We start from the raw sequence: 144,179 nt of genomic DNA, 5'->3' as shown, positions 1-144,179 counted from the left end.
GATCGGAGGACGCCCACTGAACCTTGCGTTCTGAGCTGTGTGGGGAATTGCTGCGGTGAGGAGAAACAATTGGGGAGGACTGGGGGGACAACCGGGAGTAAAATAATTGGGCACACATGAATGAACCCTTATACAGGAGAATGTAGCACTTGTACAATGTATTTCCTACATGGCCTCACTGGGAATTAAGCAAATTAATGAATTATCAAAACACCAAATATCGAGTAAACACTCCTTTTCAATTACCGAACAACTGATTGTGAACTGTATAATGCAAAAGTGGTGTTTGCAGTTCAGTGGACACCCCTGTACTGTCTAAACAGCTAGATACATCATTCATTCTAATGGAAGAATGCAAAGACAGAAAAATATACCATCCGCTAGACAGGTCGTCATTTTTCATTGTGCTGGTGCTGTGCTGTAACTGAATTTCAGTCAGCCAAGCCCGCTGATGTTATTTAGAGCTCCGTGCAGTTTGATGTTATCGACTTTGGCCGAGGTATCCCAGAGACAGTGATAATTAATGATAGCGGGTAGGGGGAGCAACCTGGCATGAAGTAAACGAAAAGACGGCTGTGACTCAGAAACTCAAAGATATTGAAAAATAGAATGACTTCTTTGGGTTATTCTTTTCTGTGTGAATGGAGACGTGGAGTGCGCTTTCTGGCTGGACCATAGGAAATCCCTGTTTACAGAAGTCATGGGTATGTTGAACAGGTCATATATTACACCAAGGAGAATTTCAAACAAAGACCAGGGAAACTACACTGCAGCTCTGGCCAAAACGTTTTGCATCACCTAGAATTTTAGGATTGAGACCTGATATAAAATAAACCACATGAACATAATTTAGATCTTGTATTTAACATCATGTAATGAAAGACACTTCAAAATGATATCGCAACAGACTGCCAGAAGCCATAATACTAGTACAGAATTTAATGTTAGATTTTGAAATTTTTCAATTGCAGTCAGTTTTTTGTTAAGTATATGGAAAACTACAAAACGGTATATAATTCAATATGTTAACGTAACATTAGTCAGCAGGTTTCATTCGACCTTATCAAGCAAAATGAGTTAATTCTATAGGGCGATGCAAAACTTTTGGCCATAGTTGTAATTTGGTATGAACATTTATAGTTATGACATAATCACTGTGCAAGAAGGGGAGTGACAACAACTCAAGTAAGGAGTCTAAGAATATATTTGATATTAATGAAAGACTAGAATATATTTGATATTAATGAAAGACTAGTATTAGGAACAGTTGCCACCATTCCTTTGAAAGGATTTCCTCCAAAAACAAAAGTCGTGAGTGCACACATTTGAGGTAGTTGAAATGCTTAAGAAAAAATGTTAATGGCACATATTAAATTGTCATAATGACTCAGTGTTTTCTACAGGGCAGATGCAACCCCAGCTGGTACTGAAGTAAATGCAGTCGTTACGAGACAGGCAGCATGCTCTCCACACTGAAGGTATTGCTTGTGCTAGTTAGTATGCTGTAAATGTATTTTATTTTTGTAAACATCCCTTTGCTTTAATTTGTGGATAGAACAAAAGTGATAATGACACTCGCTAATAGTCAAGCAGGCATCATGGGAGCTTCCCCCGAGACCTAGCAAGAGACTGGACCTCAGTCCTGACCTGAAATCCTCCTGCTGTTCAGTACTCAAGATGTAGCTTTTGCCGAATTGAGTCCATTCTGCTGTAGACTGAGCTGAGATCGCAGTCTATGGTGTGCGTGTGTGCGTGTGTGCGTGCATGCGTGCGTGTGCGTGTGCGTGTGTGTGTGTGTGTTTGTGCGTGTGTGTGTGTTTGTGTGTGTGTGTGTGTGCGTGTGTGTGTGTGTGTTATTATTATTATTATTTATTTCTTAGCAGACGCCCTTATCCAGGGCGACTTACAATTATTACAAGATTATACATTATTTCACTTTATACAGATCACATTATTTTTTTACATACAATTACCCATTAGCCCTAACCACTACTCCACACTGCTGTGCATGTGTGTGCGTGTGTGTGTGTGTGCATGTGTGTGTGCGTGTGTGTGTGCGTGTGTGCGTGCGTGTGTGTTTGTGCGTGTGTGCGTGCGTGCATGCGTGTGTGCGTGTGTGTACGTGTGTGTACGTATGTGTGTGTGCGCGCGTGCGTGTGTGTGTGTGTGTGCGCGCTGTAGGTCTGTAATTACAATACTGAGGGCATAGTGTATTTGACAAGGCTGGATAAAGTGCTTGTTCAGCAGATCCCCAGGAATGAGTCCATGCATTCTGCTGCCCTCCATTCTGCAGCTCCTTATTCCTGAAAGCAGCGAACTCCCTGACAATATATCTGAGAAGTGTGACACTACAGAGGGATGTGTGAGCAGCTTTTCAGCAGGAGTTAACCAGGTCATCTGGAAGCTCTGCTTGCTGTAAAAGAGACAATTCACACAGACCAAAATGCTGCATCAGTGCCGATTCTGAACTTGTCTGTTTGAAAGGGGTAAAAGAAACCAGCCATTTCAATCTCTCAAATACATAATATTCAGACAAGAAGTCTTAATCAATGTCCTTATTAAGACACATGACCAAAACTTTACAGTACCTCTTACAGAGCATTAAAAAGCCCCATAATTACATTGTAACAACTGGGTAATTAACAGTGGTAATTAATGTGTAATTACATGGAAATGGCCTTGTGAACAACCTGATGCATTTATATTGCAACACCATGGCACAGACTGTTTCCATGAAATTATACACTTACATTAGTAATTACCATGAAATAATAGGAACTGTTGGTGGTTACCCAGTTATTACTATGTTATTACACACTTATGTATGTCCCATAATCTTAAAAAGTGCTACTGGTTTTACTAAGCTTCTAATCTGATTGAGAAATAGATGATATTCAGTAACTGAAAAGAAATGTTGTTATATGCACCTCAATCTTAAGCTGGAGGATCACCAGGGTTTTAAGAAAGTAAACTCACTGTGCCTCGGTTTCCCTTTAAGATGAGCTCAGTTTGTGTCTGTACCATGGGTGGCATTTGATCATGTCGTGTGAAGCCGTCATGTGAAAGCAGTGACACACAGCGTGGGCTGCACTGGCCTGTAAAACCTCCAGGCTCTAACACAAGGCCATAACATTTGGCTTATATGTTTTCACAGCAAAAGCACCATCAATCATGTTGTACATTATTAATTGCTTAAACAGCGTGTAGGCTTTCGTGGCTCAATGCCCCCATGACATTTGATATCCTGACTGAGGTCCCAATGAATTCAAAGAGACTGTGTTTCAGGGAAAAAAAGGTATTTCTGTATGTGGTGCCCCCCCCCAGTTTGGAAACCACTGAGCTACAGTGTGGTTTCTGTGGAGATGTCAGCTTCTTCACCCTTACCACGGCACCTGAGTAACACTTTGTTTGGGACACGTTGGGTGGTGTGGCTGCTTTTATTGGTCATGCACAGGACAGCATGTGTTTAAAGTTTTGATGAGTAAGTATTGTGATTTCAGTTTTGCCCTTTTTCCAGCAACACTTTATTTTAAGTGCCATTAATTAGACTGGTAAATGTTTAATAATAACATGTAAGGACCTGGGGGTGGAAACAACTTTCAGTAATGTGTTTTGGTTCAATTTTCAGTGGTCTCTTAAGCCAGCTATAATAATTGCTGGGCACTTAACACATTTGAATGTAATTGAATGCATCTACCAATTAGGAAGCTCCATTCATGTCTAGCTTATATATATATATATATATATATATATATATATATATATATATATATATATATATATATATATATTCCCAGCGAGGTCAACTGCAATCAGGGTTATATTGGTCAAGAAGTCTTAGCTACCTAGTGGATGATAACTGAACTAGACAGACTGTGGGGTCTATTAAGATGATTGGGGGTTGGAGGTGGTCACCCTATACACCTCTTCAATGCAAATCTGTTACTGAAAGAAGTGAAGCAGGCAGATATGTTTCCTTATAACACTATAATGTCCTATTTGGATTATTTCCTGCTTCTTAGCATGGGAGTGCAGAAGACTGTGGAGTCTCGGTTTCCCAGGGCAGTGTAGCATTCCCCTGTGGCAGCTTTCTTCTCCCACCTGCTCGGCATCAACAGATTTCAGGGGTTTCTGGTCTTCATGCATCTTCTTTAGAGGGCCCTTAAGGTACTTTACTGTTGACTACCCATTCTTGATTTAAGCTTGTCTCTTTTTAGCGTGTGGAAGTGGAGCTGTGCAGATAAGCAGCTGGTGGAACAATGCATAGCACTGAAACCTCACCAGAATGGGTTTTCTTCACAGTGCACAACTACCTGAGGCAGATTTCTATTCTCCTGCTTCTTACTGCATGTTCTGCACCTGTTTTCTGCATTTATCTGTTAACGATGCTTTCATTTTTTAACATTTGATCCTTGACGAATAAATATTGGGAAAGTTAAAAGCACACTGGCCCATACTAAATTCGAACAGACAAGGCAAATTGGAAAAGCCTACTGACCTACTTACTGTTGGGCTGCACTAGATCACGGTTTTGCCAATTGCACTCACGCACTGTAGGTTAACTGTTTCTGCGAGAGTACTTGCATCCAATATAGTCTTGCAGCAATTCCTGATTCCTGAAGGTACCCAGCTATTAAAATAACCTATAATTGTCTTAAATCAACCAATGGTACTCTGGTGTGCCGGCTGAATCAGAGAGAAGACGTGCTTGAAAGAATGTTTGAGAGAGTCTGTCATGAAAGTCAAAGACAAACGTTTCAACTGGAAGTCTTTTCAGTGTTTTCAGTGTTCAAGTTTTGAATCACACACTCACACCACTTAAATATGCAGCATACGCACAACCCCCTAAATGGACCATTAAGAGATTATCACACTTTATGTTTGAGAGCTCTATTGAGGCCACAAAACTTCTGCTTTAAAACTTTTAAAAAGTCACCAGGATCTCGTGACGGAGACAGGAAAATGAGATACAAAATGTTTCCAAATGACGCACATTAGTAAAAGAAACTCTGCTGTATGTTGGCCAAAACTTTTTTTAATCTTCTCCAATGCGAGGCAGATCTTTAGTGAAAGCCTTAATCAAGCTGCTGCTTTATCAGCTGTGTTTAAAGTGAATGAATAGAAATGTTTCTTTTTAAACAGCTGTGGTGGAGGAGGAGAGTTTTCACCCAATATCGCATTTGCGTTCCCATTATTCAGTAGGCAGAGCCACTTATTTATTAGATGAGTAACAGGCTTGCATGCGCGTGAATGTTATTTTAAGTCTGAGGCATTAATTAGCACCCTAACAAGCTTAACAAGCTCAGTTGACTGCCCGCTGACAGTGTCGTCATACGGAAGGCAGTGAATCAGGAGTAGGCACTGACAGTGAATGGTCCTGACTGAAGCTGTGGACATGATTCACACACTTTACAGAGACGTCTGCAGCTTTGCAAGAGTGCTGTAAAGGCCTTTTTTATTTTTCAGTCCACAGCAGACTTTAAATTCTGGAAGACTTATTATTGAAGTTTGACAATATATATATGAAAAAAAAACATTATTAGATGTCTTTTCTGTGGTATTGTATTTGAATGTTGGCTTGGTATTGTGTCCTTCACATTGGTTTCATGAGGAAAAACAGCATTGATTTGAGCGCGATACCCTCCTTGGATAGCATACAACAGTGTTTTATTTTATTGTGATTATATTTTTATCTCTGTGATACAGACAATACAGGGCTGCAGCAGATAATGCTGTACTTATAAACACTGCAGGCTGCTCTGTAACACTTTAAAATTGATTTGGACACTTTTCTGTGTTCAGGGCGTGTCCTGCTCTATCTGATTTGCGCCACATGACAGGCAGTTAATGCGGGTCAGAAAGCAGCTCTGCATTTGTTGATTGAATCTACGGCTCAGTGTACAGTGTTGCCTTAATAGTGTTATTTTATATCGTTAATTTCAAGACAACTCCTGACAAAATGCAAAAGGTTACACAACCTCACTGGTGTTGTTGTATGAAGGAATAAAATGCCGCAAGCCGTGTCTGACACTTTGATATTTCAAGTTTGCATTCACGTGTTAAACCCTTTGGGCTCTGCTTTTCCACCACCCTGGCGTTGCTGTTGTTTCTCATCTGCGGTCCGCACGTTTATCTATCCGGTTGCAAGCCCTGATCTCAGAAGCTAGCCCTGGGAATCACCAGGGGATTAAACAGAAGGGCCTCCTATCAGCTTCGATATCCGTACATCACTGGGGCTAGCTGTACACCCTGATGCTCTTTCAAGGTAAGCGTTTTTCCCTGGTAGAAAAAAAAGGTAAAGACTGGATCAAATCACTGGGACAGGATAAAAACAAAGCTGTAGTTCTAGTCGATTTGCAATATGAAAGAGTGCATCGCTTCTGATGTCAGTTTAGTCTTTAAAAGTGTTTTTTTTACGGCATCACAAATGAGTTGCTGGTGGAGCAGTTCAATATGTGTTTTTGAGTTTGTTCCTGTTAGTTTAAAATGGTTTTGTTCCTTTCAGAAACAAATCAGGGCACACTTTGCGCTGTAGCTTCAAGTCACTTCCTCTACGAAGAGGTTGTAAGTCTGTTCCAAAAGCTCAGATCTCCAGAGTGACTTTGACATTAAAATGTAGAGGCAACGTCTCGTCAAACAGTTTCTTTTCTCTGTTCCTTTTTCATCCCATCTTTTATCACTCCAAGCAGACAGCAGTGTTACAGACACGATCAGGCCCCCGGACCCTAATGGAGTTGAATTACTGGAAGTACTTCATTATATTTTCCATTGTGTGTAAAGGGGAATGCTTAATTTCTTTGCTCCCCGGGCAGAACTAACTAAGCTCTCAGGACAAGGTAGGCAGAGATCTTTGACAATGTAAGGTTTAATGTCCCATGAAGATCCAAACATAAGAACATTTTTATTTTTTTATTTTGTCTGACCTTCTGTAGTATAATTTAGTGTGCATTACCAGCAGGATAACAACAGAGTTAAAAAGGGTGCGACAGTAATCTCTGGCTAAGAGAACACACGACAGGAAGCAAACGAAGACAGAGTTTGCCACGAGACAAACTCAATAAATAAATAAATACATATGTATTACGTGTCATGACGCACGTGCATCAACGTATAAAATGAACTGAATAAGTAAAAGCAAAACAATAGGCAAGTGTATGTTAATAAACTATAATAATAAAGTAACAGACAAACTAACGTTAATAAAACTAAAGCAAACAACATGGTCAAAAAGCTTAAATCCCTACGTACTGTGAAATTAGCTGGTGGGTGTGTTTCAGTCTATCACAATGGCAGGCAAAAATAATGGGCATTGCTTAGGGTTAACTTAACATTAATAAACTGTCAAACTAAATTAACACAGCACCCCTACACACGTTACAAAATGCAGCAGCAATATACAAGACATGCACATTATTTAACAGAATGGTGAAGCAACTCACCAGAACGGGAAACACCAAATTGCTCGGCGACTTGTGTCCGATTCAGGTTTTTTTTTCAAGAGCTCGAACAATTTCCAGCTTTGTGTAGCGAGAGAAACAGCGGCACATTTTGTCGTTTGTTTACATGCCATTTTGAGATCTGTCAGGGTTTAAACTCTCAAATCCATTGAATTGTACTCCACGTTTACCTAAACCATGAACTGGACTAAGACAGTTGTCTGAATAAGCACAGAACAGGTCCCTAGTGGGATGAGAAAGCTCTGCTAACTGTGAATGAACTCTGCTTTCAAAGTGATGGTCATTCATTTTTAACAAGGACACACACTAACTGATGAGCAACTCCAAACATGAGTATGTACGCATGCCAGTGGCTTACACACAGTACAGGTGTAATAGGGTAGAGACTGGGAGCGAACTGACAACCACTCACACCACAAGCAAACATATTAACCTCTTTGCAACTCACCCTGTCTGAGTCATTATCCTTAATGGGTGCAGCACACAACACTTCCTGTTACAAAAGCAAAGACCATATTCTCCCAAGCAAAGCATAAAGTAATGGGGTAGAGCAGTTAAAAGTGGTCTCTAGTGCTGTGATAGTCTGGTCACACTGTATTTTAATTTTAAGTTCAATTAACAGCAATGTAGTTATGTTAACACAGGATTTAAATATTTAATTCACATTGAATTCAGATTCAGAAATCTTATTCGTGACCCTGTGCCTGTTCTTGGTAATGCTATCTCTGTTGAGGATTTTGGGGGGGTGCAATACGTGTGGAATGCATCATGAAATACCATTTATTTCATGAAGGTTGTAATTATTGAGTAGTTACTATGTAATTACATTGTAATTACTAGCTTGTTCTAAAGTGACCATTGCAAACTGAGCCATTTGGTCGTCTTAATCATTACTCACTCTGGTGTTGATTAAGTTAGTGTCTCATAAAGGTCAGAAGGGCCATCGTAGGAAGTTGTGGTACTCGTCTTTGTCGACCCAGCTGTCAGATGACTAATGAAAAACAAGCCTGGTGTGGCTTCTGTGGGGAAGAAAAAGGAACCAAGTGATTTGCAACTCTACTCTCATTGATTAAGGATGTTCCAGTTCCCAGCAGCGAGCATTACACTGTGTAAGGCTTCTGCGATGACTTTAATTGAGGTTCTTCTAACCCCACTGTAGTTATTTAAATACTCTGCTTTTCCTCTTTTATATAGAGATTAAGAAACAGTTGTTGCAGAAATCACATACTGCATAGTTGTTATCCAAAACCTGTTTATACAGACTTATCAAATCTACAGACAAAAAAAATGAGTGTGATTCATTATACTAACTGTTGTAAAAGTTTCCTGTACCAGTCTTCAAAGAACCATCATTGAGGTAGCGCTTGCAAGCCAGCAACTTTGCTGATCACTAGTCTCCAAAGAAAATAACATTTTTTTAAATGATATTGTTAAATAATAATACATGATATTGTTAAATAATAACAGATATGCAAGAGTAAGGCTCAAGAGAGCAATTTGCTAAAGGGACTGTGCTGCAGTTTAAATGATTGCTCTTGCGTTTTATAACATAAGCAAAACTGTAGACATGTAGAACCATGGCTCTATGTGCTCACAGATGCCGTTAAACACTGCATGTTTCTGAATTGCATGCACCAGTGTTAGCTGACTTATAGAAATTGTCCCTTGTAATCAAGATGGTAAAAGAGATAAACCTGCCTAGCTTCCTAGTTAAACCGAGACGTATCCTTTTGGATGTCAACAATATATTCTGTTTTTAATTATGTTCCTATCGATATGGTAAATTCTCAACTACCAAGAGACCTCAGCTGTGCTTCCTGAGTCTCGTCTCTGTGTGTCAAGCACTTCATTGGATCTGCATTAATTCCAAGGAGTTCCCCTGGGGTTTTCCCATCAGCACTGGCATGATGGAAATGCACTCCCATTAACTCTATCATCACAGCCAAACACAATTTCAAGCACGGGAGGCAAAAATAATTCAGTAACCTGTCCTCTTTAAATCAGTGACTGAAGTTATTCACACTTTTGTTTTACATTTTTTGCACCAGTTTTTAATGGGACTTTAGATACAAAAATCAGATTAGTTAATCTGCAGCCTTCTGAAATGTTTACCAGCTGAGCTCACTCAGACAAACTAGAAGGAGTTCTGTATATTAGACATCACCCTTTCTACAGGATGCCATATCCCATTACTTTTTTCTCATACCTTGAGTCTTCAAGAGTTGCTAGCTGAATAATTTCTGCAAACTCAGTTAGATTCTAACGGTTTCCCTCGGAAGCTGAATGCAGAGCTTTAAGAACTCATGTGACTCTCTGTTTAACTGAACATTTCCCAGAAGCCTGTCATCTAAATCCTGCTTATTGAATAACACCAGGTTTCAGTTACCCCTATTAGCATAGCTCCAATAATCCGATGATGCAGAACTCAATACTGAATGCCGTGACTGCTCCAGCCTGCCACAGTAGTTCCCTTACAAAAACGAAAACAGAGTTTCAACTGCAGACCTACTCCCAAGCCTCCAACCCCGTCATAAACAGTAATTAACAGTAACAAAGCTTTCTTTGGTCTACTGCAAAACTGCTGGCCATTGCAACGACATATAAATGCCCTAACGGTCAACATTTGCACATACACAGCATGCACAGTAACCCAAGCAGTTTGGACAAATTATCTAGAATGTTATTGCTTTTAAAGTTCATCCCCTGGCTCATCTGGAATAAACCTGCCCCTATTATGGAATTATTTCTTTTCAGAGAAGCTGACACAGAATAATTGAACCCTGGCAGCAGTTCTCAACTCCTATTGTGTGGCAGCATTAGCCTTTGAAGAATACAATTTTATAATGTATTGTACTAATTGGATGTTTCCCCTGTAAGTGTTCAGCTAGAAAGATGCATCAACCTGTATAATCATTTCTCACTACTCTAAATATCCAAACCCTTTCTTTGTGCACATGAGGCCCATTCCAGGCAGCACACTGTGTCTCATTTTCCTGTTTAATAAAGAGATGACAATGGCAATCTGTAGATATATGCTCCCCTTAATTTAAGGGCAGGGGAAACATTTAGCAGGTGCAATTAGTGGAACAAAGCAAGCGTTTGGTCTGTGGTTTATGATATCAACACTCCTCCTGCTGCAGGAAAGGATGCCTTGAAAATAAGTGAGGAGGAGAGAAGGGAACAAAGAGACCAAATGATTCAGCATGTCCCATGCCAGTACCCCAATCAACCAATTTATTAGCCATTAAAATTCCAAGACAATCATATTTAGAGGAATAAAAACCAACTTATTGCTTTTGCTGGCCTTGTGTTCATTCTATTCCCCACCCATCCTTTCCAAAGTGCAGTATGGTAATGCGAAGAGCTGTCAGTCTGTAAAGCTGTCAGTCTGTAAAGCTGTCAGACTCAAGCTGAGCTCAGCTAAATCCCAGCCAGGTTCCTCTTCCTTACCCTTATTTATCGGTTCCTTCTTCCCCTGCAGTTCGTAATGATCCTTTAATAAAAGTCCCGTCGCTATAGATTGCTCTGGAGTGCCTGGTATAGTTGGGATTGGTCAGAGAGAACGAGAGCTGAATGAAGCATTGCTACAACACTGATCCCCGATAAGGACGGAAGAGAGGAGGGTACAAAACGACTTCTGCACCGTAAACTTCATTTTAGGTTGATCCGCAACATGTGTGTGGTATGAAACCGGAAAATACGCTGCACACAGTTCAAAAGCATCATCTTTTATTTGACCACATACAAGAACTGTGAATCCGTTTCTTTGCAATAGCTACAGAAAAAGCAGTCCATTAAGAGCCCTGGAGAAATTCAGCAGTGCAGAGTCGTCATACGGCTCTTTCCAGACATTGTTTAGCATATTGATCTGGGACTCGCTAAAGAAGCTTGGGTTGAGTGACAGACACGAGTCAAACACCCTGCAGATGAAACTGTAAAACTAATTGCAGGGGTCTGGACAACTAATGGAGTGATTTCCTGTGAAATTGACTTAATCAAGCAGGGTGACCATCTAATATTGTATTGGCCTAGCAAGCTGGCCTTCCTGGAACAGGCGATGAGAGAAAGATAAAGCTGGCCAGGCTCTGCACATATACAGTATACAGATGAACATGAGTGACCCATAATGACCCCCCCCCCTTCCCCCGTACAGTAAGATAGCATGGTAATATGAGCTTCTGGCTTTTGTTGTTGCAAATGCAACATCTATCTCTTCCGCCCAGGCAGCAGTCAGCATTAGGTTACATGTTTCTACAAATCAAACTACCTACCAACAGTGTGGATGCATTCAAATGTGCCTTTGTTCACAAATCAGGTATGTGACCTGCTGTGAGAAAGCGCAGTCAAAACACAACTGCTTCCAATAAACTTCACTTTCAATAATAGGCCATTTAAAATAATCACTGTGGCATTAAATTGAAGATATACACTACTTTGGTGCTTTTATTGTAAGTGTCACAACATCTTTTCTTTACAAGTCTTTTTTTTCTGGCTGATTGGATGAAAATGCAAGCCTGATGAAGATCAGATTAAGAGCTTTCAAACCATATAACCTCATGAGAAGATTCATTGTCCATTGGCATTAAAAGTCAAAGGTTCCTAACGGGACTGAGTGCTACTTTGCATTCCTATCTTGTTGCCCTTTGAATGAATGCATTAGGGTTCCCATATATAGCAATTTACTTCTGGTAACTGGCTTGGCGCGCTGACAAGAGGCATGAAATAATATGACATAACAGGTAAAAGATCCTGCTTTTCACTGTCAGCCTCTCAACCTTGCTGATATTACTCTTAATGCAAAATGCATCGTGGTTATAATACATTCATTTCAGGGACATTAAGGAGCGAGGCTGTCACCAGAGATCGTAGCACTAAAAGTCCAAATTAGCTACTAAAAAGCCCATTATATTTCAGGAGTAGTTAAAGCAAGGTTTGAAAGAATCACAGGAAACCATATGATCTCTTGTGAGCTTCTGCCCACGTTGCAGAGCCTGTGTGCCACTCATTATGATCTACCATACCATACCATACCATACGATAGCATACCATACCATAGCATAGCATACCATACCATACCATACCATAGCATACCATACCATAGCATACCATAGCATACCATACCACACCATACCATAGCATACCATAGCATACCATACCATAGCATACCATACCACACCATACCATAGTATAGCATACCATACCATACCATACCATACCATACCATACCATACCATACCATACCATAGCATAGCATACCATACCATACCATACCATACCATACCATACCATACCATAGCATAGCATAGCATAGCATACCATACCATACCATACCATACCACACCATACCATACCATAGCATACCATACCATACCATACCATACCACACCATAGCATACCATACCATACCATACCATACCACACCATACCATAACATAGCATACCATACCATAGCATACCATACCATACCATACCATACCATACCATACCACAGCATACCACACCATACCATACCATACCATACCATACCACACCATACCATACCATACCATAGCATAACATAGCATACCATACCATACCATACCATACCACACCACACCATACCACACCATACCATACCATACCATACCATAGCATAGCATAGCATAGCATAGCATAGCATACATTACGATCGCATACTATATCATAGCATACCATACCAATTTCATTTATATAGTGTCCTTCGTGTGCAAGCATCCCAGGGTGCTTTACAAAAATAAACAGCAAGCCAAAAGAACTCCAAACTGCTCGCTAGTGAAAAGCCAAATCAAAGAGATCTGTTTTGAGATTAGATTTAATAATACTGACAGACTCAGCATTACGGATACAATTTGGAAATGCGTTCTAAAGTGAAGGTGCTTAAACGCTAAAGCACCACAGGTTTTGAATCGTGTTCCTGGACTTACGAAGAGGCCATCATTTGCCAATCTCAAAGTACGGGAATAAGTAACTCCCACAGACAGGCAGGGCCAGGACCATGAAGAGCCTTCTAAGTGAGGAGCAGGGTTTTAAAATCAGTGCGCTGCTTCACGGGAAACCAGTGCAGTGACCTTAAAACTGGGAAATACAGCAAATAGACTTGGTGTGTGTAAGTATCCTTGCTGTGGTGGCTAGTGGGACATGATACTGGTCATCATTAAGCTTGATTGCGGATAGCGGGCTGGAAGAACTCGATCTCTCAGATTCGGCTGATAGGAGAAGTTACCTAACGAGTGTGAAAACGCAAGAGGCTCCGAGGGCAGAAAAACCATTAGACTTTTTCTCTGGCCATTAAGCACCCTGAAGCCGTCTTTAGAGCTTGGATCGTTACAAGGCACCAGGGAGTTTTAATCAGCACTTCCCACAGGAAACATTATCACCGTATGCAAAAATGGCCCCAGTACATGGAACCATATTTAAAAACCTGAGCACACTGATGGGCAGCTTCACGTGAACTAACTGGAATGCAGAAGAGCACACATTCTTCCCCGAGTAGCACGAAACACAAATGTTTTGGCTTTAATAATTTTAATGAACTGAAATAAAACCGAGAAGGTTTGTACTTTTAAAGACAAGCTGGCAGAACATGAAGCAAAGCTACAATAGCCACTGGATGGTGCAAAGGTAAACTCCGACCAAGAAATAGATTGAAGGTGCAGTTATAAGGTGTAGCTAGCAGTGGCGCTATATGCTATGAGGGAAGTATCAGTCAACTTGGCATCATGGCATTGTCATCACTGTAATGGATTGCTCGGTTATGCTTTTACAAGAAACAAAGCACACACTCAATCATCAAAACAGCCTCCTTCTATGAGATTCCAGACTGAGAGTGAAGGGATCTGCGACCAGTTCCCCTCAGCAACCAACACAGTGCAAGCTGCTGACAAATATAGTATATATGTATGTGTGTGCGTGCGTGCGTGCGTGCGTGCGTGTGCGTGTGTGTGTTGAAATCTCGCTGGGACTGATAAACCTTTTTTACTTATTTTGTTTGTTTCCGACACATTTCTGTGCTATTAAAGCTACAGTCACCCCATTTCAAAATAATATTAATTAAAAAAACAAAACAGATTCCAGTTAACCCGTTAATGGCTGGTGCAGAATACCTAATTAGAAATGGCAACAAAAACATGTTTTTTTTTGTTTGTTTTTTAAATTTTAGATCTTTAGAAATCCATACAAATCACAGCGGCCAACGTGCATTGGGAAAATGTATAACTGTTGCTTTAAAAGTTTCCAATCGCAGCCTTTGTTCTTGCAATAAATTAAAAACAGACACTAAATGAGTGAAGCCAATAGAGCTGGCTGAATACGTCTGATTCACTGCATTTGGCGGACTGCATTAGTCCAGGATAAAAAACAAACAAACTCTGAACTCAACGATTTCCCCAAATTTAAGTAAATATTTACCCCTCTCGCACCTCTCATGGTCATTTTGTTCGTCATTGTGTGATTGCACACAAAAACCCAATAATAGGCATCCATTTGTTTCTCATTTAGCCTGGCTTTTCCCTTTGCTTGAGATGAGGCGTGAAACCAGCATGTAAATGCGGAGAAACATTGCACATTAAAAATAAATACCTTGTGCAGCTTCTCTGTCTGATATTACATGGCTTGCTCACGGCACTGGAGGGGAAAGAAGTCGATTGGATGTTTCCTTCGTGTATTCTGTTTCAATACCCATGTGCTCGTTGTTGTTTACAGATAACAACCAAATGAACCAAAGTCTAATTAGAAAAGGATGAGCAGTTTGAGGTTTATTTATCCATGTATTTAACCACAGCAACTGACACGTCTTGCTAACTCTCTGCAATTCAAGGGCCGCGTGTGACTGTGTGTGTGTGTGTGTGTGCGTGCGTACGTGCTTGTGTGTGTGTGTGTGTGTCTGAAGCACACAGGAAATCAATTATTTTGCCTTCTGATTCGTGCAAGACTCAGCAGATGGTCTTCTCATTTGCCATTGATTTCCATTTTCTGTATAATTTGCTAAATCAAACTCAATTTTCAACTGGGTAAACTCTTCTGATGTCTCAAAGCCCGGAGTTGTAGTTATTTGTGTGTGCTAGAAGTGGCAGCGCATGTCGTGTTTTTTATGTATGGTTGTAATGTATGTTTACAACACACCATTATTTCTAGTTTCAACCGAATATGTTCTTCTATACCAGCTATTGTATTATTATTATTATTATTATTATTTATTTCTTAGCAGGCGCCCTTATCCAGGGCGACTTACAATTGTTACAAGATATCACATTATACATTATTTCACATTATACAGATATCACATTATTTTTACATACAATTACCCATTTATACAGTTGGGTTTTTACTGGAGCAATCTAGGTAAAGTACCTTGCTCAAGGGTACAACAGCAGTGTCCCCCACTGGGGATTGAACCCACAACCCTCCGGTCAAGAGTCCAGAGCCCTAACCACTACTCCACACTGCTGCCCATTGTATACAATGAAATGTTCTGTATTTCCATTGTACTGTATGTACTGTAGTAATGTAAATAGGAAACCCTAGCTGGATGAATGCAGAGTAAAAGAACAGCTGAATTAAGATTCGCCACGGTCTAGATCATTAAACTAGACCCCCGGGCGTTACTTAAGTTTAAAATACAATCTATGTGTTCTCTAGGCTGTGCTAACACTAATGCGTTCTAATCTGCACTAGAGCGTTTTATAGTTATGTATTCTATTCAAGTGCTGCCCTCAATTTTGCCTGTAGTAAGATCTCTCCTTGAGCATTCACTGTTACCGCCTTCATGGCTTTTTTTTTTATTAGGTTCGTTTAGCCAGGTCAGGATTGAGGCTCAATCTAGTGAGTCTCCTTTGCAGTTATCAAAGGCTGTCTGCCTGGGAGGGATGTGAACTGTGAAAGCAACATTTCAGATTCTACCACAAAAAGAGAAAACAAATAATGGGGAAAATAAAGTTTTCCTTTATGGCAGCTGGTATTGGGGAAATATTTACACTCTAAAAAATGCATGCATCAGTTCAGCAAATTTATATTGTAAATGTTGCAAAAGTATTTAATAACGGTTGCCAATGCTCGTATTTTCCGATTAATTACCTTTAAGAAATTTGAAGTTGGTAAGTTTTAATTAAATGGAATAAAACATGTTAATTACTCAACACAAAACAATGCGGTCCCTAGGTTTCCCTTGTTTGCACAATTTATGACTTTCAATCAATAACTAAAACTCACCTGTGTTTGTAAGCGATTATTTGTCTTCCCTTTCTTTTATACTGTGATGATATATAAAATCATTTTAATTTCACTTAGTCACCTCTTGCAGTGAACTGTGCAAAAAAGAGTGACACATTAAGCAGGTTGGAACTATGCATAATAACATTGTAATGATGTGTAAGTACACGTGTATTCAATAAGTAACTACCATGTTACTACACAGTATTTAGAGACACTTAAGGTAGAGTGTTACTAGCTAATGTTACAGTGGCAAGCATGTGTATTTGTACACACTGCACACTTTCCCAGACTGCTTACAAGAATCCCCCTTGACGTTGGCATATGAGAAGCGGCAGCCTCCTATCAGACCAGAAGGATGCACAGTGTGTTGCTGCTCGCATTCCCCTGTATTACCGCCGTCGGCAATGCAAGGTTTGGAAAATGTGTCACGGGTGTCTGGTTTGCAGTTGCAACAAGTAATCATTGTCTGGGTTTATGATGCTGCACCGAGGCATCTGACCTGGTTTAATTTAACATCTCCCTCCTGATAGTATAGAGGCATTCTTATAGAGAGAAGTGTGGTTTAGTTTATTGACTCGGTTTAGGGCTGACAGTGCTGGTGGTGCGGACGCTTTAAAATAAGGGTCTGTTCATGCAGAACTAATGGAAGGGTCAGAGTGTTCCCTATTACTGTGAGGGTGAGCGCATGGACCAATCTGCAAAAACAACTGCTTTTCACAAGATTTTTAGCTTCTGTTGCAATTGCTATTACAACTACAGTTGTACCGCATGTAAGCACAGGTGCCTGCATTAGAGCACAACAGCACCCTATTGATGTAGTATTATGCGCTTATATACCTGGCAATATGGTAATGCAAAAAGTGGTGATCACTTGACAAATTGACAGTTATCTACATTGAATATGAATTCAGTAGGAATGCATGGAATTTACACAGCACACTTTTCATCTTTATGCTCATTGCATGTTGTGTGAATGAGTGGTCATGTGGCATGGCAATGCCTCTGGGGCACTGAACATTCAGCTTGTCATCGCAACACTGAACTTGTGTGAGCTGCGGTGATCATAAACAGGGGACTGCTTTAATCTGGGATCGCAGGGTCCAAATACCACACTGTAAATGGGTTCATCTCATAGTAAATTTGGACACATGTGACCCCCCAAAATGTATTGCATTTTAAGTATTGTGATGGGGTGTCTATGCAGTCCCAAAAATATAGGGCACTTGGACCATGGCCTTCCTGAGAGAGGTCGTTGCCCACAGTTCCATGGAGTTGTGGGATACATTTTAGCTTCATTGTGAGCAGAGTTCAAGGCAGGCTACTTGATTGACAGGGTTAAAAAATGTAATAGATTGATTAAACCCTGACAGTCATTGTGCTTTTCACTCAACAAGCCAATCTCCCAGGTTATATAAACCTGTAATTTGTTGGTAGAAAATACGTTTCTTGTGTTGCTAGTGGGGGAAAAGGACTAGCCTTCCCCACGTCAATCATAGACGGAGCAGAGACCAAATAAAATGTCAAGTTGAGTTAGAGCTCCAAGGGGAATTAGGCTTTTTGTTTGTTTATGAAGAACTATTGTTTGTATTCTTAAAGGCTACAGACTCAATGTGAAATGCCATTAGTAGTTTATAATTGCTCTATACAGTGGCTTTAACAGATTTCAATCCGCCCTGTGGAATTAGATTCAGTGTGATTTGGCAAATGCTGTGCAAGCAAGGGGCCGAACAGTCCTGTTTTGTTCACAACATTTCCAGCGTTCCAGTATTTTCTTCTACTCGGCTGCATGGTGAGAAAAACTAAAAATAAGCACTCCTTCCGATATGACGTTTATATTTGACTTCTGCACAACAAATCAATACAACTGAATTCGGAAGGGAAATTTTGAGACTGGGGTAAAAAAAGACTAGAAATGAGATACACTGCTAAAAATTACACAGTGTGCAGTTAATGCTGCTGGCATGCTATTGACTTGAAAATGAAAAAAAGGGGTTGAAATGTAGGCTGTTGAAATCAATATAAAGTACTGTAGCTCTGAATCAAACTCGTAATTATAGTTTACTGTGGTAAAGTATAGTAGTTAAAACAAGCCAATTTAATAGCGCACTAACCCTCACCCTCATCCAGACCGTGACCCTGACCCTGACCCTGACCCTCACCCTCACCCTCACCCTCACCCTCACCCTCACCCTCACCCTCACCCTAACACATTTTAAGAAATGGGCAGTAATATAAGCCTTGACCCTGTGGTTAAAGCATAATAAAGACAAGGGAAAAACAAACCCACACACTAACTTTTTAAACCAGTAACACTGAGTCAAGCCATTGCTCCCTTGACTTTCTTTAACCCAATTTTTTCAAGCTGCATCAATTTTCTTGATGTTCATGCAGTTTTGAACAGACCTTTGGAAACGCAGTGGGGTTTTTTTACCTTCTAAAATGATTTTCTTTTTTTAATTACCCCTTGTCTAATCATGCACATGAATATTCATGGTCTCTCTGGAGCTGACTCCTGTATTTAATTAAATTGATCGTTCCAAGACGTGATTAATAGAACTCAGATGCATACGGAAGGCTTGTCGAAGGATGGAGGAATATGTGAATAGATGTGAATAGCTAAAGACAGAATTATTTAGGTTGGTCGGTGTCAGCATTTTTGGCTGGTTTATCCAATCATTTTGAGGACTTGGTGATTCAAGTCCAAGTTAGTCCAAGTCAATTGATCAATAGTTTACAGACAAGAGCTGGGAAAGCACCTAATGAGCTTGTTCCTTTGGCAACAACAAGCTGGTGTAAATAGACTTTTCCAAAACTTTCTAACAACCCCTGCCTCATTCTGGTTTCACCTTTGAAAACCCTGAGTAAATATCAAGCATGCCAGTCCACAGCCCACTCTCAGGGAGGTTGCTATGGAGATGTTGGAATGCTTGGCCTACTTCCCAAACAGGCGACTCGTACAGACGGCACAAAAAAGGGCAACAAGATGGGAACAAAACAGTAGATGGGTCCAAACTTTCTCTCAGGAGGAGGGGGAGACTGGTTGATTAGAAATTCTTGAGAGGTTTCCAGAGAAACAAGCTTTGCTTTTCAGACATTTTCCATCTTTTGAAGTGGTTAGGTCAACGCCGTCGCTTACAACTGAGATGCCTCTTTTCAAATCTTTCTTACAGAACCCTGACAATAACCAACTGCTTTGCGGGTGATGCAGAGTAAAGCTTCGTTTGTATCATTTATTTTTCTTACAGATGGATGCTATTATTTTATAGCAAGTTATCTTGCTGTAAATTACACCAGCCTACAAACCCAAGACATGACATTTCTGTAAAGCACTGGTTTCCAGTTAGTAATCACACTGCTTGAAAGAGTTGTTGACATTGCTTTGTGTATTCCTTGTTTTGATCTGTATTTGCCATGTCTAAGGCTGTATTCTTTTCATGGTTATCAAGGTATATACTGCATTTAGGCACTTGGGCGCAGGTTTAGTTTGCTTCAAGTAAATGATCAAACACACTGTATAGAGCTGCACGTTTTCTTTAAAATGTCTTCAACCAAAAAGACACCAGCTGCATCAAAGATCGTAAACCGCAGCATTGAGCAGTGGAAGCATAGTGTTTGTCTCTACCAGTCCTCTGAGAATAAACAGATTCAAAACCCAGTGCAACAGGCTAGCCGTGTGGGTGCGTGCATTCGCTGCTGAGTGACAGGCAGGAGATCGGTTTTAGCTGAAACTCCCCACAGGCGAACAGGTTTTATTTACACTGACAAACACTGAACAGCTCACGTGACCAGCAATGGTAGCGCACGGAGCATATACATGCGAATGTACAAAAGCTAAATAAAACACCGCACAAAAAACTATAAATTCACCTTGCTATACTGAAGGGAGTCTAAAATCCCTGAACTAATCTTTACTCTATAAACAAGCCCCGACTCCGGCTTCTCACCCAGCGGTCAGCGGTTTCCACTTACTCTTCCATATCCAGACCTGGTTCACACACACAGCCGTCGGAGAATTTCAGCTTCCTTAAGTTCTGATCCCGGGTGACTGTCATGGCGATCAGAGGATTACAGCAAGGTGTTTAAGTCTCTTTGTCCGGGTAGAGGACCTACCTGCTGATTAAGTTCCACACCTGGTAATCACACACAGCAAGCAGGCTCTCCCAGGAGCATCAGGTACTTTACAATAATTAATTACAATAAAGGTACACAACCCTATTTACAATATTTACACACTCTTCATGTGCAGGGCTCCTGCCCTGACAGACTCAGTAATCACCGTATTCAAGGATTAGGAGCCCCAGGTCATGTTTCCAGAGTTGGTATTAGAGTGTCATTGTTACAGATGCAATGGAGAGGTGGAGATGTGGCAGTTCAAACTGAGCGTTTAACTCTTCAATCCTTACTTCAAGCAGGAATCCTGCTCTGCAAATATCACCATCTGTGTGACTTACATCCCAGCAGTACTACAACACTAGTACTTGAACTGGAGTAGGAAAAGGACCCTTATCTTCTTAGCCACAGACATGCTTCAATAACCTAAAGGAAAAAAAAGAACCTGACTATTTAATAGGTGCACATCCACAGGCTGGGTATAGCTACTGAAACATGTGTGGCTGTGCTGCTGCTTTTACACATGAATGTATCTGATGGTGTTGGTAGTGTTTGTGTGTGTTTCTAGTCTCTGTTGAAGTGCTTGTGTTTTTGATTAGCTTTAATTAGTTTTGATACACGAGTACACGTGTACAGGGCTTTGGAATCTAATGGTTGAGGCAGGTTTAGGGGGATATAAGAAGATTAAAAAATACAACAGAAATAATAACGGTCTTCTGGGGATAATAATCTATTAAGCCATTCATTTATACTTGAGCTTTCTGGCAGCTTACACAGAAATCTATCTGCTAAACGTTATATTACTGCGCCAGTACTGAAGGGGTCAGCGGACTGATTTGAGGTATTTCAAACTGAAGGCAAGATATAAGAACTCATGGCAGTTAAAGAACGAGATAGCAAAATCATCTTGTCCTATTTACCAAATCGACCCGGATTTAACATCATAGCAGAATTCAAAATCAATCACTGCTATTTGCAGGGATTTTGGGTTTTTTTTTTGTGTGGGGGAGATCAATGTGACAGGTGGCAAAACTTTTTAATAAGGATCCTCAACATACCATTGGTTGCATATGTCAATATGCAACCAGCAGTGTGGAGTAGTGGTTAGGGCTCTGGACTCTTGACCGGAGGGTTGTGGGTTCAATCCCCGGTGGGGGACACTGCTGTTGTACCCTTGAGCAAGGTACTTTACCTAGATTGCTCCAGAAAAAAAAAAAAAAAACTGTATAAATGGGTAATTGTATGTGAAATAATGTATAATGTGATATCTTGTAACAATTGTAAGTCGCCCTGGATAAGGGCGTCTGCTAAGAAATAAATAAATAAAAATAAATTTGTAATGCAGTGTATTTGTTAACACTGTGTGAAATAAATTGGATTGTGTTTAATAACAGAATATTATATATATATATATATATATATCCTTTTTAACAGTACTCATATACATTCCATAGCAGATCTCACAGTGTGTTCCTTTGCAGATTAAGAAGAATTAAATAGACTGGTTTGTTTAGTTTTTTGGAGTATATAAAGCCTGGTTTTTAAACTGTTTCAAAGATTAATGGATTAGCTGGTTACAAACCGCCTGCTTCACACTGTAGCTACTTTAAGTTATTCTTTAACTGCACTGAGGGTGTGTGTGCTCCCCCTCGCTCTCTCACACACTGTCTCCATTCCTCTCCCTCACTGCATGTTGTCATGTTTAAATACCTGCATATTATAATACAAGGGCGATCACTCACTGTATATAATCCTGAAATGAAAAGGTATGAATATTGGATATTTATTATTGATTTAAAAAAAATAAAAAAATAAAAACAAATAAGAAAAGGCTTGCTGTCAATAATCAGGTCAAATTACATTCATTTCAGTTAAACCCAGGCAACTGCCAATGTTAATGATAAAAAAACAAATTGCAATATAAAATACCTCAACATCAACACTGACATAACACCTACAGTACACAGCTTCATGGATACGAGAAACGTGATACAAATCAATAAGGCAGCATTATTATTTCAAGCACTTGAAGTACACAATTTGGCACCCCTGCTCACAGAGCTTGTTGTGTTAATATTTCCTCCAAGGCTACAGACAGTAACTGTTTTTGGGATGCATATGAAAGCGGAAGAATTATTGCAAACCTGGCTTCTGGTTTGTGCCAAATGACAGATAAGCAGACGCTGCTAACCCCGTGCTTTAAAATCCCAGTCCAGCAACAGGAGCTTGCCTTGTAATTGCTCCATTTATTTTACATAACAAAAAATTACAATGGTGGATTTGCACAGATCATTTTTGCTGTTGACCATGTTTATTCTGTCTGACTATGGTTAAGCATAGTGTTTATATGATGTGAGTTGCTTTTTTTTATTTTACAAATTTGCAAAGTTTTGTGTCATTATATTTGTCGCAGATTTGGGCAGTTAAAAAAATTAGAAACCACAAAGGGAGTGATTTCTATCATTTCTAATTGTTCTATTGAAAGATATAAATTAAAGTAGATATTCAGCTTTATAATAAATTACATAACATGCATACAATGAAAAATAACATGCACAAACTAATTTCATACTTTGACAAAAGTATTTGAGCAATCAGCATATTTCGTATGAAACCCATTTGTTGCTAATTGACAATTATCATGATTGAAAACCAACGAGGATGATAATTATAGAATAAATAAATGCATAATCAAGTGCTGAAAAATAAATTGGAAATGTGTGATTCAAAAAGCAATGCAAATGCTTAAAACTAGTGCAGCAGCAATCTCAAAATGACAGTAATACAACTAAACGACAAAAGAGAAACGGACAGAAAAATAGCACTGTGTGGGCTATTATTGACTAACACAGGAGAACAGGAACTACTGCAACTAGCTCCAGGTGTGGAAGACCAAGAAAGATTTCTGCAAAATCTGGAAGAAGAATCGTTCGAGCACCCCGGCAAAATCCTCGGATTACTGCAAAAGATTTGCAGATACAATGGAGAGAAGGTTGTCAAGAAATTCACGAGCGAACAATTCAACGATACCTTAACAAGATGAATGTCCATGGGCGAAAGCCAAGATGCAAACCTTTGTTAAAAACAATACACAAAAGAAAGCGATTGGAGTTTTCCACTGAATACTTGAAGAAGCCTGACGATTTCTTTTACCAAATCTTATGGTCAGATGAATCCAAAATAACATGTTTTTCACCAAGAAAGCAATGATATGTTTGTAGGAAGAGAGAAGAATTTAAAGAAAAGTTCATCATGCCCAGTGTTAAACATGGTGGAGGTTGTGTGATGGGATGGGCTTGTTTTTCTTCCTCAGGCACTGGCGACCTTTGTATTGTAGAAGGATCAATGAATGCTGCAAAATATCAAGACATTTTGCACTCTCATTTGTTACCCAAAAGGCTTATTGATGGAAGTTTGTGTTCTAGCAAGATAATGACTTAAGCATTCTGCCAAATCTACAAAGGAATTTCTGAAAAAAAGGAAGATTACAGCTATGGATTGGCCATCTCAGTCCCCAGACTTGAATCTCAGTCGATTTCAGAACTCAAAGCTGTACGTGTTGAAGACTGGGCAAAAGTATCTCTGGAAAGATGCCAGGAACTGGATTCAAAATACAAAAAAGACTGCAAGCTGTAAAGGAAGCAAAGGGTGGGCACACAAACTGCTAATGTAAGGGTGCCAGAAAACTTTTGTCAAAGTATGAAATTCGTTTTTGCATGTTATTTTTCATTGTATGCATGTTATGTAATCATTTGTTGTTGTATTATAAAGCTGAATCTGTACTTTAACTTGTATCTTTCAATAGAACAATTAGAAATTGCAGAAATCCCTTTCTTTGTGGTCTTTCTCATTTTTTAACTTCCTAAATACTTCTGTCTGTGACTGTATATGTATATCTATCTATCTATCTATCTATCTATCTATCTATCTATCTATAGATAGATAGATAGATAGATATTTTGTTTTAATGATAGAAACAAATAAAAAAAGTATTTTTTGTTTCCTTTTTAAAAATTAATCTGTGTATCTTTTTGCATGATATAACCCTAATCCTAATCCTGATCCTAACATTTTCTGATACAATTGTGTACTTACATATATCTTGCAAAAAGATTCACAAGTCAAGTATATTGCATCTATGCATAATAACATTGTAATTATGTGTAAGTACACATGTATTTACTATGTAACTACTATTAGAGTAATTAGAGCCTATAGCCGGAGGACTAACTTTGTGCAGGTGTGAATTACCAGACTTATCTTGACTAATGTATTCTTCTTGTTGTGTAGCATTGATGTGTGTCCTCAAGAGCCACACTCGTAACTACTCCAGACACAACCCCCCACTTCCTCCCCTCCTGCGGTGCCTGTTTCATTTGCTCAGCTTTTCCTGCCTTTAAAGATTCCAACTAAATAAAACCCAATTAGCGTGTTTGCTCCTACAGTAAACACAGGGCAGGGAGCTGGGAATCACAGATTCATCTTCAGGTGGTGACAGTTGGCAGCGTCCTGCAGCTACTAAATAAGGCACAGTGCCAAAGGACTCGAGTGTTCACTGAATCTGGGAGCCGTGTAAGAGGGGAGAGCACAAGCAATGCCACAGTGCACCGTTGATAGCAGCACCCTTTTGCCAAAATGAAGGGATTGGCTGCAAGCTTCCAGAAGATGTTTTGCACCAATTCCAGTAACTTTCAATGCATTGGAAATGTAACACGTGGTTTGGGTATAGTACAGGATCACAAGTTTTCTATTCAAAATGTGTTTTTTTTGTCATGTTAAATTCAGATAATCTTGACCCCTGCTGGTGAGACGAGATATAGCAGAAATGCTCTCAATTAACTCTTTACTCAAATTGATGCAATCCTATTTTATCATAGGTTGGCGGTTGGCTTTGGGAGGTAGTTGGGGAGAACCCAGACCCCCCCAAGTAATAACTCACCAAGTAAGCCCCCACATGCAGTGTGGAGTAGTGGTTAGGGCTCTGGACGCTTGACCAGAGGGTTGTGGGTTCAATCCCCAGTGGGGGACACTGCTGTTGTACCCTTGAGCAAGGTACTTTACCTAGATTGCTCCAGTAAAAACCCAACTGTATAAATGGGTAATTGTATGTAAAAATAAATAAATAATGTGATATCTGTATAATGTGAAATAATGTATAATGTGATATCTTGTAACAATTGTAAGTCGCCCTGGATAAGGGCGTCTGCTAAGAAATAAATAATAATAATACCTACTGCATACACAAGTTTGCTACAGTTCTCTCTGATAGAAAGGCATACATACCCACCCATATTTAAACAGATGCATTAATTCACATATACACAGTTGCACATATGCTTTCATGCACACTCGATATAGGGATGAACATAAAGCATTTTTGAATATTTAATAAAAATGAAGGCAGAGTGAGCTGGAGCTGCCAGCCATTCATCTTTCCCTTGCAGCATTTGGCAGCCTCCAGAGCTACTACTGCAGCTGGGGTGCCAAGAGACCTGAGTGTGAACATCAAAAACACAGCATTAAAAATAGCTTTCTGAACGCCACTGTATGTTACTGTAGAAACTGACATCTGCTCTCTATCCAATCTGCCTTGAAATGGGACAGCTGTCTGAATGATCCAGCAATGTAGGTCAATCCAAACAGGCAGAACTAACTGAATTCAGGCTAATCGATTTACTCTTCACAGCCCCGTTACCCCCGGATGAAAACCACTGGAGTTTAATGGCATGACAAACAGATTCAAGAGCGACGCTGTACGGGTTGGAAATATTAGCGCTGGCTTTAGTAATGTGTTCTTCTTGTTTTCTATTTCATATATCGCATCCGGTCTCAGAATCAGTAAGAAATGCCACATAGAGCAAGTGTGGAACTGTGTTTCTTACATCCACATTGCAGGGGGAGAGGTTAATGGTTACACTCTGGAGTACATAAAGTGTTTAGGATTTAGACATGATTATGTGAGTTCTGTTGGGGCCATGGGGTGCTTTAAACTTTTACTGTTAGTCTTAAAAAAAGCCAGGATGTGAGAGCGACAGGAATAATACAGGCCTACTAGTTGAGAGAACTGGTGTCACTTGACTGCAGTTGAACTGATCTGAAACTGCTGGTTTTGCCCTTGTTCAGTACCAGCATTACTGTATTCAAGGGATATTACTGTAAACTGGAGGGAAAATGTCATTACAGTATTCATTCTGATAGATGTTCAACACATTACAGACACCACCCTCTGGTGATATGTATATACCAGTTTACGCAGTGTAGCTCACTGTAGGTCACTCGCATGTGCTTGAATTCTGAGGTCATTCTGCATCCAAAGCATGCTTCATGTTTTGAACCACATTTTTCTGACAAGTGTTACTGCCTGCGCTTACAATTAAATGGACTCATCCTGATACTGATAAAAAAAAAAAAATGGATGGGCACAGGATTAAAGAGCCAGATCATCTTGTGTCCACTGAGTTCAAGAAGACTGAATACAAGACCTGTCAACAACTGATATATATGTGTGTGTGTGTGTGTGTGTCAGTGCGTGTGTGTGTGTGTGCGTGTGTTTGTGTTTATATTAGATACACTGTGGAAACTAAATAATAATGTTATAATACTGCGGCTATTCAGGTTTGCTTTTGGGAGAGTTTGTTTTTTTTCCACCCAGCCAGTTCTGCAGTAATACCTCCAGTTCTTCATCTCCCACACACCAGAAAGGGGACCATAAGCCAGACACATTAACAGCAAGATGCGACATCCTAATGAGGCCGGCTGGAGCAAGTTATCTGTTTAATAGATGTCTGGCTATAGCCGTGCAGATTGTTTAACAGAGTGAAAAGCATATTTAATGCGGACTGCTGTCTCTCGTATTGCCAATTTAGCTGCTAATACTGCAAGCGCAGAGTGCTGAGATCTAAAAAGCTTCTGAGTTGTGGCAATACAAACTTGTTTAGTGATTTTGACGGACAGATGCCCATGCACACCACATCCCTGCCCCTACGAATTATGCATTAGCAGCATTAGCACATACATTACCGGCCAGCCTAATCTTCGGCAGTAAATGTTTTCATAACAGTAAAAATAGTACAAATCTATGATATTGAAAATAACTAACTGCACGGCTGCATTTTATCTTCATCCAAACCATAAAACGTGATGCTTAAACACATTCCCATCTGCCATTGCTTCCATTTATATACTGTTTGGGTTCAAAGCCAGCGGAATTCAGTCGCTTTTTTTGTTTGTTTGTTTGCTACAAGTCAAATTGCTTTGCTAGATTTGGAGCAATTAAATGACTTACCACTAGGGTGACAGCAGGTGTCTGACACACTTTATAAAACCTTACAGAAATATTATTACAGATATTGTTTATGTCTGGTTCTTTTAAATGTAAATTAGATCCAAGTGCAACAATAGAAATAGGAATTGATGCAATACTGAACATTTTACAGTAAGGAAATCATGACTACAAAGTGCACCACTGTGTTTGTGCTGAAGTTATCCCTATAGGAGTGCTGCAGTTGCACTTGTAGAGTTCACGCTGGGTTTTCGTAATGCTGCTCAGATGGGGAGATGACCTTGGGCATGCTGCCTTGTTGCCGTACCCTATGGATCACTGTGTGGTCCAGTGGTTAAAGAAAAGGGCATGTAACCAGGAGGTCCCCGGTTCAAATCCCACCTCAGCCACTGACTCATTGTGTGACCCTGAGCGAGTCACTTAACCTCCTTGTGCTCCGTCTTTCGGGTGAGATGTAATTGTAAGTGACTCTGCAGCTGATGCATAGTTCACACACCCTAGTATCTGTAAGTCGCCTTGGATAAAGGTGTCTGCTAAATAAACAAATAAAAATAATAATAATAGATGAGCAGCTGAAAGGAGGCATTTTTAGGAGGACATTCAAGGTAGCGATCTCGGCAGGGGGCTGTCCTGTGCACCTGAAAATTCAGAAGAGCTGCAGAGAGGGGAAAAAATTATTGGACATTCTGAACTGCAATTAAAATAATTGGGGGAAAAAATTATGTTATAACACCCTTCTGTTTAGTTCTTTTAATTTGATGCACTGTGCGTGTATGATGCTGCTGTCCCTCAACTTAACGAGGGAAGCAAAATCTATGAAGCAACAGTCCTGTCCTTTCTGGGCAGCCAACTCACAGCAACACAAGAAGGTCACACTCATATCTTCCCTTGGCAAATCAGGGCTGCACAATAATTAAACCAGATGTGAGGATGATTAAAGAAGGGGAATTTCAGCTGCCTGCCTGCACCAAGTTTGACCTACTTTTCAACCCAAAAAGTGAGGAGGAGAGACGGAGGTTCCATGCATGCTGGCCTCTGGGTACAAGCTTGGATGAGCGCCAGGGCTGGAACAATTCAGCCGATTACAATGTCATTATTATTTCTGACAAGCTGGAAGAAACAGAATGATTTAGCCTCCCTTTTTTCACAAACAAACGTTGCTGATTGCAAACGCTCTGCAGCACTGCAAACTGGATTCCAGAGAAATTGTAATGACAGAGAGTGTACAATATGCTGTTCTATTCTGTGAGCGCTCTTTAATTAGACTGCTTTGATCACACTAACCCAGCTGCTCCCACGAAGCAGTACACACTTACCAAAGCGAGCGCCCTTCAAGGCTCCTTTTGATTATACCTGACTCCATTGAGCAGTTCCATTTCCTGGTCTACCAATAGGGGGCAGCACTCTACACTCCGACTGAAGTTATGTATTTAAATCAGCTAGTCTGTAACGTTCAGTTCCAATGTGTTCTTTGCAATGCAGTTAGCTGGTATGCTAACAAAAAATAGTTGCTGGTCCAATCAACCTGCTGTCTGGTGCATGGTTTTAATTACCCATCCTGTTGGCTTATAGGTGCTCCCCCTGTCCCAACTCCCACCCCTGCACACCCCAGTAATAATAATTAATAATTTATTTCTTAGCAGACACCCTTATCCAGGGCGACTTACAAGATATCACATTATTTTTACATACAATTACTCATTTATACAGTTGGGTTTTTACTGGAGCAATCTAGGTAAAGTACCTTGCTCAAGGGTACAGCAGCAGTGTCCCCACCGGGGATTGAACCCATGACCCTCCGGTCAAGAGTCCAGAGCCCTAACCACTACTCCACACTGCTGCCTAATAGCATGGGGTAATGAGGTGAGACATTTATATTATTAGTCATGGTTACACTACGCTTTAAGTGTCTCTAATTACTGTGTATCTGTATAGCTGTTACCTAGCAAACACCAAACCTTAACTCTAACCCTGCCCTCAACTCTAACCCTGCCCTCAACCCTAACCCTTTTGTGATACAATTATGCACTTACATATACCGTGCAAAAAGATAGGGATAGGGTTCGATCATGCAAAAAGATTTACACATTAAGTACATTGTAACTATGCATAATAGCATTGTAATTATGTGTAAGTCCATATGTATTTCCCAATAACTACTATGCAAATACACAGTCATTCAGTGTTAACTTAGTCATCTTATAAGATGCATATAATCACTTGAAATGCTCACAATCTGGGGGTCTTTAAATCTCACTAACCAGTAATTACAGAAGCAGTTTTTGCTGGTTATCTTGTTTTTCTCTGCTTAAGGTTTTCTCACAGCATCAGCTGCTAGAAATAGCCACATTATAATTTGTTCTTTCACCACAGGGCAGGAAGAACGCTTTCAAAGAAAAATAATACTACAGCACGGGGTTGGTTTTTCAGAGTTGGACACTTGACTTTTATTTGACTTTTAAAAGTAGTTTCCAGGGTGATAGATCTCAAAAAGCAGAACGGTCGCATTCAATGCTTTTGTTTTACCGATTGACTGCATTCCAAGAGCAGAATGCATCCTGATTAAAAACGAATAAAACAAATATAAGCATGAAGATCGAACCAGAACACTAAAAAGACCAGACAACCAACATGTAAGGACAATTAAAAACAAAACACACAAAAAAAAACAGACAGGTGTAATTTGCGCTTTCAGAATTGCATGTCACAGTTTCTTAAGATATATCTTGTGAACCCCTTATCTGATTGGTGGACTGCAAAGTCGCTATTATCAAACCAAAACCATTGTATCTTACAGCTACACAACTAAAGACACTTTAAGGGTTGGTTAATGCTTAAATGTGTAATGGAAGAAGATTGCAGGTTACACACAATGCAAGTGAGAGAGTCAAGTATTTTTTCCATTACAGTCTTCAGTGCAAGCTGCAATCAGACGAGTACAACTCTCCTGTTCTGGGACCGTCTCTGCAAGCACACAAGTGCCGATTACTGCGACGCTTGCAAAGCTTGGCTTAAAAATACCTTCTATCTGTACGGCAGTCTCTTCCGATAAGAGGCACTGTGTCGTTTTGATTATAGAGACTAATATTCTATCATTTCAAACAAACTGGAAGAGACAGGCAGCACAGGCAAGGAGCCCGGGAGTGGCAGGGAATTCTGAGAACACAATATCTGTCTCCGCAAAGCTTCATAGGGGGTGGTCTGCTCTGATGTTATGCATCACCTCTGTATCGGTCTCCGATTGCACCACTTATATACCATCTCGTCCTGGCCAGTAAGCTGTAAACTACAGACAGGCAGTACAATTACAGATGCTTTGGAGTGCTTCTTGTGAAGGTTTGAGACCATTTATTGTAAACACTGGAAAATACAACGTTGAACGTTTAGACACCAGGATCCCTGGTGTTTGTATTAAAATGCAAATCTATCTATTCACCTCATCATCATCATCATCATCATCATCATCATCATCATCGCTCTTTCTTTTCAATGACTATTGAACTCTTGGTGTTTCTCCTCAGTGGTTGAATAGCTTTCGCTTTCACTATATCATCATTCTTTACAAAGACCATGACCATTAACCATGTAATCATTTCCAGTTGATCAATCAGTCAACGAATAAACCAATCCATGTACTGGATGGCAGGTAAACAATGAATTTCAAGATATTGTCTAAAAACGGTCAATAATTAATTCTGCGTATCTACCAGCCACACCCTGTTTTGTAAAGGTACAAAGACAGAGGCTTTTTTTATTGATTTTTTTTTTATTTTAAGCATCTTGCCAAGGTCGGGGAAACACAGCAGGGGAAAGAGAAGCTTTAAAAAATGTGCCCATTCTGTGCCTAGCACTTGGCTTATCTCAACAGCAGATTTTTGTAATGAACAAGAGCCATGAATTGTACAGCAAATTGTTTTCCCTTATAAAAGATGACATTTGCATAGTATTTTTGCAGTTTTCCTGTGGTTATACGATCCATTTACCAGCATTTACCAGGTTTACCATTGTTTAATATGCTTTACTATACCTCCTTGTTATTTACAATGCTTGCCTATGCTTTAGCATGCCTTCACTATGCTTTATTACTCTTTGCTATGCTTTACTATGAGACACTTTTGTAAGGGTTGTTACAAGATACAACACAATTAAACGCTCTTTACTTGGAAACTTACAAGTTACACAAACCCTTAAAACACTAACTAACTACCTACCTACCTAACTACCTAACTAACATAACAAATAGATCCATTGACTAAATGTTTATGTAAAATTGTCCAAACTAACACAAAATGTCTCCTTCATAACTGTATATCATTATTATTATTATTTATTTCTTAGCAGACGCCCTTATCCAGGGCAACTTACAATCGTAAGCAAATACATTAAGTGTTACAATAGGTACAGGTATATATGGAGAGTCAGTGGTCTAACACAGCCACCTTTCACCTGGGTTACAATAGTCTTTTGTCCATCTCTATCCACACCATTTTCCTTGGGTCATCTATTAATTATGCTGTCATTTTTTTTCTTTTTACGTTCTTCTTCTCTTGTTGGTTGGAAAGGTCTCTCTATCATTAATGGGGTTGGGGTCTCAGGCCAGCCGACTCCAAAGCAGCCAGCCCCACAAATAATAGAGATGCCAGAACAGCAGAAATGGTTGTTCAGGTCAGTATTGTTTTGGGGCGAAAGAAAGAATGAAAGAAAGAAAGAATGAAAGAAAGAAAGAAAGAAAGAAAGAAAGAAAGAAACCTCCTAATCTTGCTACAGAGGAAGTGTCCAAGAATTACCCTGAAAATAATGAGCCGTAAAACTAATAACTCAGAAAAAGCAATGGAAATGTAAAAAATCAATTAATGCTATTTATTCATCCATGATTTAAAAATAGCAATGTACCGTTGCACTTGCTTATTTTTATTGCTGTTGCTGTTTTAAGCTGTCTGGCAGCATTCAAAATTCATATCACGACAAAAAATAATAATAATAATAAAATATATATATAGAAAGATTTTGCACTCCTGAAAAGTGCCAAAGCTGAAACAACAGAATGTTCCTGTGAGCTATGAGTCAATGCGGTGAGGTGGTGTGTGAATAACTCTTGATTCATCTGCCTGTATCCAAACACTGTCTCACAGATCTGCCCCCTTCTGGTATGAGTTAAAGTACACGCTTAACCATCTACAATCTGCAAACTATTCACAGCTCAACATGAGCAGGTATTGCTTTTCAGAGCCCGTTTCAGCTCCTATTATCTTCAGCTTTGTTGTTGACAAATTCACCTCTGTGCCTTTTCCAATGTCCAGGTCACAAACTGTACAAAGAATTCTGATGAGTCACTTAACATGAGGCTGCAGGACAGTCCTAGGTGTGACACTGCATCAGCGCTTTGAATTTATATCCTAAGAGATACAAAAAGAGGTTGAACTGGATATTAATCCCAGACATGCTGGGTCAGGTTGGTCAACATTTCCACCAGTGCAAATCTTAAAACTTACAGCAGCAACACAAATAAGCAAGTGCAAAGGTACATGTTGTTTTTTTTTGCTATTTTTATATGATCGATGATTCAAATGCCGTTTAAATTGATTTTTTTTTGCATTTCCTTTGCTTTTTATTATTGTTTTCAGGGTGAAACTTGGACGCTTCCCCCTGTAGCAAGATTAGGAGGTTTCTTTCTTTCTTTCTTTCTTTCTTTCTTTCTTTCTTTCTGAAACCTGGCAGCTCAATTGTCATTTTCCTCTTGTGTTGCCAAGCGCTAATTAAGCTGTGAGCTGAGGAGAGGGAGGCAAGAGTTAGTTCAGCAGGCAGAAATACAAACACTGATCGTAGGGCACCACGCAAGGGGAACTGAATTATCTTGCAGAGAGCTGAACTGTGTAACTCACAGATTCCACTGCTCTGTGCGTCAAGGATGCCGTCATCTTTTTTGAAAATAAGTTTGATGTCAATGAGGGTAAATGATAAGTTTGATTATTATGATGCAAATTGATTGTTTTACAGCGTTCTGAAAATGCAGCTGCTATAAAGCATCCCTTTAGGTCTAACCCTACAAACAATTTGCCACGCTTTGAACTGGCTTTTGTTTCTTCTCAAACACCTTTTTACTTTCTGCAGGCAATGCCTCACTAGGTACTTCCCATTGTGAGAGCAGATCTTGTCTGATGTGGACAAGCTGTCACCTAAGAACCAGCGAATTGGGAGCTTCAGAGATAAAACTGTTGTGCTCCCTGCCCGTCACAGCTGGGATCTGAGGATTTAATAAAAAGACAACACTGACAAGTGGAGAGAAACAGCAGCTTCTGGTGCTAGAACAATTGTCTAGTTCTGCTGTGACAGGCTCCGTCTATCCATGTTGCTACTTTGAATTCCAAGTGGAGCTGTCAGGAGAGCAGCAGGAGCCAGTATTAATTTACACTGCATTCACACACGGTGGTCTTTATTAGTTAAACAGTGGGTGTGAGCAGAGTGCTCACAGAAAGACACTGGCTACAGCGATGAACAGGAACAGAATTGTGCTGAAGTGATTCTGAAGGAAAACTGCAAGATCTCAATAGGACAAACGTTTAGGCGAGTGCCTCGGTCAGTGTAGCCGAAAGGTTTGTCTAATTGATTTCGCTTTCCTGCTGTTTGACCTTAGAATTGTGATTGAGCGTTTCAAATTTGGTACATAAAAACCATTTGTTCAAGACCTCTAACCAAGATTTTGCAATCAACGCTCTTTATCACAATCATGTTTTGAATATTCCAAATGCACATGTTTTTTTTGTTTTTTTAAAAAAAAAAAAGGTTTTACATATAGTTTATACGAGTTAGAAGAAACAATTTTAGATGCAGTCATTAGCATACACAAAGGTTCCACTGAACAGGGAGAGCAGTTCAAAAAGTGCAATATGCAAAGTTAATACCTCAATATACAGTGCCGTCCTTCATAATGTAGATTGCAACACCCACCTGCTTTACCACCTTCACATAGGAAAAGCAATACTGGAACTAGGTTATTTTTAGCTCTGCTGCTTTTAGCTGCATCTTATGTGGCTTCATTAGTGCTCCACTTGAGAAATGCATGTACTGTATTGCCTAGAGTACACACTGTTTTTTATGAGTCACACTAAAAGAACATTTTTGAGATTACTTTAGTTTATGAAGAAAGGCCCTGTAATTACTCCTGCACCAAACAGCAGGGATGCGTTTATTTTGTGTGCTAACAGAAACATGTGCACATGTCTATAAATACTACTTGATTTTGAGCCTGTCTTAGAAACTTTTCGATATTTTCTGTTATCCAGAAAAGCAGGGGCCATAATGTTACCTGATATTAAAGCATCTTGATTTTGAAGCTGGGCTTCTCTTTAAGAAGATGAATACGTGTTTTTGTTTTTTTTTGTTACTGTTTATCCTTCTGTGCACTCCACTCTGTTAGTTGGCAGTGCAATTTGTTCGCACCCTTAAAAGCTGTTTCAGCTAAATGCTTTTTTTTATAACGTCAAGCCTATGCTTGTATAAAGGGCAGTGTGATGTGATACGCTGCAGCTACAGGATTCTGTCCTGTCGCTGAGATGAGGTTAAAAGCTCTAAAACCACGAATACAGACGAGCCCGGCTCTTTTGCATAGTGGTTAAGATGCTTGCTTGAGGTGCGCGGGGTCTCCGGTCCATGTTGTAGGAATGAACATCACTCATAACTTGCCTGCTTCTCCTTTCTGAGTTGAGGAGTCTGCCGGTTTAGAAGCTGGTGCGCGGGCTCTGGCGTCTCTGCTCCTCTCGTCTCCCCACATTTGTAATTAACATTGACCCCTTCTTCCTCTTTTCAAGCTCCTTACAACACTATGCCAGGCTTGGTTGCACAAACCCTCTTAGGTTTAAACAGAATTGCATATATTCTCCTGTCTCTTTAATCTACTGTGCTTTAATTAGAAAGTCTGCAGAAGTCATATGCTCTCTAATAGTGTCAAGCATACTGCTACCAGATCCAACACAGTAAGTGTCAAGACTACCACTTTCAGCACTTTTCTTACTTACTCCACAATATAATGAGAAAGTAACACATCATATGATTTGCAGATTGAGAGTTTGTATTAAAGTTAAATATGCCCTCATTTCATTATGACATATTATTATTATTGTTTATTTAGCAGACGCCTTTATTCAAGATGACTTACATAGACTAGGGTGTGTGAACTATGCATCAGCTGCAGAGTCACTTACAAGTACGTCTCACCCGAAAGACGGAGCACAAGGAGGTTAAGTGACTTGCTCAGGGTCACACAATGAGTCAGTGGCTGAGGTGGGATTTGAACCGGGGACCTCCTGGTTACATGCCCTTTTCTTTAACCACTGGACCACACAGCCTCCTCGACTTACAGTATAGTATAGCTAAGCGTATATACACCAACAGACCTAGTGTCCTGGAATACACTATATAGATACCTGGTCTTTCAATTCTTTAGAGTATTCACCCTTACTTTAATAATCCCCCTGGCCCTGGTATCAGTCAGCTAACGGCTTGTGGTTTACTTGATTAAGAATGTTCTGTTTGTTCTTAGGTTTACTGCCTGGTAAGAGACAGGTGCAATGCAAGATTGTATGTAAAAGTGCCCATTGAGTTAAGGGATTTGGTTGGCAATTATTGTAAGGGTTGAGTTTGTAAGTGAAGGCATATATAGGCCCATAAGAAACAGACCTACGCTCAGAAGTTGCAGCAGGTCTTTGATTTATTGAGAAATATCCAGGACCCTTTGGTCATACATAGGGTTACTATATGAATCCATGTACACTAGAACATTAGGGCCAGTTCAGGTTTTTCAACTCACACCCCCAATGCATTCTGGGAAGTGTAGTCCTGCTGTGAAAGGTACCTGAAACAGGTAGAACGTACCAGAATGCATTGCGATGCGAGTTGAAAAGCCTGAACTGTCCCAAGCTGTCGGAGTGTACATGGAGTCATATATTAACCTAGGAAAGTTCGTTTCTGTCATGCGTACCTCTTTTCTGGTTTCTTGCGATGTATGTGTACAGATGCCTCCACCAAACCGTCACACTCCTTCCCTGCTCCCTCTAACACTCCCACTCTGTTCTTGCGTGCTGAGTGGAGTTTCAGACTTTATGAACGCAACTTTTTTTTCTCAAAGGTCTTTGGAAGTGGGTGGGCAATGACAGGGCACAGCTCAGACCTACTGTTTGTGATCTTTGACAGTCTTGATTCACTTCTGAGCTTTCATTTTTGCACGACGCTTTCTCTGAACATAGTGACGTCATGCTTTACATTGCAGCAAAGTTGTCGGTAGCAATTCATCCGAAACGTCAAACCAATGAGCACAAGGCACTGTAAGTGTGTGGCACTTTACTCGAGTGTGTTTTTTTATGTGGTATTTCTGTTCGCTGCTTATTTTTCCTTCTCCAATTTCCCATTGGAATGACAAAAATAACTTAAACCACTTTCCATGCCACACTCTAAAATGTCACGCAATGAAACAAGTGTGTAAAATATCCTGAAACGAATGAATTGCTACATTACAACATTATTATTATTATTTATTTCTTAGCAGACGCCCTTATCCAGGGCGACTTACAATTGTTACAAGATATCACATTATACATTATTTCACATTATACAGATATCACATTATTTTACATACAATTACCCATTTATACAGTTGGGTTTTTACTGAAACAATCTAGGTAAAGTACCTTGCTCAAGGGTACAACAGCAGTGTCCCCCAATGGGGATTGAACCCACAGCCCTCCGAGTCCAGAGCCCTAACCACTACTCCACACTGCTGCCCTACATACATAGAGTAGTGAGGTAACTGCTAATACAGTTCGTACCGTAGCAAGGTTGGGACAGTTTACGTCCATGTACCAAAGTTAGGAACTTAAAAGTTGTGAATGCTGGTATCTCTACACAAAATGGCTCATGTCTCTTCTAATCTAAGTCCAAAATGAAAAGTGTTGAAATTTTAGTTCTTTAAGTGCAGTCCGATTTTTTTCAATAATAATTAATGAGAGCTGACAACTGGAAAAACTCAAAACACCCAACACTCCAGAAAGGGGCAGCTACAGTTCTGAAAACGAGCCATGCCAAATTAACTGTTTTTATTTTACAAGAGCAGTTACAACGTCTTCTGGTTTAAATTTAAGTTGTTGTTTTTTTTGGTTTTTTTTTTACAGCGTGCGCGGAACACATCTGGAAGTCAGGCACTCATTCGCTCTCTCCCTCTGTAAACTTCAATGCAGCGTGAGTGTAAAAAAAAAAAATCCAGAGGGAGACAAGAGAAGATGCTAACTCGGCTTTCTCTGTTATTGCGCATGATACTGCGGCTCCGGTGCAACTGCACGCTCCACCTCACCTTGAAGCCGGGCTCGCCTTCTACTGGCGAAACCGAATGACGAGAGGAGCGGCCAATCCACGCCCACGGTCCTCCCACACCGTCCAATGAGATCGCGGCGGGGGCGGATCCAGACTCTAAATTCCCAGGCTTGGTTTCGCTGTGGACTCCTGAGCTAGCTCTGGTTGCGTTAAGCTCGCTGGTGCAGGTACTCTATCTGTGAAGAGGGGATGCGAATGGAGAGAAGAGGATGGGAAGACTGAAGGCAAGCACAGAAGAACAAGTGAACAGGGCATGAGAAAAAAAAAAAGGCTGTCATCTGGGGATTGCGCGTTCACTGTCCTGGGGTCAAGGCGATGCAAGGTTTACTGAAAGAAATGCACATTGAGATATGATGTGGTTTCCTTGCGGCTGGCAGTAGTACTATGATTTGGTATGTGGCTACTTTGATAGCAAGTGTAATCAGCACCCAAGGAACGGCGGCTCAAGGTGAGTTGAAGTGCAATGTCTATGCCATGGTGCGGGTGCTGCTTGTGGCGCTCAAGTTTTCGCGTGCGCTGTTTCTTGTTCGTTTGCATCCTGTTGTGTTTTGTGTTTTTCTTTTTTTCTTGCAATATTACGTTAGACAAAATTAGAAAGTTGAATATAAACTCGTTTGCGCTGTAACAAACCTGGTTAAGTTGTGAGTAATTTAATTAAAAAAAAAATCTGGCGAGTAATACATTGTAAGAGTGTAATATTAAGAAGCTTATATGTGCAGTGGTATGAGGATGTGTTATTATTATTATTATTATTAGTAGTATTGTTATTGCATTTCACTGTGTAGTGGAATTCGACTAAATAAATAAAAAAACTTATATATATATATATATATATATATATATATATATATATATATATATATATATTGCTTTGCCATTATTACATGTGTTAGTGGTACCTCTTGTGTAAACGTAATGTATATATTTAAGCGGTTAGTGTAAGGTTAGTATGCAGTCTATCGCAGGCTGCAACCAAAATACAAATCTCCCTAATTGCAGAGGCTGTGTGCTGTAGTAATGCTGGCAACAGCTTACCAACCAACAGTATAGCTTTTTTGACACCCTTTTGATACAAAAAAATCAAATATAGCGGTTCCCTCTTGGAGTGCTTTTGAAGTGGTTATTGATCTTTCCATGGATGTGTTGTGTGTAAGTGCACTCGAAGGCTGTCTTATAGTATCTATGAAGGGGCGTGATGCAGCATGGCGTTCTCCAGCGCAGAGCACCGCATTTTGTATTTTCACAGCTGTAATGTGTTGCTCTTCTCGCAAAGTCGCTTGCTTATTGTAACCGCAACAGATGCGTTGGTTCTTGTGCATATAATGTTACGATTTATTTTAAACGAGTAGGCCTATTTAGCAACCAGTCAGCCCGATAATAGGGTATTATTAATATCTAATGAAGGAATTCACTTTTTTAAAATTGTGTTGAGAAAAAAAAGTTGTACATAAATGTTAATCTCTGTTTTTCAACCAAAACCTAAACGTATTTTTTTTAAATTGTTTTCCCTTGTATATTTTTGCTTTTTGTGATTAATTACATACTTCACAAACTAAACCGACGTAATATAATTGTATACTGTTGAGTGCTGATATAAACATTTACATCTAAAATAACCCGGGGAAGAAGTACACCGCATGAAGTAATCTGTATTACATTAAAGTGTAAAGTAATGTTCTCTTGTCGGCAGCAATATTGGACTAAGATAACCTTGCATTACCAGATGGCGCCAGCAGGAGACGCACCACTTTAAAATCCAACACAACGTGTGCTAATAAAAACAGCGTGCATATTTTTCTTGTAAAGATGTGCTTCAGTGCACTTAAACACAGAGTTTCACATACTTCCTCGTTTATTTGTAATATACTATTCCGTTCTATAGAGCCATGCATTTTTGAAATAATTTTGTAATGCTTGCCTCACTCTTGGCAGAGTCAGCATTCAGTAACAATTTGCAAGACAGAAAAAAACCCACAGTAAGCATCTATAATGTGCCTGTAGTGCTTGTTTCATGTGGCAGGTATGTACATTAACAACAGAGAGCATGAAATATGATCCATGGCAGGTGTGAATGTCTGTGATGGGGGGTTTTCTGTTTCATATGCTGTGTACCAGTAAGTGCTGTGTCTCTGTAGTAAATTAGGTATCTTGCGGGGTAATGCTGATGTCTCATGTCTGGATGAATTGGTGCTTTTTTAAAAGCCAGACTCACTGTCTTGGAGGATCAGACTGTTCCCAGCTAGGTGTGTAGTGCTTTTGGCAGCTCTGTTTAAGCAAAAGAGCAGCTTCTGCATTAGACTGCCACTGTATGGAGGAGTATTTCTCCTCTAGGGTGATGCATAGAGGTATCATTTAGGGATTTAATTGATTAGCTGTAACCCAAGCTCTTTTCATGTGGGTGACACTTGGTGACATCTCATTTGCTTGCATATTGAAGGCTGTACAGGGATGGAAATAAGATTTCTGTTGCAAACCCATTCCAGGTTTTAATACCAGCCACGGTGTATACAGGCAACAAGCTCAGGTCTGTCGTAGTAAACTCATAGTACAATCAGGAATGTTATGCAATGGGAGTCTTTATTTCCATCCCTGCTCTGTCTTGAGAGCCACTTATGATTGCCCATTCCCTCTCATTCAGTGAAGGAACAGGGATGTAGTCCATGTTCACGATACAGCTGACAGCTCTAATGTAGTATTGGAGATTTTTTTTTTTAATGAATGGTGAGGGATTATGCCACTGGCTCCTATTAAAGATCTGCCAATGAACCTCAATAACCCCATGTGGCTCTATGCAGACTGTCCATTGTGCTGGAGTGCTGCATTAGCCTAAACTCAAGCTAAGACCTTTAGAGGCTTGTGAATGAACCCAACCTTGTACAAGAGACTTGTGCCCACGTGCGCATCCTCCTCTATACACACACGCACGCACACACACATCCATGATTCATCTAAACATGCACTTTCTGCAGCGTTATCCTACTCTAATACTGGGTTCCGAAGCTGGCAGCTGGCAACCACTTTCACTCTTACCAGCATCGTTCTGGAAAAGCTCCAGCCTTGTACCAACACAGACTGTACCCAATTAAAAAGCATCCTTTTTAGGAAGCCTCCCGCGCTGTAAAGCCGCCAACTGATCGGACACCTCCAGGGTTTGTGGCACCAGCCTGTAACATTAAAATTCTTGTTGAATTCCTGTGCAAACCCCACGGTGGGGGCAGTGGATTCTTAAACATGATATTATGGACATATGCCCAATAACGTCTATCTCCCTTAAACTGATTATGACTAATCTGTGCAGCTGAATGAATGTCACACCGCTATCCTACACACACACTCACACACACGCAGGCCTGGCTGTAGTTATCCCGAGTGTGGGCTGAATTAAAGCGTCATCGCTCTGCTGTTATCTTGTCACAAGAAGACCTTGCAGAGCTGCTTCCCCCACTGCTAGAGAAGCACAGATCGAGCGAGGGGCTGCAGTTCACAGTCCAGCATGCATCCATCCACAGCTGCTGTGTTGTAAGTAAATACTAATCAAGCCTGTTTAAGCGAAGGTGTAATGATACAGTACTGCATGTAGTAGCAGTTGTGTACACTTTAAAGCTTTATTTGTAAGTAGTTTGTAACATGCTTGGGTGTCATTATAGACCCCTCTTATTGCTGTTGCTGCCCTTGACTATACTTTTGCTTCAGCACGGTTCTGTGTTTGTCTCTGTTTCTGTCGCAGTGGCTTCAATGATATGTGTGCATAGTTGGTTCATTTGAAATATCTGTCTACCAAAATGCTTAAATAATGACTCATTTCCAATATACTTTAACTGCAAAAGATGAAATAAAAGATCTCCTTTTGATGTTAATGTTTGAGGGCTCCACCATACACCATAAAGCTTACTAAACATGCTTTTTAATGGTGGTGTAAACATCTCTTTCTGAAGTGTAAATAGCCCCCCACGGCACTGTATATAAGTTGCAACGATCAAATGGCGGCGTCTCAAGGGACAAGCGCCTTAGGAATATCAGAGAAAGGCAACCTGTCTGCTGTAACAACCTCTACCGCTTATGAATAATGAACTGCTGGGGCTGATGGAAGATTACTGTGACAATGACAAAAGCCTGGGGACAGCGACCTGAATGTATGGATTAGTCAGGGGCAGGTCTGACATGGATCTTATAGCTGCCTCCGTGTCCCTTTCAATGGACTGAGGGCATTCGTCAGTGACACAGCAGCAAGCCCTGAAATGTCACCTCCATCTCTCCCGACAGACAGACGGCTGTAATTGGGTTCCTGAAACATTCTCCTCCCACGATACCTACCGGCAAAGGTAGTCCTAGCGAGACAGACTGTATCAATCACCTTGGTGGGTATTACTGGAAGGAAATGGTTGCGTTTCTCCTTCTATAAGAGGTCCGAGTTTTGACTGTGTGAGACATTAAAGAAACAGAGTTTCTTATTTTTAAAGCTGTAGTACCCTGCATGAGATCTGTAGGGGTTTCTGTAAAAAACGCTCCACTTTATGCAGATTTCCACCCCACTTTCTGCTACAAGTAGTAGCAGGAGTCAGGCAGTTTCAGAGAGGAAACTACCGTTAGAGAATATAAACTAACTGGTCAGCTAACAAGATCTGATTTCACACAGGAGGCTTAACAGTGGAAGAATGATGCTGGAGTACAAGCAGACACTGTTATGGCATTAAAGGCAGGGTCAACTTGAATTCATAAAGAAGACACATATGCTGGTTGTGATGACCTGCAAGAAACCCACGTCAGAAAAAACAAACGCTGTCGGGGCTGTCTATGCCACTGGCCTGGATTCTGCGCTTTCCTCAAATTGCTGATTCAAAGGCAGCTCAGCAGAGCTCCTTTCCTGTGATACTCCTGGCATGCTGTAGCTACAGGAGGATTCACAGCAGCTCATGTAATGAAGAGTAAGTGATAAAATGAGCCTGGGTAAATGTTGGATTTCATCTGCAAAGTCGAGCAATTAAAGCTTCTATTCTTCAACGGAAACATGGCTCATCTTCCCAGCAAGGTTTCATCGGCTCGTATTTATAATATAGCTGTCTATATCTATATATATGATAGGGTCCACCTGCCAAAAATGCAAGCGTTACTGTAAGTGATGAATCTCATGATTTCTTTTTGAGGCATCTCGTTTCAGTGTTCAGCTGTTCTATTGAGAACTTCTCATCCAATCGTGAGGCTACGTTAGTCTAAGGTGTCGGAATATGGTGACCTTGGTTTGTAGGAGTAGTCATTGCTAGTGCAAAGTAATCAAAGGAATAGCTGGTTCAGGTCCAGGTTATTCCACTGCCGGTCGTGGACGGGAGTTCCCAGGGAGCGGCGCACAATTGACAGAGGGGTGGGGAGGGCTTAGGTTGGCCAGGGTGTCCTTGGCTCACCGCGCGCCAGCGACCCCTGTAGACTGTCTGGGTGCCTGCGGGCCTGCCTGTAAGCTGCCCAGAGCTGCGTGGTCCTCCGACGCTGTAGCTCTTAGGTGGCTGCATGGCGGGCCTGCAGAGTGAAATGAAGTAGACAGCTGACGACAACGTTTCGGAGGACTCGTGTGTTCGTCTTTGTCTCTCCCGAGTCAGTGCGGGGGTTGCAATGTTGAGCTAGGCTTGGGGAGAAAATGGGGTAAAAAACAATTGCAGCCGATTCCAAATTAAAAAAAAAAAAAAAAAAAAAAAAGTGTCTATGCCTTTTCTTGTAAGTCACACCACTCTAATAAATCACAATGCTGTTGGCTTCAGAACAGATTTCATTTCCATTTTTCAACCACAGAACAGGCTTGGGGGTCGTCAGTTTCTATATCCGTGTGTGTGTTTATTGCAGGATACTTAACCCTAATATATCTTAGGAGCCCTGGTGCACACAATTATGTACATTACCTTACAATTTCTTCCCTAATAATGATACTCTTTGTATTAATAGATCGTGTTTTCTAGGGAGTGTGAGACATTCTGGGTTTATCCTGTTGCTGATTTCTCCAGAGTGATTCATTACTGCCCTTAATAATTTACTGTAATACTGTACAGAGGAGAGAGGTCAATCTGGAGCAGAACTACAGGCTTGAGGGCCACAGTATTAAGATTTGTTTAGATCATTAAAACTATAGTCTGATACAGAGAGATGCTCTTTTGACTTTCAATACATTCATCTGGAAGTACAGCTGCTGTTTTACACAACCTTCTGCACAGAATGAAATTCCCCCGATACCACGTCCCCCAGTTTGTCCCATTGTACAGCATGACAGACAGGCTATAGTCATTAAGATTGCCCAGAGGACCCTGGTGGAGATACTGTACCGCTTACCCTCCAGCCCCCGTCCCTGCCTACATAGAAATCCCATCCCTGATTGTCAAGCAAGTATAGAGCAGTTGTTTATCACCAGCTTTATACAGTTTTCCATTTACTTTCGCCCACGTACCCTAGTACAGTACATTTACACAGTCACTTATCATGCTTTACCGTGGATGTTTGAGATGTATCATACCCTACCAGGCTTTCACTTTACTTTTGCTAAGCTTTTACCTTGATATACTTCAGGTGATGGACCATTCAACTACCTTGCCTGGGAAAGTCTTTTGAGAAGTTAGAATTGTGTACAGTTAAGAAGCAAGTGTAGCTCAATAGATATTTCGATTCGATAAGAACAGCGTTGATGTTTGTGACGGGAGGAAAGCACTGTTACGTGGGTTTTCTTGTAACAGTGCGCGCAGAAGGTGACACTACAGAAGCATATAATAAACACAAGCCAGCTTAAAATATTCTAGTGTCAAATTGGACACGACTGTCAAACTGCAGCTGTAGCTTAACCCTAAGATACAAGTTATACATCTCACTGGGTCCTGGCTAAAACAATAAATAATGGTGATTAAGGGTCTAACCCTTTTCCATACACTCTTTTTATTATTTCGGTCTCTCTCTTGGGACTAAAGAAGCATCCCTGGAAATCACAGACCGGCTTGTAATTATGTTGAATAAAGAGTGGCAGCAAAAGAAATGAACTACGTGCAGAAACAAATGGAATTTCAGGAGCGCAGCCGAGAGAAGACGGATATTTCAATACGTTGAAATAGGAGAGCTCAAGGACACAGGCTAGGAAAGCAATCCCTTTACTCAGTCAGTGTTAACAGTCTCTGTTCCTAAAGACCAGGGGGTCTATCTATCTATCTATCTATCTATCTATTCATCTATCTGTCTGTTTGTCTATCTGTGTCCTGAATCTGTCTATCTACATTATGTAATTCTACCTATTCTTCTATTGTAGACTCTTACTAATTCAACCCCGTTGGTACCAGACTCTGTTCAGATTAGTGATTTGTTCAGTGTACTGATCATTGTATGTCCCATACTAGAAATGCCTCAGGCCTTTGTTTTATGTTAATGATATTTTATTTTTTCATCAAAAAGAAAAAAAAAACATTGAAAAAAGCACTTGCCATATAATTCTGATATTGTAAATGTGGTTTCTAAACACCAGCACGTATTTCATAACGATCCTAATGATCACAGGTCAGTTGGGACTGCCAGGGTTCAGAGTAGGGAGAGTGCCTGATTCTGGTTAAGAGGCGTAGCACTGAAAATCTTCAACGAGAGCCTTAGAGCACTGAACAGGCCAGCAGCAGTCCATTTCCAGGGACATACAGTGTATGGGCACCCTTCAAATAGACAGGGCTTTGCAAAGCTTTGCATAATGCTTCTCCGCTCCCCTGCAAACTGAACGCGGCTCCTTCCTTACCACGATATACAGAAGGAGCACACATTATCTTATATGCTGTTCGTTTTTCTTTGGGCTTGGTGCAACCACTACTTGTCTGCTGCTGCTTTTCTCCCTAAAGCTGTGCTGGTGAGCGGTGTCTCTGGAAGAGGCTGCTTCCTTCGTTTCGAGCCCATCAATATCTGTGCTGACTTTCCCCTTCGTCTCAGAGAGAGGCTGCCGGGTTGCCTAGCGACCCGTTTCCAAAAACTGATTAGTCTGTGAGAAAATGCCGGCCATGTGCCACTGCAGGAGCAGACAGGGACTACGATGGACTGCAGAAGAGCACACAGCCTATATTAGGGAAAGGGAAATGGGGGAGCTAAAAACAGGGGTGCCAACTGTCTTTCATCAGCTAAAACATGGGGGCAGGGGGAGGGAACAGCCTGCATTCAGAATAGGATAGGGAATTGGACAGCCTTAATACTAATGCATGTCATCAGTTGTTCATTATAAGCTGTTTCATTATTAATGTGTAGGTAATGAGGGATTCATACTATTTATTCTTGAACAGTCATTTTCTAGATTTGGAATTCTATAGATGTGTCAGATGACGTCACAGTGATATTCTAATTCAAGATAGTTAACATGGGGAACAAGGTTTCAGTGTACGGTATATAATAATTATATTCAGGATCGGTGCATGGCGACTTTGAAATCAACCAGGGAGAAGTCTGAAAGAAATATTGCATTGCTTAAAACTTAATTGATTTGTGCCCTTAGCTTTTTACAGTGGTGATCCGTGCCAAGACATTTGGAATAAATTAGCTACACATGTTTCTATAAGCTCTGTTACTCTTTGCCTGGTGGCTCAGTGGGTTCGGTAAGTCTTCCACTACCACTCGGGATTTGGGTTCATCTGAAGTATTGAGAAGTGAGCGGGTAGCCTCTGGGATCTCCAGGTTGCTGTGCTGAGTTGTGACAGAAGCGCTGGGCAGCAGTGGTGACAGTCCACGCTCGATGTGTGGCAGGCAGTGTCTTCTCGAGCAGGAGCTGGGATTTATGTGTCTGTTTTGAGTTTGACTAACCAAGTAGAATTTATCGAGCCTCTAGACAACTGGAAACCAGGCTTGTTTGTTTTCCATTACCTGGTGATTAAATACTGTCAGCAAGAAAGCTGTTTCTGTACGGTAATTTTCTTCATCACTCAGTATTAAACGGCTACAGTTTTTATCAGATTTTTGTGTTAGCCGAGAGCTTTTCATTATCATACCACCCAAAAATATATATATTTTAACATTTCTATTTTAATCCAATTCTGAGTTTTCTACCAGGGGTGATAACCCAGGATTTAAAGGTAGGGCAAGATATATATTTTCTTTTCAGAATCAAGCTGAAATGAATGCCGTAGCTGTCATGCAACAGGCAGATTTTCATCTTTGGTTGTCATCTTTCAAGAGCAGTGGCTTGAAACCTGGCTCCGGTAGACTGGGTGATCTAGTTTGAGGCAACTTTGCTGTATCAAGCTTGGCTGAAATGGTGCCATAAGTCTCCTCAAGTCTCCCCTGGTGTGCCATGAAGGGTCCTGAAACCAAGTTCCAAGCCACAAAGTGACTCTGTGTTCCCAGGGCTTAGCTCTCCACTCAGTATTGTGTCCTGGCTAAACTCCAGCACGCATTCCAATTACCAAAGCAGGGGTCCACATCACTGCTTCATGACGATCTTCGAATAAGTGATACATCATTTGAACCTGTAAAACATTCTGCATTGACTGCCTGACGAGGCACTGTTTGCAATGAATGTATAACTGTAGAAGTGAAAGAAGGAACACAGTCCCGGGTTCACAGCGTCAGGATGATTTGCTGTGCAGGCTGTACGCTGGGCTAGCTCTCGCCCGCAGTAAAAACCCTGCCAGTAATCGGGCAGAACAATTAGTGCTGCTCTCAGCTTCTTCAGGAAGAGAAACTTCTAGGAAACTTTTCTTTTATTTATTTTTTTCAATCCTTTTGAGTGGTTCTTGTGCTTTAAGTGTTGTGTCGGATTCATTTTCCCCTTAAAGCTGTCTTTCAGCTCTACTTACTGAGCGGCTTGCAGTGCTTGCTGTCTGCCCTTTTGTGGTTTCCTGTGCTTCCTAGTTCCATAGCAATCAACTCTGAATCATGCTAGGTTTAAAGAATGCTCTCAGTTTGTATGTGATAACAGAGTCAGGCAGTCCCTTACACTGTCACAACCTAGGTCATCGCACCTCAGCCATGTCTTTGGGGTCAAAGCATGTTACTGGCTGCAATGCATGTCAGTCATGAAGGGAAGCAGCTAATTGGTTAATACTAGGAAAGAAGGCTGTGAAGAGGCGAGAGAATATCATGATTAAACGACATAGAAAGTGCAAGTAGAACAGAAGCCACGTGAGAATGTCATTTCTTAAAAAATACATGTTTGCTAATTCTTTCCTAAGCTACAGGAAAAACCCATTGACCATATTAGGTGTAACAATGCAGACTCATCTCCCCATATGCAGTAACAGACAGTTCCTGTGTTCTAGTGTATCCTGGCTGGCGGTGTTGGGAGAGTGGGAGTGGAGCTGGGTGGGCTGTTCTTGACCTGGCCTGTGGTGCCTCTTATTTAGTCTCACATGGCCCCTTGGCAGACCTGTTTCCTGTCCTCTGTCTCATCTTACAGCTCTCTCTCTCTCTCACTCAGTCTCTCTCTGCCTACACTGCCATCGATGCACTGCTATCAGCCCTATCCTCGCTGTTTCCAGGAGCACCATTAAATATTCATGCCTGACTTGCAAATGCAGTACTCCGTCACCGCAGTGCGAACTCAACTCAGGAAATATCTCCTCTTCCCTTTCCGCTCCTTGAATCCTACTTGTAAAAAAATTAGAATATAAAACATGCAGTTTGTGTTGCAGTTCACCATGCTTTCTGCGTGCTACTGCTGTGCATTTACTGAACAGTGTTTAAAACCACACTGTGTCATTCACATCACTGTATCGTTTGCCTGGGCTATACCCATTAGAATCAGCTGTATTTATGCTGTCAGTGGAGGAACTTCCACACGACTGGTCTGCAAGGTGTTAAAATTGTTCTGGAAAGACAGATGATTCATTTTGCCACCTCCTTACACAGTAGCCGGGTGTGGGCATCTGCAAAAGGCCCATAAAGTCACTTTTGACACAGTGAAACATCAGGAATGTCAGCCGAACGCCTACCATCAGCCCTCTTTCAGTCTGCTCTGTTGCTCATTATGACTGAAACAAGCTTAAACAAATACTTGTCAGGGATGCCAACAACAGAATAGACCGAGGTTTCCAGAGTGTAATGCAATAACAAACATCAGTGCTGTCTATTTTAACGATCTAGACCTCAGTGGATGTTAACAGCGTCCTAATTTGCATGTGTTTGTATTATACGTAATAATATGTGGGGCAATAAGTCGTCCCTGGCAGGAAACCCTTGCTGTGTTAAAATAGATTTCAACAGCGATCTATGTAGATTTGCCACTTTTTGGATCATTACATAAGAGACTGTGTGATCAATCAAGGAGGGGAGGCTCATGGAGATGCCAGACAAGTGATCTTTCCTTTTCTAAAGGAATAACTGAACACAGTTACTGGAGGCTGTCTGGGGAAGTAATTGGCACACAGATTGACGTCACCAGTTATTCTCGGGTTGACCAGTCCTTTGAACAGCATTGTCTGAAGGTTGCTGCAGCTGACATTTCCCAGGTGTAATAAATTTCATTTCTGTGGCAGTGTTAATAATTATGTTTGCTGATCAGTACAGTGATACCTGGTGCTGGGTTAGTATCTTATTCATTTGCAATCCCCTTTTACTGAAGACTAGAAAGTACATTTGCTGTGTCTTCAAATGTAATGCCATCATTCAGGACATTTGCTGGTAAGTGGCTGCAGTTGGCATGCACACATCCGTTAGCAGCAGCGTGTGTGTGTGTGGGATGCAGTTGGACACCTTGCTTTTGTTCAAGGCCAGCTCGTAGTCAAACTGCGATAAGTCACTAAGCCCTGACAGGCCAGCACTTGGAACGGAACTGTCTATTAATTTCACTCTGTTTACAGAAAATTTATACCAGTGCTTGGCCTGGCTGGATCAGGAGACTGTGACAGGCTGTATGTTTTCTGCCACACTTGCTGCAGCTCTAGTAACGTGCGGTCTTAACTTCAACACAAAATCTTTGGCTGCAGTAACTTGGAGGTGTTTTGCCAGGTTCTGTTTGCTGATGGAGATAGTCTCTCCGCAGGGAGCGTGTCTCTTTTCAAAGTTCCTAAACTCAAAAACCTCAATTCCAAAATGCATTCAGGACATCTGTACAGCCCTGCAAGATTATCTTGAAGACTTTTATACTGTTTAGGTCTGTGTTGTCTAGCGGCAGTTCTGTGTTCTGTACTGTACAACACTTTTGATGGGGCACAACACAAGCATTTTAAAAGACGAAATGTATTGCCGTGTGTTATTCATTCAATTCAAAGTGGCAGGCCTCCTAACCAATACCCGGTGCACTGATGCTTTCTGAACATCTCCCCAAGTGATGTGAAAAAAAGAGCAATCTGAACCTGGACCGGAATCATCGTGATTTGAATCATCTGTGCACAGCCTGGCAGTCCCACCCCTGAGAGCGCGTGTGTCTGTGCTTGTTGTGTTTCATGCGGGGGGATGTCGCCTCAGTGCTCCTTGCTTTTTCTAGTCTTGTCACAAGTCCTGTGTGATTGGGGGAAACTGCTGAAGCAGCTGCAGTCTGTACTTTCCTTGATGTTACATCTCGTGATGCCATATCGTGTTGGATGATGCGTGGGATTGTCATCTTCACAAACTCAGTGAGATGCCTGTGCTCTGTGCTTCCATTTACTACGTAGAGCTTACAAGTCTTGCACCTCCTGGGCCAATTCATCTACAGAGTGACATTGTCTACACCCCTTCAAACCTTCTCTCCTTTCAAAAGCCAACCAGTTGCTTTGCTTGGTGACTGACGCGCTTTTTAAAAAATACATACCGTCTGTCCACATAATGATTCCTATGTAATGAATGGAAGGGCATTAAGAGTTTCCCAAGGCATTTTTTGCTCCAGGGATAGCACTACATTTCGTGGTAAGCAGACTTTTGAGAAAATGTGAGACTTTTGTTCATTGCTTTCCGCTGAGAGTTTAATGTCAGTGAGCATTGGGAGTGCCCAGGGGCATTGTACGAGGTCTGATAGAAAATAGAGAAAACCTTTTAAAAATTCATCAGGTTCAAGCAAATGTACTGTTGTCATGCAGTATGCTTCGAAAACGTCAAATGTTTTTTTTTTTTTTTTTTCAAGAAGCATGATTTGGGTACGTTAAAATACTGTTGTTTAGGACTCATGTGAGACCAACATTGTGAACAGTCCGGAATCAATACGGTTTACAAAATTCATTTATTAGCTTTTGAGTCTTTAACTGTTCTCTTGTGAACCCCCCACAGTAGTGTATAAAAATAAACCTTCTGCTTCAATGGCTGTCAATATAGCACTGACAAAGCCAATTCTCCCTGACAGTCAATCACTTAGGCATTGCCACTCTGCAGACCTCAGTATTTTAACAAAAGACTACTGTATACTCCATTAGGTTGAGCAGGTAGAGAAAGAAAGATGCTGGCTAGGCATCATTTTTAAATAGTATTTTTAATTTATTTCAGTTAGTTGTGGTGTATTTAGTGTCCACAAGGTGGCAATAGTGTGTATTCTTATGGCTAGTGCTGGGTGTTACTGTACCTGTAAGTGGGAGCTTGGGGGAGGACTGGGATGAGTCACTAACCCTACTTGCCCACAAGAAAAAATGTAAAATCCTTTTTAAAGACAAGTTGACCCTATACATCAACGCCACCTGCTGGACATCTAACAGATTACAACTCCGATTTTTATGAGTGGCAGTTGCAGAACAGTGAAACCCCCATCAGCTTTAGCTAATGGCAGGAGTTTCATTAGTGAAACGGGAGCCCGATTAGGGGGGTCTGCTTCCAGTGACTAGTCAACCGTCTGTGTTCCTGATTTTCAGTAGCCCGCTGCCCGTGTGTGAAATTAAAAGTGTGTTAAAAGCACAGAGCGGAGGAGAGAGGAGGGACAGTCAGGCAACGCAGGAAATGAGAGCTTCATCAGACCAGAGTATAAAGCCACTGCAGGTCGCATCTGGGGGGAATTTGTATGTCGCCAGGCTGCTTTGTGGGGTGGGGGTGGGGTCTATTTTAATAATCTGGTTTTATTGCTTTTGGAAACACATCTGCAGCAATAATAGAGATTTAAAGACAATTTGATCTGTCACGCTAGGCTCCCTCTTTTATTGCGATCTTCTACTTCCAAAAAAAAAAGTCAAAGAAAAAAGGTTGAATGCTGATGATGTGCTAGCAGAAGGATGGTCTCTACAGGGTTAATGGAATAACCACTTTTCTTTCCCCTGGTTTATCAGTCTCGTGTTGCTTCAGCCTGTCTCTGTAGATCACGAATTGGCCTTCGTGTGCTGTATCTGCTCATCCTGTGGTAGGGATCCTGTCAGTCGCTCCTTGCAGCGTTCCTCTTGCAGAGATGGATGAGAAACAAGGAGAGGTGACCTGATCGGGGCGATTCAATCAAAACCACTGCAGAACATCTGGTATTGGAGTTAGTTTTGATGAAGTAGTGAGACATTACCCTTGATTTGCAAGCCTGTAACAATGAGGGGTTCAAGCCAGAAGAATCCAGTCCATGTATTTCTCAAGTTGTAACCTCCTGGTTGTTTTCAGTGTATGTGTGTACAGTAGGTAACCAAGGAAAGGGGAAGTTCTGAGCACCTTCCTTGTACAGTACGATTCTCAGTTGAGACAACTGGTAAGGCAGTCAGTCGAGATTTTCAGTTCAGTCTAGAGCAATAGTAACCCCCATTAGCTCTGTTAATAAAACATAGCTATCGTTTCTTGCACGCCAATACATTAATTGAATTGGGCTCAGCATATCTTCACCACACCAGGAACTTGCTGTTAAAACTGCATTAATTCTTGTTTTTTGAAAGACAGGCTGGTGTTAATAAGGTACCCCACTGTGAACAGGCTGTTAATTACTTGATGCCTATATAGTTTGATTTAATGAAAGAAGGCTTTGGTTCTGCTTTTTGTTAAAGTGTTCTATTGTGTTCCTTATCCTGTACAGCTTCAGATTAGACTGTTTTGTTTTTTACTTTAACACAATTGACTTCTACAAGCTCTGCTGGCACTGTGAGCAATGTTAAATATATATATGTAAAATGAAAACAGAAATCAGAATAATTAAGCGGACACATCAGGGAGCCAGAAAAACTTTCTTAATACTTTGTTCCAGTATAGTACCGTCTGCGCTGTGCTGGGGTGTCATGCTGTGAAGCGATTCTGATATTATGAATGGAGAGGTGTATTATCCTTGTAGCACATGGTCCTGGGATAATTGGCCAGCTCCACTCAGCCACAGTTGCCTGCCCTGTTTTGCTTTCTTTCATTGTTGCTGGAGCGTGAGGGCATTCGTAATACTGTTTAACAGAAAGGGCCGTGCACTCTGCCGCTGTATGAGATACAGCCTCTGCATAGAGAAACACAAACATTGCATTTAGGGAAGCACTCTGACAACAAGTGAAATGCTGCGCAGCATTGTGTTGTACAAAGAGGAGGTTATGTTAGCACTTCCAGTAATCAGCTTGAGCTACTAATAGCTACATGCAGGCCCTTACAGCACATCTCCCATTTCCTATAACAGTGCACTTAGTTTAATGGGTGTTGGCTGTGGAAGTGTTATCTTGGTTCTTTTTTTTTCATGAGATTCTCTAGCAGGGAAAGGGTGGAAACTAGGAAAGGTGACCTATTTTTGGAGCGATACAATTAAAGAGGTAAGACTGCGGAAAATACAGCAGGGGCTATTGGTGCAGCCGGATAGTTAATGGGAGGCGTTTGAATCAAATGTCACCACATCCGAATAGCGTGACTAATGAAAAGGAATAAGAAGGAAGAACGAGCAGGGTGGTGTGGGCACGAGGAACGCTCACGGATGGGGAGGTTTGTGATGGAAGCCTTGACGACCTCAGACAGGAGCAAGCAGACTTCTAAACCACCTGGCTGGAATCCAGAGTGTTTTCAAACTTTCAATTAGGCTAATTAGATTCACACACTTCAATTATTTGGACACTGGATAATCCAAAGAAACTGTTTATCTGCCCCCCCTTCCCCCCCCCGCTTCTGACAGACGAAAATCAGCTTAGGAAGCAACTGTGTTAGGAAAGTGGTGGATTTGATTGGTGCCCATTGTTGTGCTTCAGTGGCTGACGACAGATTTTAAGGCACAGCTCTATCTGTGAAACATTGTCCTGCCTCTTTTGTAACGTGTAAGAAGAGGAGTGCGTTGCTCTTCCTAGTCTGTCAAGATTAGCAGACAGTAGAAAAGCAATGTAATTGTCGCTGTGTCTACGGGGCTGCTTAACTGATCTGAGCATTCCAAGCTCACCACAGAAACAATCCCATAATTCAGCATTCATTTCAGCAGAGATTTCCTGGCATCTAATTGCAGGATAATACCAGCTGAATTTTAGAAGGATCTATATAGTGTCCCCTGGGTAGTTTCATGCTGAAGCGAGCTTGATGAGCAGAAAGGAACGGGGAAGTGTCAGCAATACCCACGTACGCGCCCCTCTCCACCGCTCTGAGAATCATTTTCACGGCAGGTGGAATTGAAACCTTTCGATAGCGTTGAGCCAATCAATGGGTCTGAATTCCCGGCTGCAGAATGGCAGGGCAGTGAATGAATTATCCCCTTTAATTGCGCTGATTGGAAATGCAGGGTATAACACTGCAGTTCTTTTGTTTCTTAATGCAAGCACAGGGAATAAAGCAGCCGTGTTCTGAAATGAATCTGTGTTAACTCTGCTCATGGTTCACATGCAGACTGTAACCCACATATAATCAAGAGGGTTTACAATAGGCTCCTGATCTCTCCAACATGCAGTAGGTACAACGAAACCACTGGAAATATTCCAAGCATTTTCACCCCAAACCCCACAGAGCTTTTCTGCACTTGAAGCCATTTATACAAGAAACGAAGAGCGCTGGATACTGTACGCTGGCTTTTTAGATTATGAAATACTGTTACATGAGCACATAAAGCAACTTCTAGGATTGTGATTAAGCTTGAAGCTTTGATTGTTCATAAGAGAGTACTCTAAATTGCATCCCAGTGTCTGGAACAACTGTGGGAAATGGAGCAGAACTCCTTAAGTGTGACAAAGTGCTCTAGCATTCCTAGAAAGAAGCAGTCAGCACTTTCCAAAGGTGTTAACACGCAAAGAAACGTCTATGCAAATATTAAACAGTAGAAGCCGAAACAAAATGCTGTGGCTTAAATTAGTCACGCTAATATTTTGTCAGCTTTTTACGCTTTGCCTTAGGATCTATTGATTTTGAGCGTTTATTAAAGTCTGTTATTGGATTTCTTTTTACTGCAATATTGTTTTTTAAAAAACAAGTCTCTTAAAAGATCTCTTAATATAATCATGACATGCACACACACACTACACTGCTGACTAATGCATTCATTTTTTTATATGCACCTACTTCTGAGCTTGAAATTGTGCAAAAAGGGTTTGAAAAGCCGTTTCCCTCTGATAATGAGTAATCTTACTGCAGTCTCCTTGTCTGCTCCTCTCTTGCTATATTAAAACACCTGAAAGGTTTTATTTGATATCCCTTCACTCTGTTCCAATCCAGTATTTTTTTTTTTAGTATTCACACGCAATGGGTTTTATATACAGTTTGGCAGCTCTCCATCCCCTTCTCCTCTTTGGCTGTGCTGACTATGTTTAGCACTGCCTTGAAGCTCTGCATTGAAGACTAGCCTGATACAATATCTGATGCAGTACAGGCAGTCCTTGAAGGCTTCTCTTTATAGATGCGTCAATATTTTTTCTTATTTATAGAGACATTAGCCCAAAAGCTACTCGACTTCTTGTTACTTTCAACCTTTCTTCTTGTTGAGGAAATTCTGTATGCATTGTACTGTAGCTTCCAAAACTGTGTTCTTGCAATGCAGAATTTTCTTTAGTCTTACTTCAGGTAACAATCCTCAGTTCTGGTATTTCGTTTTGCAAAGATCGTATACCGCTCTTGGTTTCATGAGCCGAAGAACTGTGTGTAAAACAAACTAGTTTCTCAAAAACGAGTCTGTTTTTTAAACATTGAACCACCTTCAGAGGTAACAATAAACCGCTAACTGGACTCTTGTAGCAACTTCTGTAAACTCGCACAGTAAATTTGGACAGTCATTTTTTAATTATTCATGCGTTTGCTGTATTTACAAAGATTTACTGTTTAGATTTTACAATACCGCACGGATGTCTGCGATTGATCTTGCTTTAATGGGCTTCACTGTGCTTTACTGTGCTTTGCTCTGCTTTTAACATGGTATATCATTGTCTACTGTTATACGTGCCAAGCCCTCAGCATATAAAAAAAAACAAAAAAAACCTTAGAGGTAGTGAACAAAACCAGCAGCTCAGTCGCTTGCAATAGTGAGTGAAATTCTGCAGCAGGAGCAAAATAGCCTCCAAGCTGCTCAGCTGTCTTCTCAGTGTAGTGGAGCAGCTTCACTGTTTGTTCAGCCCGTCCAATCGGTGGATTAGGAGCAGCCTGCTGCTTCCTGTACCTGGCATTCTGGAGGCATGTCCTGGTGATTTATACCAAGGCCTTCTGATTTCCGTCTTTTACCTCGACTTTTCTATTCTCCTTTTTAAGAATTCAGTTGATACCCGTTAAGCCGTTTGTGTATCTCAATCACAACCGAGAAACGTATTCATAGTAAAATTGATTTATTTACAGGTGTGTGTTTTTTTTTGTTTGTTTGTTTTTTTTCTGTGAAACACAACTAAATTGGCCAAGCCTTTCATTTTTTATTTACAAGCAGGACGTACAACGAGGTTATAATAAGAGACTAATCTTTTACTAAAGCGATAATGACAAATTTGATGGTGGACACACTTTATTACCATCGTTCTGCAGTGTGGCTGTATTTACACTGATTAAGAGGGGTCGCTTCTGCTTTGAAATGGAAAAGTTAGACGCGTTTCCCAGTTGTGATTGAGATACACTCAAGAGGTATCAATTGCATTTTTAAAGGAGAGTTGAAAAGTCAGGGGGGGGGAAGGCTGAAAATCAGAAGCCCTAATTATACCCTGCAACGCCTGTTGGACCAACAGCGGTAATTACACCCAGGAAGGCTGTGTAAAAACTAAATGATCTAAATAAAAGGAGTGCACACTATATGATTGCAGCTCATTATCCAGCGAATAGGAGACCTCTAATTATTCCATTAGCATTCAGAAAAGTTGCCAGGCAGACATATTGTGATTATATGTTTGGTGCCAAAATAATATCACTTGCTGTGCATCACGCTTGATGAACAAAGACCCTGAGAAGGAGCTTGCTTCTTTTAGTGTTGAGACCGATGTACACAGACTGTGCTGTAGTCAGACTGAAGTGTTGGTTTCTATAGTAATTTAAATCTGCACAGAGAAAGCAATATGTCTGTTGGCACCCCAGACTACCATATAATAACACCCATACTGACAGCACAGATTCCTGTAAACACCATATGCAAAATGTTTAGAAGCTGTTCGTTTTCACAAAACGTATTTATATTACTTTTAATTTTATTAATAAAACACAATTAGTTCTACTGCATTTATTCATAGCATTCTTGCCCGGGGAAAGATTGAATTATTAGGTCCTGATTGTACGTCACCCCCTGTGCGTTGTAAAAATGAACAATTAGAGTCCGAGTCAGGATGCAGCCCCACACAACTGAATTTGATTAAATCTGCTCTCTTGCAGTCAGAAAGCTGTGCAAGCTTAATCAAATAAAGTGGATGAACTCTTCGACAGAAGAAAGCGGATTGAAGAAGCAGACACGGTTGCTAACTGATGCGGGGGCGGGGGGGGAGAGATGCTGTAGCTTGGGTAACTCTTTCAAGCAATGCTTGCAAATCTATTCTAACTCGAATGAAAAAGCTAGTTCTATCTACGATGTGCCATTGGCCATCATTATAAACCGGACCGAGTTATGAATAATGGTTGTGGGATCTGTTTAGCACTAAAGCTTGGAATCTTAAAATAAAACAAAAAAAAAAGTTTTTAAAATCTTAAAAGGAGTTGACAAAGTTTCCCCAGCCAATAATTTCAACATCACAGCACAGAAACCGGGCGCAAAGGACACTGTTGGAATAGAAGTGGCGATAGACAGGTGTCGGACAGACGGGAGAGAGAGTGGTGAGGGCGTGGTTGTGGTTTCTTGGGGATCCTTTAAGAGCTGACGGGATAAGGTTTTGGAATCAGTCAGCTAGTAGGAACCGGACGAGCACTGATGGAGCGAATGGCCTTCTCTTATTTCTATATATTTTGTATGTTCTTGCAGTCCATGTGGCCACTATTTTAAAGCCAACAGTAACTGGAAAAGTGGGGCCTTTAATTCAATCTTTTCAGGACAAGTACATTGAATAGCAGCGAAAGCCAATCTAGGTTAAACTGTAATCCTGATTTATGTCAACCAGCAAGGTCGGAAGTTCATGAAATGACTTGAGCTCCTAGTAAAGATTTTACTGGAAAACAGTGTGCTGCTTACTGCTGGTCTTGGTGCTTTTTTAACCTTTTCGTTGTTTAATCTGCACCTGGTACAGAAGAGTGTACGGCTTTCGATAAACGTGGAGCTTTGTAGACGGTCCCTAAACGGTGTCGGTGTGTGCTTGAAGTGCTAGCTGTGGTGTCACACCGGCCGCTCTCTGCCTGGTTATTATCACTTCTTGCCACTGGAGCTCCTTGTTTACCTGATGTCCCCGTTGGCGAATACATAACCGCCGGTGCCACAGACAACCAACAGGATCACATAAATTATTTAGGGGCCCCAACGCTGCCATCACTGGCTCTGCAAAGCCCACAGAAAATCTAACACGTTACCATTTTGATGTTCTCAGAGGTAATAACAGGATTCTAAATGTGTGCAGTTCATCAGTGTTCAATTAGTGAGCTGGATTCATTACAGTTACTGTTTACTTTTGATTTCTAATGGTGTTTTTGCCTCTCACTTGATGCCACTTTATGGGTAAATGTCCTAATTGTCTATATCCCTAATTGTCTGATTCTTAATGTCAAAGGCACTGAATTGAATTTAGTATTAGTTGTGCAACAGTAAACATGCATTCTCAGTATGGAGCTTGGATGCCTCTGAGACTTAAAAACTTTGATATCAATCTTAAAACCATTTTTTATTTCTTTTTTTTTCATAAAAGTTTAAAGCAGGCTGATTTCTGCTGAGAAGCCATTAACCGACAGATTCTTCATTAAATGACTGGCAATTTTCATTTGGGAGAGATCTGTAGGGAAGCACGGAGCATGGTAATCTTGTTTACACTGAAATTACACTGGAGGACAGCTTGCGGAAATTGAAAATTCCTCTCTATCTGATTGGCTTGGGCTATAAGGGACTTAAACTAATAAACTAACTAATATTTAGTTGGCTCGGGTACAGTTCAGTGAAAGCAAAACTGTTTTAAGGTGGATATAGACTTTTTTTTCTGTTTGGATTGAATTGTTCCTGAGACCACACCTTTTCTTAAAGTGAACCAAGAGTGAACTGTTCTGGAGTTTCAACTGAAGAGCCTGGGGTTTAACTTGGGCTGGTTGTCCCACATAGGGAACACCAATGGGAAGTGCGTCTTTGTCCTAACAGGGTGATTGGACCTTTCGCTGCACTAACACAGGTGGGGTCAGGACCTATCGGTAAAATATCTTCATTCTGGGAGTTGAAAAATGAAGCAGGAAGAGATGCTCATACAGTATAGGGCAGAGCGGAGCGAGTGGGAGTTTGAGTGGATGATGGCTCTTGTGTATGTATCTGTTCTGCAGCCAGCTCCCTTAATTACCCACACATGAATACAAAGAAATGTTAATTTAATGAGAAACAACAGAGAGGAAGATGAATATATCTGCAAAGCAGCTGACAGCACTGTTGGTGTGAAGCTATTATCTCATGCAGAGAAGCTGGTGTAAGTGAAGACTCACACGCTTTGACGAGAGAAGATGCAATGATGAGTTTCAGGTTATTTGGCCTGGAGTTACTGGAAAATTACAGTTCCTTTTTCCTTTTCACCCAAAAAGGGGTCCACATTGTGCATTGGTGTAAAGGCGTTGATAAACTGCCCCTTTGTGTCTTGTACCCTACTTGCATCGGAAGAAAAGTATGTCACTGAGCTGAAACTTTGATACTTGGTCCATAATCCCAAAGAAACTGGGAGCTATATTCAGCATTCACAGCAAGCCACAGACCCTCGCTGGGGCGAAGAAGAAGCTGGTATAAATATGCAAGGAGGACTCATGAAAATGCCTTTTCTGTCCAGGAAAAACACTTTGGAAGTGCTTCAGCAGTTTCCTAAGGCGGTGCTTCTTCAACCTTGCATGAAGAGCTCTTCAGAGAGAAATTGAAGGATTACATATATCACTTATAATGACTGAAAAATAAAATTCTATTATATTCAATAGAGGCATGATTAGATTAATAAAGTAGAGATTGTCCAGGTAAAGGATGGAAAAGAAAACAAACTAAATACATAGATTTGTAAACCTGGAAGCATGCTATATAGAATAGCATTTTAAATAAACAGAAAACAGGGCTCTTTCATCCTGAATTGGATTATGGAAATGATTTGCACTGATTTAACACTGTTTTTAATTTGAAGAAAAAAAGGAAAAAAAAGTTAGAGGAATCTAGAGCAGTTGAGGAAATGCTCACAGTGGGGTTTTAAAAACTTTTTCTACAAAACTGTAATTTTGTACCGGTTGAAGGGACTGTTTTATTTTTAGAGTTCTGAGTGAAGGATCAGCCTTTTGAAGAAAGATTACTGTTGCAGTGTTACTGTGGTTGCCAAGGTACGCTGACTGTGTCCATTCTCGCCATCCCACTTGATTACAAAGTTTTGCTCTCTGATGTTTTCTTTTATCCAAAGTACCTCTGAAGTGAAAGTCGATAAAATATAAAGAGCTGAAATCCAAAGATATTCTCTCTCTCTCTCTCTCTCTCTCTCTCTCTCTCTCTCTCTCTCTCTCTCTGTCTCTCTCTCTCTCTCTGTTTCTCAGTCATTTTAAACAGAACATCTACCTTCCCTCTCCTTTCTTCTCTTTTTTCTATCCAGTGCTTACTGTGTCATTTATATTCCCCTTGAAGGAATGTAGTTGTGAGAGATTTCAGGGGGCACATTTGAATGGCAAACGTTTCTCCGATCAGGCCACCTGTAACATTTGGGTAAGGGGTTAACACGTGTTCTTCTGTTGTGGCTGAACTGCTTTGTATAGACCCAACCATCTGCAGCTCACAGAGCCTGCCAAACAATCTTACTAATACACAGAAGGGATTGTAGTTCCTTGTGTTTCAGTGCAAGCAGGGGCAATTGGTGTGATGCATGACTGCCAAATGGTTACTTCTGTCATTGTTCGGCTTTGAAAAGATTGTTAAAGATGTTTAATTGCAGTTTTCTGTAAAGTCTGTAGTAGATGTACCTTTCACAACCAAGCCATGGCGAGTCACTGAACTATATATAGCACCCCCCTGGTGGAAGTCTGCGGATGTGCAGCTCAGTGAGTGTTGCTTGAGCAGCCTGTGTTCTGTTTTTTTGCTAACATGAACCTGCTAGCCTCTTTCACCCCCCCCCCCTCCCCAGGAGACTTTGATTGTAAACCTGCAGAAGCGTCCCATGGGAGGATGAGGTCTGCTAATTACTGCTTGTTGCTCACCTTTATATAAACTATGATGTCACCCCATGAGAGACCTTGTTTTGCAGACCATGATGTCACTGTCAGCCAATCAGGGATCTCTGCTGAGGCAGGAACAGGGTGATGTGGGTGCATGCAGAGTGGTTCTGCACTGATAATAATAATCATAATAATACAGGATTTATACAAACGTTTCAGACAGATACGATAGCTTCCTCGGAAGGCAATCAATATTCATTTTCACACGTTATTTATATGAAGAATTGGCATTCTAGAAAGCCATCATGCATAGCTGGAGAATCTGTTTGTGTCCCAGATTAATAAATGACAGCAATGTCCAAGGATATGTGAAACAACAAAGCAGAGGATTTTACGTTGCAATCCCTTATCGCAGGTTTGCATGGTAACCTGCTGACACGCTGCTGGAAGTGTGTTTGCATGCTGTGTGTTCATGCAAGCATATGTCCTTCTGTGCAGGTGCTCTAGCATGAGTCATTCATTCTCTGCACATTGTAGAAAAGCGTGGTGGGACACCTGAAAGAGGGGCAAACAGAAATGCTTCTTCCCTAGCACCCTTGAGTTTGAGCTTGACTCCCATGTAGCATGTTTGTTGGCTGTACTCCTGTATGATATCCTATTGGTCTCCGTGAGTGTGAAGGACAGACTGTCTTGACTTCCTGGCTATCATAAGAACTGTACTATAGGAACCTGTACAGGTATGTCGGAGGTTGTATACTTTTTCATCCACATCAGGAATTTCCAGGATTCTGAACCGATTTGGCAGTAAGGGTGAAATGATTTGAACTAGAACGGGACGTATTGATAAATCCTGAGCAAGTCAGTAAATGCAGCGCGCCCCTAATGCATGTAGTTGCACCATAAAGTTTTCTGATTACGCCACCCCTAAATTATCTCTCTTTTTTTTTTCTACACCACTAATTTCCAAAAGCGTTCATGCTGCGTTTGTTGCCTGCATATAGATGAACGCGCAGCACTGCAGGAGAGAATCCATGTGAAAAGCTTGTCTGTCTTTGCCAAGGCAGAGACTGTAACCTCTGCCATTCCAGCAGGCAGCCCCGAGGTCCGGGGGGATGAGGGATCGACAGCTAAAACAATAAAGCAGAGCTCCAGCTCTCCTCCTCCAGACGAGAGCTCGTTCTCAATCAATGGGGAGCCAGGCTTCACAGCCATCCACTTTATTGATTGCATCTACAGAATACAGAAAACTCTTGAGTGAAACAATGTGTGATAAAAAAAGATCCAGAGTGGTTATAGGAATGACTTATAAGATTGGATACTGGAGGGGCTTTGTTGACACATTAGGACCAGTATTAACGTGTCTGCTATATTGCAACACTCCCACATACACCCACCCACACACACACGCATATATAATGTGTACAGTGTATAGTTGCAGCTTCCTATATGTATCGCATTAATAATTCCCGCGATTCATACATAATTTTCCCTCCAGCTAAAAATCCTCATTGAACATTTTTATCTGGAAAGTCTCGGAAAGCAGATTTGCAGTGTACTCAGATTAAAAACTTTAAAGGAGGTAAAGATAATGAGCTGTACCCCGAATACTGTAAAGACATATTGAAGTCTGCTGGTAGTTTGTAATCATGGGAGTCAATTAATTTGAAGGAGACACAGCGATTGGAAGGCAGCTCCAAAGGCATCTTGATTTTGGAACCAAGGCTTTGAGAAAAGCATTGTGAATACACCTGTGCTGCGAATTGAGTTTGTTAACTTTATGTCCTTTACAATAAGGGAAGGAGGTGGGGTGGAGTGCCAGGCTTGCTCCCAACTGAATATCCAGGGCTCGTGTTAAATCTGAAGGTGGCTTGCAGCGTAATTCGTGTTTAGGGAACAGTAACTACAACAATGCTCATTGGAGATACAGCGGGTTAACTCGGAAAAGCATTTGAACCGCTGGGTTAGGGGCAGGCAGTGGACTCTTGTGAAGGTTTATATGTGTGAATCACGTTTTAGAAATCACCCAGTCACCGTGACGCACTGGTCAGAATCCCAGTGTGTTTTGTATGCATCTGCTCAAGATGCTGTAGGCTGCTGTATTTCTTTTTGATACACTGGGCTCTGTTTTGGGCTCCCTGCCGAGTCCGCAGCACAGGTTTTTATTTCATTTATATTTTTGTCTAAATCGTCACTTTGTGTCTCAGCGGTTTTCCTCCCATGTCGTTTTGGATGGCGTGTGGGTGGGTGGAATAGCGCAGCCTGGGCCAGATTACAAACAGGCTCTTATATTATTAATATAATCCATTTTCATTCGGGTCCGTCTTCTGACTTCCACCAGTCACCTTTCGAACTCCTGTCACTCAGCCACCCCTGGTGACCCGAGAGGCAGCTTCAAGGGTCAGGCCTGGGTTTAGAACACTACGCTCTGTTTCTTACAGCCTTCAGATCCTTTTACTCAAAGGGTTCCCTTTATTCTACTGCACTCTGTGATGGAAAGAGGCTTAAGAAGGCTAGCCCAGTACACTAAGGATGTGTAGCATGGGGGGCGAGGGTTATCGGGGAAGCTGGCAACACTAAGAGGTGGCCCTGTGCATTGAAGACCCGAAATCCCCCCACATTGTGCTCTTGGGGTTAATGCTATCGGAGGGGCTGTATTCAGTGCCTCTTTATACCACCACAGGAGATTGACTCCTTAATGACAACTGTCATGAAGATTCAGGGTGTGAAATTTATTATTTCAAGTTATAACATTTTATAAGTAACTGGAATTCTGCAACTGTTTAAGTGCGGAAAACAATTAAAAAGGTCTAAATAAGCAAATGGTCAGTTAAGCAAATGGTCAATTAAGGGTCTAGTTAAGTAATTGAGAGCTCAGTTGGAATGAAAACCAGCAGACACAGGGGGTCCCCAGGACCAGGGTTGAGAACCACTGTCTTAGAGCACCCCAGTCTATGGTAATGTTAGAGTCTAACGGTGCTAGTGTGTATCTTTAACACAACATAAAACACTTCAGGGAGTAGCACTTTTTTATTGTTTTAAATGGCATTGGTTAATAAAATCTAATTTACAGTAGATAAGTTGAATATATCCCAAGGTGTGCACACTTAGTGGGGGTAAATGCGTTGTGAATATTTTATTTATGTAACCAGGAGATTTAACCATTGAGACCGAGGCCTCATTTACAAGGGGGTCCTGGAAAACAATGTAAAGAAAGACAATCGCAATGTATAAAAAAAAACAATTACAATGTACAAACAACACAATAAAAACAGGTGCGGTTCAAACTTAATCAACTGCATACAGAGATCAAAGGATAGAATAAATAAGACATGTCTATTAGTTAATGTGGAGTGAAGGAGAAGCATTGGCAGGAGGTTCTAAGCAATTCCCAGATACGATCTTTAAAACCAGAGAAAGAAAGATCATGAGATTCCTTTATACTGTGATGGAAACAATTCCACTTCTTCGGGAATTGATAGGCAAAAGATAATTCTCCTATCCATGTTCAAACCCTTGGAACAGCCACATTAACAGAATCCTGAGGGTGTAAGCTGTAGCCAATGCCAGTCCTTCCTACCAGAGCACTCCAATAAGGATAATAAAGCCCAAGGTGTGCACATGTAGCTTGGGGGGTATGTGCTTTGTGAACATGGTGCCATGTTTGTTGTATTTCAGTCTGCGTAGCGTATGGTGTTGGGGGTGTTTTATTCTGGACAGGTGTACTCAGCTCTCTGCTCTTGTCTCACTGTATCTCAGGTGCCCACGCAGTCCGGGAGGAGCCCCAGTTTGTGACGGCCCTTGCTGGAGACAGCGTCATACTGGGATGCGACGTGGTCCAGCCATTGACTGGCCAGCATCCTCCCTATGTGGTGGAGTGGTTCAAATTCGGAGTCCCCATCCCCATCTTTATCAAGTTCGGATTCTATCTTCCTCATGTGGACCCCGAGTATGCCGGTAGGTTGTGCAGACCTGTGTGTTTTGGTTTTTTTTTTTTAATTCTCGTCTCCCTTTTTATCTTAACTTTCTCTGTAAAAAATTTGAAAAAGGAAAACTGCTGTGTACCAGAAGGAGCAAAATAATGGTAAGTATGACAGACTTTGCCCTCCAAGCAGGATGCTAAGTCACATAACTGTAGTTGAAAGCACACAGTGTGTGTGTGTGTGTGTGTGTGTGTTTAGTTTGTTGTTTTTTATAAATGTTCTCACTCCAATGTATTTTTATCGTCGGTAGTGATGAGGCAGGCGTCTTTGCGTGGAGGAGCTGTGTGTGATCGATTTCCTTCTCTTGTTACAGCTTCAGTTGGAAGAGCACTCTCATTTGTCTTGTTTACACAGCTGACCGCTCCCCCGCCCAGCTCTAGCCCTGACAAATTGCAAATTGCTGTAAAGATATTAATTATCTGCCGGGAGTTTCAGAGAGCAGAGTAACGATTATAATGCGCTCCCAAATGAAGACAGGGTTGCATTGCAAAGCCAGCACTGCTCTCCTTACAGCAGCCTTTAGAAATAAAATACCAAAACTATGATAACTTTATTTCATGACAAGGCTGCATATAATGCTAAAAAACATCAGTGATATTTGTTCCACTATAAGGATAGCACTGCAGAGATATTCAAGGGCTTAAGGTCGCCATTCAGCCCATCAGTGCTCTTCCGGTTCCTAGTAGCTGGTTGATCTCAAAATGTAATCAAGTCGGGTCTTGAAGGATCCCAATGATTCAGCTTTGATGACCGTTCTAGCTAGGTAACCCATTCCATACAAAGAAGTGTATCTGTCTGTCTTCAGACATTAACATACAGGAATAATCCTAATAAGAGCAGAGCATGCTCTGAATAGATTTGTGATTTGAAAAATGTGAGATGGCATTGAGATACTGTTTAAATCCATTGAACAAATTTAGAAACAAACAAAACCTTTTGATGTTACATTCGCCAAAATTCTGAATAGATGCATAATGACATCTTTCTTTTTTCTTATGTACTATCGGAATGTTAAATCTCTCTCTCTCTCTCTCTCTCTCTCTCTCTCTCTCTCTCTCTCTCTCTCTCTCTCTCTCTCTCTCTCTCTCTCCTATATATATATATATATATATATATATATATCCACTGGGACCAGCAACACTTTCACTACAGCACATCAATTCAGTAGTCCTTTCTCTGTTGCAATGTCTTAATTACCAAGCATCTGTTTGCTGGTTTGAAATATTTAAAGATCAGGTTTGTTTTCTAGCACTTGGCGACTTGGTAAACCTATAGCAGATTATATAACTTTTTATAACCTTAAAACATTGGTTAACGTGTAAGCATGCTGTTAACAGCTAATGAACTAGAAGAAGGTGACCCTTCATTTTCATCATTCACTGTCAATGTTACGCTTGTGAAATCCTCCAAACGCAAAGCATAACCTTTTTTTGTTTGTTCAATTGATTGGGGTCTTTAAGAAAGAAGAAGTAGAAAAAAAAATTCTAATAAAAAATGATTGGTTAGTGTACTTCAGCAGACAGCTGTCAAGCCTAATGATAGTGAGCCAGCTGGCCAATGTGCCACTGCAAAAGATTAGCAAAATTTGGAAAAAGCGACCAACGCATTCATTATGAAGATTACAATGTATGCTGGAGATAAGATGAAGAGGCACGAAGGGCGCAATTTAAAACCGTGTGGGTTTAATAAAAGGACAGAAACGATGATAGTTTATTAGGCGTCACTACAGGCAAGGCATGCATTTTTAATGGGCTGATCCTTCCAAGGAATGTAAATTAGTTGTCTGGACGCTTTTGTTTTGCTTACAAGCTGGCAGTTAAATCCGTGCCCCTTGTCACAACACTTTGTGGCTGTGTTAAAATGTAAACCCGGTAAAGGTTATGTTCATTAAAAACGTATTAAAAGTGATTTTTTTTTTCCTTGAAGAATTTGAGAGTGTTGCACACAAACAAGCCTGATTTGAAGTGCACATTCAAGAATGGACCTAATGGTTGCCATTGGGATAGGATCATGAACACAGACCTTCCCCTGCTCATGTTTAACATCCTACTGTAGCAGATGAGGGACCAAAGGAAAGGACTGAAACATTAGTACTGCAATTCGTTATCGTGTTGATTTTAAATCTCATGGATTAGGGCCACCCTAACTCTACCAACTCTATTTCTCTTCAGAAAATGCTGAACTCTTAGTTGTTCCAAAAAAATCATCTTGAATCAGCTGGAGCCAGAGCTTTTTGCTGTTGTGCTCCTCGTTTGTGGAACTCTATTCCGGTCGACATCAGGCAGGTTAGTGTAGGGATGATAATAACCTGTCCTTAAACATTTCCTTACCTCAGCCAGCTAGGATTCCTTGACGGTTCTCTTTTTAAAAGCTTTGCTTAAATACCTTCAACAATGATTTGCTTTTGTGTTTCAAAACTATGCTACTGTTTGCCAACTGTTTCAGTAAATATCCATTGAATTGGGCCTCAGTCTTTGGGTCACTGTTGTATGCACACATTGAATTGGGAACATTGGTAACGTCATCGATTGGTTGATTGGTAAGCACAGTGTTTCCCTCAATATATACACCTCAACGCATTTTTCAATGCCATCGTTGCAGTGAGGATTGCTTCTACTGCTGGGAGATTTTAGTTGTGTGTTTCGCGCTCGTTAGACAGTGTAGTTCATTCTTGTCGCTTTCGAGGAATCCATTGAGCTGCCAGTAACTAAACAAGCTTGCCTCACAAAGCGTGCTCATTACCCAACAGGCTTGTATGCGGAGTGCACCGTGAAGCTGGCTGGCTGTGGCTCTTCAGTGTCAGTGCAAGAAGACGCTCTGTTCATGGGAAGAGAACCTCTTTGTTTCTGATGGCTTGCGTGGGAGCACATGGAGGGTGTTGGAGGTTCCTTTGGCAGCATGCTCACCACTGTGTTCAAATGTCCTGAGTGCTGCTAGATTGTTAAAATAAGAGACAAGAGCATGCAGCGCGTGCTCAGAGGCAAGGCTAGTTAAATATCTTTCTATTTGTAATGGTGCTTCGCTGTAGTGCCTCTCTGTTTAGAGAGAAAGCACAGTCACAAATAGAAACCAAGCACTTTTCCAGCTATTTTCAATTTTTTTTTTTTTCGTGGGGGTTTGGAATAAAAAAAACGATGAATAATGAACAGAATTATTTTCCGTGACGGTGTCTTTTTTTTTTTGCTGAATCAGTGCAGCCAGAGCGGGCTTAAAGTTTCAGTCCCAGCAAACTCAATAACCTAAGCGCTATAGATTTCAGATGGGGAGAATACATCCTGTCTCCTCTCAGAATTCATTCATTCATTAGCCGGAGTCAGGTTCAGGATGGTACAGCATGAGCTGGGATCAAGCTGCTGGAAGGCAAGTGAAGAGCAAGCCCAAGCTTTCTCAATCAATCAGTCTCTTACTGAGCCCAAACGAGTACGAAAGAGCCAGGCTCCTCTGCAGGTGTGGTTATGGAGCTTTTAACAGGAGTCAGAATACATGACAGCAGTGCATCACACAACACTGCCCGTTCATAAGCTCTTACAGCTGAAGCTAGTAGCAGGCGTATGGCTGTATAACTGAGGTATTAAAGGACCTGTGGGGAGCTTTGATTGCGGGACACTACAACTAAATGTTATAACGAATATTAATTCATCTCATTGCCCAGCTCTCTGGCGTTCTCTTCATCTATAATTTACGATCGACTACGCACATTTTCTTTTTTATCCTCCGTGGGGGAATCTTCTCCCTGGCTAAAATGGAATCACTCTTCCGTATAGAGTGAGCAGTGAAATCAGAGCGGTGCGTGTGTGTATTTCTGTCTGTATGTACAGTATGCATTTACTATAAGCATGTATTCCCAGCGAGATGCATAACCAAGTAGTCTATTCGGCTTGTACAGTGTGCTGGTCATGTCATCTTGGATTACTCAGATTCCCCAACCTCCATCCATAATAATGCTTTTCTTTTAAGTATGGATGAGCGAGGGAATGGAAAGGGAAAGCTACAAACGGCTGCTGTTCCGGGACGTCCAGTGCCATTAAGAGTTCACAGCTGCCCGCGATAGAAGCCTCTACACTGCCCCTCGCTTTGAAAGTGTGGCAGCCCAGCACACACACACACACACACACACACACTGGCTGTGTTAGCTGTGGTGATCCAATTAGACAACCCTATCTGTCTTCCTAATTGGATCAATACATGGTGCTGCTTTTTCCCCCTTTTGTCTGATTGCTTAACCTTACAAGGGCGGGTGGTGTTTAGAAAAGAAACCCTTGCAGCAAAAAAACACTCCTCTCAGATCAGGCTCTAAAGCTCGTGTGAGCAGCAGGGAGGATGGAGAGATTTCCTTGAAATCTTCAGCTGTCTGTTTCTTTGCTGCATTGTAGCCCACGCTGGATGGCTGCCAAAGTGCAGCTGAAACCTCAGACTTCGCTTTCTGCTGAGCAATCCTAACTGGGACACATTGCTGCAGATGGTAAAGCCTGTTCACTCCTTCCACTCTCCCTGCCTCTTTGAATCTGGTTTATCTCAGTGGATGGCAGTCTTGCATCCAAAAAACCACCCCACAATTGGTGAAGGTTTGTCACACCTGCCACCTGCTTGCTTCTAACTAATTCAGGTCACTTCAACTGACGATCAACTCTTGAACAGTTTACTGAATGGAATAAGAAGCCAATGGGGAGCAGCTCATTGTCCTCTTTGAGGGTTAATATCCAGCTTAACGTTCCCATTGATCACACTCCTTGCAGTGACATGTTGGCTATCCTGTGCACTAAACCCTCCTGTGTGTCTTGTTGCAGGTCGGGCCAGTCTGCATGACAAGGCTTCTCTGCGAATCGAGCAGGTGCGTTCGGAGGACCAGGGCTGGTATGAATGTAAAGTCCTGTTGTTGCTGGACCAGCAGTACGACACCTTTCACAACGGCAGCTGGGTGCACCTCACGGTGAATGGTAAGTAAGCATGGGTTTGTGGGTATTTCCACCAGGAAGTGGTGGTGTACAACTGTTCTTTATAGTTAGTTCTGCTTTTAAAGAGTACATGGCTCCAAATTGTTTTACAATCCTTCTATTCATTGCGTAAATTTAGGGCAGGAAATAGAGACTTTATTTACTCATTCTCTGGGATCCTTTAAGAGCCGTCAGTTCTGAGAACGATATGTTATGAACCAGACGAACACAGAAGGGCCAAATGGCCTCCTCTCGTTTCATAACGTTTTCTTTATACCTAGGCGAAATAACATTTGATACTTCTGGAGAACACAAACAAAGTTGTTTATCGCAGTGTTTGTTCATTTATTCATGTGTTTGTCTCAGCACTATAAAAGTTGGCAGTGGTTTACCAGTGTGAAAACATGGTCAATTGTAGTAAAGCATAGTTGAAGCACGGCGAAGGATTTGCAAAGCACAGGGCAGCGTGATAAAAACGTACAGCAATTACGAGCAGTAGAGTGCAGTGTTAAACGCAGCACATTGCAAAATAGCCCTGAAGTTACCACAACACTAAGGCTGTGCTGCAGTGGAAATCCTAGTCATTTAAGGAGAGCAGTGCATGCCTTGAATGTGGTCTTGATCACGTTGGGAGTGTTGTGCGGACAGCCCTGTTCGTCAGCCCTGAGCCTTTTTTTGCCTTGAAACAGAAGAGTCTGTAAATGGTGTTTTTTAACACAGATCACTTTCCAGATCACTGGGTATAAAACTTAAATGCCATTGCTTTTATTGACTGTGAGCCGAGGCATATACAAGAAGCTGGAGCAGATCGATGTTTACCAGAGTGGCATGACATAGGCGTTGCAGTTAAGAGGACGTGCGCTTAGTTAAACGTACTTTGAAGACGTCTGTCCGTGACAGGGAACACAGCAAGCACAGACGAATAAGACACATGGCTGTTTCATACCAGTACAGTGGCTTGTTTTTGTTATATCAGAAGATATATGGGTCACATATTAAGGCCATTCCATGAAAAGGATGCATGAAAGTGCTTTTTTGCTGAGTTTCTTTGTTAGTCTTGAAGACATTGAGAGAGTTCTGGTCGAAAAGTGTTGCTATGCATAATGCATAAGTCAATGAATTGGCCAGAAAAGAAAGAGGGCAGTGGGTTTACGGTGCTACAGGCAAAACGGCTTGTGTTTTTATACTTTCCAATTTGCAGTTTAGTTCTGGTTTCAGAGAAAGAAAAAAGATTATTTTTAAAAAGGATTTTGATTTACATGCCTCCTGGTCAACCTTAATCCGTTTAGGATTAAAAAGCAGTCAAGGCAGGAAGAAGAGATTCTGTAAACCAAGGCTGTGGAAACCAATTGCAAGGCGTTGTGGATTCAGTGCACGTTTTCAACGCAGTGCTTCTGCTGATCATTGCACGGTGTGTGGAGCAGGAGGTTCTTGGGAAGGCGCTTTTTCACTGGCTGTTTTTGTTTTACCGTACACAGCTTTTTTTTAAATTTTTTTTATTTAATTCTTATGTTTCTAGAAGTCTCATTCAGTATTTAATCAAACTTTCAGGATGAGACTCCTTCTTCTTCTAGGTTTTGAGTCCATTGTAAATGCAGAGTTAATTAAATTATTTTTTAATAACCTGATCTCCTTGCTTTATGAACATATTAGTCTGGAACCCCTTTTAATCCCCAAAGAAGATTATGGGTTTAGCTTCGGAAATTGAACTCCATGGCAATTAAGATAGCGATTTTATCTCAATGGTGAATTAAAACAAAGCACAGACATTGACCCTGTTTTGTCTGCCAATTTAAATCACGATGTGTTTCCACATTCATTTTGGAAAACCAAAAAAATTTGCTTTATACTGGTGCGAAACCACATAATGTTACTTCTGAAGCTAAGGACTAACTCCATAGCAGAGGTGTTTTTTAGTGTTTTGCAGATGTGGTTCTGTACAGTGGGTTCTGTGGTAAACTTCCCCGGTGCCATGGTAAATCTGCGGTAGTTCGAGGCTTGGCACAGGTGCAGCTTGAGCTGTAAAACCAATACTTTATTGTTCCAGTAGGGTGTGCTAGAGAGCTTTTATGAATTTAATGGGCTGTATACCATTTTTCCTTCAAGATCATGTCTGCTTACGATTTGTTTAATATGCCCCTCCCTCTTGGGTACTCTATTAACAAACGTAGTTAGTCATCTGACCAGCGGGGGGCTACGTATCTGTTGTAAGATGCCAATGAATCTCTGTATCTCAATGTTCTCCACTTCCGTTCCCTACATGTTGTACGCTGGCTGTATGGTGTTCCATGTTGTGTCTTCCATAATTCAGTCTAACAAGCAGCTAAATTGTCACAACTTTCTCTCTCTCTCTCTCTCTCACTATCTCTGTCTCTTTCTCTCTCTTTTTTTTCCTTCCTTACCTCAGTACATCACGTCATTGACAGGTCAATCAGCTGCTAATTAGAAGGCAAAGCGGTTTACAGTTAATTAAGAGAGTCAGATCCACAGTGCAGTGGCACGTGACCACAGTGTGTTCTTGCCCTCTTCAGGGAAGAAGAAAAAAGATGAGCTTTGAGCAAGCACGGATATGTTTTGTTTTTGGCCAGCAGATTCGGCCAGTTTTTATCTGTTAATATTTTTATATTACTTATTGAGAGTTGTCTTGAGATTTCTATGGTAGGTGTCAGGATAGTTTTTTCTTTCTTTTCTACAATCTTCTAAGCAAATTGCTTAGAAGTGGTGCTTTCTTGTGTAGCAATGCTTGATTAAGCTTGCTACTGTAGTTCAGTACCATTAGCAGGCAGATTTTTGCCTTTTCATAAAACAATGCTGCAAATTAAGCACTGGGATCATGTGTTTTTAATTTGGACCTCCTGAGATTTTACATTTTAAGTCTTGAGATTTTAAAAGTGAATTTAATTAGGCCCATGCAGGTTCTAACGGGAAGAGTCTATGTAGAATTTCTAAAATAGAATGTCTATTTAAGAATATCCTTAACATTCTGAAACGAGCATGATAAAGAAACACACGTGACGGCGATTGTGTCCGAGCCCTGGAGAAAGTTCTGCTCGGCTGTACTCCCTGCTCCCTGTCTCCTTGTGAAGAACACAGGCATAGAAACATACCCATGCCACGAAGGAGTTGTCAGTCTCTTCGTCTAATTGGTTCGCACCAGGACACTTACATCCAATTAATGTAGGCATGTATTTCCATCCTTTTGGTAATGAACAGACCGATTTGTACGCAACGGGCAGATGTGACTGACATGCTGGATTTTAGTGCAGTGGCAGAGCCTCTCTTGTAATGCCCGTGTGGTTGTGTTAGTTGTTGGAGAGTAGTGTACTTGATTCTTCATATCTTCCTTTTCCCCTGTAACGTCGGTGCAGTTCACCCTGTCTGACATATTTTTTAAAAATGAGCAGCGCTTCCAGTAGAGAAGATACTGCATTTTGTTGACAGTGCTTGGTTTTATTTTATAATCATTTACAGTCATCCTTGGCTGTTGTAAAGTGATTTAATTTCAGCTCTTGAACGTTACTGCAGTATATTCTGTATCCATCAGTCTAACTTGCCTGCGTTCCAGACTTTCCTAAATCTGTTCAGCTGAGTTGATTCATGGAAGGCTCTGTAAAGTGAACGTTGCATTGCATTGTATTGAGGGTTATTCTAGACAGTGTTGCAAATCGTGGGCTTCTACTCCAGATCTACATGCTTTTCCTCAATGCTATTGCAGTTTGAGTTCGTGATCAAATTAATTTATTGTGCACTCGTCAAGCAGCTTAGCTCAGCTACTGCGGATAAGCAAGAATCCAGGTTTGTAAGGGATTGTTAAAGAAGATTTAGTGGGCAAGCAAAGCTGCTGGACAGGTTTACTCCTGCTAAGTGGCTCACCGAATCGAGTGTTATGTTGTGGATCGACCCAAAGCATTAGCTCAGTACAGCAAGAGCAGGTAAGTTCAATACTGATACTTTATAAAACTTCAGTCTAAGCATTGCAGAATAGATATGCATGTATATGAATTTGGGAGATGCAGAGTGTTGCAGTCTTCTCTTCCTTCTCTGATCTAACATCAGCCTCTACCGAGCTCTATTTATACCCAACTTCTTTACAACTTCATTGTCAGGCCAGCAGCGATGTTATCTTTGAGTCTTACCTGGCTGGGGGATTTCGACCACAACTAATATTTACACAGCCTCTTCTTTTCAAGAATTAGAATGAGATTGTGTTAAGAGCTTGAATTAGATTGTGTTAAGAGCTTGAATTAGATTGTGTTATTAGCTTGAATTAGAATGAGATTGTGTTATTAGCTTGAATTAGAATGAGATTGTGTTAAGAGCTTGAATTAGATTGTGTTAAGAGCTTGAATTAGATTGTGTTAAGAGCTTGAATTAGAATGAGATTGTGTTATTAGCTTGAAATGGATTGTGTTATTAGCTTGAATTAGAATGAGATTGTGTTATTAGCTTGAATTAGAATGAGATTGTGTTAAGAGCTTGAATTAGATTGTGTTAAGAGCTTGAATTAGATTGTGTTAAGAGCTTGAATTAGATTGTGTTATTAGCTTGAATTAGAATTAGATTGTGTTATTAGCTTGAATTAGAATGAGATTGTGTTATTAGCTTGAAATAGATTGTGTTATTAGCTTGAATTAGAATGAGATTGTGTTATTAGCTTGAATTAGAATGAGATTGTGTTATTATCTTGAAATAGATTGTGTTATTAGCTTGAATTAGAATGAGATTGTGTTATTAGCTTGAATTAGAATGAGATTGTGTTAAGAGCTTGAATTAGATTGTGTTAAGAGCTTGAATTAGATTGTGTTATTAGCTTGAATTAGAATGAGATTGTGTTATTAGCTTGAAATAGATTGTGTTATTAGCTTGAATTAGAATGAGATTGTGTTATTAGCTTGAATTAGAATTAGATTGTGTTATTAGCTTCTTCAAGGCCATTCCAGCGACACAGATATACTAATATTGAGGGATCTTAGACAAAAAAGAAAATCCTGTGACAATCCAAATTCTAAGTAGTGAGTCCTTTACATCGCAGCCCAAGGTAAGATTAGGGAGAATTTAAAAAGTTTACGCACCCTTTTGTCAGCGGGGTGCTGTCACGGACGCGTGCATCGTTACTTCAGTGAAGAGCCTGAGCCGATGGCAGAGCTGTCAGTGTTTAATCCGTGAGGTGAAGGAGGCATTGCAGCAGCCTGGCTGTGAAAGTACTCCGGATCAAGCCAGGCGCCTGTACTGTCAGTCTTCATTTGCTGGGGTTACCGGAGGCAGTCAGGCGTGAAGTTGGAAATACTTCTTACAGTTTGTTTAAATCATTTTTTTTTTTTCTTCAGAGCTGAAACGCAGCTGTTGATCTACAGACCGCAATTCCATGCAATAAACACCCCCCACCACGTTTTGCAAGCACAGTCACCCTGGCTGAAGACTAACATACATGCAATACATATAACATACATACAATACCCATAACATGTATGCAATACATATAACATTCATATAATACACAACATGCATGCAATACATAGAACATGCATATACTACATGTAGTTTTCCCGATTCTGTGTGAATAAAATCATGAACTCACATACCTATACTGCAACTAGGGAGAAACAGTGTCTTATATAAAACTTATCGTATGTAATATGCAATATGTGTAAGAAAGGTGGGCAGTTTTTTTTTTCTTAGGAATCAGTGTATTAGCCATAATTCTTCCACTGCTCACAAAAAACAGTGAAGATGCTATTGAGTAAAATACCCTGTATACCCACCTGTACCAATATGAAAACAAAACTGAATCACTAAGGGCAGACTGTAAGTGCAGCGCCCTGCCTTTAGGAGTCACTGTTAATGATGTAGCCACCCTGCTGCAGATTGAAGATAAACAACATCATGCAAGCAGCAACTAAAGCAGGAGAAACCAAGGATTAACAGCTATAAGCAGATCAGGTTTCCAAAGGTGATTACATGGAAAATAATGGAAGAACTAGGGAAAACCTTTTTTTTTTTAGGCATTTTGAAGGATATATGGTACATGTGGTATTAGTCTGAGCTTAACCAGAGCATCATGTATATTGTTGACCAGGTCCCGTTCACTGCTGTGCTAAGCAGATTAGAAGTGGTGGGTTTGCACTGATTTCAGCAGCTGCCAGTAGGAATAGCTTTATTTTTTCTTGGGCAATCGAATGGCCAGTTAACAGCGATACCATATATATATATAAAAGAACGGGTTCAAGACTCTTATTGAGTAAGATTGTAAGAGGCTTTCTGACCTGTACTACTGACTACACACCTGAGCTGGATTCGAACCCAGGCCAGTGACTTAACCCACTGCACCAATCGACACAGGTGCCTATTATTAAAAGTTTTCATTACGGAACACTGCAGCCTATTCAATGCATCTAAACATCGGCTCAGCTTACAATATTAAAACAGGGCCCTGGTGCACTGCCGGGCGTTTCATTATCTAAACCTTAGCAATCTTAACAGTGGTGGTGTTGTGAGACGGTTCAGTCGACATTATTGTTTTAAATAAATAGAGACGAGGTCGGAGAAGCAGGAGCCGGCTCTCTATAATTAGAAGCTGCATGATCTCGTGACGCTCCCCTGTGCCGCGCTGCCAGCCTCTTATCCTGGTGTGAAATGCTCCTCCAGCAGGTGCTGAGAGCGTCACACCGATCCCTGCAGTTTCAAACAGACACGAGGACAGGCAGCAGAGCACAAACCATCTTTATGTAACCCAATAAAGCAGAAGACAGGTTGAATGCATCTATATCAGCGGTAGATTCATCTCAAGCACATCCAATAAAGCCATGGCTCTCAGTAAAACTGATGCTGAAACGTGTTTGCAGTCAGCAATAGATCCAGTGCTTTGTGAGTAAGCATACAGCAATGCTGACAGTACTTTTAGCATTGTATTGTGTCACTGTATTAATCTATATGATGGTCTTTTTTTAGAGCTCTATTACTAGACAAACAAAAGGACAGTATCTACTGTACAGCACACAGCCATGGCCTATAGAAGTAACTCATTTTGCTTCATAATGTCGAATGCAACCTACTGAATAATGTTACATTAGCATGTTTAATTACATACCGCTTTGTAGTTTTCCATAGACTTAAAAGGTGACTATTTGAAATCTAACATGAAATCCTGTACTACTATTATGGCTTCCGGTTGACTTGCGAGATATATATATATATATAATATATATATATATATATATGTTTTAATTGTCTCAATCCTAAAATTCTAGGTGATGCAAAACGTCTGACCCTAGCTGTATGTAGTACAGTCTTCTCCCTCCTTTATCATTGTCCTGTAGATGCATGGACGTTGACTCAGTGAGTGTCTGTCTCACACTGTGGTTCATGACCTGTAGATTGCTGGAGGAACGGTGGTGGTTGTGTTTCTTGCGTTTGAGCTGACAGTATTGAATAATGAATTACTCAATAGAGCTTTGTTATTAAGAGACAGTTAGCCCCGGTTGAGTAGTTTGTATTGACAAGAAGGGGTAATTGGTAAAGCCTGTAGTGCCGTAGATCCATTTCTTAACAAGAGGTGTAGTAGGTCGAGTTAGCTTTCATTAACGGGTCAAATAAACACGAAAAAAAGGTTACAGTAGCAATCCATTTAGCCTTTCCAAGCTCTGGCCTGTTCACTTTTATAGAGGAGTACCATTTCCATTGCAGGATTTGGAGATGTCCCGTGATGATGCAGACTGGCTCTTCTCTACAGTATTTGCTGTCTGGTTGCATTTTGTGCAGCAGGACCACTGACCTGCTTCAGCAAGGTTGATGGGAGTGTAGCCTTAATGGCTCTCTATAGTGAGGTGCTCCAGAATTTGTGTTCTGCAGGACGTGAAATGGCATGGACAGACCTTAGTGTGTTATAAATAAAGTGGGCTTCAATGAGTATTTCCACTCAACTGTTCATAATTGATATTTTAAGGGTTAATACAAATTTTAATTATATATATTCTCAGAATAATGTTAATATTGATGCTGGATGGATCTATGGTGGTGCATTACATCTAAGGAATTGAAGTACTGTACATTTCTCAACTGAAATTAGGAGTGCTCAGTTTAAAAGTGACCATGCTTCAGGTTAGTTTCCTACTAAAAACCCATTCACTTAATGTTTAAACTTGGTTCAGTACCAATGTTACTTGACAGTTTATTTTATTACATTCTGCTCAACACGGAGCACCGTTGCATGTAATTACCGTTGCGCAATTTCTCAGTATTAGTTTGAACTCCTTTACAACACGTTTGCGAACGTTCCTGTTACACTCCTGCAGCGGCATTACAGATTCAAACTAAAGAAACATTTGCATGTCCTTCCCCACTGAGTTCCGGTATTTGAAGTTACTATGGGTGCTGGAGAATGAAGAGGAGTCGTTTCAGAATGAGAGGTCAGGGAACATGCCTTGCTCTGCACAATCCCTCGGAGAACAAGCCCCCTGACATCACTTGAAGCATCAGCACATTTAAAAAAAAACAAAACACTCTAACCTTGAAGGCACCAAGTGCTTTAATAACGAGGTAGAAACAAATAGAAGCAAGGACTCGGACCCTGAAAAAAAAATGTCCTGGGACGCAGTGTTGATGAGGGCCTACAGATGCTGGAGTCTTCACCTCTGCGTCTGCACTCTGGCTCAGGCCCAAGCTGAATATTTTATCAATGATAGGAGCCAGACAGCAGACCTTATCTTTCAACCTTTTGGTGACATAAATGACTTCTTTATACAGCATTGTCATTTGTCACACCCTACTTGATTTATTAGCCCTGTTTCATCCTTTCACAAGCAGGCAGTATTACGTTTGAATTGCAGCCGATGCTTGCAGTTCTTGTGAGCCTTCAGTCTCAGCTTGGTGAACCTGATCCACGGGTATATAATGTTAGGAGACTCATAAAGGCAAGTGTATGTGATTTCTTACACTGTCCAGTGTTTTAGGTTATTGTAGAGTGACCATAGGGTTCCAAGTTTAGGACAGTTCCGTTTTTTTGTAACTCACCTCCCAATGCATTTAGGTACCTTTTACACCTTAAATACCAAAATGCCATGCGATTTGAGTTTTCTGTGGGCGTTTATCTGCTTAGATTATCTTTATCAAAAGCTCTCAGAATGTTTCCATGGCTTTGTCCCATTGAGGTGCGGTTTGTGGAAATGCTCAATCAGTTGAGCCTTGAAGGAGCTCTAGAGAGAAGGTATTTAAGGTAATTCCTGCTCTACATTGATCTACAGTGGATCCTCTGTTTACCTTGCCATTCTGATGCGTTCCCTATGTACTCATGTGACAGTCACAGTGAGCTGTGAATGGGGTTAAGGAATTCCAAGTGCTGAATGGGTGGGGATAGAATTCTTCCGTATTTACACCATCTATGGCGCTGAACTGGTAAGTGACTCTGTTTAACGGTATCTTCAAAAATAAAGCATGTGTTGCAAATGTCAAGGATCAGCAAGGTGTATCCTACTTTACGAGCTAATATATAAACATCCTTGCAGCTTGATACCCGATTTCAGTGCCACATCACGTCTCGGAAGTTCTTTTAAACCCTCATCCATTTGCCCTCTCCGCTTCCCCAGCCAACATCCGTCCCATCCCACTGCAAACAAACAAAAAAAACAAAACCATGACTGATGCCTGCATTAATGCCATGGCCTGTTTTTCGATTAAGTTCCCGGTCGTCTTGTTTGGCAGTGCTGGGTCAGTACTAGAGTAATAGAAGCATGCCTTGATTGTGCTTTTTGGCTTGAAGCAATCTTGGCATTCTGTCAGCGTTCTCATGAAAGCAGTTTTTCTGCCAATTAAATCACACTTGTACCTTCGCGTTAAGAGGGGAAGAATTAACATCTGTGTACATTTATAGTCTGCAAGGGTCTTTTTTAATGCATGCTTTTCACACTGTTTTAATCTTCTCTTGCAAGATCATTATACGAGCGCGTGGTTGTCTAATCGCTGAGTCTAAAGAGATGTCATGCGTTTCCAGTTGTTGGCAGCGACGAATGCTTTACATTAACCCTTGGTGCAGCCAGCGGGCTAGCTTGCTGTAGTGGCAGTGTTGGGCTCCTCAAAGGGTTATTCAAGGGTATTCCTTCACACAGTAGATGGTCTGAATAATCAGTCACATGAAAAGAGCCCTTTGGTAGTGTTGCAGGTGCTGGCTGATTTTAGATGCACATTTTCTGTTTACTGTGGCATTCACACACACTCTTGGTTTCATTCCCATCAGCTGGCTGTTTGGAGATGTGTGCCGAATAATGTCTGCTGGATTCAACCCATTTCCTGTGCTGCAGGTGTCCAAATTACTAAACCAGTTCATTGCACTTGGCACTTTTAAACAGGTGCTTTTTTGTCCCTATTTTTTAGGGTTTTTTTGGCCAGTTATCGTTATTCACTTTAGAATAAGAAACAAGCAAACAAAGAACATTCACACAATAATTTCCTGTTTGAGATCGGTGGTGTCGTCCTAAATCTGAAGCTGCCGGAACGCCACTAAAATATAGATTTTCTTAAACAAGAATTATTAAATCTGAAGCTGCCGGAACGCCACTAAAATATAGATTTTCTTAAACAAGAATTATTATTCTATGAATTCACGTTACTTGTATAGTGAACTTCCCGTAACACATATTTTCGGTAATGCATTAATCTAATTTCTACAAGTATTTCCACAAAGTGTCTTTCTCCATCCTGTCAGAATGCTTTACTTTACGTGTCTGTGTGTGTTTTGGAAATACAAACGCTGAACCAAATTCCAAGGCAGCAGACTTGGAAAGTAAATAGCATTAAATTATGTTTTTTTTATAAATTGCTTGAAAGAGAATATTTTGTAATTTTGCATTATCCGGATAGAGAAAATGAAAGGGATGAAGTTTGGAAAGGAGGTCAGATATAACTTTCTGCTGTGTCGTTAATAACCTGAAAAGCCAGCACACTCGGAACTGGGAAAATAAACCGAACGCATTTGGGGAAAAAACACCTCTGAAAATGACTAATTTCAAAACCAGGCTCCTTTTTATGAGGCGCAATATAAGGTACCGAAATATAAGAAACTGGAAAACACCAGTTGGATTGAGTTTGAGTTTAATGATGTGAGTATGGAAGACCCGCTGGGGTTATTAGAATTAGGGAGTTATGCATTATAAAATAGATACATAGATAGGAAACTTAACACGGTACAATTCTCCAGGCTGTGATTGAAAGGGAAACGGGATGATGTCCCTGCTTAAAGAATACAGGAGTATACTAAAGAAGCAGTAGCCAGTTTATGGTGCTTCTAAGCACTGCTGAGGTTGTCGTAAGGTTACAATTGGTAGAACACCAGTACATTTTCACGACACTCCTGGATTCATTTTAACGCTTGCTGGACAGTAAGCAGAGAGACTGTTTAAGTGGTAAACATCTAGTAATATAAAAGCAGTAATATAGAAGGATGTTTAGGGACTGAACGTAATTGTTGACGATAAGTGAGGGCACTTTTTAAAATTCACAGAACAGAGCAGGGCTTGGTATTCAAGAACATTTGAAGGACGACTCCTTTAAAGAATAGCATTACCAACCGCTGTGCCTGAGCTGTCAGGAGAGGCAGGAAGGTGTAAAACGGCAGGTCTGCCCTCCTAATAAGCATTTGACCTTGTGGCTTTGATTTCCACCTGGGACCATGCTGTCAAGTGTACCCGTTCCATCACTTGTATTAGTTATGCAGTGTATTGCATTGTCATCAAGAATTCCCAAGACCTGCATTCCAGAATGAGTTTGTGAACGCAGAAGTGTGCTGGTGTACCGTATTGCTGATTAGTCAAGATCAGTCCTGTATGTGAAATCTAAAGCTTCGATAATTATCATTCTTTGCAGTCAAACAGTAATTAAGAAGCCAACAGATCATCTTCATCATCTTCATCATCATCTTCTTCTTCATCTTCATCTTCATCTTCTTCATCTTCTCATTCATCATCTTCTTCATCATCTTCTTCTTCTTCATCTTCTTCTTCATCTTCTTCTCATTCATCTTCTTCTTCATCTTCTTCTCCTTCTTCTTCTTCTTCTTCTTCATCTTCTTCATCTTCTTCATCTTCTTCTTCATCTTCATCTTCATGGAAATACTCTAATAAAAGTGACAGTAGGAATTGAGAAAGGAGATCCGTACTCAAGTAAACGCATAAGGGACCTGCTAGACTAGGAAGCAGTCAGTCGTGTTAAGCAGCATGCAGCCTGTACATTTCTTTGCTAAAAGGCACCAGAAAATTCTATTTGAATTAAACAGGCTTAAAGAGGTACACAGTCATTAATCAAAGGCCTAATGCATTTCATGGTCATAGACTGGCTTGCAGTCATCACAGCTGGCTATTCAACGGAATACAAATTACACTTCCTGTAGACAAATAGCTTCGGATTTCTAAAAGCACAAAAAATACCCTGAAGGGCTGTCTTTTTATGTGTGGAAACTGGAGTTGCAACTGAAGAAGGGAAAAAAAAGGCAGATTTGTATACTGCCTGTACGTTAACACATGTTTGTTTTTATACAGCAGCGAGTTTAAACTTCGGTGAAAGTGCATGAAATAACTTTGTTCTGTAGTTTGGTTGCAGTTTTGGTGGTGCTGAACTGCAGCTTCAACATAACTGCAGTAATATTCAATTGGTATTTAAGTACAGTTCAGACAGTATATCCAGGTGTTAGTCCCAATCAAATGTGGCAATGCAGTTGTGGCAGTACACTGGCCTTCTATATAATAAGCAGTGTAATATATTGTATAAAAAGTGCACAGTCTTTCAGTGAGTATCTTCACTCTAGAGTTAAGCAGCTGTCAGCGTCAGTTCAAAGGCGGGGTCAATGCACAATACATACAAAAACAACAAGTGAACGATATCTTATTCTTCCAAAAGACAGACACCAGGAATGCAACTCTCCATGTGCAGATTGGGTGCTAGACTGCAGAAGGAACCCGCAGCAGCCCCATTTTCATACTGTAACTAGACTTCATGGTACCAGTGGAAACACGGCTTTATCCAGTTCAGTTTGGTTACCAGTGAATTGCATGTACTGTATTAGTCATGTGGTTGCAGTGAAGCGCTCTGTTCTGGGTTGAGAAAAGGAGAGCTCCAGGGCTCTACCTTCTCAGTCAGTGAGTTATTAAAACAGAGAGCTGTGGGGCACTTACTAAATCAAGAGCCGGGAAATGAAAGGGTCCTGAGAGAAGTGCAGGGTACGTGCAGCGAGATATAATTCACATGAAAGAAAGAATGAAGCCTATCAAGTTACCGGCACAAGCAGCGCGTACATTTATTATTTCTCTGAGCTGGAATACATTCCAGCAAGAACACACTTGAAATGGAATGCAAACTTTTCATCACAAAGTATTTATGAAAAGATCAGCTTTTAAGAAAGTTAACCACAGTAAATGAGCTCATATAAACGAAGTCCCCTGCTTTGCACTGTGTTGCCACAATTTCACTGTGCTTGCATGGTGGATAAGCCTTCACAGTGGAAAAGTCGCTGTTCTGCTGTTCTCTTTTCTTGAGATTTTGCAGCTTTTTCACACACGAGGCCCCCCCAGGTGAGAAATGGCTTTGGAAATGCTGTGTCAGGGGTGTGTAATTGATTGCAACGGAATACTGTGCATTGTTTATGCAGGACCATTCTCTTATTACTACAACATTCACTGACGGCATGAAAGATTTCCTTTGCTGAAATGCCATTCTGTTCCTGGAGACTTTCCTTTCTTGCTGTGTACTGTATATTTTAATTATTGCCTCATTGTTTGTTCCCCTCTGCATTTTTTTTTTAGACTATTTTATAGCAACTGTTATGATCGTGCAAAATCGTTAAACAAAATCACAGAACCTTTATTTCTTTTTTTTTTTTCTCTCGTTGTGCAGCCCCTCCCACCTTCACGGAGACTCCCCCCCAGTATGTGGAGGTGAAGGAGGGGGGAAGCATCACCCTGACCTGCACCGCGTTTGGGAACCCTAACCCCATCGTCAGCTGGCTGCGTGAAGGACAGCTCCTGGGGGGCGACGCCAAATACAAGGTAGGCCGATGTTCGTCTGTCCGTCCGTCCGTCTGTCAGCTGCTTTACTGAACCAACAGTATCTGCACAGAACATTTCGTCTGTGCCAACTTCAACCTTTCATTGAAATGCTAATTCATAATATTATCTGTTTTGATGTAAGTAATGCTCCAGTTGCTTTATATTCATACATCATTCCAGCACTTTCTGATTTTTTTTTTATTTATTTTTTTTGTCCTATAAAAATGCTGCACCAAATAATTGATCAAATCTTAATTAGAAGGGTAGGCTGCACAATATAATTCCTGTTACACGGAGGCCAATGCCATTTGTCCTTCTCATGAATAATTGGAGTGGTATATAGTAGGGCAGGAGAGGTTTCTGGGTAATGAATTTGTGTTGTGCCACTGGCCAATACTACACTCTCAGCTTCTTCTTTCTCTTTGAGTCTTCAGTTTTCAGAGTCCGTTCATGGCAGATCTCACGGGGGGGGGGGGGGGGGGGGGGCAGTTTATGAAGTGACGCTAGTGACTCCATGGGGGGCAGAGCTCAACCAATACTTCAACATGGTGTTAGGGGGCGCTGTCCTCTGTAAGGCACCACTTTTTGAATAAGACAACAGGCCAACTTCATGGATATTAAAGACATTTGGGGAGTATAAAATGTGCACTTCTTTTTAAAAAAAAATTAAAGAAACACTACAGCTACTGCTAGGCCAGAGATACATGAGCAATTTGTATTGTCGGTTCTAGTTGACGACAAAAAATTGACAACTGAATTGCTGTTGCTAAATGTGCCACACGCACGCTGGAAAATTGAGCATTATTTTAAGCAGTTTTAAGATGTCACCTGTTTGTCCTCAAAATAGCAGCTGCTGAAACATGTTTACTACAGTCTTAGACGTGCCCGCGATCAGAGCAGTGAAATTTCACGGCAGCTGTGAATCTCAACACATAAAAAATTGAGCTTTATCATCACTGTGGGTAAGAAAACACCAAGAAACATATCATTCAAATAACAGGTAGATGCCAGTTTAAAATGCTTCAAAAAATTACAAAGCCGCCTGTCCTCAAATGAAGGCAATGGTACTTAGTGGATTACTATTCCCTTATAAAAGCAGTCAATGAAAACAAGATGCTGTGCTAAACATCGGACGAGCTGTCCTCTTTAAAATAGCTTCCCTGTGTAGGTGCATGGCTCAAAAGACCACTACAGGAGGAAAGTGTACTTTTCTTCTTCAGCGTATGTGACAGCAAGACCCGCTGTCTTCTGTCACGCCACACAGCTGTGTTTTAAATGCTGCACTTGAGATGTCACTGGGAATACTCCTGAGAAGATGAAACAGGCAGGAGTGAAGCAGAAAGTGGCACAGAAGAGTGAGGAGAAAATATTTTACAAATGAGATGATCTAGCCAGCGGGCAAAGGGAGCATCTCTGTCTGAGCAACTGCCAAAATCTTAAGTGCACACAAGACATATACAAATCTATACTGTATGAGTTGAATCCACCGTGAAGGCATGTATTCATTGTTAAGCATTACTACTTAGACAGAGCACCGAAGTGACCTGCAAATCGACATCAAAACCCACAGGTATTGAACAACCCGCAAAGTAAAATGCATGTGTAAGATTACTGTTCGGGTGATGTAAAGAAACGGAGGTTTGTCATTATCAGCACGTGATTGTATGTGCACTCCATTCATTGGTGGGTTCTTAATTCAAGTTGCACATGATATCATTTTAAATGAATCAATGCTGTTTTATCTTATTTCTTTTATCGATTCAAAATGTAATTTTATAATTTAGATCAGATTAATCATTGTCCAAAATGTTCTCGAGGCAGGGGGATACCTCGATGTCGTGACGATGTCAGGATCGCTATTTTTCTCTTTCGTTCGTTTTTTTTTTTTTTTTTTTTTTTTAAAAAAGCAGCCTCTGCTGTTCCTGAATGGCAGCTCAATTATGAGTGCCTCTTTCATGTGTTTTCTAGGGTAATACAAAAAAAACAGCATACAGCTCCACATGAGATCTGTGGAAAAATTTAATTACGTTTTCTAGAATGGCTGTGTGTGTGTGTGTGTGCATGCGTTTCGCTTAAGGGCATATTGATTGTAAACACAAGAAGTTGATGCGTTTATCACAGTGGTTAAGTGGATTGAAAACCACTATAGAATTGAAACAATGCATATTTGAATACGCTGTTGTAGGTTTTTTGTGCACAGGGTAGTTATTACAGTCAAAACAATAATTTAACTGCACCTTCCTAGTGAAAGTAATGTGTATTAATGCATAGTGAAATTGTAAAACCTGGAGAGGTTTAGCAAATTATCGCCCCTTCAGTCACTGTGTGCACTATTGCACCAGGTTAAGTTTCCTATCTTTGCATCTATTTTGCAATGCATATATGATTTTTCAAAGTTATAGTTCTTGAACTCCATAGAGTTCACATAAACTGTTTTAAAGTTTCCCAAAAAATGTGATGAAAAATCATGACAGAAGGGGGATATAAAAAACGGCAAACCATGGTAAATGCTGTGGTAAATGCACAGTATATCCATAGTTAAAACATGGGAAGACTGCTAAATGACCGTGTGCACATTGTCTTGGAAAAGGTTGGGGCTGTGTGATGAGGTGAAAACCCCTGACATGTAATAGTGTTTATTTGTGTGTGTTTATTTTATGTCAGTAGCTTATTTATTTTGTACTAGTACTTGTTTTCATACATGTGCATAATTATTCCTTTTTTCCAAATTTCATATGAACTTTAGGAACTGAGAAACTTAGACCAGTCTGAGATCTAAGATTATAAGTACTGCTAGAGATAATTGGCAATTTATTGAGATAAGATAGCCTTATAAACAATTCTGTACCAGTGTTTAATGACCCAGGCTGGTTATAAACCTTATTGCAGAATGATACAAAGGAACCAGTTTTCTTAAGATAGTTGATACACTATAAATAATTTCTCCACAGTCAATCAGAGGCAAAAATGTACTCAAGATCAGTTGTTTCCTAGTTTGTTATGAAAAACATACTCAACAGCATGGCTATTTCAACAGATGCCTTTTTGCCTGATTGCTACTGTCAAATACTTACAGGCTCTTTTTAGGAAGTATGCCACCTGGGCTAGCCGAAGGCTGTACTCCCTACAAGAACTGTCCTGCCAGCCGCTCGACAGCATGTTCACAGCGTCAGTGACGCAGACTGTGTCTGCCCGCCAAGCAAATGGGCTCTATCACTGTTTCTGTTCACATGTATGATCTTTAAAAACTCAGCCCTGGCATTCTCTTGTAGCGCTGAATCATTAATCAGAGCAGCTCTCTCTCCGGCAGATCCACGTGTTTCTATTATAGTTCTCGCAAAGGCTGGGATGATAAAAGTCAATTGAGGCATCTCTGGGAGAGATGGGCTCGTATTATTATTTTTTTTTATTGGGATGGTTGGCCTGGCTGGCCTGGCTGCTGCTGCTGAATTTTAAGTGAAAGATGTGTCAGAAACAACACTATGATATAATGGCTGCAATGGAGTTTCATAGGATTACACAGGAGTCTTTATTTTTAGTTTTTATGCACATTTTATATGAAACTTAATAGAATTTCGTAGGAGCAACGTGTGAATAACTCGCGTCTGGTAGTTCTTAAGATGACCTTAAAAAATGGCCACAGAGTAATAATGATTTCAAATGGAAGATCTTAAGAACAGCTAATCCGTTTGTGGCCAAATCACACACTATTACGGTAACCATAACCGGGGATGTGCAAAAGCATCGCAACAGACACGTTACAAAGAGAGATTGTTCGCATTTAAATCCAGCTTTACATTCTACTTGGAGCTTCCACACTCTCCCCCTGTTATAGGGCTTCCCCTCGACTAGATACATTATTCATTTATAACACAGTCACCCCCAACCGAGGCCCATTGACAATGCACAGATCCATCAGGCCCCATGGTGCCACTCCGTTCTAATAAGTAAATTGATCCTTGGATCTATAGCATACAGGGCTCAGGACTGCAGTACATGCATCTCCAGTACATCCGAGAGAGAAGGGCTCGAGAGCGTCGCTCATGGTCCTGCGGCGATCTGCGTGTGCCTGGCTGCAATCAATAGGTCACATTCCAACACGTTCGTTAACTGCTGCATAATTCAGAAGGATCCCGGATTCTGACTTGCACATTCCCAGGAGCGGCAGGACGGGAAAACAGCAAACGCAGGGTTTTCCGACGCAGTGTGCAGCACAGCAATGTGTGCGGTAATGAAAACCGAAGGGAGAAATACGTGCAATTAAAAGTCAGGTCTCATGACTTTTTAGAAATTGCTCATCTGTGAAATGTCTGTTCTGTTAGTGCATGTAGAAGGGACCTCAGTGAAATTGTATTACAGTAGATTGGGATAAATAGCTGCTCCAGTACAGTATACCGCTGCACCTGTACTGCTTAGCTGAGTCTTGTACACCTCCTGTACGAAGCAGCAGATTCAATGCCTTGGAGTGCCCTCCTGTGCTAAGAAGGGTTTGCATACAGCACTGATAAAAAAGAAGAGGCTTAAAGAGTTGGGGGAGAGGGAGAGAAGACTGGCTGGTTTGTAGCCTCGGGCACATGGAAGTACTAGATGATAAGATTGTCCTGAGGGCAAACAACACAAGTACATTAAGGTTAACCGTTCTCTAGCGCTCTTCTCTGACTGTGTGAAGCCTATAGCCGAAGTAAATGATAAAGCTGGTAATACAGTACAAAAACATGCTTCAGCAGGAGTGATATGTAGCTGATATGTATTGCACATCTCTGTAAATGGGATGATGGGTTTCTGAAGTTGACCTTCCACTCATAGTCTTGTTCCAACCCTGTTCTAAATTGCTAAATTGCCTCCAGGCAGACCCCAAAGTAGTTAATTATCTCATTTTGCCCCTGGCTTGCACCTCATAGACCGTGCTATAGCAGGAAGGGGTATAACAATTCACCAATCTCACGATACAATGCATGTCACGATATGCAGGTTGTGATACAATATATGTCACGATACATGTGATTGTCCTGATTGTGTACTTGTCCAATGCATAATAAGATCAAATGGTCATTTAATGAGGGACAACTATAAAACACGCTCGTTCTTCATTCAAGAACCATATGGTGATCTACAATGAGCTATGTTGTTCTTTTGGTTTTGTATCGCAATACAAGCGATGCATACCTCTATTCGATACGATATACCACGTAATATCACCCCAAATAGCAGGTATTTGTTTTTTGGTCCTACCCCCTGGATTATATTATAAGTACATGCAGTACCATGCTGCTGATATTCTGAGAAGCTCAGGGATTGCTAATCATGTTGGTTGTACTGCCTCACTGTGACAGACCCAACATGGAAACAAGCGCTGAAGAAGCGTCGGAGAGACAGGGCTGTTTTTCATCATGCTGCCTGGAACAGAGAAGCAGGGGGTGCTGTAGGTAATAATATCTTTGAAGATTGCTGGCAATGGGGCTGTTGTGTACTGAAGAACTATTCCTTAGCAGCATGCCGACCACTGCTTTTGAAAGCACTGGGTTGTTTGTGATATTTTTTGTTCAACCCAGCAGGCACTTGCTTCAGTGTTTTTTTTAATAACTATAACGTGCACATTTTCTGCTGCAGGTGAATTAAACATCAGAGATGTATTTAAGTTAGAGAGAGAGAGAGAGAATATTCAAGATATGAAAAACATGCATCAAAAGGAAGTTAATGGATGCATATTGCTGTAGGCGCAGATTGAAGAACGAGGCACTTGATTATTTTTGACACTTAAGAAGTGAATAATTGAAGGGGGTAACGCAGTGTCATCGGAGCTGCAGTTCAAGTTCCACTGGGATCAAGGCAGGCCGGGATGTTCACTGGCATGTTGATGATAATTACAGACCTTGTAATAAATAAGGGACGGGAGCGATCACAGCAGATTAAAAAAAAAAGTAGTCTTAAGACCAAAATACAACCAGGAACCATCTGAGTCACAATCCCAGCAGACTGTACCCAAGATCTGGCACCAAAGGATGAGAAGGGAAGCAATGGGGTTAGAAACCAGTATTACAGAATCTGGTATCCTCCAACACAACAGCCAGCGCGCTATGTATTAGCTGCAGGGTGCACTCCTAAAGCACGGTCTGGTATGAGAGTACGTAGATCCCACCGGGCTTACTGACCGGAACGTCGCTTTTAGATTTCCAGCATGCAGATTTACACATTACATCTGAGATGTTGACCGCCTGCATGGACAGCATGCTAATGCGATGCTAAAGAAGTGTGAGCACATTGCTGTGCGTGCATCCGTTTGTCAATGTGTGTTAACGGGATGCAAAGAATACTGCTTGAGATATGAATTAATGTCATGAAATACATTCTGCTGCACAGGGTGTCACAGGAGTCAGGCTTCGCAGGCAGTGTCATGTATTATGCCGATAAGGATGTTTTCTGCTAGATCAGAATTTGTTCCTCTTTTGTTTAAAGACATTTCACACCTAGAAGAAATAGAGAGACGATCGATATTAACAATTATGCCGACGCTGCACTGGTAAAAACAAATATGAGAGCCAACGTGTCCGATCCCTCTCGCTGCGGCTTCCTGTTATTATCACTGTTATGATTTGTCATTGAATATGTCTGAAGCAGGCCTAACAGCTTAAACAATGTTACTAACTGATATTTCTCACAGCACTAGCCCTGATAAGACTATGTGAATACACTGGAGGAATCATCCATAGCCTTCTATTCATTCTGCATGCAGGCACAGTATGTATGGAAATTTGATTCGGCGTTTAACTGTTTAGCATGCCTTTTGATAACACAGTCCAGATGTCAGTTTCTGCTACAGACGACTTCAATAGGATTATCCAGTAATACCTTCTGAGAGGTCTTCTAAGTGCACCTCAGTAAAGGTTATATATTATTTATCACTAAATACCTGTTCGTTCCCCCCCCCCCCCCCCCCCCCTGAGCTTATGAATGCGTTACATACAGCGCTTTTGCTTTTATTAGCTTTTGTTATCATTTGAATTGTTTTTCTTGAAAAACACTACTGTCAATGCTGGGTCAGTTAACCCTTTCAGTCCTGGCGGGGCCCCAAGGTCCCACCGTATGTTAAGACGTGCTGTCGGAAATCTCATCGGTCCCAGTCTGAGGTAGTGTATAAATATAGGTAAAAAAAATAATGTGGTCCTGTATGCTCGACAAAAATAACTGAGGATTGAAAGGGTTAAAGGTTCCTCCCCCTCCCCCCTTCTCCTCTAGGTGAGTGACGGGAGTCTCACAGTCCTGTCAATCAGCCGGGAGGACAGAGGGGCCTACACCTGCCGAGCCTACAGCGTCCAGGGAGAGGCTGTGCACACAACACGCCTGCTGGTGCAAGGTGATTCATCTTTACATTTCATGTGTACCGGCTCACTGCTTTACTGAACATCCCAATCTATATAGAGTGCCGTTTGGGTCCTTCTAATTCTCTCATCCCTGGTGGACAGGTGTCTACATCACAGAAATCATCATCACTGCTAATGGGCCCTGAGAACTGCAAGTCGGTATGCAGACGGAAATACTGCCTCGTCCCCTGTCTTGGTGGTTTCTCCCGGGACAGGCTTGAAGCTCATTGGTGGGCTGTGTGCTCACTCTGTAGAGCAGCACTAGAATAAGAGCACTGTATTATTTATTAAATGAATGTATGTGACATCAGAGAGAGAATCAGACCACCTGGCAGCTTCCCACAGCTCACTTCTTGTGTAAAGCAAACCAGAGGGCACAGCTGGAAACGAAGAGGAGGTAGACTTAGCTCAGAGGGAAGGAGATGCTTCTTCACACAGTGGTCCTGTTGTTGATGGCAGAAACACTTGGATCCTTTTAGACCCGGCATGACAGCGTTCTGAGGCCAGTCGGCTCTACCAGGGACCGGACGAGCTCTCATGGGCCAAATGGCTTCCTCCCATTGGGAAACTCTCTTTTATGTTCGTATAAACGTTCATGGAGTTTCTTATTTCAATCCTGTGAGGGTTCTCCGCTTGATAAAGAACTGTAATACATTATTTTCAGTCCATACCCTTTTAAAACATGCTGCATTGGGGTTAGAAATGGTTAGGCAGTGCCAACGCAATTCCGCTCTCATGCCGTGAGCTGCTTTTTTGCATTTCCTTGTCTGGGGGCTCTGGGGATGTGCGGGCACTCACTCTCTTAGATTAAATATTGAACCGGTGTTTCATGCACAATTAGTCAAAGGCAGGGAAAGATCGAGGGCTTGATTAAAATCCATGATGGCGGGCCGCTGCATGGGGAATAAGCCCGTAGGTAGACTCATGAAAGGGAAATTAGCAGCGACCTAATTGTCAAAGGGGATTTTACACACGGGCACGTTCATCTTGGAGAGAGGACACCCGCCTCATTCTAATGACATCGCTTTTGTAAGTGATTGTTCATTATTTATCTGGATTGATATACTGTTTGGAGGCTAGGTGGCACAGTGGCACTATAGCTTTTCATAGCCAGTGACCCAGGTTTGAATCTACCTTTAGATAACATACGTAATACAATATACTTGGTCTGTTCTTACCATGTATGTGAAAATCATTTTAAAACTTAAAATCACACAATTTGGATCTCCTTGCTGTTCAAACCATTTTATTTATATACAAAAAACAGTAAGAAGCCAATATTTATAATATTTGTAAGAATACAATATTTGTAACAGATGGGTTTAACCAACACATCCAAAAGTAAATCACATTAACTAGCAATCTGTTTGTTTATTTTTAAAACAAGAGTTTTCTTTCTGTATTCAGATGGAAACTTACTGTCGCAATGGATGAGCACTTCGTATTTTCTTTAAACTGAAGACTGTCAGTAATAAACCCAGAATTATAACGTTCAGTGAAAACACACATCAATGATGCTGTCAAACTGCAAAAGAAAGAGAGAAATCTGTAACACACTGCCAATGGGGATGATAAAAACCTTGTTAAACACACCATTGATTTATGTAGTGCCTGGAGGTAGATCTTAACTGAGCTTTCCATTTAAAAACAGTGAATACACAGCAGTGAGATCAGTGTTTATCAATCATGTCTTATTACTGAGTCTTTGTCAATGTAATTCGCCACCCCCTCCTCTATATTAACTGTAGACTTTCTCTTTGCACTGGATGTCTTAAAAACTTGTATCCAAGAACCAGCTTCGACTGTTTTCTAGTGAGCTGGGCGTCAACAAATGCTCACTGATCTGTCCAAAATGGCACAGTGTGCCATTTCCTGTAAACTAGTGACATGGTTTAGTAAGGCGTATCACAGTCATTTGGCAGCCATGTGTTCCTATGTCTGGACCCTGCATTTACCGTAGTTTATCGTGGTTTGCCATGTTATTTTAAATAGAAGTGACAGGGGTGCATTCATCACCGGGATGCGATGAGTGAAACAGAAAACGAAGCAAAGCAAATATATAAAGATATATTTAACATTGTGGACATTGAGAAAGATTGGTAGCAAAAATGTGTGTCATTGAATTTATTAAGTTTCTTCTGGTATTTCAAAATTTAGCACTATTGAGAGGTATGGGTGATATATTCAGAGTAAGAGAGTAACCGTTTTCATTTATTTTTCCACGCAGGACCACCATTTATCGTGTCGCCTCCTGAGAACATAACCGTAAACATATCCCAGGATGCACTGTTCACCTGTCAAGCAGAGGCGTATCCCGGCAACCTGACCTACACCTGGTTCTGGGAGGAAGATAACGTCTTCTTTAAGAAGTAAAGTTGTTTCATCAAAGCAATGTCTTGCTTTTTTCCCCCCCTTAAGATAAGAATAGGGACCTAGATGCTGAACAGGCTTGAGATGCAAATTAGACTTGACCTGCTGCGGTTCTAACATTTAGCCACCAGGGGCACTGTGTGCTAAATCCCAGTCCAAGACCCCTGATAGAACATATATAAATGCTCCTGGCAGGCTTCTCCAGCATTTCCATAACGGATTGAGCACTTCAACATACTCACAGTCATGCTCCATCTGTCTCAGGCTAAGCATAAGAACACCCGTACAGTTAAAGCACAAAGTACCTTTTACATAGGAAGTGTAGAGATTCGCTAACAGCCACAGCCAGTACCTAACAGAACTTAAATAAGATTAAAGCCCACGTACATCGCATGTCATATACAATGGAACAGAATTCCTCCAGCCAGCTTTTTACAGTACATGGGTAATCTGCATCATAACTGCTAGACTGGTTCAAGGCAACCAAGCAAATAATGTCACTTGTAAGGTATGACCCTGTTGCATTGTAATATGCATGATAACCGCTGTAGTTTTAAATAGCTTTAAGGAAACATGAAATACATCTATGCATGCAAACCGTGCCAGCAATCCCCGCTCTTCTTATTCAATTATAATTCCCTAGAAGAAGAAAAAAAACACCTTTCATGACTTTCAAAGCAGTGTGGTGTCCATGCAAGATGGGACAGCTGTGGCTATTAAACCAAAAGACCACAAGGTAACTGTGTCAAGACTAGATGGCTCTAATTCAGATGGGAATTATATGGCCATTCTAGAAGTGAGATAGGGAACCATATCTACCAGCTGAGCCATGCAGGACTATGTGCCCCTAATCCACCTAGTGGACACTAATGTTACAGCAAACCAACATGTTTTAGAACTGTGACCCAGGCCACTCTGTTTGGCTGGTTTTATTCTCCTGCTGGACAGATCCATGCTCGTGTGTATCGTGTGTAGGACAGGTTGCTTTCTCCTGACATGAATCTCATGTGACACCGCGCTTGTCGCATCACACTCTTCACTGCCGCTGATTATCAAAAATATAGCCTGGAGGCGCAAAGCACCCTCTCATGCGTGCTGCCGCGGCTCTGTGGAATGGGAACTCTTCACTCTGTGTGGGTCCTCATGGGGAGCAGGGCATGTAGACTCTGTAGAAAAGCATACAGGCTGGTTAACCGCTTTGTTACACAGAGATAGCTGTTGAACCTCTGCTGCCTTCAGGGGGTGATTGATCGCTGCAGACGCCATGCATGTTACCTGCAACCCTCTTCTCTGCTTCGTATCTAACAGACAGAGCTTGTGGTTTTATTGCACTGTGTGGAGTTGACAACATATCGAAATGGGGGGTGGGGTGGTCTGTGAAGCAAGCTCCTCTATAGAAACATGAAGGCCTGCTGTGGTAATCAAAATGTATAAAGCACATGGCTTCCATGACTAAGAATAGTCATGCTGCTTCGCTTCCTGTTTTGTAAAACCAGCTGCTGTCCAATGAGTTCAATCACTTAACAGCTCAATGTTCTTTTTTTAATATATTTTTTCATGAGCAATTTTTTTTACTGAAGAATTTTCTTCAGTTGGTCAAGCTACCTACTGCCCTCTAGTGTCAAGCTTTTACACAAACACGAAACTGCTGTTTCACAATTTGCATGCAAGGGATACATTTACAGTACAGTTTCCCTGTCAATTATTATAATTGTTTTTTGTATTAAAAAGTAAAGTGAAAATTAGAGTGCAGTTTTGCGTATCTTTTGCGAAACAGAAACAGAGAATGTTAGAATGACCCTTGCAGCAAAGTTATGTCAGTTTAAGATTGAGACGCATGCACATATGTACTATAGGACTTGAATTCTCAGTGTAGCTAGGAGAAGCGAATACCTAACTAACGGAGAGACCGCATGTGTGAATGAACATCCTCATTGTAGTTTTGTTAATCTTTCCTCTCTCCTTGTTCCGCCAGTGACCTAAAGCTCAGAGTGCGGATCCTGATTGACGGGACCCTCATCATCTTCCGGGTGAAGCCAGAGGATGCTGGGAAATACACCTGCATTCCTAGCAACAGTCTGGGACACTCGCCCTCCGCATCTGCACACCTGACAATAGAGTGTAAGTACCGGACAGGCAGGACGGTTTGGGATAATAATCTGGAACTGTGCCTATTTCATTACGAAGCTGTACACACATGATCAGGTCCATCCAGCAAGGCGAGCAGAAGTTATAAGCCTCATACGCTTTCATACAACCAAACAGCCAAAGCAAAACTATACAGCATACAGTGTGCTCGTCTGTGCTTTTGAGACTTTCTGAAAAAGACATACAGTAATCCTAAAAAAAAAAAAAGTGTTCAGTTTGTTTTAAATGACTTTTTTTTGTAGTGGAAACAGTTGTCTAATTTAATTACAAATTGTATTTCTTTATGTCTTGTCTGTTGAGGACGACAGTCCTAGTTAAACTGGACTTTCGCGTATGCACCCCTCCCCTTCCCCCTTAGATCAAAATAACAAGACTTTCCAACTGTGTGTGGAGATCACTGTAGCGCGCCTGCAACACATCTAGTCAGCACAGGAATTCAAAGCGAGGCTGCTGCTGCTGCTGCTGTTTTTTTTTTTTTTTTTCTCTCCGAAAACCCAAATCGAGGGACACCTTAGGGAAGCGGCCCTCCAGTTAAACAAGAGGAAGACGTCAGCAGGAGCATCCCGTTCCCCTCTCAGGGAGACGCGATGTCCTAATTCAGCAAGAGGAGGAAAAGAGGCGCGCTCATTTACTAAAAAACACCAGCAAGCGCGATCTCATTCCCCAAAGAAAAACCAGTCCAGTAATTCCATCATCAGACGGAAGCGTTGTGTATAAGTAAAGCTTATTAGCAGCGGCTGTGGCTCTAGAAGTAATGGCTGCGACAGGCAGTCTGGCTCAGAGAGTGCGATTTCAATATTCTGTTCAGCAGGAGCTCAGACATTAGCAGCACCGTCAGAGTCAGAGAGGAGAGCCAGGCTTGGCAGCCGTCCAGACTCGGCCCTTTGAGCCGGAGTGCCCCCGAAAGACTCGCTCTGTTTACCGCGTTTGCTGCTGCACGCTCCTCAGAACCCCTGGAGTGCTGGCATGCCAGCTGAGAGGATGTACAGTGGTGTTTTAATATGATCCTGAAACAGAAATGATAGACATGTCACTACCACCTTGTGTAAACCAGGTCCTGGTTCATGTAATACACAAAGCTTGGCTACACGAAAGATTTTAATGGCTATTAAATGTAGATAAGTATTCAAGATCAGCACACAACTCTAATACAAGTAAGCTGGTGATAACAGTATGCAAGAATGTAGTACCTGAAACATGGGGTGTATCTGCCTCCAGTGCACGGCTCCTTATCCCCTAAATACCAGCTGTTAGTTTGCTGTCTCAGGTTCTAGTGGTGAGATGGAGGGGTCTGCTGTGATTCCACCCACTAGCATGTATTGTTCTGGACAGCCGGGTTTAAAATGAATCGCACGCAGATACATACGCTTCAATCTCTTTCCAATCCTCCGTAAAAGGGGGCGACAGTTTGGAACAAGCACGGCTGCCTGTCTGCCAACTGTTCCCAAGCTACAGCGCGTTTCGTCTGCTGCCAAGCTGCATGTTAACGACTTTGTCCTTTTACCCATGAACAGTGTTTTCTGTAAGGTGAGTCATTCAGTTGGAATTGTTGTGTCCGGTAAAGAGACAGGGGTCTGTTTTTTGAGATCGATACAGTGGCACATCTAGTGGACAAGGCACAATTATCACCTGGTTATGAATTAAGTGGATGGCAATCACGTGGTTTCAATGCGCGTTGGTTGCACATTATTGAGGTAGTGTGGATGTTATTTAACCTTGTATTATATTCACTAAATACTTTTAATGACCATGTGAAAGAGGAAGCAGCTGTTTGAGGATTAGGGTGCCGATATTAATAACTTCATTGAACGTGGAACTAAAATCATTAATTTAAAAAGAAAAGGGGAAGATCATTAAGATTGTTGTGACGTTGTCAGAAATCGTTGGGAAATTGAGCCTTCTATTTCAGTAGCTTATGCAGGTCCGCGTCCTCCCATCTGCTTTGGGAGATATGAAGGATGAGTTATTGCATTGGAATTTATTTTAAGATATGATCATTTTAATAGCTCATACAGTATGTAGAACCACAGGCTAGCGAGTATGATAAATAACATTACTGCTTATTGAAGTGGTGCCAGATGCTTCCAAATTTAAGATTATGCAAATATAATGCTTTTCTTTTTAATTAACTTCCTGTTCCATTAAATCATTCTTCAATCAGCAGATGCATATAAAAAACACACTTATTAATCCAAGCAAATGTACCTAATTAGGCCTGCATTCTTCATGGGAAGATAATTATGTACCATTTGTCCGGTATTTTGTGCTATGAATCCTTTAAAGGGATTTTAAACTGTATTGTGTTATTAAGGGTGTAGTCAGATAATATACTTTTCCTTTAATCACTATTTCCCCAGAAACCGTCATTATGCTAATTCTTAAAAGAATGATGTGCTTGTACAAGTGTACACTGATGTAAGCTGGAATTTCCTACAAGTATGCTTGTCTATTGCAGTTTGCAGCACTTGTCAAGGTCGTTCTAAACCTAAGGCTGGTTCTCGCTGCAGACCCCTAACCCTGTCTCTCTTTTGATTTGTCCTGCCCAGATCCTGCCCGGGTTGTGAATATGCCACCCATCATCTACGTCCCCATCGCAATGCCTGGATTCATCCGCTGCCCAGCAGACGCCAACCCACCAGTGACATCGGTCAAGTGGAACAAAGACGGACGTCCGCTGAGAATCGAGAAGGCAAGTGTGGCTCGCCTGTTATGAACATCGTTTTCTTCCTCGAAGATCCTTGCTGCAGTTTCAAACTAGAAACATTTTGACGAAATTACAAATACAGCATTTAGTGTCTCTAGTCTGCGACCACCTGCTTCTGCTTCTCCAGTAAAAAATAACCTTCACCTTTCTGCCCCTCCAGTACCGTGGCTGGAGCCAGCTGGAAGATGGGACGATCCGAGTGGAGGAGGTGACTGAAGATTCTCTCGGCACTTACACCTGTGTGCCTTACAACACCCTGGGTACTATGGGACAGTCCCCCCCTGCCCGCCTGGTGCTAAAGGTAGTGTCTGCTTTTTGCCTTGTCTAAATATCTCTTTGTAAGTGTAGTGGTGGACTTGGTCAAGGCATGGTGTAGTCTATCAAGCCCAGAATTCTGACCAGGATATCACAGCCCACGCTGGTACAAACAGTTATTTTTCATTAGGAGTCAAGACACAGGGTTTTTGCATGACTCACTTTAAATTAGAAAGAATTATTCAGCTGCTGTAGTAGTGCTGCGAAATCACAGTTCCCCAATACAAAACTCATTTAAAAAAAGGTAATTAACTTACTTCCCAAGCAGCTTTTCAAACCAGGGCAAATACAATCGGCACTAGAGGGGCTGTTAAGCTGCACAGCGAGGGGCTTGAATCCATTGCTTCCACACCATGGTCCACTCAACGATACGAAGGCAGCTACCATTGCAATGACTGCTTCTCTCTCCCATGTCTCTGATCTGGTCAGAAAGTCCTTTCCTCTGTGTGTAACACACCTTCACCTGTGTTAGAGCTCAAGGACTTAGCAATGGGGCCATCTCTCATAGCCTGCCTGGTTCCAGTCACTGGAAATCAGTTAGAAGAGTGTCTCCTTCTCAGAGCTGTCGTTGTTACCCCCCCAGCGGTGGTGTGACAGAGAGACGGGGCAAACTTTGTGTTTGTATAATGTGGTCGGATCGAGTAACAAAGGAAGAAATAATAATAGCGAGCAGCAAAAGTGAGGGAGATAATGTACAGCAGTGAATAAAATGAAGACTGGTCTTTAGAGATAGCAGTAACTGCATAGGACACTCTGCTTTATATCTGGTAAAGTGAACTGCATGAATTAAGTTCTGATGGTGTGACTCGAACGGGCAATATTGTTTGGATGTCAGAGAATAAATGTATCAAAATTGCTGAATCGGTACGCTCCAGTATAATTTCAGGAACCATTCCTAATTATAACCGGGTCTCTTGGTGCTAAACTAGACTTGCCTGTCCGTGTTCCTTCTGCTTGCAGGATCCCCCTTACTTCACGGTGCTACCGGGCTGGGAATACAGGCAGGAGTCTGGGAGAGAGCTGGTGATCCCCTGTGCTTCTGCTGGAGATCCATTTCCAGCTATCGCTTGGAGGAAGGTAAGGGTTAAGAGCTTTGCTGATCCATGAAGCATCTAGGCTACCCATAATATTTGAAGACAGGTAGGAGAGGAAACTTTGCAAGTGATAATTTCAAATTTAGATGTGATCTCTGCTGTAAACTCATGACCAAATCTCCTTTGCATAAGGATACACGCTGACGCCACCTGCTGGGCAATATATGCATAACGGCTTACTGAAATGAATTTAAACGACCTGCTTTCAGATTTGAATTAATGACGGTACCCATGGTAGATTTTGAAGTTTGCTACACATGCATTCACTATATATTATGTTGAACACAGTATACTTTCTTAAGAGCAGCAGGGTTGGGGTCAATTCCTGTTTTTTCAATTCCAATTCCACTTCCAATTCCTTTTGAAAATCAATTCTCATTTATATTTTAGAGACATAAGAATCGTTTTTGCTTAACTGCTTTCATTTGAAGCCAATTTAATTGACTAACAGTGACTTCAATGTAATTATTTGTTGCCACTGCGGGAAGCTCGTTTTAACAGAACACTACTAATTGCGATTGTGATCACTGATGTGTTGGAATTGATTAAAAGGGAATGGGAATTGAAATTGAAATTGAAAACCAGGAGTTGATCCCAACCCCGAAGGGCAATGCAATGTGACCCATGAGAGATGCGTGTCAGCACACAGTGCCCTGCTCACCCATGTTGTCTCTTGTAAAGGTAGGGAAGCCCAGCAGAAGCAAGCACAATGTCCTTCCGAGTGGCAGCTTACAGTTCAAATCCCTCAGCAAAGAGGATCATGGGGAATGGGAGTGTGTCGCCACCAACGTCGTCACGAGCATCACTGCCAGCACTCATCTTCTAGTAATCGGTACGGGCTGCGTTTACGATCCTCTTTTAAACGGCTTGGACAGTGGAACCTTGTCTTTGTCTTTGCACCTGTTGAAAAAAAAAATGCAGTCACAATGAAAGGGCTTATCTATCTTTCTCCAACTTTAACTAAGAAATGCGTAGCTGGAGCCAATGTACATCCTTCTCTGTGTTATCTGGCAAAGCAGCTATTTATTCCTGCAGAAGTTACAGCATTGTAGTCTCTCGAAATGTATTCCTGCCTCCCATTTGATAAGATAAGGCTTGGGTACAATGGTTGCTCTCTGTGTACTGACACTGGGCTGTGTTCGCTGGGCAGTCTCTGTTGTTAAAGTTCCAGTTCTTCTGAAATTGGTTTGTTATCCAGATTTATCAGCTCATTGCTATTAGCTGGTGGTCTACGTGATCCAGTGGTCACCTTGCTGTAATGGGATGTGTTCAGTAGTGCTGTCAAGATCTCTCCTCACTGTAATTGGGAGGTGCACCGATTTGTCACCTCCTAGGGTTATCTGCTTGCTGTCATAATATCTCACGAATAGGAAGAGTAGCTAGAAGTCAGTTGCCCCAGAAAGTGTTCTTGCTTTGTGATGTGTCTTGAATATTTGCTTGCTTCATTGGAAGTCCTAACCACTGCATCAGCATCTGTCGACCCCGCTGCCGTCACAGGTTCTAACCCCAGGAGTGAGATGAGATTAAAAGCTCTTTCACTGCTTGTGGAATCAGCCTGGCTGGGGGAGTGAGTGAAAGAACCGTTAGCGCACAGCCTTCTCCCTGTTACATATGTGCATTTTTATTCTCAGGTGAGTAACGGTAATGCATTCAGCTATCATGCACGATTCTATTTAAAGATTTTCCTCTCTGAAAACTGTTGACCCCCGGCGCCTTGTTGTGAGATAAACATACCGTCGCCATCAGCGACTCATTAAGCCCGTCTCCCAGCAGCCTCACGGGTCATTAAATTGTCTCTGTCAAGTCAGTCTGATTTTTCACTAACTTGACGCATGACGTGATGGGCCAATGGCAGGCAGATCAGCTTTAATGATGACATTTGATAATGACCTTTTGGTGGCTTTTAAAATTATGCAGGCAATTAAATCCAAGTTCAGTTTGGCCACTGAAAGCAAGGACTCTGCACCAGTTCGAGTCTGCGAGTCCAAATAGCTATTTACAAATGGATAAACCTGCATCCAATATGTACCTGATAATAGAATTTATTCACAGCTCTCTCTTCTTCCTACAGTTTATTTTCTGCAGTACGTTTACAAACCCCTGTTGTATGCACAGGTAACTTCCTCCAAAAATGGGAGTTGGAGTGATCGAGTTCTTCTAGATCAAATTCTCACTGGGGCTGTCAAGAGTCCCAATCATTCAATCTTGGTCTGCTGATGATGAATACGAACAGGACAGGACTCCATTCACTTCCATGTCCATCCCGATGGCGCACAGAAAGATTGCATTTTAAAGTCAAGCTCCGTAGTTAAGTAGACAACCGTTTCAGCTTGCCCCTTCATCCGTGCAACCCCATTATACTACTTGAAGAGAATTTCTGCTCACAGAAAGTCTCTTCAGGTCTGTGTAACAATGTGACAATAGTGAGTTCATATTGCAATTACACATCTGAAGTAAAGGGGTCCTTTTCATTAACTACAGAAGATTGCAGTGATACCCAATCACAGCATGTTGTTATGGAAACTCATTGTATTTAAATGATCACTTAATCTAATAGCATGTAATTTGGTTTGGAGAGATCTCATGCTTAATTATTACGAGCCTGATGATAAATCATATTCAGTTTTAAAGCTTTGTTTTAAAGATCCGTTGTACATTGTAAAAATAATTATTCCTTTTTATAAAAACCTCATTTCTTTAGCGATCAGTTTTATCTAAGCGTGTTCAGATATAAACCACACTGTAATTCTCCATGTAAAGTGAAACATCAATAAAAATAAATCAGACCAGTTTTATATTTGCTATACGCTACCCTAATACTGTGACGCATACTGTAATATGAATTCAGGTTGAAAACATTTCATTGAAAACTGGGCACTAGACAAACACCGATCGACTTACCATGATAGCAGTCATGCAAGGATGCCTAGAACAGTCATTTTCATTTACAGTCAGGTTGGACTGAAGCTTAGCCACACCCAGCCACCCACCATTATCACGCTTATAGCTTAGTGCTGATACGAAGCAGGAGTAGGTTTTTGTAACCCGTTGATGGAATGAAACCAGAGACCCATGCGTCACGGTTTTTGCTGGTAACCGTGTTCTCAGTGTTAGTTAATCTTTTAAATGTCTTGCTGAGGGAATGGAGGAGGGGTGTGAAGATCCGAAGTGTGGAGGAAACATGGAAAAGGACGCGGAAGGGTTTTCATTTTAATTTCATGCTTGAGCAAAGCTTGTCTGTCCTCCCACCTCACACAACCCCGGCTCCGAACAACCTTCCCAGGGCAGTGAAGTCACCTGTGTGTGTGTGTGTGGGGTCAAAGTGCGTCAGATCAAATGACTTATTTACAGATTAACTACATTCCACTAATTGTTTGTCAGAATACACTGCTCTCTCACACCTTGGCAGCTCATCCCATTTGCAGGGAGGCAGCGTATGTACGTGTTCACAATAGCTCCTATCTGGCTCATTCTTGAGCATGAATTTAACGTTTTTAGTTTATATAGGCACCGCCTTGCTATTGATTTAACCCAGGCCTTGGCACAGTAGTTAATGGCTGCTTCTCAGACTTTGCTCGTTTTCTAATGATGCTGTTTTTGATGGTTTTCCAGGCACAAGCCCTCACGCCCCAGCCCATGTGCGTGTGTCGGCCTCGACTAGCTCTGCCAACGTGTCCTGGGACCCCGGCTACGACGGCGGATTCGAGCAGACATTCTCAGTCTGGTACGGCCCTGTGTGAGTCATCCCAGCATGCTTTGCTTTCTGCTTCTTTCCTAATGACTAACCAACTCTATCCTGCTTCTGTAAGGCTGCATCATGGGGAGGGGGTAGGGAGGGATGTTTTTTTTTATAATACTGTAGTACCGTGGTCTAGTCAATTGCGTGAAGAATAACCGAAACACAAGGCAATTTACTCCAGTGTCATTAAAAAGTGACTCTAATGCAATCACAATAGGAGTTGTTTACACTACCCTGATGGCAGTTCTGTTTTGGGGGAGATGAAACACAGCCGTACAATAGCTCAGCCTCTCCCTCTCTCTCCTTCCCTTTCACACTCTTAGCTCTATCTTGGCAGTGCTTTATCTATTAGATTTATACTCGCAGTAGGCACAACCAGGTACTGGGCTAAGACTACCAGAACTAGTTCTCCATTTTATTTGCTTGAGTACATTTCATAGTTGTGCTGGACAGACAACAACAGTATAATGGCTCAGATAGTAACGTGCACCTATAAGAAAAACAAGATGTGCCCACTGCATATCCAGGGCTGTTAAAATAGAGGTTTAGGAAATGATATTATAAATCCACATAAGCAATATGTTCTTTTTTTCCAAGTGTCAGCGTAATTATCTTCTTATAAGCGTCGCCTACTTGCACGATTTTACAGTATGTAAAAAAATGTGGGGTGGGTAAGGGATTTGGATAATTAATTAACGACAAATTCATCAAATATTTGTGCAATTACAAAGGGCGGCATGCTGGCGCGGTGGTTAGCGCTGCTGCCTCACAGCTCCAGGGTCCTGGGTTCGATTCCGGCCTCAGGGGTCTGTCTGTGTGGAGTTTGCATGCTCTCCCCGTGTTCGCGTGGGTTTTCTCCAGGTACTCCGGTTTCCTCCCACAGTCCAAAGACATGCTGGCTAGGTGGATTGGCCTCTCTAAATTGCCCCTTAGTTGCCCTGCGATGGACTGGCGTCCCGTCCAGGGTGTAGTCCTGTGTCTGCCAGGTTAGGCTCCAGCTCACCGCGACCCTCTATAGGATTAAGCGGTTACAGATAATGGATGGATTTCTGCAATTAGAATATTATGTGATTAGCGGTTATTTAAAAAAATAATAATAATAATTTAGCTATAATAATAGTAGATGTTTGAGCCCAACTATAATCTCCGCCAGTAAACAACATGCTGGAAATGATGTGTAGTACATTAGAAAGTTTTTACTGAGGATGGGCAGTTGTCCAGTTCGCTCTGCATTTAAGTGATGCATGTGAGCAGGATTGATTAGGTGTTTGTAGAAATCCTGGGACTGCTTTTCAAGTCGGCGTTCAAGTTATGTACCATGCAAGACAATGACTCTTCACTAAATGAAGCTAAATGAGATCGTTAGGCAGTGTGGTGAACTGCTAGCTGGTCTTTTCTGAAGCTTTAAATAATTACCGTTTTCAAAGCTTGACTGTTTTTAGAAGTTGTTGTATGGAAAATAAAAACTGTAATTTAAGCTGCAGTGAAAATCTGTTAGACTGTTGAGCAATATGCACTGTTCTGTATTGACAATCTGTTCCAACGCAATGATCTTGAAGATTAATGCAGTTATATTGAATTATAAGAATAAGCTAGGGGCTGCTTTTGTTTCTGCATCTTGTGTTTATACTGTCTCTTCAATGCAACTGCAGCTTTTATTCACAGGAGCCACTTGGAGTACGTAATTGTAGGACGTGAAGCTGTCAGGTTGCACTCTTCATATAAAGACACTGTCTTGTGGACAGGCACATTGAATGGATATTTCCTCTGAAGGGCACATAGAGTGAACTGTTCAATAGCTTAAATACTTTTCCATTTCCCATGTTATCAGCTTGTGTTTGTTGTATCAACCTTGTCCTTGTATTTATGTATTTGTTTTCATTGGTTTTTTTTTTTTATGGTCCTAGTCTGACGATGCACACATAATAATTACCACAGATGAGGGTCGCTGCTGATGGCTGCTTTTTGCCACTGAGCCTGAACTGATTATAAGTGAAATTGCCTCAGCCGTCATTTGAATTGCTTATAAATTCCCCTTGCTGTTCTGTGTGTGTTTGTAATCATTCTTGTAATCAGTTTTGAGTAACGGCATAATGTTTTTTGAGAAACAGAGCCCTGCTACGCTCTGAATGGTTATCCATGGTAGGGGAACCTGAAAAAGCATATAAAATATTTGACGCTAATTACAGTACTCTTTAAGATTCACTGGTATACAGAATGGCCCAAAAAAGGCCTTAGAGTCACTTAACACCTTTCCAGCAATCAGGCTTTATACTACAGTGTAACCATTTGGCATCTGTCTACCACTTTGTTCTATAAATAAGCCATGTATGCACGTTCTCCTACCTTTGGCAGTACAGTTAGTTTACATTTCCCAGGACACACGCGTCCTCTCTCATTAACCCTCCCATGGTTACCGTCAGTCCTTCTGCTTCTTGCAGCTATAGGGGGTTCTAAATGAGCTCGTTAAGATTCTCTCAACCAGTGAACCAAAGCGGAGAGCGAAACTTCTTTGCCTTGAATGTTGTTCTGATAATACTTTACAGAACGCATCTGACGATTTTTCAAAGCACACTATTAGGACAGCAAGCGAACAGACACTTCCCCTGTTTTGCACTTCTGCCATTTGCGCTAGCTGTGTCTGAATAAGAGGGCCGTTAGGGCCGAGCAGTGAGTGATGACTGATTCCTGAAGTCTTTTAACAGCAATCTAGCAGTGTGGCCCAGAAATCCAACTCAGGTTTTAATAATAAATGGCCCTGTGTTTTTTCAAGGTGTTTTACAGTTATTTGAAGAGCTGCTAAAGGATTTTTTTTTTTTTTTTCAAAGCTGAGTTAGCTATAGTGCCTTCTTTCGCCACAATTCACCATAGCCATTCAAGTCCAACAATGTCTGACAATGTATCCGTACTTTATTTCTTACAAATACAATCTGCATACGCTACAAGCATATCCCTTAGTTAAAGGATGTGTTTGACTTGATGCTAGCTCAGAGGATTATGTGGGGGTTTAGCAGTATTGCCAGGGATTTGCCTCTTAAAGAACTTGTTTCAGATTAGAAACAACAGCCTCGCTTCAGTGCCTGTCTAGAGCTTGTTCTAGTGACTGAAACTGAAGCGTGCCAGTCTGCTGGCACCCTGCCCTCTGTCTGACTGAGGATCTACTGCTTGTGCATTGTCTGTGGCAGCAGGAGGTAGATTTTCAAGCCCTGTGCGGTAGATCAACCCTGATCACTGTGTCAGTGATTAAAACCAGTCAAGTTTTTTTTTTTTTTTTTACTTGACTATCTCTTCCACTTCCCGGCTTCTTACCTCTGTGCACAACCCCCATTTCAGCTTTTTCCCTGACTTGCCCCTAATTTGTTGTCTTTCCTACTATCTAGCCATGCTGTGCGCTGGTTTGGCTGGCTTTAAGAAAACAATGCTGACAGTTCTTTATACTGGACCACACTGCCTCCCTGTCCCTCTACTCCACTTACCAGTCCCTCATCTCTAAACACTAAGCCATACTGCCCCCCAAGTCCTCCAGCTACTAGAGTCACAGCCTCACCGATCCCACCAATAGGCTATATTGTCATCCAGTCTCAGCTTTAGCCCCTGGTCCGCACTGCGTCCATTTAGCTCTAACCTCAAGGCAGACCCTCGGCAATGATATCTAACCCTTGTTCTCCTAATCGTTTGCTCATGAACAGCTTGTTCCCTTTGTACTTGCCTGTGTGTCCTGCTCCCTGCTCGCGATGGTGTGTGTTCAGGCCTGGTTGGAAAGGTGACAGTAACCTTGCACGCTGTAAACCTAATTCGAAGGGCAGGCAGAGGCAGTGGCTGGTGGAGCATTGATTGAGAAGGCAGCTCACGTAATGACTTTGAGAGTCTCACTGGCTGCAGAGGACATCGTCTGTATTCAAAGAGAGTCCATCGCTGGTGGATTAAGACGAACTAGCGCTCTAATTTCAAGGTCCTTTAGTGGAGCGTGCGCAACAAATCCCCCTTCTGTTTCGGTTTATTCTCATTCTCCCTGGATGATACGAGCCCTCTGTGGGGCTGGACGAGGCAGCACTTCATCTGCTTCAGATAAAAAGTCAAAACGAGAAAACAAAAGGTAGAATCAGCCCCCATCAGCCTCTTCAGTGCTGCATCTCTGTGTGGGGAGTGAGGTTGTCAAGGTGATCGCTGGTTGTGACACACACAGAAATGGCACCTGTGGAAAGCAACACCAGTGATTATAATGCTCCCAGTTTCCTTAGTTCATGTCACACTTAATAACAACCCTGTCAAATCGCCTACATTCAACATGAGAATCATGTTCACAGAAATTATAGTTTTCATCCGTCTCCCCCAATGCCCTTTTAATGTGCTTTTCATAAGATGAAAAAGCTCCCTGGTTATGTGTCTGTGAATAAGGAGAAACATAATAGGGATCCTCCGTGGGTGGAAGCCATGCATCCCACATTCATTTATATGAAATCCTAACTATATTCTCTTACTCCCAAACTCATTCACTTCCAGTAATTGCTCCTAATTTATAAGCCGCTGTTCTTGTCCGTTGTTAGCAGAGTTAATAAGCATGGAAGCATGCGTGGTGGATGTGTTCTTTAGCACTACCAAGTACAGCATTGATTTTTAAAATCAGTTTTAAGATGCTAACCTTCAGGTTCTTGTCTTCCTTGGTGACTTCCCTTGTCAGTTTGGTTGAATACATTCCCCAAGCAGAACAATTAGCAGAGCACAGTGTTCCCAGCTATGGTAACACATTTGGAATTAATATTGCGCAGTGGTGTTTAGTACCATGATACAGCAATGAATTAGTCTCATACAGTTACCCGTAGGGCAGGACCATTGCATTGCCATTGAAGACCATTTGGTAAAGGTTGGTGATTTGGTTAACTATGAAGGAAGGACGGTTTTGAGTAAATGTAGGTTAGGCTTTGAACCCTAAACTTTAAAATGTGCTTTTTTCAGTACTGATGGTGTAATTTCATCGATGGGTACAGTAGGTGAGGCAGAAAAGGGTTTAGTGTGGGAGATAATTCCAGCACTGGGACAGATCGATTTAGAGACAGTTTTTTCACATTTTTTTTCAAATGTGATTTACCAACAAAACAGTGAAGATCCCGTTAAATAAGGAGAAGGACTGACAGTGTGCGAGGGAGCTTCTTTGCTGTTTGGACGTTCTTTTGCAACATATTTACGATGAATTCAAGTTTCAGCGTGTCTATAAAGAGTGGATTTCGTCTGGCAGTCTTTCATGGACTCGTACCCGCTCAGTCTCTGTTGTCATTTAAATGGATGTTGGTATTTTTCTTATATGCATGGCAGGTTTTTGGTGCACGCATTCTAGATTCTGGTTAGGGTTTGATTTATCAACGAAAAATCTAACATCCATTTAAAGTAGTGTGAGGACTGAGACTGAGAGGCGCATTTACTCCAAAATTTGCTTGATTTAACTTTTTTTTTTTTATAAAAGAGATAATTCTACATAAATGCTACAGAACTTTTGTAAAAGAGTTTTTTCCTCTTTAAAAAAAAAAAAAAAAAAAAAAAAAAATACATTAAGGACTGGGTGTAGCCCCATACATTCTAATGAACAGTGATGTAAAGAAAATGATGTAAGACATAGTTAGCAAGTTTGTATTTGGTATACCGCTGCAGTGTACGTACATGTGCTGTATGTGTAAATGTACCGTACTCTGTGTATACTGCATACATGTTTGTGTTTACAGTATTTGCATATACAGGGGCTGAACAAAAAACTAAAAACACCTGCCATACCACTGTCATTAGGGTGTAGGGCCACCAGTTGCAGCTTCCTGAAACGTGAGTACTTTTGTGCAGTCTTGGATATGGCAAAACCAGCCAATCGAGAGCCTGCTACCAGATTTGTTGTCGCGCCTGAACCTACACTGACTTGCAACAGGGAGATGCAGCTTTTACACATCACATTGCATTGCAAATTAACCAGGCATGCGAGGGATAGCCAGTTGACACACAAAATAAATTGTGTGCTTCTTTGTTTTTCCAGCCCCCCGGTGATTTTAATTCCATTTTAATTCTTGCTGGGATCCTGGGAGGGTGCTGCATTACCAGACATCAGATAACAAATTGTCATATCACCACGCACGACATGCTGTACTCACTCTGGCATGCCTTGCACATCATCGACACGGAATGCAAAGGAATGTCACTCATAAAAAAAGCCTTGCTAACTGCACTCGCTGTAAAAGCACAGCTGCAACAAAATGCATTGCAAACATGAAGTGAGTGCTCTCAGGTGTTAGGTGGTGTTAACTCTTAACCTGCTGAATTCAACGACTGGCATCTATCCAGAAGGCTGTTGGATAATGTCTCTGTGCGTCTTTGCACATCCCCAACTAAAACACCACTTTTGCAGACAGAAATGACACTGATTTAAGTTTTAGATGATTTGCAATCCTATTAATGTAATCTTACTGTACAAAAGGCACACAAGTCTATCAGGTGTATTCATCTGATCTAAACAGTGAAAGATCTTAATACCCCAGGTGCCAATTAAATCATTCAAAAAGGACACTTCAATGACAACTAAGAGCTGTAACTTATAGCTCATAGAGGGCATTTCTTTCTATTACAACACAACGTCAGTGAGCAGTTTTATTATTGATTTGAAAACTAGTTGCGTTCAGATTGATCTTGTTAAGATTTATCTTGGTATTTCCAAGTCCTGCTTCCTCCTCCAGCACAGCTGATTGCCAAGCAACCTAAAACCGCAGTTTCAATGAATGCTCCTCAGCTGTGGTGGAGAAGCTATTGCTTGGGTACTGTCATATACCCACGTTATTCCAGTTTAGAAAACCAAATGCTGTCTAACATAATGAATTCATTACGAACCTACAGCAGCACAAGAAAGAGTTAACACCATCTGGAAAATCTACACTGTACTGCAGTATTGCAGAAAATAATACAGCAGCTGTTATGTAAGTTTGTAGTTGAAGGAAACAGCGTTGTATCACTGACCCGAGTTCTGCCCCAATACAGTCTAGAAGGCGCTACAGGCAGGACTACCCCTGGGGTGAGGAACTCAAGGGTGTGATTTATAAAAGACAGGAGGTGGAGCTAACTTGAGGGATTTGAAATAAAAAACACTATCTACAGGTCAACACGACAAGTCGACTACTGAATCCATAGGGACTTCAGGCGCCTAGGTGTGTAGTTCAGCCTTTGCACACGGCAGTGTAGTTTCTGCAGTACTGTAGAGCAGTGCTTCTCAATGACAGTGGCTAGAGACTCAACCACGTTTTTTGTTTTAACTGGACCTATATTAAATCTCCTTGCACATAAAAAGCCAGTGAGGACTGATTCTGTATCTTTTTATAGTCGTTCTGCTCAACGCTATATATAGAGACACTGCTTTTATAAAAAAAGGGGTTTCAGTTATAAAGAACCCCCTTTTAAACTGTACAGTTGAGAAGCACTGCAGGAGAGAGGTCTGTGTTTTGTAACCGCGTGGCCCGGCTCTGGATGAAGTGGTGATCAGGTCTCCTGTGATTGTGTGCTCGCCTCTCTTCTGCGCAGGGTGAAGAGGGCTCAGTTCGGGCCCCATGACTGGCTCTCCCTCCCCGTGCCTGGCAGTATGAGCTGGCTGCTGGTGGAGGGTCTGGAACCGGAGACGGCGTACCAGTTCAGTGTTCTAGCTCAAAATAAACTGGGCACAGGGCCCTTTAGCGAGGTCGTCACTGTGAACACACGAGGTAGGTTGGGGGGGAAATCCGATTACTCCCATCTTCCACCCACACAGCATTTTGTCAGTAATGCTCAGGGCTGGGATAAATACCTTTTTTTCAATTCCTTTTTAAAATTGATTCCTAATTCCAATTCCTTTTGAAGGACTTGGAATTGGAATTGGAATTGATAGTCTTAAACAACAATGATTGTATAAAATCCTTTTGCCTTACACAGTAGTGAAAGTCATACGTACAAATGTTATATATGGGCTAAGGGAGCCTGGTTTCCTGGAGTTTTCTTTGTACAGTAGAACCCTGTAACTCTTGTACACAGAAATACTTTTTCTTTTTTTTTTTTTCTTAGTATTCCCTATTGTTACCCCTGAACCCCTGGTGCTGCTTTCACCACCAAGGTGCCTAACAGCCAATCGGACGCAGCAAGGAGTCCTGTTGTCATGGCTCCCTCCGGCCAATCACAGCTCTCCGATCGCGCGTTTCATCATGGAGTTCCGCCTAGGAGAGAGGTGGGACATCCTGGATGACTCCATCCCAGCAGGAGAGACAGAACTGTTAGCGAGAGACCTAGTCCAGGTAAAGGCAGCTCTCTATTCATTTCACATTAGATATAGGGCTAACTATAGTGAAATAAATGAACCCTGTACGATAGAGCTGAGCGCTATAAAGTCCTACCTGTATACTCTGCAAATGGAGCCTGGATCTTTTGGCATAGAATAGAACTCTGAATGTAACTCCATTGTGTTAAATATTTCTCTATGCGCTGCGGCCCCCAGCAGGGGTCCCGGACCCCTAGTTTGGGAACCGCTGTGTTTATATGTCCAGTGTAATGACTCTTGTAGCCTCTCTGGACCTCCATTTCGGTGTCATTCGTAAGCTGTTCTGGGACTTCCATATAAAGTTAGGGATTTGTGTAGCACAGAACCAGCCTGTTGGTCCTCTGGTGACCCGTTCAGTATGCAGTCACCAAACACAGTAATTATGAAGAGAACCTTGCACTGCCTTGAAAGTATAATGTATGATCCAGTGAATAACAGGGTTGGTATGGAAAAAAAAGGTAATTGTTTCAATAGAGCCAGTAGTCATGTGGGAGGAGGGGAAAACAGCTTGCTGAAGGTCAACAGTAATTACAGTTAAGCACGCTCGGAATGATACAAACAAATCACCCCAGATCATATTATTTCGGTCTGGGTTGAAAATGTGTTTTTTTTTTTTTTTTTTTTTTTTTTTTTTTAATCAGATGTAATCAAATGACACCCCCTTTCTCTTTTTGATATACAGTATACTGTAATTAAAGTGTTGTGCTGTAGCAGAGATTGAGGGTTAGGTTCGTGCATTTTCAATGACGGGAGCTGGATTTGTGATTGTTGCTGTTGTTCCAGGATTCCTGGTACGAGTTTCGGGTGCTGGCTGTGATGGATGACCTCATTAGTGAACCCAGTAACATTGTTGCAGTTTCCAGCACAGGTGAGGGACTGAGAGACCGACACGCACATCTAGCAGCCTAGCACTGCACCTTAGTGGCCAACTTAGTGGCCAACTGCTGAAACTGGTGATTTTTCAGCATTATTATTATTTGTTTATTTAGCAGACGCCTTTATCCAAGGCGACTTACAGAGACTAGGGTGTGTGAACTATGCATCAGCTGCAGAGTCACTTACAACTACGTCTCACCCGAAAGACAGAGCACAAGGAGGTTAACTGACTTACTCAGGGTCACACAGTGATTCAGTGGCTGAGGTGGGATTTGAACCGGGGACCTCCTGGTTACAAACCCTTTACTTTAACCACTGGACCACACAGCCTTTACCTTATGGCAGCAGTGTGGAGTAGTGGTTAGGGCTCTGGACTCTTGACCAGAGGGTTGTGGGTTCAATCCCCAGTGGGGGACACTGCTGCTGTACCCTTGAGCAAGGTACTTTACCTAGATTGCTCCAGTAAAAACCCAACTGTATAAATGGGTAATTGTATGTCAAATATATAAATAATGTGACATCTGTATAATGTGAAATAATGTATAATGTGATATCTTGTAACAATTGTAAGTCGCCCTGGATAAGGGCGTCTGCTAAGAAATAAATAATAATAATAATAATAATGTAAAAAGAACCAGGGGTGGTCTAGTTTCCAATACAGTTTTATGTTTTGCTATACAACTGAGCAATTAGGATGCTCTGGTCTTGTCTTGTCATACGGAGTTACCTGTTTTAGTATTTATTTCAGCTGTCTTTTGGCATTGTCAAAGATCTTGAGGTTAGTGCGTGTGAGTGACAAGCTGCTGCATCCAGTTGGTGAATCAGTGAACCTGGCCCTTGCAAAACGATTCTCACGTGCCGCATGTCTCCCCATCACGCTCAGATCTCTTCCCTCCACTGGAGGTGCCAGAGGAAGGGCTGGCGAGACCCGTGGTGGCTGGGATTGTTGCCACCATCTGTTTCTTGGCCTCAGCGATCCTGTTCAGCACCCTAGCGGCCTGCTTCGTCAACAAGCAGCGCAGACGCAAACTCAAGAGGAAGCGAGGTAGGCGGGCCGTAGCATGAGAATAGCCATAGTGAGCATGGAACTGGCTTCCGTTGGCTACGTGACGGGGGGGGGGGGGGGGGGGTGTCCTGTGGGGTGTTCTTTTCCCTCTTTGTCTGTGATGAATGCAGTGTTTGTGAAAGGATGACTGCTGTGGAGACTGAAGCCCACTGTTTATCTACAGGGCAGTTGCTGGAGGGAACCCAATATCACCAATCAATTGCTCTTAAATGGGTACTATAGTCTTGATGTGCAGTCAATGCTTGGCCTCTCAATAATGGTGACATTCATTCTCAGTAAATGTGTGATGACTGAGGACTACTGTCAGCAAGGGACTGGTGTCTTTAGTCTCCACCCAGGGTACCCTTGTGATGGATCGTCCCTTGCCAGCACATCATTCACCCCTACTAGGGGGATCTCATTTTAAAACCCCAGATTCCATCCCCAGTACCACTACTCATTCTGCTTTCAGTGATCCTGCATTAATATACACATGACTATCAGCCCCTTGCTGTTGAGACGGTACCTCTATATGCATAGAGAGGTAAATCACACTTCCTCAGGGCTGAGGGGATCTTTTTGCTCAGCACCCAGACCGGTTTTTTTTCTTATAGCTACCTCATTGAAATGTGTTGCTAGAGCCATCCGTTCCAGGAATCTGCTCAGTTAAATCTGCTCTGAACTGATTATAGTAGAACAGTTTTTTTTTTTTCTCTGTGGTTGCCTGGATCTCTTGCAGGAGGTGCTGCAGAGCTGCAAGCTCCGGCAGCAGTTTTTACTGGCTGGTTCTAAGCAGATTGCTGGCATTTTAGTAGCACATCTCAACTAGGCAATACTACTACTACTACAACTACTACTACTAATAATAATAATAATGGTAATAATAAATAGAGACTAATGCATGGGGTAGTTTGTGATCTGGGCATTACATTCTCATTTATCACACACTACCCCATGCAGTATTTTTTGTAATCTCTGGTGAGCAATTCTTTCCTGCCAGAGTTCTAAGTTCTGTGTTGCTTGTAGTTCGCGCTGGGGCTCACGCTCTGGTGTTGATGAGCCTGTGTTTCCCGTAATAACTGGCCGGTTATTACGGGAAATATCAACTGGATGAGCCGATTGCTCAGCAGGTATTGTATAACAGTAACCTCTGAGAGTTAAACGGCGTTCCTGTGCTTCTCACTGATTTGGGATCCGTAGATGGGACCCTTGTTAATACAGTGATTTCGCTGAGCCACCCAGCCCCTCTTTTTCACTTTACCACTGCTGTGACCAAGACGTGCTGGGATACCTGACTGCTTGTTCTTTCTTTTTCTAGACCCTCCCCTTTCAATAACTCACTGCAGAAAAAGCGTGGAAACTCCGTAAGTAATACAACGCAAACAGTTGGATTCTATTCATTTATTTTTTGTGGTTCGCTTCTGTGCTTGTCTTGGAGAAGTCAGACACGGTATAACAAAAGCAAAACCCTTTGGCATCAGTCCTTTAGTGTTTTTCTATGAGGAAATATTAAGAGTTCCCAACATTAGCTGGTTATGTGGGTCCACGTTCCTGCTTCAGAATCCAGTAACTTTCAGTTTAGAATTCGAACATTATTATAGTTTCTTTATGATTATTAAAACAGACACAAAAAAAAAGGTTATAGGTCAACTGATTTATGCACCAATAATCTGACCGCAGTATTGGACAGTGAAGTATTCTCATACCAGCTTTACCAGTTCTAAGAAAAACAGCAACACATTCTCTTGGCCCATTAATCCCAGCTGAATATAACATAATTACCAGTTCTTGCCAGTATGATACCAGAGCTGGCAAAGACGTTCAGCTGCATATAGTCAAACTTCCAATATTCCAGCCTTTGAAAAAGCAGCTACTTTATGAGCAGCTGGTTAACAGAAGTATATATTTATGTATTTTATGCATGTAATATTCATTAATCCAGCTGCAGTCACAGAACTGTGCACAGCGAGGTGGAAAGCAAGCCTTCAGCTGATGTGAATCATTTATTCTTTCATAACACAATATATTTTTCCAATGACATAGCAGGTATTATACACACAGATATTATTATTGGTACAAGCGCGTCGCTCATAAAGAGATTTTCTATTTATTCTAGGCTCTGACAATATTTTATTTAAAAAGCAATAACAAAAAAGTGATTTGGCTGAGCTCTTTAAATAGCAATGAGGGAATTGGCAGAAATGATATTGGATCAGGAATGTTGATTCTGATAAGAGTCACGCCCCTCCTTTATTACAAAACTGCTAAATATGGAAATGTTCTGGAGGATGCAGTGAACAGGTAGAAAATAAAGTGAAGATTATGAAAGGGTATGAGAACCTAGAATGGAAAACACACCTGTAAATACTTCAAACTGGTCACACACAGTGACAACCCTCCCCCCTCCACCACACACACACACTGACACACACTGACAGCGCCCCCACACACACACACACACACTGACACACACACACAGTGACACAAACACACATGCACACACACACACACTGACACAAACACACATGCACACTCACACACACTGACACAAACACACATGCACACTCACACACACTGACACAAACACTCACACACACTGACACAAACGCACACAAACACACACACACACTTAATATCCCCTTCAGTCACTGTGTGCACAATTGTACCAGGTTAAGTTTCCTATCTATGTATCTATTTCATAATGCATATTTTGTTTTTTCAAAGTTTTGGCAGGGCAACTTCTCGAACTCCATAGAGTTCACAGACACTGTTTTTAAAATTTCAAAAAATGTAAATAAAATTGGATATAATAATAATAATAATAATAATAATAATAATAATAATAATAATAATAATAATAATAATAATAATAATAATAATAATAAATACACATTTATAACAAGTTATAAACTTGTGTGTGTGTGGTCACATTTGATCACATTTGCTATGAGGTTGAGGATTGTTTTAAAAGAGGGACACTCTGCAAGTTTCCTCCCAAAACTTCAACAGTCTTTATCTTGGGATCAGTTATGAGAGACTGCACTGAAGTGTGGAGCAAACAGATTAGAGACGCTTATTCTTTGGGTGCCTGACAGGCATTTTAACCAGCGCCCTTGTGAAGTTTCCCATGGTGAATCTGATGCCAGTTTCATAGCTCATTTTTTAATGCTTTTCCTGTGCTTTACTGTGTTCTTAGTGTGTGTGGCTCTGGCTTTGCCTTGCTGTCACAATGCTCGACTGTGCTTTACTGAGCCTGTTTGTCATAGTCTATACTGCAGTAGACCTTTTTTCAAGGTCAGCAATACCTGAATGACAAATGCAGAAAATGCATTTACAAGTCCGATTTTGAACTACAGCTTTTTAGGTTTTCAAAATGCAGAGTGTTAATCTGATTATTTCAGTTAAAAAATAAATATATATATATATGCCTGAACCTCTTCACTGTGGTAAGCGAAGCCTTTCGCTTTGGTATGCAAGACCTGGAGTCATTGGAGAAACTGAATGGTGTGTGGTTTTGAAATTTGAATTTGTTTTGTGTAACTGTAGGTGCATTTCATATATAACTAAACTACTGTGTGTTTTCTTTTTTTCTTTTTCCAGTTATAGTAACTTCCACCTATGATCGATTTTGGATTTTCTTTGTCAGTTGCTATACAGAGTAGTGGCTTAATGATGTAACTCTGTTACTATTATGATGCATTGTCCTCTATGCAGTATTGTACTTTTCTGTTTTAAGACCTAAAAGAACCTGTGCGGTGCTAAAGTCAAGACTAATGACGACTGGAATAAATCTGGGTTACAGACAGTAAATGCCACATCAGAATGGGTTTCATGTAAAAACAGTGTTTGTGTTAATAAAATAATAAACCACTTGTTGCTGTACAGAAACTGAACCGTATAGTAAAATAAACCTGATGCCTGTACATCTCTGGTCAATTAAAGTATGCTAACTTGTATAATAATATTGTATGAAGTCAGTGTGGCTTTTCAGTGGTGCTTACTTATATGGTATGAGTGACTCAACTTGGAGTGTTACAGACTACACAGGTCAGAAACGCCTGGGCTGGAATCCCATTGCACTGTATACTGTACATGCACCACAGATTGCACAGTGTTAATGAAGACAAACCTAAAACAATCAAGGTCATTTTCAACACATCCTGATATTGAATGCTACCAAACCCAATACCTCTATATCTAGGGTACGGCTGCTGTATTTGTGTGGTGCAAGTTTTTAAGTGTCCAAAACACCCTATATAAAAACAAGTTATAAAGGTGAACAATATTGCACTTAAAAAAATAATATATATATATATATATATATATATATATATATATATATATATATATATATATATATATATATATATATATATATATAATGTGTTTTCTGTTGCCACCATTTGTACAGTAGCAGGTTTTATAAAGCGTTTTTTTTTTGTTTTTTTTTTTGGTTTGTTTTGCTCTGTTTTAAATACTCATTTTGCATCGGTGCATCTTTGATTCTTTAGTTATTTTTATCTTTTTTTTTTTTAAAACTATTTTCTGTTTTTGTTATTATTTTCATTTTCAGATTAAGAATCGAAAAGTCACCCCCCCTTCAGTGAACAACGCATTCGTCCAAAAGTCTAGCATAGACATCTATAAATATATACATAAGTACAAAGAATTATTACAGTTCATTCCTAATGGCATGAGATCGTATCATAGGCTCTGCATGCAGCAGCTCTGAACTGTACTCTGTATTATATGTGACTAATAAACACAGCAATGTAATAATTTCACTGGCCACAACCTTTTCTTGTGTCTCTGTATCTCTTTTATTTGAACCGAGCCTTATTGACGGTCGCTTCTCCCCCGTTTTTATTTTCTTTTCCACCGCAGGACTCCTCTTACCCCACTGCCCGGTAGTGAGCCCTGCTGGGAGGGGAGGGACAGGAACAGCTACAGGTTTCCCCACAGCAGTCCTCTGTGAGTGTCTGCTCCTTGTTCAGCAGTGTGCCCTGGCTTAGCCTCATGCTTCATACACGGTGCTGAGCAGAGATGTGTGTGTTGTGACGACTGCCAACCGAGAATACACATCTTATTTATATATATATAATACACACACACAGAGTACAGTGCACTGCTCCTTAATCCAGATTGGATAGCCATGTTTTTTTTTTTATTCCAGCAGTGCCATTAGTGTCCAGTAGGGGCCGTTAGTGTGCATATGCTTATAGTTACTTCTGGATGTTACCAAGATGGGAAGTGGTTAAAGACTAAGAATCAGGTATTCGAGCTGAACCACTGGGGAGAACTGATGACTTTTGATGCCTATACCCCCCTGCCTTTACTACATAACTTTTCATAATCCGTGCATCTTTTTACGTGTTTTTGTATTTAGTTAGCTCTCTCCTTTGTTTGTTACGGAAGATGGAAGGGGCAGGTTCACCTTCAGCATTCAACTGGTCATTTTCAGCAGTCGAACCAAAAACAAAGACCTGGTTTCACTACCCATGATCTTGCTGATACCACTTGAAATTCACCTGGCAATTTAGCACCGTTCTCTTAACTGCCCTGATTTAAGCATGCCAGCGGTTTCATTATCTCTGCTGCTGCTGCTTCTCTTTTCATACCACGGCCATGGTTTTATTCTTGCCTATTTTAACAGAGAATGAAGTGTTCCCCCTCCGTCTTAGTTTGGTTGCAGCTCTACAGTGTGTTCGACGCCACACATGTGGTCATGGGCACAAAATAAAGCTTCCCCTGCAACTGATCACCATAATGAGAAGGTTCAGCTTCTATAAACTGACAATGCTTAACACAATGGGGAACCTTTTGATTGTGAATAACGTTTTTCTTGCAGTGTGAAAAGTCAACAGCAGAGGCAGCAGAGAGCTCAGGAAAGCACATGGAACGCAACACACTCTGCACAATGTATCAAGCATGCCTCTGACCAGGGCAGGATAGCTCTAGTCCTGGTTTTGAATCCCACAGTACTGGAAAACTTGCCGTACTCTCTCCTCTGGGTTCAGTCTCTTGCTCAGACTCCAGCCCTCAGAGTTAGCACACGAGGAAACGGTCTTGGGCATTAACTTGTCCCACTGTCTCTCTGTAGCCGAGCTACTGGGCCAGAAAATCATTTAGTATTCATCACACCAGTCTGTGGTGCCTACGTGGAGCATTTTTCATTTGTGATTTATTACCTTTTCAGATACAAAATTCTTAGAGGGATGAAATAAGAATTCTGTTTGTTTGTTTGTTTGTTTGTTTGTTTGTTTGTTTTAAGCCCTTTTATAATCCACTATTTTTCTTTGAAAATTATATTTTTGCACTTAGATATGGCTGTGTAAATAGCGTAGAGAGTAACACTTGGGGCCCTATCTGTAAAAAACAGTTAACTTGCAATGTGTGGATTTCCCGTTTCAACACCCCTATCCATACCTTTTTGTTTGATGTATACTGTAAATCACCTGTGTATCACAAACCCATACATATACAGTACACAAAGGTAGATCAATATCAGGTAGACTGGGCTTGCTCTGTGTTTCTCTGTAAAGCCAAGCAAATGCAATCACTTTCAGCGAGCTTGCAGCGATTCCAAACCCTTCCAAACCCTCTTCTGTCTCATTGTACAAGTGATGAGAAGGAGTAAGTCAGCTTTAGCAGCACTTATAGTATCTTATACTATCAGCGCAGCAATGTAACAGTGGCTCGATCAGTAATGCAGAGGCTTCCCCGCCTCCCTTTAGAAAAACGATAAACTAGTCATTTCTGTAATTGTTAGGAAGCCCAGCAGGCAGTTATCTTAGCAGATTTGGGCGTCATGCACAATACACATCAGTTAAGGTTGTTCATGATTAGTGGTAATTAGACAAATAGGCTTTTGCAATGGGTAAAGGTACTGTATTAAACATTTGAAATAAACAAAAGGCTACTGAGTGTTGCCATACATTAAATAGATTGGGCCAATCACATTCATGTTGGTAGAATCGACGCAGTAGTATGTGAAGTTATAGGTAAATGAAAACAAAGACTATAATGTACGAAATATCCTCCAAGAAATCCTGTAGAGCTTGACTGGCCTACATCCTGATTCACTTAAAATGACCTGCAGGGATGGAAATAAGACTCCTATTGCATAACAGCTACACCTATTCCAGGTTTTATTAGGAGCTTGATTAGCCATAGTGTACGGGCAGCATGCTCAGGCGAGTCTTATTATACTCCTAGTAAAACCAGGAATGGATCAAACTGCTATGCAAGGGCAGTCTCATTTCCATCCCTGAATAGTATCACAAAAGGTGCTGTACTAATTCATTGGATACCCAACATTATTAAGTATCTGTATTAGTAGTAGTATGTGAAATGGACACTACCTTGAATATTGTACCATGAATATTGCATCATTGTCCTTCAGCAGAAATATTGACCTGTTATTCCATCTCCATATGATTTAGCTGCTATAAAGATACCTTTAAGAAAGAATATAACGCTCCAGGAGACTGTGATGTAATATGGAAAGAATAGCCAAGTCTCCATTGGCCTCCATGTCAAAGCAAACAAGCAGGAGCTTTATTGAGATGCACTGGGTTAGCAGTCAGGGGGCTCTGCCAGTAGAACACACTGCATGGCACACTGGCTAGAACAAGAAAGAACCCATCAAGGCTCATTGAGGCAAACGCGGGGGTGTTTTAAAGAATTGTCATTTCCGTAATATAATTAGACAGTGGATAATGATTTTTATAATTGATTTTTATTGATGCAGTGAACTGTGTTAAAATACATGTTCACGTCTCCCTATGCTTTATTGAGCACAACACAGAAAGTAACTGAAACATTTCAAGCATAATGTACAAGTACAAATGTAAGTTGAAGCGGTATTCATGGATGACTCGATGCTGCCCAAAGGAAAGGGTTTGGAATAAAGTTAACTTTTAACTGACAATCATTACCATGTATCAGCGACCTACTGCAGAGGGTGTGAAAATACATCCATTTGTATATTGCTATATCCTTTGCACAATGGCACTGATAATTTGCTTAATTAGACCTTTGTAATTGTTTTCAGCTTTTAAACATTTGTAGAGTTCAAGTTACTTATACAATTTTATTGCTAACTTGAAATATGCAACTGTTAATTAAAAAAGGTCTGATTCAGCAAGTGATCAATTTAATTAAAGGTCTAGTTAAGTAATTGAGAGCTCAGTTGGAATGAACACCAGCAGACACAGTGGGTCCCCAGGATCAGGGTTAGGAACCACTGATGTATACTATGTGTACTGTAGGTGCTTCACAGGCTGTGTAATTTACAGTAAATGCATTTGGAGGATCTAGTCTTTTAAATAAGACTGGACTGCAACTGCTGATTGTGGTCAAGGAGATCTTAGGTGTAACTACTGTAGATGAACACTCAGTATAGTATAGTATATTATTATATTATATTATATTATATGCACACACAAATTGCTGTTGCACAAAATCCAGGTTAGCGGATTTCAAGTGATAATTAGTTTGTGCATCTTCTGTTTATTTCCTGCATTAGAATTGTTCCCAGATGCAAATGCTGTGGTGCTAAATTAACAGTGCAGAAGAACTTCATGCAGAGGAAGCTGTTTTTAATTGGATAGCAATCATATTTAATAAAACAGGAGGATTCTTGTGGTTTTTTGCTTTTTTTTTGGGTGGGGGGGGGGTGGGGGGGGTCCTTTTGTTGAAAAGTTGAAGGGCCAGCCCACTGGTCAATGAAGAAGAGACTTCAGCAAATGATCACTTCAGAATCTGTTCATAAACCAAGAAAACTATTTGTTTTCTGTTTGCCTGTAAACCTTGAATTAAAACACGAGAAAAGCAACATGTAACATAAACAAGTCATCCATCACCAAAAATAAAGGAAAAACACCACAGGTACCTCCAAAACACTCAAACAAGATAATGCCCTGACAGCAATAGCTGTGAGAATTATATCATCACAGAAACAGTAAAAGTGTGTAACACAAAACAAAAACAATCAAATAAAGAGATGTCTTCTTTTTCTCCAAATTCTGCACAATAGACTCATGATTGATCTTACACTCCAGACCTGCATTATTTGGGTGAACACCTTGGCCCCTTGCCTGTTTCATGGTTGGGTAGCTCTTCTGGCTCATTTATCCAGGAATACTTGTAAAATAGACACCACATTGCAGAGGTGTCCGGATAACCCAGAGTCACCTGTACTGGTTTCTGATGTTGCAAAAAAACCCAGAAAAGGGCATTTAATCTAGTCTACTTGGCACTGAATAAAGGGACTTCTGAAGCAAATTGAGATTAGGAGGATATCCAGGGGGGGTGTTGCACATAGATTCCATTTCATGAAACATACATCTTATTGTTACCTACATAGACAAATGACTTGCATTCTAAACTGTTGTTTTTGTGTAGCTAAACAAAAAATACAATTAAACGTCAAGACAATCTATATATGTTGGAGGGTGGTTGGAATTGCAAGTTTTAACAGCACTACAAACATAGTTTTTTAACCCTCTCAATATACTTTGGTACCTGACTACTCTCTTCACAGAGTACTTGATTGGCCAGCAAGCCCATGGTTTCAGTTGAGTGAACCAGCTTCCATCTTGCCAGAGACTGTGGGTGTGTTGTGCAGTGGATTGTCTAAGTAAAGATGGCTGGCTGGCACTCCTCAATGGAAAGAGGAGTAACTGTTGAAGAACTGTGTCAGTACAGCTACAGTAAAACCTTTTTTTCCTGCAACAAAACCATTCCAAAACTTTCCACAATCGGATTCCAATCCGTCATGAAAACAGAATCACATTCATTAGATCAAGTAACACAAAAAACATATTACAAAGGGCTTGTCCTGTGAATAAAGTACACCTTGATAAACACACTTTAACTCAAAGCCGTCCTATGCCTGTATGAAAAGAGTGGTAATATTAATATTAATTATAAAAATGGAACTCAGTATACTTCGTTTTATATAATCAAAGCACTTTAAAAAGTAGGCTCTTGGGTGGAACAGAAAAAAAAAACCAATATTAATCACCACATACTCTTTTAAGACTTGTAGAATTAATAAGCATAATTAGTTTTGTAGGCGGTAGAAAGGGTATGAAAGCCTCCTCACATTGCAGACTGGAAAGCAATAAGTGTTTTAGTGAGAGCTGATGTCAGTGCTTGCGTTAGTTCTCCCCTCACATGGGAGTGGGAGAGATATCACAAACGTCTATAAGCACAGGCGCAGTTCAAGATCCTGGTAGCCAGATCCATACGTACTGTAGATGAGTATGGGGGCCCAATGGGTACCTCAATAAACAATAAAGCAAAGATACACAACTCTGCAGGAGTCTAACAGGCCTCCTGTGTGTTCTGTCTCCTCTCAGATCCTCCTCGGGGAAAGTGAGCCCGGAGAGCATCAGAACACTGCGCGCTCTGTCCGAATCCTCGGAGGACGGCCAGACACTGCAGGGGAAGAAGATGCTGAGTCCTGGCAAGGAGAAGGAGCTGTCCCTCTACAAGAAGACCAAGCGAGCAATAACCAGCAAGAAATACAGCGTCTCCAAACATGAGGCTGAGGCCGAGGCCACCACGCCTATCGAGCTCATCAGCCGGGGCCCGGATGGACGCTTCGTGATGGATCCTACCGAGATGGAGCCGTCGATCAAGCAGAGGAGGATCGAAGGATTCCCCTTTGTGGAGGAGTCGGATCTGTACCCCGAGTTCCGACAGTCGGATGAGGAAAATGATGACCCGGGACTGATGCCGCCAGCAGTGGCTGCTCTCAAATCCCAGCTTTCGCCACTCTCCTCCAGCCAGGAGTCTTATCTCCAACCCCCAGCTTACAGCCCCAGGTTTCAGAGGCCCATGGGAGGCATGGGCATGGTGGAAAGCAGCAGGCTACAGGCGACGGGCCAGATCAGGGCCCCTCATCATCGGGGCTTCCCACACGGCCAGTTCTACAGCTACCTAGGCAGTCCTGACCCTCCCCCACCCTTCTACATGCCGGATGTCAGCCCCCTGAGCTCAGTCATGTCCTCCCCGCCTCTAATGCCTGAGGGACCCTTTGGACATCCCACTATCATCGAGGAGACTGGGGAAGGTGAGATGCCACACTACACTGCCTCCAGCAGCACCCTGCCCCTGACCCACACCCCCACCTCCGGACGATCCCCTGAGCTTTGGCGACGTCCTGATTTCCCCCTCAGGAGTCTTGAGGGACCCTCCCTGGTGTTCCCCCCACACCATCCTGTTCACCTCCACCACTACGCGCATCGGGAGCTCCCTGAGCCTCCACTACCACCCCCCCATCCTAGAGGCACCCTCCCGGTGATTCCTTCCTACCCTGGCGTTCTGCAGCTGGAGGCGCCAAAGAGCCAGCCCGGCAAGTCTCCAAGCAAGGTCAAGTCCACAGCCTCGAGTGGCACCACAGCCAAGCATCTACCTATGCAACAGGCACAGAGTCAAGGGCAGCTAAGACATACCAGCAACGGTATGGGCGTACCGGTATTGCCTTACCCCGATCCGGCAGCCCACATGTGGGGCCCAGGCAGCACAAGCACATTCGGTGGGCTGGACACCCGGTGGTACGAGCCCAGGCCCCAGCTCAGCCCCAGGCAGGGGCGCAGAGTCGATCCAAGCCTGCACCAAGTGGTCCTCCAACCATCCCGCCTCTCGCCCCTCACCCAGAGCCCCATTAGCTCTCATGAGGGCTCCCCAGAGCTGGTGGTCCGCCCTCGGCCCCGGCCTGGCCTCATCCAGCCCTCCATTCCTCCGGAGATGTCTGAGATCACCTTGCAGCCCCCCTCTGGCGCCCGCTTCCCCAGAACATCATCACCCACCTCCTCGCCAGCCCAGGGCAGCAGGCGGCCCAGCCCCAGCTACCGGCCCCAGATCGCCTTCGCCACCACAGCCACCAGCTACCCCTCCCAGTCTCCCTCTCCCCCCATGGAAAGCAGTGACATTTTCGGGCAGATGTTGTCCCAGAGGAGGACGGAAGAAGAGATCCTTCCTTCAGAGCCCTCGCCACCTCAGTTGTCGTCTTCAGGGTAGGTGCCCAAAACTGAGAATTGGGCAGATCCCAAACTGTTTCAGTCGCTTTGCATTTTGTGTTGTTGTTAGATTATAAAATGATGTCAGTATTACCAGTCATTGTAACCAATGTTTTAAAAAATAAAGGTTTCAGGTCCTGAAATAAACGTTTTTAAACTTCCTTTAAGTGCCTCGGAGACTGTACTCTCTTATCCTGCACACCACTCCACCACTCAGATCTGTAGTTCAGGTTTGAGTCCTATCAGTACAAATGCTTGTTTAAGCAGTTCTGTCTATTTGACTTCCTAATTCCGATTAAGCAGTTAAAGTGCATGACAGTGGTTGATAAATACTGTATATAATATTACTGCTCTGCAATGGGGTAGTAGAGTACATTACGAAGACCCTTTATCTTCCCTTGTGGTCTGACAGCATGACTAGCTCCTATTAAAGTAACCAAAAAGAGAAATAGTCCGGTAGGCACATTAAGAAACGTTGTCACTAAACATTTCCGCTCTCATCTGTTGCTCTGTCTTCATCTGCTTAATTAAGCCAATTCGTCATTCTTTAATGGCTCCTGTAGTCTTAACTGCTTTGTTTTTGATTGATCTCAGCTATCTGGGCAGCGTTGTTGTGACCAGGTCCTCTACACCTCAATAGGTAAGGGTTGGATCCATGTCTGAAAGGGGAGGGGGGCAGCAGGTGGGGCTTTTAATCACATCTTCCTTTAAAGGGGAATACCGTATTTCAAAAGCATCAGAAACAGAACAATGAGAGCTAAACACAAAGAAACATAGTCTTGCTTTTAATTTGAGGAACAAAAAACTATAGTGTTCTATTATAACAACAAAGAAACTTAAAACAAATAAAGTCTTTGCCATACATTTTAAAATATATCCCTCCATTTATCCTTATCAAAATGATACAGATCCTTAGCTATACAGTAGATCCTGTAGAAATGGTTGAAGCATTAGTATCAAAAATAGCAGGTCTTATTTAGGGCAAGAGGGACAGTGTCACTTATCTAGCATGAATGCCCAGCACAGAGAATAATAATTCCAGTATGAACTGAGTTTTCTTTGTCTATGACTCAGCTAGCATTTGTTGTACGGTTATGATATTTATGGCAGTGATCGAAACTAATTGAACCAGAAAAACCAGTTTTTGAACCAGTATTGCAGATCAGTCTGAAAGAGTCCATTCAACATGGGCAATAACAGCACGTTCCCATGTCCTGTGTTTTTTTTTTGCTTGTTTTTTTTGGATACCTCTGAAGTTCAACCTCTCAGTAAATGGGGTTTCTTTTTTATTACAAGTATTCCCCTTTAAAGTCATGTTACTTGTGCAAAATGCCATGCATGCTTTTGCTAAATATTGCTCTTCAAAAAACAAAAACAAACAAAGAAATCTCTTGATAAACTCTGTTACATTTGTCGTCCGAGTGCTTTGATTTCTTTTCCTTCTGTGACTGTTCCCAAGTAGCCATTCCCCCTCCCGCCATCTCTCCCCCTGTCAGCATGGTAAAGCCCATTGTAGACAAGTACTCATGTCTATAAACACATGTTAACAATGCTTTGTTGCAGCAGTGTCTTCCCATCTACTAAAAGGCCTTAGTTTTTCTCTTCACAGCGACGGCAGAACGACACCGTACAGCTTTTTACTGCTTTGTTTTATCCTATCATGTTTTCGCCTGAGATTGTTACAGTCGCTCAGTGTTTTGAGCTGCGGACTGCAGTGTGGGGGAAAGCAGGTTGAAACTGCCTCCCCCCCCCCCCCCCACACACATGCACACACACACACACACACACACGTTTGCATTCCAATATTTGTGGCGACTTCTCATTGACTCTCACTATATTTTTATTTACTATTTCTAACTCCAGTCCGACAAAACTCCACACAGCTCAAATTTTGTCCGCAGATTGATAGTAATACCGGCCCACACACACACACACACACACACACACACACACACACACACACAGACAACGAGCAAAAGCCCATTGTGCTTTTTGTACAGCACCACTGTAGTAAAGCCCAGACACAGGGAATTGCATGGGATTACCATTATTGGTAAGTATATGCCAAACCTCAGCTAACGTGGAATATATGTATATGCCAGATGAAGACAAGCAGTGTGGATCCCTGAGGGACAACTAACTAACTGCAGTTGCTTTGTAGGTCTCCAGGACGTGTCTCTACAGGTGAGGCCCTCGTTCCTGTAGCCATGAAGAAGCCCTGGCCAGCCACGCTTTCTTTAGCTGCTGTTGAATTAATCATGCGACTCAATGGAGCTGTTGTCTGTGCTGGAGGAGCCGGTCAGTAAAGGGAATTGTGTTTGCTTCTTCTTCTTTCTCTCTCAGGAAACGGTTCGTTGCATCGAGTGGTGCTGCTGCTGCGTCTGAGAGATTTGAAGCGCTGAGATACCAACGGATTAAAAAACCCAAAAGGGTCCCCAACGGCACGCCGAAATCCAGGAAGAAAACAAGTGAGTTTAAAGACAAGGGGGCTTTTACTGTGGCTTATTAAGATAGGGTTTGAGTTAGGGTACCAGTTAGTATAGAAAACACTGTGCCCTCTAGAGCCTCCTAGAAAACACCTGCATGTAGTTCTTCCCCTGTGAATAACCAGCATAAGGGGCTTGTACAGGCTCAGCTTGATTTGACCTCAGAATTGTTGGTGTGTTAAAATATTGCCATAACGGTTCTCAAGAAGAACAGGGTTGAGCTCAGTCCACATCAATCCTGTACTGAAAACACAGCAGACATTGGGATTAATGGAGCAATTCCTTTTTTTCAGGCCAAGGTCACATTGTGTATATGCACCAGGTGACACTGACTTCCTGTCACGATGCCACTGAGGTCTAAGAAGGTATTAGGCTTACAATCTGACTGCAGTGCTCTGGTCAAAGCTTGTGTAGAATAATTAACGTCACTTCTTTTCAAACTCCCGCAAGCATTTCTGTGGCATCTCTCTTCTCAACCTCTGCCTCTCTGTCGCTTAATATGATTAGTAACAGCTTTGTGATGAGCGTTGTTAATTCAAAAACGTTTTCTATTAAACTCATATGACGATACATCCTCCGCTTTTAAATTTGTTTTCCAGTTTACTGGCATCTCTAACTCTAACTCTAATTAATCATTCCGAACAGGCAATTATTTGATCACTTCAAAAACAATCATCAATTACAAGGCAAAACTTAAAAGGAGTCAAGTAGACAACAGTGTACAATTACAGTATACTAGTCCACTTCACTTTCCTCTGTTATACTGGCTGTACGAGAATTACTTTTTGGGCTGTCTACATAGCCACATGTACAAGGCTATAGTATTCTATTCAAATGCATATGCATATATACTATATTATGCTACTGTATAGTATTTATTTCTAGTTCTTACTTGTTGAATGTGGAGAGGGCCACTCTGCCTGAAGCTGCTGTCTTTGTGTCTCCTCAGCTGGGCCCTCCTCTCAGACACAGCAGCCCCATGCCTCTCAGGTACTGCAACTCGAAGAAGCTCTCTACCTCCGCAAGAAGAGGCAGTCCCGACAGGACCCCTACGCCCGCTTCTCCGCCCTCCTCTACCGCCGACGGCCAGAGGACCAGAAGGCCATTCTGGCCAGCATGGACACAGCTGACCCCAACCACGCCACACTCCTCTGAATCAGTCAGCAGCACGGACACAGCGGCGCACCACCACGCCACCCTCATCTCAGTCAGTCAGTCAGTCAGTCCTAATAACTCATCTGCCAGCCTCTGGTAAAGGCGTTGATTATTATTTTTATTAGATTTTGAGTTACAGAAGTATGTTTTAAAAGATGACACGGGGGCAGATTTTTTTTACCAAATTCCAGTGCAGTTTATTTTTGTTTGTTTTATCAAAATAGTTAAATTGATGTTTTTATGACTAGTTTTGAAGCAGTTCAATGCTGCACACTTTACACTGGAGCAGAGGCTTAGTAAATCTAGCCTGTGGGGGTTCTATTGGTAAAGCATTAGCATAATAATCAGGGCATTGCTGTCCTATGTGCTAATGTTTTGTGAATACAGACTCTGGCATCCTGTTTAAAAAAAGTACTATAGTTCTGCCAAAAAACAAACAAACAGCTTCCTTAAAAAAACACACTGTACTGTATAAGGACTATGGGATTTTGTGCCATAGTATACTGTAGTATTTTTAAATATGGGAGGGCTCTCTTTTAAATCTAGCGGTGCAGGACCCTCAGATACGGCAGTATGATGGGCTTATGCTGGCACAACTTGAATTAAAAAAGAGCTCAGAGTTGTTACTCTTCAATTCTTCACTCATCTTCCCTGCTACTTTATTTAGATAGCAGAATCGGTAGCTGGCATTGGTCGCTTTGTAACCCCTTCGCCCTGTACCTTAGCGGTGCTTCTATTTTGCCTGATGACCTAGATGGTCCAAAAGTCAATTTGCTGCTACAATTGTCCGCAGCTAAAGGGGTCTGTTTTAATGATCTGCGCAGAACCCCCTGTTTAATATGTGCACACATGATTTAGCAATGACCTCGTTACACTGAATTTCTGGTGTGTGTTTTCAGAGTCGGAATCAACTCCTGTTTTTTGTTGTTTTTTTTTTTGAAATTCCAAATTCCGTTTCGGTTTTTAAAATCAATTCCGAATTCCAAATCCAATTCCAAATTCCTTCAGAAGAAGTGGAATTGGATTTTTTTTTTTTTTAAAGGAATTGGAAATGGAATTGGAATTAAAAAAAACAAGGAATTGACCCCCGACCCTGACTATCCAGGAGTCTCTATACAGGCAACAGGGATACAACTGCCTGCCAGTGGCCGTTATCATTTTGATTTTGTTTTTCTCAACATGCAAGGTGCTGTATAGGAATTACTTTCTATCTACATATCCATATGTAAAATACTATAGTATTCTGTTCTACTGCCAAAATGACTAGTTCAACCAATGCATGTGCTTTGATTTATTGTAAAGGCGGCTATTTTAGCTTGAAAACAAAATAACAATAATTGAATACTTACTGTATGCTTCATTTTTTTATTTACTATTCTCTGAAGTTTTTTTTCGCATCAGTGACTTTATAAATCGATACATTTAGTATTGCAGTTTTGTTTTGGAGGGTCACATCTAGATTTAATAATAATAATAATAACACCGTGTAACAAATTTTTTTTTTTTTTTGGTTCCTGGGTAGTAAGTGTTATTTCCTAATTGCTTATGCCTCAAAAGTATAGAAAATGGCTATTATTCCCCACAAACTTTGCTTTTGTGACCAGGACAGTGATATTTTGAAATTTACCTATTTCCAATGAGAAAACGGGCGAATTTGTGTCTTTTCGTTCACATAAAGTCAGAAAAAAACAACATATGAATCCAAATTAACATGTATGTATACTAAAGTAATACAAAAATGACTACAAAAGATTTAGAAGTGAGTAGTTTTTCGAGATTTACGATTATACTGTAAATCACTTTCACGAATCAGCCCCCAAATGTAGTCTCCCATCATGTTCTCGTTATACTGTCCTTGGTAGCGGCATTCAAAGTCCAGTATATCCTGGTGGAAGCGCTCGCCTTGCTCCTCCGAGTACGCTCCCATGTTCTCCTTGAATTTACCAAGATGAGCATCAAGGATATGGACTTTGAGGGACATCCTACAGCCCATTGTGCCGTAGTTCTTCACCAGAGTCTCAACCAGCTCCACATAGTTTTCGGCCTTATGATTGCCCAGGAAGCCCCGAACCACTGCGACAAAGCTGTTCCAAGCCGCTTTCTCCTTACTAGTGAGCTTCTTGGGGAATTCATTGCACTCCAGGATCTTCTTTATCTGTGGTCCGACGAAGACACCGGCTTTGACCTTTGCCTCAGACAGCTTAGGGAAGAAGTCTTGAAGGTACTTGAAGGCTGCCGACTCCTTATCTAGAGCTCTGACAAATTGTTTCATAAGGCCCAATTTGATGTGCAGTGGTGGCATCAGCACCTTCCGGGGGTCCCAGCCGTACTCATCATACTTCAAGGCGTCCAGCAAGGTCTTGATGCTGTTGTAATCCTCTTTGAGGTGCACCGAGTGAGCCAGGGGAAGAGACGGGTACTTATTACCATTATGGAGCAGCACGGCTTTGAGGCTCCTGGATGAGCTGTCAATGAAGGACAGTATAACAAGATCATGATGGGAGACTACATTTGGGGGCTGATTCGTGAAAGTGATTTACAGTATAATCGTAAATATCGAAAAACTACTCACTTCTAAATCTTTTGTAGTCATTTTTGTATTACTTTAGTATAAATACATGTTAATTTGGATTCATATGTTGTTTTTTTCTGACTTTATGTGAACGAAAAGACACAAATTCGCCCGTTTTCTCATTGGAAATAGATAAATTTCAAAATATCACTGTCCTGGTCACAAAAGCAAAGTTTGTGGGGAATAATAGCCATTTTCTATACTTTTGAGGCATAAGCAATTAGGAAATAACACTTACTACCCAGGAACAAAAATTGTGTTACATAGTGTAATAATGATAATAATAATGCTCTACAATATTTTACACCTTTTGGGGGTTCCAGCATTACAAAATATATGTATATTACAAAAAAGAAACTGGTGCAAATAATAACAAGTGTTGAAACTGAGATATTTTTTTTATGTTATATATCTCTCTGGAGTAATACGAATTTCATAGTGGTGTACTCCACATTATTCAAGAGCAGTCATAAACAAAAAAAAAATAATAATCATTTCAATGAGTACAGTTTTTTTTCTTTTTTTAAACTAATACGGTTAACTCTTACGACACCACAAGGACGAATCAAACCTGTACTTTATTCTAGTAGTAGATAAAACAAAAACAAATACAAATATATATTTTGTATCCTACGCAATTATTCATTAAAAAAGTATTAAAAAAAACAGTTTTCTATACAGTGTAGTGAGTGTGACTCTGATCATGGTGCTGTTTACTAGGGTGAAAGGGTTGTGATACAGCTTGTGGTCTCCGAAGGGTAAACTGAACACAGGATTTTTTTGATAAACTTTTTCTTTTGATATACCTTTTTGTATTTAATCTTTAGATGTGAAACGTTGCTCTTAGAAAACCTCTGTATGTAGTTTCTCAACACTGTACTTCACTGCTTATATAAAGGTGATGGTATAGCCAGTAAACAACTGTATACTAGGGCATCTGGAATATTCATAATGTATAGCTTTTCTACAAGGAAAGTCAGTTCCTTGCTTAATATGCTAGTAGACTACTAGTATCACTGTTGTGCAGCTGATATAAAATAAAATAAAATAATAAACTAGTGGTATACAGCTTTGCAGGTTTATTCTACGTTGAGCTAAAATACTGGTAGCTTATCAAATGCAGTATACAGAATGCCTGCCTGGTACCTCACTGTGTGCTATTAGTATCTCAGTGTACTGTGAGTGGTTCTTGTATATTGATAGTACATGGAGTAAAGCATACTGTATTTAGTGCGGTTCAGGGGATGTCCTGACCTGAGAGCACAGCTTGTGATGAAGTTATATCAGAACTATAAAAAGTTGTAAAGTAGGGAGTGGTTTGGTCGATTTGAAGGTGATCCTGGGATCAGATCAGTTGCGGATACAATGCATTGTGATGCTTTGCTTGTGGGACCTGCTGCCCCTGTACTGTAAGATGCATGATCTTATGTTCTTGGTAATGAGCAATATCTTCTTCCTTGCTAATTCAAATGAATTTTTACAAAGCCCTTCTTTGTGGCCAGCATTGTTCTGCATCCTGTGAGAATCTTACAGGATGGCTGTAGTGGTGTGCTAGTGGTAGTCAGGGATGCTTAGGCTGTGTCGCTAACTGATTACCTGCCATTGTCATCATTTGAGGACAGGCTGCTTTGTAGTTTTTTGGAGCATTCTTAACTGCTATTTGAATTTTCTCTTTAACTATATTGTTACGATAACTTACTCTAAAATGGATCAAAGCAAAAGTCTAAATGTAACTGTTAGTTCTGCAAATACAGCCCTTGAGATGCTTTTATGATGCCACATTGATGATAAAGTGGCTCCATTTCCTATGCGTTGAGCTTCATAGCTAGCGTGAAATGTCACTGCTTGGGTGTCAGTGTTTGAGTAATGAGACAATGAAAGGAGTTACAAGACCTTCAGGGTAATGTTATTGGATTTAATTCAGATCTATGAAGCGAATGCAGCTGAACAAAATGATAGATAACACAAGCTTTACTTTTCCCCTCAACGTCCCTTCAGAAACGATTAACGCGAGCAATGCTGAACGGACCTGCAGAGTCGCTTCTTCTGATGTTGCCAATAATATTGTTGTTGGGTTTTGTTTTTTTTTTCCAAAATGTTTAAATATTGGAGATACTGTTAAACTAATAGAGAGGCACCATGAATCTCAAAAACCACTAGAAGATATTGATTCAGACAATCGTTTGGGAGGACATGAAATGCTAGTTTTCCTGCAGTTCATCACCTGCTGCAGCTTGGGGAAAAAAAAGATGAGAAAAGGGGGGTTTTATTGAAGTTTTTAGGAACCTACATAAACCCAAGTTACTGCTTCAAATGTAGCACAGAGCCTGGAACTGGAAGCTAAGTAAACTGTTTAGAACAGGAAGTGGGAGAGTTATAAATGCATCAAGCATGGCAGGTGAAGTAGCACCATCTAAAACATGAGGAATCTGTCTCTTCTCCTTCTCAGGCTCCATAGGTTCTGATGGAACTGTAGAGAGCTCACTCTTTGTAGTTTTGTAATGTATCTTAAATGAACCACGGAAGAGCTGAATATATAGGGATTAAACCGCTAAGTGAAAATGTATGGCAGAGAATGCCACGGAACAAAAACTAGATTCAGTAGGTTAATTGTTGTGTGTTTAGCTGTACTGCGGTGCAACAACTGGAGATTTTCTACAATTTCAGAGCCATTGCGCTCCATTCTGACACCTGACAGTTTTGGGTTATAAAGAAGAACAAAGACTTCTAGTCTTTAGCAAACCTAGTCCTTATATTGGTTGGTGCCGTAGCAGATTAAGGGCTAACACTTTATTTTCACGTATGTTTGGCCTATACATACAGTTATCGAAAATTGTTATATTTTTTAATGTATTATAGTAAAGCAGAGTTTCAGAAGGCCAGGGTGAGGGTTGGTGGAGAGGTGGGGGTGGGGGGGGGAGGGTGCTTCAGATGATACAGCTATGTACAGATTGATTTGTTTAAAGATATTGGATTGCATGTTGGATCAAAGTAAAGAGATTCATAAATATATATATATATATATAGAGAGAGAGAGAGAGATATACTATTATAAACGTGAATGTTGTGTCCCAGGGATTGTACACATTGCATAGCAGAGAGATTGCCTTGCATGGTAAAGGCTTTAGGGTGTACTTGAAGAGAAAAAAAAAAAACACTAATACACTTTTAGATAGAAAGAAAGAAAGATGAAAGTGATACTTTGGGTCTGGACATTGAATTGCTTGATTTGGACGCTGGCTGTGACCTCTATTGATAATTGGCTGAACTCGTTTCTCTCTGTAAAACAGAGAGCTATTGCATGGACGAGGGTGGAGTCTGACATTGGCAAGTCTTCCATTTCAACATTAAAAGGTTTCAAAACTATTTAAAGGTTCAGATCTTTACAATCATTCGCCAGTTTTAAAATCAGCGATGTATGAAATGGTATACAGACCAGGCAGGTTTGAGGAGATGCGATTGAAATAAACGATTGTAACTGGAGTTCTGCAGTTGGGTACAGATATAGGAGTTTCTGTTTAGTTCTTACGCACGAGTGTTTAAAGTTACTGTATAGGTGATTTATACTGTACTGCAGCTGTTTTTGAAATGATTGAGGTTGAGAGGAAGCTGTGGGTTCAGTTCCACTCTAGGAATGAGAATAGGGAGATTTTCCTGATTAAGCTAAGTTCTGAAGTCTTCTTTATTGTGTCAGTTGGGTGTTTGGAATAAAATATTTTGTACACAATTGTTTGATTGCAGAAGGCAATAATAATTGCTGCTGTTCAAGACACATTTTCGTATGCAGTAGAATGTATCTAAATACTAGTCTGTTTGTGTATGGGGATTGTATTTTATTAGCCATTCATTTCAGCATTAAAGTGCACATTGCAAATGGGTGTAATTTAATCAAACTAGAGGCAAACTAGTAAGAAACCTTAAATTCACTTTAGATTTGCTACGACTAAAATAATACATACAAGCCTAGCTATTTAGATAGTTTGTTACCATAAAACAAAGAGATGCTCAGAACTTTGGGCCAGTTCATTAAAGATTACTAACATGTATGTATATATATATATATATATATATATATATATATATATATATATATATATATATATATATATATATATTGCAGCCCAGAGAACAGTTATATATTTACCTGAACACCTCTCTTGAAATTTGCAACAAAAAAATGAAGGGTTAGGGTAATAATGATAATTCCCATTTCTTGCGGTTTTAAGTATTTGAAATCTCAGCTAAATATACTGTGTGACTGATTCTGAATTCTGACATAATTATACATATATATATTTTTTTTTTTTGTAAGAGTCAATAGATGGTAAAAGCATCTCAGCTGGCGTAGTCGTCTTTTTGTCTTCGTGGGGGAGCCCCAGTCTTCAGGGCCCCTAACCCAGTGGCTTACATATTAAACAGTGTAAGAGTCCCCAAGCAAACACAGCGTCCGAAACTGTACTGAAATCTTTCAACACTGTATAGAGGACTCTAGAAAAGATCATGCGTTTTATTTATTTGTCAGCGTCAGATTGAATTCGTTATGTTTGGGTTATCTTTCTGTAAAGTTGGTGCTGAAAGAGTTCAGATAAAGAAGTGGCAATGTTTCTTTTCGCTTTATTGATTAGTTGAACACTTGAGTATAGCTGGATCATACACACTATCTAACTACCGGTACTGTACATACAGCATACAATGCAGAATATTTATTATTATAAAAGCCAATGCAGATGGAGGAATCCACTTTTTGGAAAGTAAAAAAAAAATATATATATTATTTTTGTTGTCACTCTATAGACCGTTTCCATTTTTTCCAGATTAAAAAATATATATAGAAATCATAAGTTACTTTATTTTTGTATTCATTGCTGCTTCAAGCAATACTGTATCATAAAAGTAAAAATAAAGAAGATATTTTATTCACATATAAACATTGTTAGTTACAAACTTAGAACACAAAATGCTGTAAGTTGTTCTTAAATGGAAGCTGAAGTGTTGGTACAGGGTCCATATGACCACTACAGCAGGGGAGCTGTGTCCCAAAATGCTTCACAAGGGCAGAAGAGCTCTGGCACGATCTATTCAACATATAAATGCGGGCGGATGTAACCATCGACACTCTGCCACGGTTTTGATTAGACCTAGTTATGTACTAAAAGCTTACGCTAAAATGAATTATCTCAAAGCAAAATCCACAAACACCATATACTGTACAGATCAGGACTAGGGTAGAAAATGAATAAAAGATTTTTAAAAAGTCTTCATTTTCATTGTCAGCTGCGTTCGTAGCGAGCCGCTTTAAAAATACCAATGCAGTTCATTTACAATACTGTGGCATTAGTTTAGGAAATATTGACGCATAATGATGGCTTAGCTCCACTGAACGCCTTGTAAATGTTTTGACTTTGCTAATGCTGACTGATAAGTTTGAAATGCCCGACCCAGCCGTTATGTTTTGTAATGGTCCACTTGAACCCTGTACCATTCTCAGCATTCGTTGGCTTTGGGAATGCTCTCTACATGTATATACTGTGCTAGCTGCACTTTCAACACAGCGGGTGCCTCACTGAGCTCATTCTAGCAGTGCAGTAGAAGCCAGTCTTTGTCTGTATTCCTCTTGAGTAGGACACTATAACGTATCGTCTGCACCAATATTGAAAAAGAACTTGACCTCACCCGGGCGTCTGATGTAGAATAAAAACAAAAAAGTGTGTTTCTAATTCAAGGCTTTAAAATAATATTCAAAATATCAGATCATTTTGTGTGCATACAGTAATTCAGCGTTAGGGTAAGTACAGTAGCATCAGGTTACATGTCCTTTAGGCTTGTTCATGAAATGCGTTAGTCTTGCTAACTAGGCTCCGTCACAGAACTACCAAAATAATGCACACTGTGTTTACATTACTGTTGAACTTTTTAATGGTGTGCTGTCCGATTTTTCTCTTGACACATTGCTAGCTTGGTGCTATGTCCTTAGAGCATACGTTTGGTAATTTCATTAGAAATGACCACCTTGCCTGAAGTGACTCTTGCTGTTATTTGGGAAGCAAAAACGCACACGCAAGTAAGGGAGTAAGTTACAGCATTTATCACTGTACTGTACTGGACGTCCAATGAAATGGCATTGCAATGAGGTGTGATCACACTACATTAACTGTTAATTAATGTTGTACAGACCGCTGTGTTACTATGTTGAGATGTATTGTAACGTGTTGAAGATTTTGTGTTACCAAAACAATGAAATGATTAAAAAAACTCCTCATTATTACCATGACAGAGAAGTGAGATTGTTGGGTGTATCTGGGTAGGTTTTTAAATCAGTGGTTCCTAAGAAAGAAAGAAAGAAAGAAAGAAAGAAAGAAAGAAAGAAGGAAAGGCAAAGGGTTAACCATGACCACTGAAACACTACCAAGTCTTCATTTAAGCATCTTGGATGGCTTTACCTTCAATAGAAACAAAAGGAAGTGTCTTTATTTGGTTGAACGAACACTACCTTTCAAATCGTTGAAATCTAGCATGAATAAAAGGTTTATTTATTTAGTGTAGGTTTTAAAACACGTTTTGGATAAACTTTACACAACGTCTGCCATAGGAATAATGCTGGAGAAAAAGCAGTTTAGAATTTACCATCCATTGGTGATGACTGTACTGAGATTCAGCTGCATTTTTATTTCATTTTTATTTGTTTGTAAGCACATTTAAAAAGCAGCTGGAGGGTTCAAGTTAATCAGACTGCACAGGAGCCTCATCTCCCATCTGCTTTCATCCTCTTTTTACCTAGAGGAAACTTCTGAGAAAGACAGAAAGATGATTCATTTCACTTAAATATGACTGTTAATTGGATGGTCTTATACTCTCCCACAAGTCCAGTTAAAAATGGAGTGAATTGATATTGGGCTCTTTGTGGAGTCTGGGTTGCTGAAAATAAGAAGTGTTGGGAAAATAATGATTGAATGGTGGCATCCAGAGTATCGAAGGCTTGGCTTGTAGACTCAGAACCAGGAGACACAGCGGTTGTGTAAAGATGCAGTCTGAGATGGTCTGTTGAGATGGAAATTGACACACCTGTCCGGCAGTTTTATTGCAGCTTGCCCTGTACCAAACCAGTCTACTTAATAGCCTAGAATTCATTGTCTCTGATGTTCTTGTGTTGTGCTCTGCAGCATCAACATTGTATCAACTTAAACCCTGGTTCTGGCAGATGGGCATTCTCTATAGTTGCAATACCCCTTTCCTTGAGCTTCACAAACACGTTATGTGAAAGTTTTCTTTAGTTTTTTTCCAAACTTCTATACCGGTGACAAGTTTCTTGTTCGTGGCCATTTGGGGTGATAAAAGTTGATACCTTTGCAGAGAAAAAGTGAATATTAAAGCATCTTCAGAAATAAAGGGCAATATTCACAAAAAAAATATCGAAGTAGGATGAAGTCAGTTGTGTTTGGTATGCTTGCAACTGTCGTAGACTGTTGTCAAAGGAACACGCAGCAGTGTAGAACAGTTTCATGAATTGCATTTAACTATCAGACATAGTAAAATCTTTGTGAATAGGGCCCACGTAGAGTCTGTAAAGACAGGTGTGTCTAACATCGTATACATGCAACCTCATACACGTTCCTCCAGCTGGAATAACTTTCATACAGAAATCGAGGTCGTGCAGTGTTGCTCACAAACACGCGTTTCATCTTTTTTTATTTTATAGATTTAGTTTTAAAAACTAGTTCAGAGGCTTGAGCGGGTTTTATACTCCACACTGCTGCTACTCAAGAGAAAGGCGCTCCCTCCCAGCCCAGACATTCGGGTTCGAGCTTATAGCTCAAAGCAAGAAACACTTTCACACGCTTTTTACAGATTTATATACCAATAAAGGTGTCACGCCACAGTTTACAAGCACACTACTGCAGTAACATTAACCCTCTTGATGCCCATATGTACACTTAACAAGCCCTTTTCATTTTGTACAGTACTTAGGGATGGACAGCCCTCCCTGCCTCATACTCTACTGATTTACTGTCGCTGTAGTGAATAGCAAGGACCGCATTGGCAGTTTTCTTATTTAAGCTGAGTGCAAAACAGGTCGTAATTCTGTATTTCAGTTGAGATTGTGATGGCTGATTTATTAAGGTTAAGGTTGAAGGTTGTGGAAATACTGCATAAGTTATGATTGCGTGTTTCCTTGATGGGAGGACAGGATTCCGAGCTTGTAAGTCTGTGTGTTTTTGCATATTTACCATGACCAGCTGAGCATGAATGCTTACTTGAAGGGTTTGGAATATGTTTTTTGGGTTTTCACAAACCAGAGTAGCTTCGCCTGCACTGCCCAGCCTGTTTCCGGGTTCTATACAGTTTTACTCAAGCCACTTACCTGATGATCATTCTTGCTGTTTTGATTTACATACCATGACATTGTTACACTTTATCTTGATTACCATTGTGATTTATGAATACTCCATTTTTTTTTGGTAATTGAATTTATTTCATATACAACTAAGGCAGCCAGAGGGTTAATTTTTTAACAACTTCAGGTATTATTCTTAAGAACTCAATATTTTTTCAATAAAGTTTTCTTCTGTGAAAGATAGAAAAAACTATATGGTGCTGTACCAAAGCCTTATGTAACATATGATATTGCTGTATTTCCCCACAATCTTTTTGCCTCTCTACTCAGCAGGCTGACAAACCCACATGCAAGGAATGTGGGTGTCACGTCTCAGAATGGTCCACTTTCTAATAATCTTGCCGACTGGTACTCTTCAATAAACTATTACAAACACCTCAACATGCGATATGGAGTTTCTCTTTATATGGACATGTTGTACATTATTGAGTCTGATTACATCATTCAGTCATCTTTTTAACCCCTTGATCGCCTGTCATTTTCAACACAGTTTTCTCATAAGTTTGGTAAAAGACAGCTTGAGTCAGTAATAGCGCTTTTTTTTTATCAATGCAAGTTGTCACTGGAATAACGGCCATAGATGATTCATGAGGTCAAATAAATTTACAGTAATCTACATAAAAAGCTAATTATCACAAGGTACTGCGCTGTTACTAAGAATGCCTGCATCTATATCATCAGGCTATTTATTCTCCCAAAGCCAGACTGGCTAACCTTTGAAGTTTGCACTGAAACGGACAGCCTAACCTGGCTCCAGGTGTCATCTCTTTTCTTACCTTTACAGAAAAGGCAACAGAACCAGCTGTGTGGTCCAGTGGTTAAAGAAAAGGGCTAATAACCTGGAGGTCCCCGGTTTAAATCCTGGCTCACTCACTGTGTGACCCTGAGCGAGTCACTTAACCTCCTTGTGCTTCGTCTTTCGGGTGAGACGTAGTTGTAAGTGACTCTGCAGCTGATGCATAGTTCACACACCCGAGTCTCTGTAAGTCGTCTTGGATAAAGGCGTCTGCTAAATAAACAAATAATAGAACGTTTGGCAGCGCAGACTTTATTGCTCACAGTTCTGAGCAGCTACATTAGGCATTTCTTTATCATGCTCTGCAGCTCTGTCAATTCTAAACCAGTTGCCAACCCTAGTTCTCAAATAACGTACGCTATTAAAAAAATAATGTTTTAAAATTCCAACACTGAAGTTTCATTTTGTCAAACCATTGTGTGTGTGTGTGTGTGTGGAACCCTGCTGAGTACTGAACCAGCTCATTACCGGTAATATTGCATGTTCATGGATATGTGTGCCCTGCTCAGAACACATGGCAGTGTTGCATTGTTAGATATGACTAGACGCCATAAAGCCGAACAATGGAGTTTTTCTGAAGTGACATTTCCAAATGCTTGACTCCCATGTAACATTTACTCTGCTTCAGAAATGTTTTGTATTTTGAAATAATAAATATTTACAAAAAAAGAAAAATAGTATATAGATATATAAATGTCTCTTATTTTTTTAGCCCCGCTTTATTTTATTGTTAAAGCACATAACTACATCTGTGTGCCTTTTAAAACCCAGCGGTGGCCAAGGTTGGCCCTTCTATTCCTGGTCTTTGGTCCAAACCCTGTTCTGAATTGTTAACTGAACCTATTAAACATCTAGCCTGAAGTAGTTCATGATCTCGTTTTATCTGTTAAACCTGGGGTTAAACTATCATTAGAGGAAACCATTTACCAAAGAGACATGATTTAACATACCTTATCAAAAACCAGACTGCAGCAACACCAGCGGGAGAAGATCAGGACCCTGGACAGCACCTGCAGTACAAAATACAGCGTGCAAGACTCATGCAAGATAAAATGCTCTTTTGACAACCATCCACTGGGATTTCGGAGCAATATGAATCATTTTATATTATCACGTCACTTACTGGTATAGGTGAATGTCTGAAATAACCAACCCTAAAGTATGAAAACCTTTCCACAAGGAATAACCTAAGAGACTGAATATAAAAAAATACAGAGTGGGCAGTCAATAGACAATATATAATATAAATGATCAGGAGGATGTAGATCTTAATAAAAGCCATTTGGATCCCCTCGAGCCACTCTCCTGCATTGCTCCAGGCTGTGCGCCAAGTGCTCTTTTATTTGACAGTGCCAAAAACCTTTTCTTAATTGGCCTGTGATAAACCGCATGCAATCTTAACATAAATCACCTCCGGGGGCATACAGGCTTTATTGATTTTTATTTTCCTTCATATCAAATCGAGCCACGCTAGTCGATGTAGAAAACATCCATTTTAATATTGTCATAACCAGCCCTCTGCTGATGGGTGACATTTATTCTAATTGGGATGTAGTGTCTTTGTGGGGTGTGTGTGGGGCAGCGGGGGGGAGCAAGATACAGTTGTAATGTACATTTATTGACCTGGAAAGATCACAACATTATTCTAAATTTTAACTATTAACCACTCACTACCGCTGAATTCAGAAGTACTAGAGATTCAAAGAGAAACGTTTCAACCAGAAGTCCTTTTCAAGGTCTTCAAATTTGAATAAACAGAATACTACCAAGAAAGGTTCTGAATCATAGCATTCCTAATTTACATTAAACATACACTAATGGAATACTGTGAATGACGTGCAATATGACAAAATGAACATTACACGATGGGGCTTAAACGAGATCCAGACAGGACAGGAAAACCCACTAGTGTTGTAAAAGTAAGAAGAAACAACTTTAGATAAATGTTTTCC

The 144,179-nt window shown here is 41.1% G+C and overlaps 1 protein-coding gene across 6 annotated transcripts; it reads left to right on the top strand.

The window, feature by feature from the left end:
• Positions 1 to 38,581: 38,581 nt before the first annotated feature.
• Positions 38,582 to 132,000, top strand: LOC117397240 (protein turtle homolog B). Of its 6 annotated transcripts, XM_059010135.1 has the most exons (22): positions 38,582 to 38,887; positions 65,653 to 65,850; positions 70,664 to 70,813; positions 84,686 to 84,837; positions 92,074 to 92,191; positions 94,426 to 94,567; positions 96,544 to 96,689; positions 99,263 to 99,405; positions 99,581 to 99,721; positions 100,696 to 100,812; positions 101,511 to 101,661; positions 104,442 to 104,565; positions 112,114 to 112,289; positions 112,627 to 112,853; positions 113,660 to 113,744; positions 114,636 to 114,797; positions 116,116 to 116,161; positions 119,682 to 119,768; positions 125,162 to 126,823; positions 129,170 to 129,294; positions 129,606 to 129,677; positions 130,262 to 130,382. In XM_059010135.1, the coding sequence occupies exons 1-21, from the start codon at positions 38,824 to 38,826 to the stop codon at positions 129,671 to 129,673; spliced, it is 4,284 nt and encodes a 1,427-aa protein (XP_058866118.1). In that variant the 5' UTR covers positions 38,582 to 38,823; the 3' UTR covers positions 129,674 to 129,677; positions 130,262 to 130,382. The 6 variants fall into 6 exon arrangements, with proteins under 6 accessions (XP_058866118.1, XP_058866115.1, XP_058866114.1 ...); XM_059010132.1 differs by lacking the exon at positions 129,606 to 129,677 and having other exon boundaries at positions 104,442 to 104,553; positions 130,262 to 132,000; XM_059010131.1 differs by lacking the exon at positions 129,606 to 129,677 and having other exon boundaries at positions 130,262 to 131,999.
• Positions 132,001 to 144,179: the final 12,179 nt, after the last annotated feature.

Source organism: Acipenser ruthenus, chromosome 40 (assembly GCF_902713425.1).
Source record: "Acipenser ruthenus chromosome 40, fAciRut3.2 maternal haplotype, whole genome shotgun sequence".
NCBI classification, from domain to species: Eukaryota; Metazoa; Chordata; class Actinopteri; order Acipenseriformes; family Acipenseridae; genus Acipenser; species Acipenser ruthenus.
Note: the sequence above shows the minus strand (reverse complement) of the source record. Positions and strands in the feature narration are given on the sequence as shown.

Excerpts from the sequence above, each read along its gene's own strand:
- LOC117397240 (XM_059010131.1), top strand. The coding sequence starts at position 38,824 with ATGATTTGGTATGTGGCTACTTTGATAGCAAGTGTAATCAGCACCCAA. Across the intron at positions 101,662-104,441 it reads CACTCATCTTCTAGTAATCG|GCACAAGCCCTCACGCCCCA; the intron begins GTACGGGCTGCG and ends ATGGTTTTCCAG. Across the intron at positions 116,162-119,681 it reads AGAAAAAGCGTGGAAACTCC|GACTCCTCTTACCCCACTGC; the intron begins GTAAGTAATACA and ends TTTCCACCGCAG.